At 40.1% G+C, this 112,933-nt stretch overlaps 17 protein-coding genes and 1 non-coding gene across 30 annotated transcripts in view; 9 read left to right on the plus strand and 9 right to left on the minus strand.

Annotated features, from left to right (window-relative positions):
• The window catches only part of LOC135580982 (zinc finger CCCH domain-containing protein 24-like), a 3,226-nt gene extending 3,056 nt beyond the window's left edge, over window positions 1-170 (minus strand). For all 3 annotated transcript variants that reach the window (XM_065118894.1, XM_065118893.1, XM_065118895.1), the window contains exon 1: window positions 1-170. This exon is cut by the window's left edge and continues 93 nt beyond it. The gene's annotated coding sequence lies outside the window, so the exon portion shown is untranslated.
• A 3,751-nt stretch (window positions 171-3,921) lies between these two features.
• Window positions 3,922-4,462, minus strand: LOC103993069 (calcium-binding protein PBP1). The gene has a single exon (XM_009413004.3). The coding sequence runs from the start codon at window positions 4,415-4,417 to the stop codon at window positions 4,067-4,069; it is 351 nt and encodes a 116-aa protein (XP_009411279.2). The 5' UTR covers window positions 4,418-4,462; the 3' UTR covers window positions 3,922-4,066.
• A 6,786-nt stretch (window positions 4,463-11,248) lies between these two features.
• On the plus strand, window positions 11,249-14,373 carry LOC135616283 (uncharacterized). The gene is made up of 5 exons (XM_065115485.1): window positions 11,249-11,729; window positions 11,822-12,169; window positions 12,303-12,518; window positions 13,679-13,897; window positions 13,965-14,373. The coding sequence occupies exons 1-5, from the start codon at window positions 11,349-11,351 to the stop codon at window positions 14,247-14,249; spliced, it is 1,449 nt and encodes a 482-aa protein (XP_064971557.1). The 5' UTR covers window positions 11,249-11,348; the 3' UTR covers window positions 14,250-14,373.
• A 681-nt stretch (window positions 14,374-15,054) lies between these two features.
• LOC103993068 (cycloartenol-C-24-methyltransferase 1) lies at window positions 15,055-22,766 on the plus strand. 5 transcript variants are annotated; one of them, XM_065118896.1, is made up of 13 exons: window positions 15,055-15,610; window positions 15,766-15,891; window positions 17,256-17,322; window positions 19,128-19,201; window positions 19,326-19,410; window positions 19,505-19,560; window positions 21,183-21,237; window positions 21,440-21,487; window positions 21,681-21,764; window positions 21,851-22,051; window positions 22,139-22,264; window positions 22,341-22,438; window positions 22,555-22,766. In XM_065118896.1, exons 2-13 carry the CDS (start codon window positions 15,809-15,811, stop codon window positions 22,613-22,615), a joined length of 1,038 nt encoding a protein of 345 aa, XP_064974968.1. In that variant the 5' UTR covers window positions 15,055-15,610; window positions 15,766-15,808; the 3' UTR covers window positions 22,616-22,766. The 5 variants fall into 5 exon arrangements, with proteins under 5 accessions (XP_064974968.1, XP_064974971.1, XP_064974970.1 ...); XM_065118899.1 differs by having other exon boundaries at window positions 15,781-15,891; XM_065118898.1 differs by lacking the exon at window positions 15,055-15,610 and adding an exon at window positions 15,624-15,686 and having other exon boundaries at window positions 15,781-15,891.
• Window positions 22,767-23,062: 296 nt separating this feature from the next.
• On the plus strand, window positions 23,063-28,797 carry LOC103993116 (chloride channel protein CLC-d-like). 3 transcript variants are annotated; one of them, XM_065118901.1, is made up of 9 exons: window positions 23,063-23,515; window positions 23,603-23,666; window positions 25,739-25,816; window positions 25,896-25,951; window positions 26,039-26,119; window positions 26,198-26,354; window positions 26,447-26,548; window positions 26,671-26,717; window positions 28,205-28,797. In XM_065118901.1, the coding sequence occupies exons 5-9, from the start codon at window positions 26,067-26,069 to the stop codon at window positions 28,266-28,268; spliced, it is 423 nt and encodes a 140-aa protein (XP_064974973.1). In that variant the 5' UTR covers window positions 23,063-23,515; window positions 23,603-23,666; window positions 25,739-25,816; window positions 25,896-25,951; window positions 26,039-26,066; the 3' UTR covers window positions 28,269-28,797. The 3 variants fall into 3 exon arrangements, with proteins under 3 accessions (XP_064974973.1, XP_064974972.1, XP_064974974.1); XM_065118900.1 differs by having other exon boundaries at window positions 23,066-23,515; window positions 25,739-25,951; window positions 28,205-28,796; XM_065118902.1 differs by lacking the exon at window positions 28,205-28,797 and having other exon boundaries at window positions 23,071-23,515; window positions 25,739-25,951; window positions 26,671-27,200.
• A 605-nt stretch (window positions 28,798-29,402) lies between these two features.
• LOC103993067 (sugar transport protein MST4) lies at window positions 29,403-32,047 on the plus strand. The gene is made up of 5 exons (XM_009412997.3): window positions 29,403-29,639; window positions 30,252-30,571; window positions 30,678-30,802; window positions 30,876-31,164; window positions 31,247-32,047. The coding sequence occupies exons 1-5, from the start codon at window positions 29,507-29,509 to the stop codon at window positions 31,919-31,921; spliced, it is 1,542 nt and encodes a 513-aa protein (XP_009411272.2). The 5' UTR covers window positions 29,403-29,506; the 3' UTR covers window positions 31,922-32,047.
• A 3,889-nt stretch (window positions 32,048-35,936) lies between these two features.
• LOC135618002 (F-box protein At1g55000-like) lies at window positions 35,937-39,381 on the plus strand. Its single transcript, XM_065118903.1, has 2 exons — window positions 35,937-36,455; window positions 38,809-39,381. The coding sequence occupies exons 1-2, from the start codon at window positions 36,033-36,035 to the stop codon at window positions 39,193-39,195; spliced, it is 810 nt and encodes a 269-aa protein (XP_064974975.1). The 5' UTR covers window positions 35,937-36,032; the 3' UTR covers window positions 39,196-39,381.
• A 6-nt stretch (window positions 39,382-39,387) lies between these two features.
• LOC103993065 (uncharacterized) lies at window positions 39,388-41,154 on the minus strand. The gene is made up of 8 exons (XM_009412995.3): window positions 40,997-41,154; window positions 40,848-40,913; window positions 40,679-40,776; window positions 40,547-40,584; window positions 40,380-40,467; window positions 40,049-40,291; window positions 39,883-39,948; window positions 39,388-39,778 (listed from the first exon to the last, which is right to left on the minus strand). The coding sequence occupies exons 1-8, from the start codon at window positions 41,040-41,042 to the stop codon at window positions 39,599-39,601; spliced, it is 825 nt and encodes a 274-aa protein (XP_009411270.2). The 5' UTR covers window positions 41,043-41,154; the 3' UTR covers window positions 39,388-39,598.
• A 3,537-nt stretch (window positions 41,155-44,691) lies between these two features.
• Window positions 44,692-47,473, minus strand: LOC103993063 (uncharacterized). Of its 2 annotated transcripts, none has more exons than XM_009412994.3 (7): window positions 47,278-47,473; window positions 47,069-47,186; window positions 46,644-46,732; window positions 46,497-46,543; window positions 46,330-46,418; window positions 45,703-45,836; window positions 44,692-45,615 (listed from the first exon to the last, which is right to left on the minus strand). In XM_009412994.3, the coding sequence occupies exons 1-7, from the start codon at window positions 47,368-47,370 to the stop codon at window positions 44,878-44,880; spliced, it is 1,308 nt and encodes a 435-aa protein (XP_009411269.2). In that variant the 5' UTR covers window positions 47,371-47,473; the 3' UTR covers window positions 44,692-44,877. The 2 variants fall into 2 exon arrangements, with proteins under 2 accessions (XP_009411269.2, XP_009411268.2); XM_009412993.3 differs by having other exon boundaries at window positions 46,644-46,735.
• A 4,209-nt stretch (window positions 47,474-51,682) lies between these two features.
• On the minus strand, window positions 51,683-52,951 carry LOC103993115 (dof zinc finger protein DOF5.7-like). Its single transcript, XM_009413068.3, has one exon. The coding sequence runs from the start codon at window positions 52,898-52,900 to the stop codon at window positions 51,887-51,889; it is 1,014 nt and encodes a 337-aa protein (XP_009411343.2). The 5' UTR covers window positions 52,901-52,951; the 3' UTR covers window positions 51,683-51,886.
• Window positions 52,952-54,506: 1,555 nt separating this feature from the next.
• Window positions 54,507-59,371, minus strand: LOC103993062 (FLUCTUATING-LIGHT-ACCLIMATION protein 1, chloroplastic). Its single transcript, XM_009412991.3, has 6 exons — window positions 58,588-59,371; window positions 56,939-57,041; window positions 55,954-56,009; window positions 55,362-55,526; window positions 54,787-54,900; window positions 54,507-54,671 (listed from the first exon to the last, which is right to left on the minus strand). Exons 1-6 carry the CDS (start codon window positions 59,224-59,226, stop codon window positions 54,579-54,581), a joined length of 1,170 nt encoding a protein of 389 aa, XP_009411266.1. The 5' UTR covers window positions 59,227-59,371; the 3' UTR covers window positions 54,507-54,578.
• Window positions 59,372-62,139: 2,768 nt separating this feature from the next.
• Window positions 62,140-69,129, plus strand: LOC103993061 (F-box/kelch-repeat protein At1g55270). Its single transcript, XM_009412989.3, has 2 exons — window positions 62,140-62,443; window positions 66,880-69,129. Exons 1-2 carry the CDS (start codon window positions 62,378-62,380, stop codon window positions 68,128-68,130), a joined length of 1,317 nt encoding a protein of 438 aa, XP_009411264.1. The 5' UTR covers window positions 62,140-62,377; the 3' UTR covers window positions 68,131-69,129.
• A 4,670-nt stretch (window positions 69,130-73,799) lies between these two features.
• LOC103993060 (uncharacterized) lies at window positions 73,800-75,274 on the plus strand. 2 transcript variants are annotated; one of them, XM_009412987.3, is made up of 2 exons: window positions 73,800-74,852; window positions 74,945-75,274. In XM_009412987.3, the coding sequence occupies exons 1-2, from the start codon at window positions 74,311-74,313 to the stop codon at window positions 75,066-75,068; spliced, it is 666 nt and encodes a 221-aa protein (XP_009411262.2). In that variant the 5' UTR covers window positions 73,800-74,310; the 3' UTR covers window positions 75,069-75,274. The 2 variants fall into 2 exon arrangements, with proteins under 2 accessions (XP_009411262.2, XP_009411263.2); XM_009412988.3 differs by having other exon boundaries at window positions 73,804-74,852; window positions 74,954-75,274.
• Window positions 75,275-75,739: 465 nt separating this feature from the next.
• On the minus strand, window positions 75,740-75,812 carry TRNAE-CUC (transfer RNA glutamic acid (anticodon CUC)). Its single transcript has one exon. It is a non-coding gene; the product is annotated as a tRNA-Glu (tRNA).
• A 76-nt stretch (window positions 75,813-75,888) lies between these two features.
• LOC103993059 (uncharacterized) lies at window positions 75,889-79,832 on the plus strand. The gene is made up of 4 exons (XM_009412985.3): window positions 75,889-76,077; window positions 77,884-78,069; window positions 78,190-78,229; window positions 79,482-79,832. Exons 2-4 carry the CDS (start codon window positions 77,887-77,889, stop codon window positions 79,541-79,543), a joined length of 285 nt encoding a protein of 94 aa, XP_009411260.1. The 5' UTR covers window positions 75,889-76,077; window positions 77,884-77,886; the 3' UTR covers window positions 79,544-79,832.
• A 433-nt stretch (window positions 79,833-80,265) lies between these two features.
• On the plus strand, window positions 80,266-86,876 carry LOC103993058 (pentatricopeptide repeat-containing protein At1g80880, mitochondrial). Its single transcript, XM_065118904.1, has 4 exons — window positions 80,266-80,679; window positions 80,842-81,577; window positions 84,110-85,416; window positions 86,402-86,876. Exons 2-3 carry the CDS (start codon window positions 80,964-80,966, stop codon window positions 85,140-85,142), a joined length of 1,647 nt encoding a protein of 548 aa, XP_064974976.1. The 5' UTR covers window positions 80,266-80,679; window positions 80,842-80,963; the 3' UTR covers window positions 85,143-85,416; window positions 86,402-86,876.
• A 1,558-nt stretch (window positions 86,877-88,434) lies between these two features.
• Window positions 88,435-106,911, minus strand: LOC135580964 (transcription initiation factor TFIID subunit 5-like). 3 transcript variants are annotated; one of them, XM_065118907.1, is made up of 20 exons: window positions 106,629-106,802; window positions 105,141-105,222; window positions 104,607-104,685; window positions 104,373-104,470; window positions 104,212-104,268; window positions 102,056-102,143; window positions 101,795-101,904; window positions 99,601-99,699; window positions 98,382-98,533; window positions 95,673-95,783; window positions 95,500-95,569; window positions 95,331-95,369; window positions 94,089-94,239; window positions 93,924-94,000; window positions 90,733-90,849; window positions 89,687-89,952; window positions 89,413-89,508; window positions 89,256-89,331; window positions 89,100-89,188; window positions 88,435-88,865 (listed from the first exon to the last, which is right to left on the minus strand). In XM_065118907.1, the coding sequence occupies exons 1-19, from the start codon at window positions 106,784-106,786 to the stop codon at window positions 89,138-89,140; spliced, it is 1,977 nt and encodes a 658-aa protein (XP_064974979.1). In that variant the 5' UTR covers window positions 106,787-106,802; the 3' UTR covers window positions 88,435-88,865; window positions 89,100-89,137. The 3 variants fall into 3 exon arrangements, 2 of the variants coding, with proteins under 2 accessions (XP_064974979.1, XP_064974978.1); XR_010488909.1 differs by having other exon boundaries at window positions 88,642-88,865; window positions 89,033-89,188; window positions 106,629-106,910; XM_065118906.1 differs by having other exon boundaries at window positions 88,642-88,865; window positions 98,382-98,530; window positions 106,629-106,911.
• Window positions 106,912-109,665: 2,754 nt separating this feature from the next.
• LOC103993055 (CBL-interacting protein kinase 6) lies at window positions 109,666-111,502 on the minus strand. Its single transcript, XM_009412982.3, has one exon. The coding sequence runs from the start codon at window positions 111,275-111,277 to the stop codon at window positions 109,979-109,981; it is 1,299 nt and encodes a 432-aa protein (XP_009411257.2). The 5' UTR covers window positions 111,278-111,502; the 3' UTR covers window positions 109,666-109,978.
• Window positions 111,503-112,933: the final 1,431 nt, after the last annotated feature.

Consider the following 112,933-nt stretch of genomic DNA (forward strand, 5'->3'; position numbering starts at 1 on the left):
GCGACCCCTGCAAGCTCGAGGAGATATCGGCGATCCATCAAAACAACTCGGCGCAGCTTGCGGCCCTCATCGCTAATTTATCCAAGAGAGAGAGCACGGAGGAGGTCAGGGAGACGAGAAGAGAGGTCCCTTGGGGGTCGGTGTGCCCCAAATGAAATCAAAATGAAACGCTCGGCAAATGAGAGCAAAATTCTTTTCATTTATCGTTTTTCTTTGGGTGAGAGACTTAACGCACTTAAAATTCGACCCAAGCTCTGGAAGAATTTTATCGCATGGCCGTCGCATGTACCTGTTATGTGATTGGAGCTCCGGCGGAGCCCACTACGTTAACGTACGGGTAACTTGGTAGTCCGAGTAGGCGAGGGATTTTTATCGTGCAATTCAAAGTTCAAACGCCGTGCGACCGGTCTGGGCCGGTGAAATCGTAGCGGGCGGGAGCGGGCAAGAACCGGGTCGTTGGGTGGGGCCGGTCACCGGATAAGGTCGTGGGCGGGTCATGAGGGGAACTCTGCTCGATTGAAATCCGGGGTGGAGTCCGCGGATCGGGTTGCCGTACCGGACCCGGCCCCCATACCCGAATCAAATCAAGTGCGGTCAAATCCGGTCCACATATTAAGTGTAATAACAGCATTACAAGCAACTTATGCCATCACATCCGACCCCATATACGGTATGTTTCTTCGAGATCCGTGCGATCTCACGATCCAACGGCTGTGAACATTTTACTGCCCACGCGTGTGGAGGAAAAGAAAATTTTCATGCACTACATCTTGATACTCTCACTCTCCATTTACCTTGAGGCCTTCCCGGTATGGTCTGTGGAAAGTGGGTTAAAAGGGTGCATCCACCAAATTGGTGGGTGAAGATATTCTCTTCGTTTCCCTTAAGCCCCCCCCCCCCTGCCACCAAATTACTATTTTGTTTTCTTCACCCAGGCAAATTCCAATCTGAGTGAGGGGTATCTTAGTCATTCCAAACTTAGCTTCCTCGGAGCGGTGCAGAATGCTATGGCCCACACCGGTGCTAACCCATAAACTGGTCCGCAGGAGTATCATTGACTACCGTCTCCGTCTTTATCACCGACCCGAGTGGAAGAAGTTCTACAATCAGGACCGTTGATTCCGCGACAGGGCTTTATCATTGACAAACCAGAGAGGCACCGTATGGACGGAGCTGGGTCCCATCCACCGCCAGGCGTATCAAAGAGAGGCGTGTCTCGTGGTGGGACCGACGGTGATGATACGCGGGATTGGACGGTTCGTCACTTCCCATAAGAAGACAAAATCTCGCGCTCAAATCTCTTGCCACGTCGGACGCGCAACAATTGACAGGCTGACCTCATCCCCCACGGGTTCGCCTTTGTTCCGATTGTAATTCATTTCCCACCCTTGTTGCGTTGCCCGTATCAGTTACCGCCACAGCGATTGGATGTTATGCCAGTGGCCCACTAGGCGGTACGATGCTTCAGTACGACGTGGTTACCCTTCTTGATTCTTCATCAAGATTGGTGACAATGGTTCATCTCGGTGATCTTGGTGACAATGATTGTGGATGCACCTTAACCCACATTATTTGTCTATGGACGCATGGTCGCTTTGGAGAAGACAACCGAGGTGCTACGGTGGCCTTCTCTCCCGCAGCAACTGCACCCACCCAAAGACACGTCTCCATCTCTCCATTTCCCTTTCTTTCGGACCTCCCAAAGCCATGGTTACCCAAAGGGACAACGAGTCTCGCAATGTTTCCAAAGCTGCCACGCCCTTCCCCACACCCAATCTCCAGTTTCCGAGTCACGGAGATGTGGACAGCCACTGATTCCATGACAGATTAATCCATGGAGGGTGGAAGTTCCACCACACTACCATGCTGTCGGTGTTGTGCCTCCACTATTTTGGAGACCGAGGGCAGTGCTGTGAAGTCCTTACGTCTCGAATCGTTCGAGGAAATGCCACTGAAAGCCACACGGACTTCAGTGGCTTTTGCATGTGCTCAAGTTGATACAAGCAAATCATATTTTACGTTAGGGGATAAATATTTTCTCACCGTCCGCCGGTTGGAAGAAGTTGTAATCTAATTAAGAAGAGTGTTACTCAGCTGATAGATACGTCGATGGGTATCGATGCGACGTCTCACAAACCTGAACCGTCGAGACTTGGACGCATGGGCTTTGCATGAGGAGCGATGTCACCTCTAATGGTTCAAGACTTTGTACGTAAGACATCCTATTATTTTGTGGTAAGAACAGCGAGGAGTGGACACGATGATCTTTCTTTTTATCACCGTCCATTTGTTGTCGTCCTCTTCCTCGTGAGTCGTCTTTTTCCTTATCTGCAATCCTAGGGATCGGGTTTCGATGATCGTTATGGTACAGCTGACGAATGTTATGCACAGCTGCAGTGAGTTCCACGCTCCATCCATTTCAATGCCATGAACAGATCCTTGAGTGATGGGGGATGGAATCGATCGGAAGCACTCGATCGTTAGCAGGTCAAGGTTCGAGAACTCCAATCCATGTCTTTCATGTATTGGGATAGCGATGATCTAAAGAAAAGTTGGCACTATCAGATGATGAGAGTCAATGGAAGGTTAGCTAAAACATAATGACTGTCGTCCTTTGCTGACGAGGATGGCATGCGCCACAGGGAAGAAAACTTGGTGCCTACCACATATATGACTCACCTGACCCATTGGAGGAGAAGAAAACAAAGGTATTTTAGGGTTGCAGGTGACTTCATCTCAGTGAGGGTGTGTAGTAGGCAAGCAAATGAGTCATGGCACATTTTTGGTGACTCGACTTTGCCTCGCTCTTTCGCAATGAGGAGATCACATTTCGTGTTGATCAAGGACTGCTGCCCATGCCATGCCTGCAACAAGTTCCATGTTTACCACCATATTTTGCTCATCCACAAAGCATGCTATTCATGGAGGAGAAATGAATTGGAAGCTTTTCTTTTTGTTGCCACCCCAACTAATTATTGGGGAGAATCACCTCATTTGGGAGAGGCCAACCCATAGTTCCTCTCTGTAGGTAGGAGACTTAAATGCAAGTTCCATGAAACCCATGTTTGTTTCTGATATTATTGCTGCAGATTTAATGAACTAATTTAAGTACATGTCATAATGAACCTTGTTGTCTTCAAAGACTCCACCTAGCCACAATTCTTTTATCCTCTTCTCTATGGCACTTGCTCTTTTCCTTCCCTTACCCTGCCATAATTATTTCTTTATCTTATTCTTTCTTGAAAACAGTTGCATAGGAAGAAAATGAATTGTCCTTTTTGTCTTCTTGAATCTGAATTCTCACCACTCGACCACTCGACCACTCGACAAGTCGATGGATCCATCATTTCTCTACCCGGTAAAAGGCCTTCAAGAACTGACCTTACCTAACAGTGGGTCAAACCTTCTAAATTTACATGCACGATCAAATTTTGCATTAACAACAACTTATTTGTTTTGTATTTTCTTCTTCATCATGCAGTAAGATAATTTTATTTGCAGCAACAATTCCTTCCATTCCATCACTCATCCCATTGTCAGTTCTATTTAGCAGAGAAATCTGATCCAATCGCAGCCCTTTTTGGCTTCTCCCCCCATTAGACGCAGCAAGAACTCAAATTAAAGCCTTTTATACCGCAATCAAAAGGTAGGATATTATTGCAGTCAAAATAGCAGAACAATTTGGCCTCAACAATCGTAGCATCTTCTTCTCGACACAGTTTCTGTAGCGTATAAATACAATCCTTTACCTATCGGTCTATTTGGTTTTTGGAGAAAGATGAACATTATCAGCATTGGGAACTCCGGCAATAATCTGACATCTTGGCCAAGTCTCCTGTTTGGAAGGAAGCGTTGACTGTGGGATGGATCAGTCATTTTAATTGATTCATTCCATCAATGATTCTTATCGAGATTAACATATTTCGATGCAATTAATTTCTCCTTCAAAGAAAAGTAGTGCTTACATTTATTACCACAATTTCTATCTAAAAAGTCCCAAAATAAAAGGAAAAAGAGAAGGAGAGGTTGAATCAGCAATGTAATAATGTCAACGACAAATAGAACGCTACGGTCCATTCCACCTCCCCATTCCCATAGCGTCTTCCACCAGCTTCTCCGACACTTCCATCAGCTCCGGGCTCAACCTCACCATCAGAACACAGAACTCTATCTGATCCAACGCTCCATCTCCGTCCAAGTCGCCCTCCCGCAACATCCCCCGGAGTTCATCGTCCTTCAACCCCTCGAGCCCCAGCGCGGCGGCGTTCCTCCTGAGGCTGTCGAGCGTGATCAGGCGGCTCTCGGGGTCCATCAGCAGCTGAAACCCCTTGCAGAGCTCCTCCATCAGCCCTTCGCCGCCCAGCTTCTCCGCCATCGACGGCAAGAAGTCCTGGAAACTGATTGAATCCTCCGCCATGGCAAGATCACCTGTGTGCTGCCCACGAGACGTGGAAGTGGCGGAGGGGGGCAGAGAGAGTTCTTATAGAAAGAGACGAAGAAGGTGATGCACAGGTAAGAGATGGCGACTTGGTTGCGGATTCCGTCGCAATTAACGCTGCCTGCGTTAGTTTCTGCGAAGCTGCATGGCGTCTTCCCTCGTAATTATCTGCATGCATGGTTGCGCCCAAGCTTTTATGCGCAGCCAACCCACCGTCATACGGGTCATCGGTTTCATATTCGCGGACGTAAGCGATGGGATCGGACTCGGTAATGTGGTAAAGAGCATGGAAACGAGTGGGAGGGAACTAAAAAGTAAGTAAAACGTTGCCGTCTTTGAAGCATTCTCTCCTTTATATGTATGACACACATTTGAAGGCTACTTCTAATAAGTTTCTTGTGGTGGTGCCCTTTGAACATTTCTGCATAATAATTTCAATATTATCTCTTTTTTATGTTCTTTCTAAATAGAAAAATGATGGAAAAGAAAAATGATATTTCACAAGTCACTCGTGCAATTTCTCATCGATATCAATACGTGTTAAATTACTTTGAATCGATCTTATACCAAACTTCTGGTCAAGGATAATATGATATTTATGACTTGTGGTGGCAGATTTGTTTCCTACCGTTGACGTTTGTTCTAATTGTTGCCCGCATTGACTTTTCTTTTTTCTGGTGCAGTCAATGGATGGTTCCCTGGTTTGGAGGTTCATCGACTGTCTTATAATGTATGCAATAGAAATGCAAATAAGTTTCTAATAAATAAAATTTAATAATAAATATACATCATACATCACTAGAGATCTAATAATAAAATAATTTATAGTATAGGTATACGACGAAGAAGAACCTAAGTAGAGAAGCTCATCCTAAGTCATATTTGGAATAAAAGGTAATTTGTAGTATATTTGATGAAAAATGTCCCTTCACCCTCCACTAGTCACTTTGACTATCGTTGTTACCTCTAATCGTTCATCCGTCGTAAGCAATAGATCGATACAAGGTTGTCACCTCTACTCCCACAATAATTATGGTCTCCATTGTCTCCTCTTCTTTATTCCTTACTATCGATTGAGTAAAAAATGATAACGACAGGAAGAGAAAATAGTGACGATAACAAAGTTGATAATGATCAAAGACGACGACAGAGATAACGATAATCGAGGAACCGATGAAAAATGTTGAATATTTTGATAAATTGAGTAAAAAACAAGAGGGAACACTTTAAGATAAAAATCAATTAGAGGGATATTATTTGAGAAATGTTCAATAATAAAGATTTTCTTAGATAAAAATACTGTATATATATTAGTCAACTGGCTGACGTTGCAATCTTATCTTGATTATGTCTTACATGACATTGGTTTGATTAAATTACAGAGAGAGATGATGATGTCCACCTTCCCCTTCCCCTTCCCTCGGCCACTCTGCTGCTGGTGGCTGCAAAGGAAAAAGAGGCGCTTTGCTTTCCCCTGCAAAAGCGTGCACAGGAAAAGGCACAAAGGACAGCCAAAACACCAACACCAATCAGAGCCACGGCCCCGCTCGGTGTCACAAGATGACATCGATTAGGGTGTCAGCGTCGACCAGTCAGATATTAAACGCAGTCGCCGCAGACGACAGCAAAGCCCCCCTACCCTGTGTACTCCCAGTCTTTCAACGTCGCAAAGATCGCAGGGCCACCATAAATCCGTAGGCTAAGGAAAAGGACAACACGACCCAACCGAGAGGATCCAAAGAGATGGAGCAGAACGAGAGAGAGAGAGAGAGAGAGAGATTAAAACCAGCAACGGTCGCCTGGGATGATACGTCCGACGACTCACCTGTGACCGCTTTTGCTTTGGGTTTGAGCTTTCCCCTCCCTCTTCTCCTCCTGTCCACCTCGAAGATCCTGAGCGGAATCTCGGCTGCTGTGTTCGAGATGTACATGCCGGTCATGTTAGCCCGGGCGGTGCTGGATAGGCTGGAGGACGCGGTCACCGTGGAGGCTCGGCCGCCGCCGCCGCCGCCGTGCGCGACGCGCTCCACTTGGCACTCCGTGGAGACTCTGGTGGTGGTCCTGGCGGCGATCACGATGGCCGCGGTGATCGCGGGGGTGTTCGCCCGGGCGTGCGGCGGGCGGCATCTGGTGGGCGGCGGTGACCGCGACGTCGAGGGGTGGGTGGAGCAGAAATGCAGTAGTTGCCTGGACGGCGGCGTGGCACCGCCACCTCCTCCGAGGTCGGGAGAAGCCAAGAATTGAGTCGGGTCAGCGGATTAGAGGAGAAGGAAGAGGAGCTCGTTTGTTTGGGTTTGTTAGTGAGTAGTGGTATTATTAGCTCTTATTCTTTTAGCTTGAGTTGTTCTCTATCATATAATGACTCTGTACATGTGTTTCTACTACTCCAAAGTGTTTGCTGAAATGAAGTATTGGTTTGTCACTTCCATCCTAAGTACTACTGTATCCCTGATAAGTTTGGGGTTTCCCCTGCATCAATGTTTGATCAGAGAGTTCATGGTCATGGCAGTAAACCATGGAAACAAGATTTTTTAGTTGAATGGAGGACTGATGATGAAAAGCTGCACAAGGCCAGTCTCCACCTACCTTTCTGCAAGCGATGGGTTTTTGGGTAATGCTTCTACTTTGTTCAGTGGAAAGCTTACAATGTTCACTTGCTATAAATATGTAACAAGCGAAGGACATTGTCATGTTACTGAATGAATTCAATCCACTTAGTTCCCCTAACATATAATTGATAACGGTTGATCTCCTCCTACGTTGAGAAAAATTCTCCCTTTGTAAATAGGGAGCATTGTATTGTTTCAATCTTCGTATTTCATTTATTAATCACTTTTTTATTATTTCGCCTTACGTCATCTCACCTTCGGGCTAACTAGGGTATCGGAGGGACCAAGTCAAAAAAGTTACTCCTGACCTTGGTCTTCAAGCAAGTTATTGGCAAAGCACCTGAGCGCACCTACACCAACTATTGTGAGACCTCCAACATCACATCATTATTCCTGTAGATATATAGTCGAATCACGTCGGACTAACCTAAATATCAATAATATATATTTTTAAATATATTTTATTCTAAAATGAGAGCTATATCATAGAAATGTTAGCTCGTTGACTACTCAACGAGTATTCAAGTGATGATGCTTCACTCCCAACCTATAGTAGTCGATATTTTTGATACTTCCACCTTAATGCGTACTCTGATAAGGTACTACATTGTGTAATTCCTAGTGTCATCAATAAGCATCTACACTATATCTATAGTGTCCTCATGTAAGTAGTTACGGGACCAACTACCTTCATCATATGAATAGGTATATAGTACACCGGTTTGTTCAGTTATCTCGATTTCTTTCTCGAGTAATCAATGACTATGAATATTTAAGATACGTTTAAAGATGAATTAGTCTTATTATCATGATCTCATCATAATCCACTTCCCATTGCATAGATTCAAGGATATCATAATATATACATCATATAATATAAAAGAAGAAAATATCATTATCAATATTAACTAAAAGAGATTATGCAATGTATTACACGTGCCATCACTCACGTGATTGGTTTGCAGAACTCTATAACTAACAGAGGTACTACGAGTCACCTTGACGACAAGCAAAGAAGGAGCCCACCTCGACGGGAAAAGGAGTAGGTTGACAATGGCTGACTTCCACCTCCCGTTATAAGCACCTTGGTGTTGCTATAGCACATTGTGTGGCGATGAATGATGTCCCTATAGTAAATTGAGCAAGATGATTATATCCTCTATCACCCAAAATAGGCATCTTGATAGTTTCTCCCCCTACCTCTGCATACTGCATAGCGCAAGTGTTGGATAAGCTAACATGCACTTTCAAACCTCTTTGGAAGATCCCAAAATGTACTTTCAAGAGTGAGGGGACAAATGATATAGAAACATTATCAACCAATTATTATCTGACATGTGACCTTCGCATGGCGACTAAGTTGGCATAGGGGAGACAAGGCCTGACCCTTGGTTTGCTTGCATGGACATAAATCTAAAATAGATAGTTACAAGCTATCTTCCTCCCTTTTTGTCATCTATATAGCTAAGAATATGAAAGGGGCTATTAGAGGCTATCCTTTTAGAGAATATTTTTAGAAATATTTTATCACATTTTTACCTGGTATAAAAGTCTTATTTTTTTCCATCTCATTTTACCTTATCTAAAGTTTAATTTGGGCATAAGTGGGATCAGCTTGGGAAACCTACACCTGACCTTAGTTTTTGTGCAGGTCATTGTGAGAGCACCTGAGTACACCCACGCCAACTTTCGCAAGATATCCAATAACACATTGGTAGCACATTATTATTTTTATATATGTACAGTTAAACCATATCGAGTTGACGTAAATATCAATTAACACGAAGATTAATATTTGAGAGTATAACAAATAAAACGTGAGACACATAAAAAAACATTACACCTGGCTTAAGTTTACAATTGATCTATGTTAATGTTATTTTGGACTCAAGTATTTTTGACAAATCATTCAGATTTAACAGAGTCAATATATCAATTATATTATTAATTTGAGTCCTGATAATTCAAGTTTAAGTTAGAAACATTAATGGTCACTTGGATTAACTTATATTAAATTATTTTAGACTAATAATTCGGACTCAAGTTAATATATCAATTGTCCTTATCACTGTGTCATGACAGTTTGCTCATGATGTCTCTACGGCTGCCAAGCCCAATGTTGATTGGGCTTTTCTTGGGCTCTTTGAATTGAACATTAGTTTCTTATTCTCATCCTACACTCGATGAGGATGATTCTTAGTCAACAGCTCTACTTCAGCTCAAAGTAAGTGGAGCCCGTCTTGTCTCCGTCGTCTCAGGACCCAGTGATGGCTGTAGCCTCCCTCGCCGGCAGCTCGCCCCAAAGTCCCACAAGAGACCAAATGAGACCGATCTCCATGGGCCTTGGAGAAGCGGGAAACCCAGTCACAGGCTCAGACGTTTCAAACGCCGTAAGATGACAAGGGAGCTGAGGACAGCAGACGCGGCTGTGCACTGCCGCAGCCACTGTGGGCAGGCAGAGGTTACTGTGAGGCGCAAACTGGAACTCATGATTCAGTATAAATACATTTATATACGTTCAGTAACTAAGCAGGGCGGGGACGCCATCAATGAAGACAATCTGCAGGGGCTTTAAAACTCACTGCCGAGCTTCAGATCGGCCATGTCGATCCGAAGGACATCTCTTGTTTTGTCCATCGTCTTGGACTTGCATGTCCACACTGGAACTACTGCCCCCTCTTCTCTTGTCTTGCTTGCTTGGTGGATGGTGGAAGGCACTAAATGGGAGGTATGTGGCTCCATGCATCTTATTGCCTCCCCCCCCCCCTCTTGATTCAACTTGTCTTCTAGTTGTCTTGCATTCCATCTTCACACACCTAGAGAGGTTTTAAACCTAGTACGACCTTAGAAAGAGCGAAGAGTCTTTGTCTGTAACGAAGCTCTAATGAAACCCTACAAGGTAATACGTACTGTAGCTATGACTCAAATGTTTGGTTGTTTCAGCAACTCCACTTGGGATTTAAAGGCTTATCTAATGAAACCCTAATTGTCGGAGGGATTTATCGGGAGACACATCGGTCGAGCATTGCATGAGGACGCACAATTTCACCTCAAGATTTGCAAGAACCATCACGGGAACAAGGTTGGGGTGACCTTCCGCCTTGGCGTAGGTCACCGATACCAAGAACTAACGCATCGAAATTGGACTTTGATACTATATTATTGCATGAAACTAGTTTTGTTGCATCGTACCATTTCCTGTGATACCCAAATAAACAGTGAGTCCTTGCAATGTTGCAAGTTTAAATTTTCTAACGTGACACATAGTTAATAAACCCCGCAGTAGTACACATAGTTTTGCTTGTTGCCACATCCAGACAGAGACGCACTCGCTCCATTTTTCGCGACGAGTTGCACTACTTAATTATTACCTCATCAGCTAGATTCTCTATGTCAACTTGTCTGTACAATTCTGCTTCGTTGGGTACACAAAACCTTTTTCTTTTTCTCCCTCTTGTTTTCGGTTCAAATCCTTTTTGTCTCCACACTATTTCTTTCTTTCTTTCTTTTCATGGTTAAACTCGGTCTCCATCTCCATGGCGTGAACTCATGGATTGACCACAGGGGACACTTGGAACTATAACATGGATAGGGAGGGGGATGACAGCTCCGCGGCGAGGTCGCCTCACGGGCAATAATGGCTGCAGCGATTTTGTGTCGCTCACCTTTCCCTGCGACCCTCGTCTTCCTCGCTCACCTCCCAAACTCCCACCTCTCCTGTGTCGTGACACAATTAGATTAGACTCGTTAATGTTCGCGTTGGGTTCGACGTGACCAACACAAGCGTCTCGTGAGTCACCTCCGGAGGAAGGAGGGATGGAGGAGAACCATTGTGATTGTTAGTTAATGAACGAACGCGCCCCTCCTCCTCGGCGCGAATATTGAAGCACCGCTGGTCTAGGGACCCATCGAGAGCACCAACCAAACCTTGGGGAGATGTGGGACCGCCCCGTGCAAGAAATTATCGCGACATCGATGGGTGTTTGACGATTCTGCCCTCGGAGATTCGCCTTGGCTTTCGATTTCGTGGCTTTCGGTGGAGATGATGTTCCCATCATTGGGTATCGAGTGTTCATGATTGGGACCGAGGAGGGTGGTTTGGTCATTTCGGGGACGCGAGAGATTGGTCCATTTCAAATCGAACCTCTCCCTTCGCGGAAAACGAGGCACGCTCTTTGCTTCTCTCCCCCCGGCGGTATCTACTGCGGTCGCACGCCCTCTGTGACTCCCTTCGACTCCTCGCTTATGTAAGGAAGGGAAACTAAGAGCGCAAACTACGAAAGGTGGCAACCAGGAACGGAATGGCGGCGAGGAACGGAAGGTGGGAGATAGCGCCCCCGCCGAGGATTCTCAACCTGCCGCAGCGGTCAGGGCGGTCTCGGGCAACCGCACCGCCGGAGCAGAGACTGGACTGGAAGCTCGGGGAACTCCTGGATCAGGAGCGGAGTGCGACGCCGACGCCGACGCCGACGCCGCCGCCGTCGCCTTTGACGTGGGGGATGTCCTCCGGCGAGACCGTAGGGGACTCCACTGGCGAGGAGAGGTGGCGGTTCCAGGCGGAGATACTTCGAGCGGAGTGTAACTTCTTGAGAATGGAGCGGGAGGTGGCGCTTCGGAAGCTGGAGAGGAACCGGACCCGATTGGAGGTCGCGTTGAAATCCGCCATGGAAACCTTAGTCTCGGTATGCTCTAATTGCAATTTCGATGCCGTCACACTCATTCTGGTTCCTTCCTTTTTGTATCTCGATCTTTGAGACTGATACCGACCGGTCAGGGGAGGAAGAAGATTGATGGGCGCGCGGCAGTGGGCGCAGCATTGGACGAGGGGATCGAAGAGTTGGAGGAGAAGCTGCAGGAGCTCAAGTTGGCAGGAAGTAGCAGCCGGAGGAGGAGAACGGGAGGCTCGAGAAAGCCGCCGCGAGGGAGTTGCAGAAGAAACTTCGACCGGCAAGCGTCAGTGCTTCGGCGGCAACTAGAGAAGCTGGAGGAGGAAAGCAGCGTGAAGGACATACGAGAGATTTCCGTGCAAGCCTTTGCAAAGAAAGACGCACAAGCAGAACCACATGAACAGGAGGAGGATGCTACTCCCGGTTCGAGTCACAGTCGGCGGTCTCCCGACGAAGTAATCATCTCTACATGCTTAGCTTCAGAAAAGAACTCGATATATGAGTTAGATTAATTTTCGGTTCTTTCTGCATAATTTCTGATGCATCGATCGCTTGTTTCTGTTGTGTTGGAACCCCTTCCGGGAATAGGTGGAGATACTGAGAAGGAAGATGGAGGGGATGTCCAGGGGGATGTTGGAGAGGATGGAGGAGTGCAGCCACTTGCTCTCTGCCAACGTTAGCAGCAGCAGCAGCAGAAGCAGCAGCAGGAAGAGCGAGTGGAATTGCTTCAGCCAAAACATAACTGGGTACACTGAAGCAGCAGACAAGACAGACAACCCCTTCCTTCAAGTCCAGCAGCAGCAAGTAAGATTCAAAACCATCTCATATCTCATCTCATCGTCTTTCAAAAATGGCACTGCTGCATCTCCCCACACGCACACATGGCACCCACGTGGGCACCACGAGAGTGCCACGCCATGGACATGTCAGCAGCCTGTCCACATCCTGCACGCACACCATATAGAGTTTTAGGCATGTCAGATGCCGTGGACTTGCGTATAGCGAGTCTTGAGGAGTAGCCCACCAAGATGGATGCTGTGAACTCCTTCGCCATGTCCATCCATTGACCGGGATCAAATTCAAGTTAGAAAGCCAGTCTCGAGTGGGTGATTAATAATATGGAGCTACTCCTGATGTCAAACGTTGGCTAGCTTGATAAGCTGGTGAGGACGTAAAGAAAGCAGCAGACTTAGAGGATCCGTCAAGTTGACGATATACAATTCGTCCGTAATGGATACTTTTATGCAAACCGAGGCAGACGCAGCAAAATGCATGATAGGACAAAGCTTTGCGGCATAGTCATGAATGCCTAATAACTTCACCCACAGCTATTTTATGGTTAAGTAGCTTTGCCTTGTGCAGAATATTATATGAAACCTTCTTCGTTTTAATGGCAGGATGACCTTTTTTTTTCTTTCTCTTTGTGTTTGTTTTTGGTTACAATTAGGTTGTATTTGTTCTTCTTTTCTAAGAATGTTAGGCGGACAGCATCAAAGTTAGTACGGTGGGCAGTGCCTTAAATGCTGGCCAACTGGTACAAGATAACTGGTTTTCTCATAGCTGTCTACCCTGATCTTTCATGCATTGATGGCCTCCAAGTACTACTGGTCGTGAGCAATACCATCAAGCTCGATTTAACTTGCATCCTCATTTTCTGTACCATAAGCTTTCGTTTTGTAGCATCTTCCCATCCTCCGTACCTAATTGCTTGAATGATTTGGTCCCAACTCTCTTTTGTTTTCGGTGCTGTTGATTGCTCTCTGAGCCTGCATGATTTAGACTTGTTGAGATCAAATCACTTGTGTAGTTTTGAGTCGCAGATATCAAGTTTTTGCTGAAGAGACTTTACATACGAGAATTAATATGTCTTTTTTTTTTTTTTTTTTTTTTTCTGGGTGTTCTGATTCCATACAGGATTCACATGGTTTGACATTGACTGCAAGTTTGGATAACTGTACTTGCAGGTGGAGGAGAAGATGGAGCGGTTGTCGAGCTGCTGCAGTTGCAAGGAGGTGGTCGGCAGAATCGTGCAGCAGGTGAGGGCAGAGTCTGAACAGTGGAGCGAGATGCAGGAGATGTTGGAGCAAGTTAGGGTAGAAATGGAAGAGCTCCGGTCCTCCAGAGACCACTGGCAGCGACGAGCCATTGCCTCCGAGATCAACTTCCACTCCCAGCACGCGCGAGTAAGCCGATGTTGTTTGATCCATCTCTCTTAGGCCACTGTTAGTAAGCTGTTCTTGTTTGATACAGAAGCTGGAGCGGAAGCAAAGGGCACGATCTTGCGAGCGCAAGGTAATCGAGCTGCAGAAGGTAGTGAAGGAGCTGCAGAGAGAGCTCCAGCCATCGAAGACCAGACTCCTCAATGCACCCCCTTCCACCCCTCTGCGGTCGCAGTTACATGATGCATACAAGGAGAAGGAGAAGCACGTTCTGGTGTGTCATCTGAAGTCACAGAACGATTCAAGCAGACGCTCGCCGTTGCAGGTCATCGATAACATGTCTCCCCTTCTCAGACCAACAAGTAGAGTAATGTAGGCACAGTGGGAAATGCTTTGCTTTGGTCACAGTCTTATCAGCTAGAGTTTGATTACCTGAGAATGGAAGGAGCCCTTGACAACAAGATCATGAATCCAGTGAAGTCTGCAGCATGATGCCAAATACATCAGAACCATATCAGGCACTCAACATGGATTGGTTACCCGTGAAGGAAGAAGATATAAGAGTTCTTTCCGAAGCATGTCACTTGGATTGCAGAAGATTTATATTGTTACATATGTCCATCTCTACCATCAGTGATGCTGCAGATATTTGCTTAAACTTTTGCTGCACTGATTCAATAAGACAGATAGCTAACTGAGTTCGTTTGATGTGTATCACAGAGTTATGTTTGTACCCATCAGATCCATGCAGAATAGAATAGGCACACACAATCTTCAGAGAGAGATGACATTTCACAGACGATTTTAGATATGATGTGTATATTAATTCATTTCACAGACGACTTTAAATATGAATATTATGGTTTTGATATATATAAAAAAAAGATATCCCATTTGTTTGTTATTTATAAGGATTAAAAAAAGAAAATTTATTATGTTCGTGTTTTTTGTTTTTGTTTTTCTCACTCTCTGTTTCACGTGTAATGTAAAAGTATATTTAATATAGAATCATTAAGTTTGTGATTGGATCAGTTGATCCATCAGTTCAACCGATAACCTAACGCCACATGATTTGCTCATTGTCTTAGGAAGATCGTCTGGCCATGCCGTGGCCCATTTTGATGGGAGGTCTGCGAGAGCTTTGATGGGCCTCGTTAGACCAGTGGGTGCACCCAGAGACCCCAAATCCGAAACCCTTTCTCTCCTCCTACTCCTCCTCGTCCTGTACGAATGCGATCGACTTTGATGTTTTCTGATATGGCAGCAATCGTTGCTTATTCTGAATGATATCCGCTTTAATCGATGAGATATTTGCTATGTTTCTCATTTTTCCCATAAAAATCTCGTTGTTTTAATCGTTTGGTGTACCAATTGCCGTGCTCTGTTTTGCAAACCCAATCCTTTCTTAAAGGATTGTTCCAGTAGAATGTGGTTGGAGTAGGTTGCTTTTCTAATCTTGAATCGTGCTCTCTTCTTTGGACGTTTTGACGCCACAACTTTTCTTGCGGATCCTTGTGGAGCAGAATATATAGCTGGATTTATCTGTACATTTCCGGCCATCGTTGTCTTCTGAGTTAAGGAGCTTTGTCTTTTGTCATGTTGGATTTGAACGAAGCCCCACGAAAAGTCGCGTCCTTTAGTTTTTGCGGCGTGGAAAGAGATAGCCGACCTGTCTTCTATTAGGTGAATGGTTTAGACGTGTCCTTTACAACTGGCCTTCAGATCTGCCTTATTCTGGTATCCTCGAAGCATTATGATTTCTATCCCCATCTTTTGATCTATTTAACTGTGACTCTTGCATTCCTTCTCTTCTGTATGTTCTGCATTTTTCTGAATCCCAAATCTTTTGTCTTTCTAAATCCTTTCTGGTTTGTTTTTCTTCGCAAAATTAGTTTTTGTATCTACAGATATTGTGTGTTCACGGTCGATAGTCAGATGTCGAAATCTGGAGCGCTGGATCTCGCTGCGGGCGTGGGAGGGAAGATCAAGAAGGAAGATGTGCAGTCTGCTGTCGATCAGTTTGTTCCTTTACTCATCGTAATGCTGTGTGACTGTTGGAATGCATGATCTGAGTTCCAGTTTTCTAGTTTGTTCACTTTGAACATGGCGATGAGAAATTTTGCTGACTAGCTAGCATTAGATTATGCTTTGGAACTTGGTTTGTAAAGGCTGAGCAATGGATAGAAGATGCTAGATTCGTTGGTTGTTTTTATTTCTGTATGAAAGCATGGCGTTTAATGGATACTGTTTTACTGGATCACGTCCTAAAATCAAATAGATGCAAGATCAGAAATGAAAACATAAAAAAAGGTACAAGAAGAAGAATAAACTTTCAGAAAGTGTGAGATATTCTCATCCGTAAGTAAATGATCTTCTCCAATTCATCATCTGCAAATTGCTTGTGCTATGTTTCTTTTGTTAGTTAACCGATGTATTCGTTCCTTCTAACAATAATGCTTATCTTCTCGGTGTTGTATAGTTGAATTGTTTGCCCAGTGTCTATGATAAATAATATTCTATGTACTGAATCTGGCTATTGGATGACAGACTTAGTGTAAAACACCATATGGAACTATTAATTGACGGCCTTTTGCCACTTAGTTGACCCAGATCAGCCAGCAGGAGCAAGGATTTGGGACATTACTCCACCATTGACCAAGTATTTACTGCTATTAAATCCTTCCTTCCGAGTTCTTCTGGACATCCACGTTGCAAATATATCTATTGACTTTGTCTTGGTTTAATAACTCTAAAAGGTTCAACTAACACAGGACACAAACCTTGGTCACAATAGGAATAGATAAGACCAAATGACCAAATATTTCTTTATCTTACATATTTTTTTTGTTTCTGAATTTTACTTCAGAAGTGTTGGCCCAAATTTTTAGGAAATAATAGCAGTTAGGATTGCCAAAGGTTTATGGACCTTCTAGGTGTTAGATGTCCATCTAAGTGGTAATCCGGCAGCCAATGTTTTCTAGCCACTGCAAACAATGCCAGTCGTAACTATAGCAATGGAAGCTGCAAGAAGCACCAACAAAGTCAGCATTTATTGACTCCCCCCATTGGCATCAATACAAGGAGCACCATGGTAACAGTTGTCACTTTCCCAACTATGATAGCGACAGAAATTACCGGCATAGCAGGAATACTAACTATATTGGCATCTTTGCATTTTCGAAGACATCTCAGATTTGCCACAATTTAAACCAGATATCTGATGCAAAATGAGTAATATTTCATTTTTAAAATTAGCCTCACATTTGCTATCAACTTGTGCAATTATATGAAAGTAATTTTTGTTGTGATGGTCCAATAGTCAGATTTCCATATGGCTTAAATTGCAAAATCATTGATATATTACAATGCATTATTGCATTAGGTATGAAAAGTATCATGTCAGTTATGGAGGGGATGAGGAAACAAGAAAAGCAAACTACAGTGATATGGTATGTTATACATATTGGTCAAATTGCCTTTTTGTTTACTTCAAATCTAATAAATTTTTTTGTTCAACAGCCTATTCAAATTATTGCTAGAATCAGTGCAGGAATCATGATGAATTTGTATAAACATATTGCAAACCTTGTTTTGCCTATTCTTTTAGGATGACAAATCCATTTGGGACATTGGAATTGTATTTCTGTAACACCCCTAAGTAGTCCCACATCGAAAGTGAGCAAAGATTAAGATTGGCTTATAAGGGTCTGATGAGTGTACTACTATCAACTTCAGCTTAAGAATTTTGGTCAGTGGTTTAGACCAAATGAAGTTGATAGGCTAGTTAGCCCATCAGGCTCGGGTCATGGCATTTGGTATCAAAGCCGACCTAGCATTTGAGTATGGTGAGGGGGCTCGAGTAGGAAAGGACTATCCGTAGACGAAGTCAGAAGACTCGTCACGGCGTGGAGCCACCACTGGGCTACGTCTCACATGCACTATGCTAGGGCCTAATATGGGTTATGTTGGGCCTTGACGAGGATGTCAAACCTTTGAGTGGGGGTGATTGTAACACCCCTGATTAGTCCCACATCGAAAGTGGGCAAAGATTACGATTGTCCTATAAGGGTCTGATGAGTGTACTACTATCAACTTCAGCTTAAGCATTTTGGTCAGTGGTTTAGACCAAACGAAGTTGATAGGCTAGTTAGCCCATCAGATTCGGGTCATGACAATTTCAGTATGATTATTCATGAACAGCTGCAGCAATGTATGACATTTTGTGGTGAAAACATTGGAAATATGCTATTGACAGCAGTACAGATTTTTGGAGTGTGAAATAGTTTCACTGCACTGGCCTTTGATAACTTCACGGTGATTGGTGACCTGTTGATATGTAAGAGTTTTGTGTGGGTATTGGAGTCTCAGTAATCTGTAAAATCATAGCTGTCATGGGCTTTATAGCAGGTAGTTATAGAGCAAATACAGCTTCTCATGAAGATGCAGATATGATTACAATACATATGCATATATATAAAGATAAGATTACAATTTGAAGGACAGGATTATAGGAAAAATGATTTGAATAAGAAAGATACATATATATGGTACAAGGGGCGCTTGTAAAGCATATTTTGGGCCTCAATGCTCAGGCTTAATTTACTACTTTATTGCAACAAGGTTACTGAAAGTCTGAAATGTCAGCAGACACTAAATGTCAGCAGACATTAAATGTCAATCGATGAGAATGGGCCATTATTTATTCGCACTCTACTTTTTGTTGTCTTAATCTAATACCAGATCACAATGTGCTATTATGTCATTACAACAGTTCAATATCAGCCTCCACATGTTCCCTATTGCATCCATGATGAAATATGGAAGGGTAGAGCATTAAATGATCATACTTGCAAATTTTGTTGGTCCATCTTGTAAACTTTGTTGTCTTCAATCCTTCGTAAGCTATATCTGTGACCTTGACATAATTGTGCTCTGTATTGCTTTGCTAATTCTTTGTGACTGATCCAACTCATGTGAAGTGTTGCTTTAGTGTTCACAAAAAATTTCTCTGACTCTTTCTTGGTGAGGGCCTTTCAAATCTTAGTTTTGATTAAAAAAAGTTGCTTAAGAATGATTTCTAGCTATTAGAGATAAATGGATTTTTAGATTGTGCTGAGCGATTTAGATGATTCTTGACTCAGAACCTAGTAAAAACCATTTTTCTGCAGTTCTTCACTGAAAGCCATGGTCAATAAATAGCCTCTCATCTCAGGAAATCTATGAGAGTCATGAGATTTTTTTTCTTGTACTTCAGGTAAATAAGTATTATGATCTTGCCACAAGCTTTTACGAATTTGGTTGGGGAGAATCATTTCACTTTGCCCCCAGGTACGCATTAGCAGTAACTTGCTGAAATTAATTCAGCAGTAGAATGAAAATTTTCTTTACTGTCTATATTACTCCATGTTTTCTAGGGTACTAAAAACACTGATTTTGTGGTATATTTCTAAAGATGGAAGGGAGAGTCACTTCGTGAAAGCATTAAGCGTCATGAACACTTCCTTGCTTTACAACTTGGGTTGAAACCTAGGATGAAGGTATTAGTCATTTTATGTTGCATTCGAATCTAATTGAATAGTTTGTGGTATGGACAAATTTACAATCATATATAAGGTTTTCCTTGTGATGTAGGTGTTGGATGTGGGATGTGGAATTGGTGGGCCTTTACGAGAGATTGCTAGATTCAGGTAAATTAATCTCTTTCAGAATTTTTCACGTGTTGAAATTTTGTACATATTTTATCAATATTACAATTAATCAAATAAATGTATTTAAGAATCTTTATATGATAATCATATTTTTATCTTTTTCTTTTGCTTCTTTACTGAGATCTGGACTTCTTGGGTCTGGTATGTTTTACAAATCTTGATCTAGCTTTAGTATGAGCCAAGATATGGCTGCTTCTTGTTACTGCTGCTGCTGTTCATACTGTTTAGGTGGTAGTACTTCTCTTCTCACATGCTCAAAATGTTACATCACGGTATATAGTTCATTCATGATATGGTACAGAAACTGCAGTTACCATGGTATTTTCATTTTAATCTTCCAAACTATTTTAATTTCCTCATATTTTAATTTGTTATGAAAAGTGTTATACAAAATTGATGCATTAGGGTGGTCAATGCTTCCCAAAGCCACTTTGACACGCACCTGGTCAAACATCTATATAGTTAAAATATATTAGATGATAATATTATCTAGTGTTTAACATAACTCGTAGGATGGTTTTGGGAAGGTAATTTGTTTACATCAAAAGACTTGGTTGATGTTTTAAAATGTGCGTCTGACAATTCAAGGGACTAGTTAGGATAAGCTGACCTTCATTATATGGAAAATGTCTCACTTCTCTCTGTGTACTTTGATATTGTTGAACTTGAAAGGTGAAGACATGAACACTGTACTTAAGTCTTTTGAGAAGCTGGTATCAAGATTATTGGCATTGACATCAACTAGTTGGTGGTAGGAACATTAAAGTGGCTTAGGCCACATGAAAGAACAAATTAAAAGCTTTCCAGATTTATTTTTCTATAATGTTTGTTACATCAATGTCAATGGCAACATCCCAGTTTCCTCTTTTAGTTTATCCCTTTGTTGTACACAGTTGTGCAAACAGCTTGCTTATCATTATTGCTGGTTCAAGGATCTTCAATGAAATCCTATATATGCCCTTCTGAAACAAATTTAGTTGAGACAGCCGGAGATATGGAGAAGGGGAAAAATGAAAGATTCCCAATATATTCCAATACTAAATTATTTCTACTTTCCCTTACTCATCCTATTGAATCTACAGATAAATAGCTAAAAGTCCAGCACAACCATATCCACTTGCAACACAATGCAATTTCTCAGTTGTGATACAACTCTTTGTGGCTTGCAACTAGTAAAATTTGCCTGCTTCGCAGCTCAACCTGAATTCCCAAATATGCAAATTGAAGCGAGTTTAGATATTTTTTGGGATGTCATGTTGCTTCAGTTGAGTTTCTGTTTGGATGGTATGATACTTCGGTCTCTTCAGTTGCCTACCTAGTTGGACAACCACAAGTCATAAAATATTGGAATTGTGAATCTCATAGACTCATCATACAGTTTCTTCATTTAATATATTAATATATGAATTCTTAATCTCTAATAGTTTAGATATATTGTTTTGCATATAAATTTTTTGTTTATGAGATTTTATTTTTCTTATGTCATCACTTTTAGGGTACCCTGTAGATAGGAATGTACCTCGGAGTTGCCACATTAGCTTCATGTCTACTGAAATGGAATAATGCACTTGTAATGACATAATACATGTGAATTTTTGCAGCTCAGCATCCATTACAGGATTAAACAACAATGAGTATCAGATCTCAAGGGGAACAGTAAGTGCATATCTTTTGGAATTTTGTGCATTTAAATGACATCATTGAAAATCCATAAGTCCAGATTTGTGTAAGTTGCTTATTTGGCAGGAAGTTGTTTTCATCAATCTCATCAATTTTTTGTCATAAAATAAGATAATTATAGCATAGCAATATGACCATTCTTAACCTTTTTCTTTCCCCTACAAATTTATTTCTGCAGGAGCTTAACCACATAGCTGGATTAAGTGAGTCATGCAACTTTGTTAAGGTCTGTTCTCCATGTTTTTATTTCCAAGACTCATTTCCATTCAAATTTTATCCTAGGACTACTATGAATATGTATGTGCTCTTTTAAATTACCATTATAAAATTGATAAGGTATGTTGCTTATGACAATCATACAAGATTTACACAAGTTAACAGTAGCATGAGTGCTGAGAAGTGCTGTCACACAACTGCAGGCTGACTTCATGAAAATGCCATTTTCTGATGACACATTTGACAGTATCTATGCAATAGAAGCAACTTGCCATGCGCCAGACGCAGTATGTTCTTTTATATGCTTGTCTGTGCTACTATACGTCTTAATTATATTTAATCATGAGCAATGTTGGATTTGTGAATTGAGCAGGTTGGCTGCTATAAGGAGATCTATAGGGTGTTGAAGCCTGGTCAGTGTTTTGCAGCATACGAGTGGTGCATGACCGACCATTTCGATCCAAATAATGAGAGTCACCAGAAAACCAAGTCTGAAATTGAACTTGGCAATGGTCTTCCTGATATAAGGACTACAAGAGAATGCCTTGATGCCCTGAAGCTTGCGGGGTTTGAGGTACAAAGAAACTGCATGCTCTTTCATCAATCCATGCGAGCCCCGTTTGCCATTTGTTAATATGCTCATTAATTGCCCTTCTTTAAGGTTGTATGGGAGAAGGATCTTGCGGTGGATTCTCCTGTTTCTTGGTATCTACCACTTGATACAACTCGGTTCTCCATAACTAGCTTCCGTTTGACGGCTTTTGGGCGACTCATCACTAGAACTATGGTACTTATCTTCCACTTTCCAAGATTTGGTTGCAGTTGGAGATGTTTGCTCACTTGCTTGCTGCTTAATTTTGCAGGTTAAGACACTGGAATTCATGGGTATTGCTCCGGAAGGAAGCAACAGGGTTTCGTCGTTCCTAGAAAAGGCAGCGGAGGGACTCGTGGAAGGTGGAAAGTACGAAAAATTGAATTAGATGAGATATTACTTTTTATCTTTCCTGCATTCCATCATTGAGAAATCAGTGAATATTCCAATGTATATTAACCTTTCAATTTGTACAATACTTGCAGGAAGGAGATATTCACACCTATGTACTTCTTTGTGGCTAGGAAGCCTCTTTCAGGTAGCTGAGAAACGCCAGAAGCATGTTTTTTGGTTGCTGCAGAAATCATACCTCTCCTTGTTTGGACTGTTGAAGAAATTGTTCTTGAACTACTTTGATTTATTGTTGAACATATGGCAATACCATCATTTATCACATCCTTTATGATTTCTAGTTCAAGATTCTTCAAAATGTGTTGTCTTTATACTATCCTGAGAAATGCCAGTCTCACGAATATGATGGTTCTCTAGATTTGGTTCGGAGACTCTTCCTTCATATGATTTGCTTATACTGTAACATGTTTACTGAGCAAGTAACCCAAAAAAAAGTATTAATTAAGGGTTACAATTAATTTTCAACGAGTTAATAGTCATTAACTAAATTGTTAATCACTTCAACGAGTTAACTAAATTTTCAACGGGTCACACCGACGTTCACACTCGTAACTTGTGTCGTATAAATAAGCTGCTATAAAACATAGCGCGTGAGGTGGCGAATCGTCCCTCGCGGCGGACGGTGAACGACTCAATCCACAGACATCGGAGCCCGTTTCTCCCGTTCGTCCACCGACGTATACCCCACGCTACTAGTCTGCTTCCATCTCCCCCTCGAAGACCTTCGACTACCGAAGCCTTCACCCGTACCGGACATATCGCCGTAGGGCGAGCAGAGGGATAGAATCTATTGCGAATCAATTGATTCGTTCGGTTCTGATCCCTCTCCGCCGATCTCCTTGCTGTCGAATCACCACCACAACGGGGTCCAGACAGCCAAGATCGTCTGGCCCCGCGTGCCCAGCTCCGAGGAGGGCGAGGCTGCCGAGGTCGAGTTCGCCAGCGGGAGCCACGGCGGCACCGGCGCCGAGAGCCTCGACTACGAGGTGATCGAGAATTACGCCTACCGCAAAGAGCGGGTAGAGTTTGCCCTAGGTATCTAGTTTTACGCAGAAGGAACAAGATCCGGGACGAACTTATTTGTGGATGCCTGATCTTAATTTAGCTCTTTTGTTCTTGCAGGCGCAGAGAGGAAAACTGTGTTATGTGGTCCTCAAATGGTTGTTCTCTTTAGTTATTGGCATCGGTAAGTGACTTCTTGTGGAAATCAAGTGAATGGATTCTCATTTTCCGTTTCTGGATTATCTTGGCGATGCAATTTTCTTTTATCCTTAACAGTTAGTTAGACTCATGCTGGTTATAATGCGGACAAGAGCGTTCATGTGATTCATCATTGTGTGATTATTGAAACGGATGGGTATTCTAGATCTTTTTCTGCAAAGGACAGACATCCCCCCTAGAAGAGAATAGTTGGAGTTGAACATTGTAACAAGCATACGGGATTTCACCTATTGCTCAAGATGTCCTTAAATTGCAATTACACTTCACGAACGGCATAAGTAGAGCTCCGGTCAGATTGTTCTTTCTAGTTCATGCTTGTGAAGCTTACTTGATATAGCATGAAATCTATGGATTTCTGCTAATACTTCACTATCCATTATTTTTTAATTAGATCTTTTGAACAAATTATGATCTTCAAGCTCAATGCTTGGGCCAAGTCATTGTTGCAAATTGTGCTCATTAGGTCCAGATCATGTACAAGTAGGCTAGGTTTTGCATCTTATAGGGTTTTAGAATTTGATATATTTTCTTGTTTTTTTTTTCATTATTTCAACATTGTTTGTATGGGCTACGTTAGACAACAACTAAATGTAATAAGTGCGTATTACTCTCTGCATTAATGCTGGGATTAGGATTCCTGAAATGGAAAGCAAATCTACCCTAATGTTTCCTACCTGCTTGTAATAAATTAGGGTTCTATATTTTGGGAGGGTGGATGGTTTAGGTAATCATAGGGGTCATGATTGCTGTATTCCTGAAGTGCATGTGAATCAATTTGGGAAACACAAGTAATTATTTGGATTCAGGCCCTTTGTTGTCTCATTTGTGGTTTCATCACTCTTTTTCTTGCTGTTTCTTTTTTATTTGTAAATCTGCAGCATAGATGTGGAATTATATTGTTATTATTATTTAGTTGCCTTAGTGAATCTTTTGTTTATTTATCAAAACTACTTATTTATATCTAACTTGACATAGGCATGATTCTAGAAAGCGTCAATGCATATAATGGGAACTAGTGAGGCATGATTCTTGAAATGATTTAAAACATGAAAATAATGAAGAAAAAAATTTTCAAACAGAAGATTTGATGCAAACTAGTGATCAATGGTCTATTAATAAACACAATTAAGGCAGACGTTGAAACCCAAGGAAAATGAATAATAATGGAAAAAGTGAACGAGATAGGAAAAAGAACAAGGGGCATTCTTTTCATTAATCATCTAAAATTGAAAACATAAAGTGTTTTCCTTTGTTATTACTCTTATGGATTTATATACTTTCCTGGCTCTCTGTCTTCGTTTACTTTATTCATTTTTTCTCTCTTTTCACATCTTTGCTATTTATAGCCAGGCAATACAGCAAAACCTGTGTGTGACACAAGGTTAAAGGTGTACTCCTGCCATTTTACTTCACTTTGAACTTCATTAACTTCCTAGATTCTATCTACTTATTGGTGGTGATGTGGATAAGCTATACATAAAACCCTCTTCGAATATTGATCCAAAAATATGCTAAGATCAAGCCTGTAAAACTCTAAAAAATGTGATTAAGTGATACAAAAATAAAACTTATAACAAGGCATATCAAGCGGACTGATTGGTCTTCACAATCTAATGAATGTTAAAAGGTTAAACACATCAATGCTAAGCCATGAGTGAAATTAGACCTATACCAATGACTTCCACTGTCATCATTTTCTTGATGATAGCAATGACAAGGCACATTTATCTGATTGCTTCTGAATTTGTTGGTCCAATATGATACCTTTGGGTATACTTAAAGAGAACCAACTTGTTAACACTCGAAGTAGAACTCAGTAAGTAGTACTTGATCTTACGTAAATATCAGGGCTTGTATGATTGGTTTAGTTATATTGCAACATGAGACAAAAGAGGGCATGCACTTTCTGGTTAGTATCCTGCTGATGCCTGATCATAGTGAAGGAAAAAATTAGTATTTTTTGTGTAATTTTTGGCTTTGCTCCCTGAAATTTGTCTTCAGGTATGCTCTAACATATGGTTGCCTTGGTGTTGAAAGGTTGTATCCTTCCCTTGTGTTGTTAAAGTTAGAGATATCATCTCTGTGTTATGGAGCAACATGCACAATGGCTTCCCAGTGAGTCAGAACTGCAGCAAATTGTCTATATACTAAGCTTGCTGATTGCTGAAGCTATTTCACATGGTTTTACATTAAGGTGATAGATCACAAACAGAATGGAGAGGCGCTTGGTATTGGTCTCATCCTTCGCAGGTAAAATATATGCATCATCTCAGACAAGTTTTAAAATTAACTAGTTAAATTGTGGCTCAAAATGTTATATATCTCTTGATTTTCCAGTCACTTGTTGGTACTTCTATAGTCTAAAATGGATTTTCAGAACAGTCCTTTTCCTTGTGATATGAGGGGAATATCCAACAGGTATGTAATCTTTTATTTTTAGTTCTTTAGATGTATTAGCTACTATGCAAAGTAACTGATTATTTCTTTCTTTTATAGGCAGAACTTCAGTGATTTTGTCAAAACTGACTCAAGTAATGGATTGTCCACAGAGGATATTCATCTGACTGAGGATGAACTGGAACTCTACTTAGATCTTGCCTCGTACTTAAACCCTGCCCCATATATTGTGCCAGAAGATTTGTCTTTGGCAAAGGTTCATGAAGTTACAGATTTATCCATTTTGGAAATTGATTTAGCTTGTTGTGCATACTTCACCAATAGATCTGTCTACTCTACTTATGCCAGGTGTACAATCTTTTCCGACAGTCGGGCCTGAGGCATATATTTGTTGTCCCTTGCCCTTCTCATCGTATAGGTTTGGTTACTAGGAAGGATTTGTTAATTGAGGTATTTGGCTGACAGATTTGATCTTTTTTTATAACAATTAAATTGAACATTATGTACTGTGTTTTCATTTGGAATTCTGTGATGTTTTTGACACTTAAATGTTTTTTTGTTGAATTTTGCAGGAAAGTGATCATTCAGCAACCATGGAACTTTCATCAACTAGTGGAAGGTCTTGAGCTGCTTCACCTTAGTTATCCATGCTTTAAAAATTTTGATTTTTCCTTTTCTTTCATGTCAAGTTTTTGTGATATATTTTACTATCAATGACCTAGCTATAGATGTCCTTTGAATCACAGTTGCACAAATAGAGATATGGGATAAGAATATAAGACCACATGTAGTTTGATACTTGTATATGTATATACATATACATATATATATGTATGTACATATACATATATATATGTATGCACATACATACATATATATATATATATATATATATATATAGAGAGAGAGAGAGAGAGAGAGAGAGAGAGAGAGAGTTTTGTGGTAGGTTCCTCTTTGTGGGAATTGAGGCTCTGATTCTATCATGACAATCCACCTGATAGGATGTTCGCTCAGTATATGTATGTATGTGGATGTATGCATCAATTGCATAATGTATGAAAGGTTTGGTTTTCTTAATGAGAAATCTATATGTGCAACCTAACGGATAAATTTTTGATTAATTGATGATGACACAATCTTGTCATCTCCTTCTACCTAGATTAAATTGATCTGGATATATTTATGCATTATTAGGCATATTCTACTTTTTGTTTGTTTGTTAATATAAAGTAACTTAAGTTGCTGCATCATCTTAGGCACATCAATCTCACATCATTTACATCAAGCACATGGTGTAGTTTCATGGTAAAAGCTGTATAAAGCATCTGCTAAACTGCCATCCGAATTGTAAAATGCTCTCATCCATTTGTTGTTTAGGAAGAAATTAGACTAAAATGATTATTTCACAATAATTTATGCTTCATTGATTCTCAAATTAGACTAAAGCATTAGCCATTATCTGATCTTACAAGGGTCTAACTCAGGTTTTAGTGTCTGTGCATTCTATCTGAAGGTGTAATGTCTTAGTGCCACCCAAAATATGATGCATTCGATTACTTCTATGCCCAAAAAATGTGATTTCGCACCTACATTGTGTAATTAATTTTAGAATGCACCAACAAATTAATCAGTGCAGTGGTGGTCTTATTCACACACGGTAAAAGCCTCACTACCCGGTATACGTTTTTGACAAAAGTGTTTATGACTGAATTCTTCAATGCCATGACCTATATATAAGCATGAGAGTTGTACTAAACTTGAGGGTTGTGATTCTTCAGAATTATGACATCTGTTGTAAGTGCAGGGGCCATAGGCAATGAACCTACTCGTAAAATGTCAATCCCAGTATTTAGAAGAGTCCAGTCAATCAGTGGCGCAATGTCTCATGGGTGCATTTGATGCCTAGATGTTTTATTGATCTCAGTTCATATTATCAACTTTAATCGTAGGTGTTTCTGGCATGCAAATTAGTGTTACATAATTGATGAGGAATATTGAAGTGTTATTGTGGAAATCGTATGCAAAGTATTATACATCAAAAAAACAACTTTCTTCTTACTCTTGTATGCTATATTTTATTTTTTTTGTTTCCTTGTTGCTTTCTAGAGCTCAGCATCTAGATAGAAGAACAATTGGTGGGACATACACATCCAGAGCACCCTCTTCTTGATAGTCTTCTCATCCACGAATAACAATTCAGTGATTGTGGACTCGGTGCTCTCGCTTGTAAGATTTGTATTGAGCATTTATAGCGAGTCATCATATTGATAACATCTATTTTTAATCTTAAATCTGATGGTTCACGTGATGGTATTATAAAAAAGAGGTGGTTTCCGTTGTTCAGCCACGTACTGTAATCTAAGAGCAGAATTCGGTATGCCCTATCGTAATTCGACGGCACGATGTCACCCTACGTTCTCCTCCTTTGAACATGACCCATCACATCATTTTTCTAACTAGGGTAAGACATTACGCATATATCGCACTTTTGTGTGACAGCTTTTGTGAAAGGTTGGGCGAGCAAACCACGGAATCTGTGGACAAAGTGTGAAGTGATATCATGGAAAGCTCGCCTTTTATTTGGTATATTGACGGCTCATGTTGACTAATGTTGTTCACTGACCCCAAAGTCAATCGTTGGTCAACATTTGACGTCCGAGTTCCTTGTCGGCTTCTCCTACAGCGTTCGAGATCGGGAACTAAGAAGCCTTGCGAGTCAAAGCCTCCTCCAAACCAGATGTAAAAGAAATATTTCTTTTTATTATAACGTTCCTTATTTAATAATCTTTTAAAAAAGTATTTCTTGCTTTAGTTGTAACAGCGTCCATTTTATATTTAATTATAACGTGTTTTCATTCATTAGAAATATAAAATAATAATATTTCCTCCAAGACTTGGGTTAAGAGTAGTGTGAGTTGTTCTATCAGGATACCGTTCACAGAGCATGCAGAAAAATCCATGTGAATGCATCAACCGAAACACCTACCAAAAATCCACGCCACGTGATGCTGCATGACCATCATCTACTCTCTCGGTCAACCTTTACTTACGTCTCCGTGATCAAGATTCCCACAAACACAGGTGCACATCACCCCCTTGTATTATTAGCTAATTACTTCAACGTGTTCTAAACCACGCATTTTTTGGCGAGCCGAGGAAGAGCCGTCGATTGACCGTCCATCTGCAGGAGGAAAGCCGCCGTCGGATTCCTCCACGAGGCGAAATCCCAGCCGTTGCGTGGTGGAAATTTCATACCCTTCCCCCGCATGGCGTCTGTCTATAAATCGTAAGGCACAGCGGAGTCTTTCGAACTCAGCTTGGCTTTCTTACTCAGTGAGAAGCGTTAACCTTCACCACAAATCCATCGAGCCCTCCTCGTCGCAATCTCCTCTCTCTCTCTCGTCCACCATGGCCGGAGGCTTCTCCGTGTCGGCGTCGGCCGGCAGCCAGTTCGAGGCGAAGATAACGCCGGTGGTCATCATCTCCTGCTTGATGGCCGCCACCGGGGGTTTGATGTTTGGCTACGACGTCGGTATCTCAGGCAAGAACTTGTCTCGCTCTTCCTTGTTAGTTTCGTGGTGTTGACTTTATGTCACTCTCTTTTGCTGAATGAAGAAGATATATAGAAACACAGACAGACAGACCTTTTTCTTTCTTTTCTTTTCGTTACACTAGTCTTTGAAGGATAAACAAAAAGGATTACATGCATCAACTTTCGTCACCTCAAAGTTAATTAAGAAACAGTTAGTTTTTCTGCTTTTTGTTGAAGAAAATGACATAGATAAAGAAAGATGAAAACCATTTGCCATCTAAGAACCAAGTAAAGCAAGTAAATTAGCACCAGTGGTGCTTGCCCCAGTACTAATTATCACGGTTGTCTAAATCATCAGTCTAAAACTAGCATTCTTATAAATCAATCTTAACTTTAATCATGCTTGATTAAATCAGGGTATTACGTACATAAACTCCATCTAATGATCGTATAGATAGATCAACAATATGTTCCAAGGAACATTGGAATTTGATGATGACCCCGAATTCATTCTGGATCACATACATACATACATTGCCTTTCTTCATCTCTTCTTGTGCCTCGATCAACCTCAACCTTCTTTCCATCCATCCAACAACAATTGCGCACTTGTGCTAACAGGCGGCGTGACCTCCATGGATGACTTCTTGATCAAGTTCTTCCCCAAAGTCTACCGTCGGAAGACCGAGTCCAAAGACAGCAACTACTGCAAGTACGACAACCAGGGCCTTCAGCTGTTTACCTCCTCGCTCTACCTCGCCGGCCTCACTGCCACCTTCTTCGCTTCCTACACCACCCGCAACCTCGGCCGTAAGCACACCATGTTGATCGCCGGCGTCTTCTTCCTTGTGGGAGTCATCCTCAACGGCGCGGCCCAGGATCTCGCCATGCTAATCATCGGCAGAATCCTCCTCGGTTGCGGTGTTGGGTTTGCCAACCAGGTTAGTCCTCCGTCGGTTTGACTGATAATTCCTTGCGCAAGTTCTTGCTTCGGGAATCATATGTACCTCAGTCCATGCTCATCCAACATCGGACACACGGATGCAGGCCGTTCCCCTGTTTCTGTCGGAGATTGCACCCACCAGAATCCGTGGAGGCCTCAACATCTTGTTTCAGCTCAATGTCACCATCGGCATCCTCTTCGCCAACCTCGTCAACTACGGAACTTCCAAGTACCACCTCCACACCTTTCTCGTCACCCTGTCGCTTGAATCTACGATATGACCCTGGAACAACACCCTGCAGGATTCACCCTTGGGGATGGAGACTGTCCCTCTCGCTGGCCGGCGTCCCGGCGCTGCTTCTCACCGTGGGGGCGCTGTTCGTGGTGGACACGCCCAACAGCCTCATCGAGCGTGGGCGGCTCGAGGAAGGCAAGGCGGTGCTCAAGAAGATTCGCGGGACCGACAACGTGGAGCCGGAGTTCAACGAGATCCTGGAGGCGAGTCGCGTTGCGCACCAGGTGAAGCACCCCTTCCGCAACCTTCTCAAACGTCGCAACCGTCCTCAGCTCGTCATCGCTATCCTCTTCCAGGTAGAAGACTACCACTGATGACTTTTCCTGGCAGCTACAGGTAATCGTCAGACTAATTCATTGCTTCTTTCTACGTCGACAGATCTTTCAGCAGTTCACTGGAATCAATGCCATCATGTTCTACGCCCCGGTGCTCTTCAACACACTGGGGTTCAAGAGCGACGCCTCCCTCTACTCCGCGGTGATCACCGGCGCCGTCAACGTGCTCTCGACGGTGGTGTCGATCTACTCGGTGGACCGGGTAGGGCGGCGGATCCTCCTCCTGGAGGCCGGGGTGCAGATGTTCATCTCCCAGGTGGTGATCGCGATCGTGCTCGGCATCAAGGTGACCGACCACTCCGAGAACCTGAGCCACGGCTACGCCATCTTCGTGGTGGTGATGGTGTGCACCTTCGTGTCCTCGTTCGCCTGGTCGTGGGGGCCACTGGGGTGGCTCATTCCCAGCGAAACCTTCCCGATGGAGACGCGGTCGGCCGGGCAGAGCGTGACGGTGTGCGTCAACCTGCTCTTCACATTCGTCATCGCGCAGGCCTTCCTCTCGATGCTCTGCCACCTCAAGTACGGCATCTTCGCCTTCTTCTCGGGGTGGGTGGTGGTGATGTCCGTCTTCGTGCTCTTCTTCCTCCCCGAGACGAAGAATGTTCCCATCGAGGAGATGACGGAGAAGGTGTGGAAGCAGCACTGGTTCTGGAAGAGGTTCATGGACGACGACGATCGCGTCGTTGATGTTGACTACAAAAAAAACACACAACCATAGGATATATATAAGCTCTGTCTCTTTAGGTTCCTTAAGGTCTCCTCATCTTCGTCGGTTCTCACCTCACACGAATGACACGATCATATTGTAGTAAGGGATGAATATAAAGATTAGCAATTGGTGTTACGTTTTGCAGTGTTGTCCAGCATTTACAACGTTCCTTCTCTCACGAGCCATTTGCTTAATCCGTGATCAAAGGATGAGATGCTATCGATGTCAAGCCGGGAAACATGTAAATCACCCAATTAAAAAAAAGAAATAAAAAACCCAAGTTTTATTGTTTTTCTAGTACCGGAAGCATTGTCATCACTCTATTGTGATCGCCGCCTATCCCTCATCACGTGACCCCATCATCTCTACCCTCATCCTCGTTCGTCTCCTATACCCTCCACCTCATCCACTTTCATCACCGTCACCTCTACTCTTATCCTCGTTTGTCTCTCATCTCATCATCTTCGAGAAGGGTATTCTCAGCCTCAAAGATTTCGAGACTCCCACGCTAAAGAAGCATGTTCTCGCCCACTTTAGTCTAAAGCTTGCATCCATCACCATCACTCAATTAAGAGAGTATAGCAACAGGCAATGCTTAACACGGTGGGCCATGCGAGGGAGGAGGAATGCAAATCATCGTTTGACTATCTCCTTCTCCTTTGCTAAGGCCGATGATAAGGCTGAGGTGGGGCCTTAACGATACCTCAACAACGATTAATAAGGATGAGGGCAAGGGCGATCATACGGAAGCGATGGATAGTAGAGACGATCATGATGGAACGACGGGGCCAGTAGAGTGGAGATAGCGAGTGGTGACGAGAGGGTGGAGAGGATCATAATGGGGGGCGATGAGAAAATTTGATATGATGAAGGTCAAGGATAATTTTATTTTTTAAAAAATAAGATAAATTATATAGAAATAAATCAAGAAGCTAAATATAAATAAACCAAAAAAGAGGCACATGGTGGAAAACTTAAAACTTACGAATTTTGTTTTTAGGATTTGGTGAGGTATGAAAAACCATGTATAGTCTTGGGATTTGAAATGCTACTCAAACTTGTTTTAAGAAAAAAAAACTTAGGCGATTTATCGAAAAAAAATCCCTATAGCTTTTATGAGATAACATCTCATATTTGATTTTTTATTGATGGATATTTTTTGATGAAAATATCATCAATGAAATCATAAAAGTTAATTATTATACTTGATTAAGTCTGACTTAATTTTTTAAGATTGATTCAACTAAACCCTAACTATTTAATTGATTTAATTAAATTCTAAAGAATCCATTGATTTTTTCAAGTTACTTTTATCTCCACCTCCGCTATACCTCCTCATCCTCGGTCTTTCTCCTACACTATTGCCTCCTTCCTATCCCTATTGGCTTTCTCCTCCTTTCTTTTTTTTTCCTTTAGCCTTCTCAACCTCTGCCTCCTCCTCTCCCTCCCTTGGCTTCTTCTAACCTCTCCCTCATCCTCCACCCACTCCACCTTCGCCTCATCATCCTCCCACGTCGAACTCTAACACCATCTCCTCCTCCCATTCCATCACCTTCTCCCCTCTTCTCGACTTCCTCTTCTTCCCCCTCTCCCTCCTCTTTCTCTTCCTCATCCTCACAATTTACTTTTTAAAAAAATTACCCTCCAGTTACACTTAACCACATATTTAACATAAAAATATACTATTTTAAAAATTGATCATCCTAAATTTATATAAAAATAAAAAAAAATGATATAAATATATTATATCTCATCCTAACAATTCCATAAAAGTTCAGATGTTATGGGAAAATATCGTTGACGCCTTGGTTAGTTCAATGTGATTTAGACCCGTGTATATAAAAACATCCAAGAGATATCTAAGATAAAAATATTGTGCTCCTGAGATGAAAGTATTGCACTGTCGGGATATCACCTGGACGAAGACCAAGGTCGAGGGAGATTTCTCGACCTACTCCCTTCGACACTCGAGTTAATAATATAAGATCCCTAAATGTGGGCTCAAGTAGTTCAAGAAAAGAGAGAGTTCCTTGTCATTTTCTTGTTAAGAATATATTTTTATACATCCAAGAAAGGAAGAAGGTTTATGATGATTTTTTTTTTCATAAAAGAAGATAAGAGGGTTTAGGATTATCTTTCTTGTCAGAAAGGGAGATAAGGAAGTTTGTGATTTCTTTTCTTGCCATAATGAATGAGAAAAAAACTTACATTTCTTTGATTTAAATATTTATATGAAGGATGATATTGATCTTGTATGGCAATGGGGTGTCAACTAATGGTAGATTCCCAACCATTTGTCCCCCCACCGAAGGTGTACTTTGAGGCGCTTACAAGATGGGTTTGAAGCACGTCATTCAATTTTTTCAACATAGGAGTATTTGTGATCTAATTCTCTATGTTGAGTTTTTTTTCGATTTAGGTGTTGTAGGCACGTTGGGCGTGTATTTCTATTATAGCATATCTCTCTTCACATGGGTCAGGTTTTCTCGACTAGTGTCTTGGGCATATTTGCTCTTGCACATCCGCTGTGGTGGATTTCTCTTCACGCGGGTCGAGTTTTATTGACTCATGCATCTCGGACGTATTTGGTCTTACGCCTTCATCGTAACGGATTTATCTTGGCACGGGTCGAGTTTTCTCGACTCATGTGTCTAGGGCATATTTAGCCTTGCGCCTTTGCCATAGTGAATTTCTTTTTACGTGAGTTGGGCGTATTTGGCCTTGTGTATTTGCCGTAGTAGATTTATCTTGACACGAATCAAGTTTTTCTGACTCATGTATCTCAAGCGCATTTGGCCTTGTGCCTCCACCGTAGGGTTTCTCTCTTCATACGGGTCGAGTTTTTTTGACTCACATGTCCTGGGCGCATTTGGTCTTGTGTCTCTACCATGCAGATTTACCTTGGCATAGGTGGAGTTTCCTGACTTACACGACTCGGGCACATTTTGCCCTACACCTCCACTGTGAAGGATTTGCCTTAGCATGGGTCGGGCACATTTAGCATGGAAGGCAACAGTGTATTCTATCAAGTTGGTACTACCATCAAAGGCCTTCAGTGACGGGAGGTGAAAGTTCATTGGGATTGGCTCCTCTTGGATGTTTTGAGTGAATGGAGACCGACACGATGTGGGTTATCAACCTTTCCCCTTAATATTGCTTAAACTCTTGTCGTATCTTTTTAAACGGTTCATTTGTTGTAGCTAAATCCTCAAGGAATCATTTATTGAACCTACTAATTGGGCCTTGGATTTGGGTAGAGCAAAGCAATGGTGTAGCGGTGTACTAAATTCCATGGTTAAGATGTGAGGCACTCCCTCGATTAGCAGTTCCGTAGGCTTTGGGTGATCCTGAAATATTAGCACTGCATCATGCGGGGGAATCTCGATGAGCACCAAAGTCAATGGCGGTTGAGGTACTAATCATGACTGAGATGGTGGCATTACCATTGGACTAACTGAGGTAGGAGCAAGGTGATAGCTTGGATCATGTCGGTTTGCATCTGCACCTATTGGATGAGGTTTTGAAATGCCTCAGCAAGGACAAATAGATGGCTTAAGGTCATCCTCGAGTATGAAAGGCTTGGGTCATTGAATAGATGCCAGTACTATGCCGATGTTTGTGTCAAAGTGGACACGTCTATGTGAGGGAAGGACGAAAACTGCCCCCTTTGAGTAAAAGTGTAGTGGGTCAGAAAAAGACTTCCTCGTTCAAGCATTCTATCTCGGACAAAACTATAAATGAGATATTTGATATAATGCTCATTTATTTATATGTTTTTCGATTTTATTAATACTTTGGATAAAAGGTCGATAGTAAGAATATTATTGATTTCATGGATCTATAACTTAACACAATCTAACTTAAGAATATTATTAAAATTTTAAAATAAAAATATTCCTAGGTAAAAATCAATTACTAGCACACCATCTAATAAAAGCCAACACTAAGTGCTTTTTATGGTAAATTGCCCGCCAAACAAACTTCAAAGCGAAAGATAAAAAAAAAATGAATTGATTTCTTGTTTTCACAGACACCCATCCGTCTTGCCCGAGTAAGTGACAAGTTGTTCACCCTCCTCAGTCTCCTCCGTTCATCGACCTCGGACCGAGAGCGTAGTGCCATGGGATGCTGCGGAGGAGACGAGGACGACGACCTCGTCAAGCAACTCCTCCCCCCGGACTCCGACCCCGGCGCTAACCCTAGTCCTGATCCCCTACTCGCCTCCTCTTCGGAGGTGCTTTCCCCCATGAACTCCAACTTCTCGGCCCTCGCCTCCAGGGACCTCCTCCGGGCTATCCTCGAGCTCCTGCCGCCCGCCGACCTCGCTCGGTCGGCGTGCGTCTGCCGGCTGTGGCGCGCCGTCGCCTCGGAGCGGGAGATGCTGGAGAGGGCCTTCAGGGCGCCCTGGAAGGTGCGGCGGGTCCTCGGTGAGCCGTCGTCCTCCGCCTTCTGGCACCACCTTAGTCTCGACCGTTTCGCCATCTCCCACCGGCTGCGTCGCGGCGACACTGTTGCCAGCCTCGCCCTCAGGTATTCCGTCCAGGTACACGCTCTTTGGCTCTTCTTCCGTAGATTCTTTTTGGTTCTGTGGATGAATTGATTAGTTATAACCTTCACCACATAGAATCGGGCAACAGAAAGAGGATGCTTTTTCCTCCATTGATGGTGGGTTAATCTCTGCCCTAATCGCGTAGTGATGCATAACCCTTTTTGGGGTTCTGGGGTTTCGTTCAAAAATCGTGCCTTTAGTTCGGTTAATTGATATGCGACCCAAGCTAAAACTATCTTCCAACTCCTCGACTGTTTTCCGAAATTTTCTCTTCCGCGTTTCACTGTCTTTGCTTTCATCCACCTCAAACGCTCCCCCATTGTACTTGTTGGATTGGCATGAGTTATACTATTTGATTAAATGGAAGGTGGCATAATTGTATTGGATGCATATCTTTTACTTAACAAAGTTCTGAGATTTGAAAAGGCGTTTGAAGTGGATGATCAATAACCAAAATTGCAGGAGCAATTTTAGTCAACTATTATGATTAAACTTTCGAAGGATGCTTCTTCAGTAACTCAGTGATCTTATAGGAAAGGACTACATAGTAAATGGGCCTCTTATAAGAGGCATCAAAGATTTAATTTTCGTGGAATCAGTATATGCTCGTAATGTATCAGCATGGTGGGTACCAATCAGTAATGTTTGTCGACACGAGTTCTATATGAGGCTGAAGTACTAATCTTGGTCTTCGTGGAACCTTCTTGATATTTTGTTGGCATGTTTATCAGAATTTACGTCACGAGGACACATAAATTTAAGGCTACAAGATGATTATAAGCCTTTATCACGTGCCATCTGGTGAAGATGAAACTGGTGGCTAAATGGTGGAAGGGTTGTTACTGTTCAAGGCTGGTTATGATGTAATTACTTAAGGTCATATATTGGATGGGAAATATGTATAAGGATTTTGCAAGTCAGATGTAGCATATGACATTCAAAACTGCATGAGCTTTGGCCAAAATTATGTGTATGTGAGGATCACCATTTTATAACTACCAAGTGATGTTGGCTTCAAGTCTTGAAAAAAAAACTCCTAAGGCAGAATTTTCTTATTATTTTTTTTCATTAAGCAATTCACTTAGTTATAAAGCAAAGTAGCAAACAACATGATTGGGTTTGTAAAATTGCTTCCCGGTTATTACTCCTAGTAGCAGAACCTCGTTTTGCAGGTTTGTCCTTTTAAGCCTGCCGAAGTCCTTTATCTTGAAACTCAGCCTCTGCGAGTAGAATAAATATGGTAGCAGTTACAGGATTGAGTTGAATATCAAGCAAATGTAAACTAGTAGTAGGACCTCAGACCAAATTCTTTTACTTAACAGAATATTTATGAGAAGGCTATTTATAGTGATCAAAAGCAGTAGCATTTCAGCATGCTGAAAAGTACTACACTCTGTTTCCTTCTGAAATAGTTTTCCAAACATTCCCCAGGATGAATCTGGTTGATAACCTGTGCCTTGCCATGGACCTGAATATCATTATGTTGACCATTGACAGGGAGTTACTACACTGCCACAGAGTTGTTTTATTTTTGGCATAGCCACTATAATGTATAATTGTGTGGCTCTTATTTGCAATTTCTTAGAGTACAGACAGTAAAGAGGAATTATCCGATACTTACTGTAGATGTAGTAAAAGCATGACAAGAGGTTTCTGGCTGTAGCACTGACTCTACTCTTATTATATTCACGGAATTGTCTGTTTGACTGTGGTTTCATTTCAAACATGTTGTTTCATTATCTTATGTGTTTTTGGTTTCGATCATTTCCAACAATGTAAACATGGCACGATAACATGACTTGAACCCAATATGATACTGGACAAAATTATTTGATCTAAAATCAACATGATACGAACACATGTAACAGAAAACGACACAATAAGGCCAATTTAAAAATTAATCTAGTTACTACAATTTTTTGCTTAATTGAATAATTTTGGAAGTAAACCCACTTGACATGGACTTAGACACGATCACGACTTCACATGACCCACTGAATCCCCATAAACCAAAAGGTTCCAGCAATTAATCAAATAATGCTTCTTCATAATCTCTGCATAGGGTGGCGGTCATATCAGTGATATATATGTATATGTTCTCATGAATATTTAGATAAATAGATATACTCAGAGAGTTGATCTAGACAAGATGCTATTTTTTATATCCGTTATTTGGTACAGTTAATGTAATTTTCTCATAGTTATCTGTTTATTTTCTGTCTAAAAGGCATTCCTCTCTCTCAAGGTCCAACATTTTGCCTTTCTTTAGTCATTGATCGATCCCCTCCTCCCTTATGGCCCATCTTGGTTTCATGATGACATTCAATGAATTTGCTTGTGTTTGTAGGTTATGGGCATCAAACGATTAAATAATATGATGAGCGACCATGGGATTTACTCAAGAGAGAGACTACTGATCCCTATTGGCAAACCAGAGCTTCTTCTTAACAGCACCTGCTATGTCGAGATGGATGAACATGCACAAAGAGAAGTTGCAGTGCTGTATTTGGACGGCGGTCCTGATGGAAAAACCTGCAATCCAACAAACAGGGCAATTACAGAGAGAGGCAAAAGGAAGATACTCAATTCCGTGAAACGCAGTCTGCAAGTGGATTATGGAACTGCAGAATTCTACCTGTCTGTCTGGAATGGTGATCCAAGGGCCGCTATGTCGCAGTTCACCGAGGACCTTAGGTGGGAGCAACAGACCATGAGGCCTCGTTTGTTCGGTTGAAAAGGGAACAGAGTGGGGTGAAGTTGATGTGCTCCATTTCCTGCTTGTTCTCGTCTTTATCGAGTTCCGAGTCTATTGTCTGAAATGTTTCAATGCAGAATCCACATTTCTTTGATTGTGAAAGAGACTAAAATCTTCCACAGATGTGAACTTAATATTATGTCATAATAGCATCAAGTTATTGGATGGAAGTGGTTTAAATGTCATGAGCCCCACTGACCATTTATTCCTTTACAATACGCAGCCGACGCATACATGGACAGGCAAAGAGGATGTGCGTCGCGTCAGCGACACAAAGGAAACGATATAATACAGCAGTATGTGCAATAAGAACGCCCACTGACGACCGTAGCTTGCAGCAGAAAAGCTATGGTGATGGGGCGAGGTGGCGTGGTGACGGCGACTAAGCCCCGACTGGGGAGGTCGGTCTGATGGAATCCAAGTCACTCCTCGTTGCTGTCGCCCCATGATCTCCACCTCTTTCCATTTCCAGCCCTCGCCAGATTTCTGGTACGACCTGCTTCAACCTGGAGATGCTATCCAACAAGTAATCTGCTTCCTTCGTCTTCACACGCTTCCCGACCTTGCAATGCAAGTGAATATAAGCAGACAATGGAGGAAGACAGTTATCCTCGTCTCCTACACATGGTCTGAACATAATGGTCTTTAAGGTATGCAGAGGCTTACCAAAGCAGTGCGAAGACCCGCTGCTTTTCCTGCGGCGATGTTCCTCTCGCTGTCGTCTACGAAGAGCTGATGCAAAAGTGACGTGAAGACATACGTCGAACTTGCTTGTCGGTAGACGTAATTGGATAGAAACAGAGCCTTAAAAAAGAGTAACACGCAGTCCTACCGTGCGATGGGGGCCAAAGCCAGCAAGCCGTACGGCCATCTCCATTGCCGGAGCAGAGGGCTTGAGGATCACCTCTGGAGTCGCCACGGCCGGCAATGGCGGAGAGCTGTTGGCTCCTATCTCGTCCCCGAAGAGGTGGGGATTCATCGTCTCGAAGCAAATGATACGCCGGAAGCACCCTTCCTCGATGCCCAACCTCTGCAGCGCCCTCCTCGCGTGCTGCCTGTCCGAGTTCGTAAACAGCTGCAGCAGTATCCAAAGCAAATCGATCGATCGATCGATCGTCAACAACTTCACATTTGGAATTCAAACTCCGATATCGAACACGTACGATCTTGGTCTGGGGAATGCCGAGGAGAAGCTCCCGCAGCTCCGCGTCAGGCTTGATCAGCTCGTAGGGCAACCTTCCATGAACGTAGCTGAAGCCAACAAGGAAAGAAGTCAAGAACAAGATCATATCTACTGGTGTAACTTTGCTGATGTTGAATCGGAACAGACCTGTGGTACTCATCGGGGTGCACGTCATAACCGAGGGCCTGAAAGAAGACGAACAAACAGAAACAATTAACAGGCTCCTGCCATGATCAAGAAGTAGGCTTTACTGATGTACGAAGGTAGTCAGGGCAATACAATGAGGCCTGCGAGGGAGCTGCCGTAGGATCGAAAGAGCTCGACGCGGAGGGAGAAGGCTCTCTCTGCCGATATCCCGCATTTGACGGCAAGAAACTCTGTCGATTCACACATGGTCAGACATCTCGATCGGATCATGCGAAGCAAAATGTGTAGCCGAGATCGATACCTTCGATGTTCTTCCTGCAAGCTTGCGCGATGCCAATGGTAGAAGAGTACAAGGTGTCATCAAGATCTGTGTCAAAGAAGGCGATCCTTTCTATTAGAAGCGTGGCAGGCAGATGCACACGGAGCAAGAGTTCAAATGGCGAGATTTACCCAATAACAGGCAATCGAAAGGGGAGTTGAGGCCACGAAGCGCCATCACCACGAAAGAAAGTCGACAGGAAGGCAAGCTGCGGATGTTGGACTGGCGAGAAGGAAGAAGAGAGGAAGCAGAGGTGCACAGAGGCGAGGCGAGGGTTTAAAGGCGCCATGGCGTCGAAGTTGGTGGCTTCGGACGCGATAAGCTCGGATTAGGATATTTTCTTGCTTTGATTTGGACAGATTTGTTGACGGCGGATGCGGTCATAATATAATCAACCGACATCGTGATCTTATCGTAGCTGACTCATAGCACGCCTGAAACACGTGTGACAATCGCCTTACCACCGCGTTTGTATTTTTTTTCTCCATCAATCATCTTTTGTCCAAATGAAAAAAATAATAATATTATTTATTATTTATTATTGTTTGACGACAGCAAGTTATGTGCACCTGACGTAGGAGATTCATAAGAGACTTCATAAAGTATCATCTGTTTGTGATATAGGTTGTGACACGGTGGATGCTTTGTCGATACTGGTATCAATCACATCATCGATCATTATATTACTGGTATCAAATCAAAATACCTTCTTCACTTACTCGACATCTCAAACCCATTTGATTAATATGATATATCACCAATGTTACCCCGGATGATCTTACGGAATTGGCTACATTATACGAACTGAAAGTTACCTTAGTCGACCATTATTCTATGTTTTTTGAATTCGTCACTGATTTATGGTACTTATGATCAGATAAAATATCTAATTGTAATAATCTTGAATCTGATAATCTCATCCCTCACTATAATAATGTTTCTCATGTGTACTTCCTTCGATACAATTGTACTTGTATAAATTTGACTTAAAAGATAGAATCTTCCGAGTAAGAATTAACTTAAGAATCAGAAGAGTTTTACATTAGACTACTAATCATCTACGTAGCAAAAGAGGATCCGAAATAATATTCAAGTTAGATGGAAGAAAAATAATTATGATTTATGTAGCTTCAGAAAATTTAAATAAAAGTCGTAATCACAAAGACTCGAAGTATTAATGTATCAAAAGTCGCTAATGAACAGAAAATAAAATCCTTAAATTTCTTAAATATATTTTCGTTATCATGCAAAATTGATATACAAAATTTATAAAACTAAAAATTATATATATGAAAAATTATGTTATCTAAGAAGATCGTATATCCTCGAATCCTTATATATTTGTAGGAGAGGGTGAAGGAGATCAAGCATCCTCCTATCTAGCGGTAATCCACATAGTAAGACTATGACAATGTTCCTAAAATCTTCAATCCTACTATTTGAGGAGGAGGAGAACAGAAAAGAATAAGAGACGATAACCAAAAACCTCTAGCCTATGGGTATTTGGTTTCTTCCTATTTATAAAGGTCTCATGTTAACTTAAACCTAATGGATCTTACCCTATTGGGTATTGGATCTCCATCCAACTACCTAAGCATCTTAGATTAGTGGATCTCTATTTAATAATCTCTCATTGGCTCTTATAAGATCCAATAATTCATGGACTTATTAAATATCCAATGAGATAGGGGCTCTAGTGGATATCTCATATCCGAACCTCTACTCGTCGTAACGTCTACCATATGTGTGTGATCCTCTGGGCCCAATATATGAGCTGGTTGTTAGTCGTACATGTCAGAATTCCTTCTATTAGTCATACATGTCAGAACTCGACTTATCGATTGTGGACATACTATGCCACTACATCGTAATCCTCAAACGATACAGGAGAATCCAATCCATTGGATTTATTTGTCCTTAGTTATCATGTATCTATAGTCCCTCATCCATCTAATACGCCAAAAATCGTATACCGGATATTGTACTTTTAGGCTCATATTGTTTCTTCTCGAGTCTTAATCTAATCGGATTCTCTCGGAAAACTCTTTCTCTCTTAATCCGAACGACCCTACCCAAGGATTTGTTTGAGTAAGAACACATGAAATATTCCTCTCATGACACCGAGCGCAAATGATCCTCTATCGACACTCAATAACCCTCGTAAGGTTGGTTACCACTCCCGATAACTAGATGTGCTAGATCTGGAACCTCTAAACCTATAAGTCCGGTATCAATAAGTGAAGTGCTCATGTAGGACATCCTTGGTGTTTCAAGTTTAAGAACTAGATACACACCACCGGGACAACGAAATCGTTGTCTGACAATAAGGAATCATCAACCATCCAGCATTCTGTGAGCGGATCAATCAGTAAAGTCATTCTCCAATAAGCACATGCATTATATCCCTATTGTCCTCGTACGAGCAGCTATGATATCAACTGCATCCATCATATGGACGGATATATAATATATCAATTTATCCGATTATTATGATGTCTCTCTTGAGTAAACCTATTATCAAAATTATGACGAGTCTATCTCATTATTATGAATGCGTATTAAGTCATAAATTTCATCACTCACGATTAACTTAAACAGCACATCCACCTACTACTAATTACAAATTAGCGTGATGTCTCTCGGTCGCCATCCATTATCAATGACCGCATAGGACAGAAATACCACTACTTTTTTTAATATGCCACTTCACACGAAGGATTGTGATAGCATATGTCACGCAAAGATGTGACGGGAATGAGCATAAGATGATGATGAAGCATGATATGTAATCATCTCTTCCACCAATAACGAAAGCAGCAGAGAAGTGTATACATGTTTGTTTCTATGACCATCAACCGTGCTCGCACAAGAAGCGGCATATAAGATTGTTACCGGTACTGTAATTTCATGCACAAATTATTTTGATCACTATATTGAAAATATTAACATGTGTGAGATGAAAGAAGATAAAAAGTAATAAGATTTGAGGGATGCAACATCATCAGCTAATAATAGCGATATGGCTAAAAGACCGTAGAAGCCTCAAACATGGTGGAGTGATAAGTCCATTAAGATGTGTTTATTGGGCACATCTTGGTAAGTTGGATCCTTTGTATGTCCCTTAATTGAGTACTAACACCGACTCTGCCATAATGAGATATCTCCTTTAGAGAAAGAACAGATGTGCAACAAAAATAAATAATAATAAATAAATAAATAAATCATAGGTAAGGTTGCTAATTATCTTAGCACTTAATGGGGGTAATTTAGAGCTAACTTTTGTTTATCTTATACTCTTTCCTCAACTTTTTGGATCAGTAGACCTGACACAAATAAACCACATATATTAACATCGAGTTATATGTTTCAGTACTGATACTTGATTGAACCTATAAATATCCATATGTCTACACTGGTCATAAAAACCTTGCTCCTTGAGAATGACAAAGAAACTAATATGTTAGGTTTAGGTGGCTGATACATCTACTTGCAGGCGTGTTCACCAAAGAGATACAGGAAGCCTTTCATCATGGATTTCCATTTTGACATCTGCACCTCGCTGCAGAGTTCTTGGCAGCCTAAATAAGGTTGACATCAAGCATGTGAGGTGTTCTGGTTGTGCCATTTGATAATGAGGCCAATGTCCGCACATCACATGGATCTGTTTCATCTTTATCGAGAGAACCTTTCTCTTTATCTCAGTTCCACAAGGATTACCATCACTCCATGCTTCCCGTTGAAGCTCATGAGCTAGGGAAGGAGATCCACTGTGTTGTTCGTCATTGCACAAGGAAGTGCTTATAGAAAGGAAGAACATGACCTCCAGTTAGCATAATAGCTTCTTCACACTCTATTAGACTCACCATAAATTGTGTAATCTGATAACAATTATTCACCACAAGATAGCAACATTATCTTTACATGAAATCTACGAACATTTAAACTATTAGTAGACCGACGTTGTGATTGACAATAGTGTTACTGATATTGTAGCGTGTAAGAGAAAATTAGTTCAGTAGTTGAGATGTTGCATCCTCTGATGACGGATGTTGATGGCATTGCATCGCTGCTGCTGCCGCTGCTGGTTGTTGAGGTGAGGGGAGATGATGGAGATGAGGCCGCCGAGTGGGGGGCGCATCTTGGCGCGGTACACCATCTCGTCGTAGGGACGCCGGTAGAACCTGAGGTATGGGAGGAAGGACTCACGCTCCCGCTCCCCTCGGCTCGGCACCACCTGGCCCTCCTTCCTGAACGAGAACAGCGTCGCGGGTGACTGCAAGAACGACGGCCTCGGCGTCCTCGGCGGCTGCTGATGCTGGCGAGGCTGTTTAGGCAGAGGGAAGGAACAAGGAGTCGAGGGTATGCTGCGGCAGGCGGCCGCGTAGGCGATGCCGGCCCGCGGCATGGACCGGGCGGCCGGGGAGGCGAAGGAGAAGGACCGGGCGTTGAGCGGGGAGGCGCCGATGAGGGAGGGGCTGGCGGTGGGCGCCACCGCGCGCGGGGCGGTGGTGGTGGTGGTGGACAGGTACCACGGTTTGAGGGAGTCGAAGTGGGAGACGGTGAATGAGAAGCGGGAAGACGTGGAGCCGCCAACCTTGGTGGTTGTGGTGGCAGCCACGGCCGGGTCGAACCGGAGCGACGCCGTCCTCGTCGGGTAAGCCGCAAAGGCAGCGTCGTCGAGCGAGTCGTCGAAGTCCAGGGACGCCACCGCCGCCGCGACCGCAGATAAATCCACGAAGGGACGAACGCCCTGCCCACCCATCACCAGAAAACCGCAACAGAGACTTAACACCATGCTCTATGGCTTCATCAATCAGCAAGCGTATCCATCACATACCTTCCAAAGATAAGAGAAAAGGGAAGGGGGATCGATGACGAATGCCTTGTGGAGGCGACCAGGGTAGTACTCGGAAATGATCTTGAGAGTGCCCACGAACAAGTTGAGGAATGCCGACGCTGACTTGAAAAACCCTGTACAAACTCTAGCTTAGATTGACAGTGTCGTAGTCTCAAAGATTCGTACACGACAGGTCGAAATTACGGAGTTGCTGGCGTCGTTTAGAATACTGTTCGACTAAGGAAGCCGTGTAGAGAGGCCCAACCGTGCCAGAGAACAAGAACCCTCCACTCATCTCTGTACAGGTCCACTAGACATGGCGGGAAGTGGGGTTCTAATGGACTAGGTCAGTGCCTGCAGCTGGCTGCTAGCTAAAATATGTTGATCGGTAGACACAGCTCGGTGCTGCTGCAGCAGTCCTGCAACGGTGGGGCTCTTTTGACCTTGGAGGCCACTGACAGAGCCACTGGCATCCACTCGCGGACGGACGACAAACTCAGCAGAGGAACAAACCTATTCTATGTGCACTAAGTGCCGACACATTAAAGCGAAGCATACGGTATTCTCCGTCAACACCTGCGCTTGTTTCTGAAAATAAGTATATACTCATGTAGATAAAGAACATACTGGCATCGAAGAGAACGACGAACTGGTCTACGAATCTGGACATGGATGAGATCGCCACTTCCAGCGTGAAGACCAGCAAGCGCACAAACCTGCAGCCATGGGAAAACCAGGCTTAAGAAACGAATCAAAGACGATCAAGGAGAACTACAGCAGAGATGAGATCTCACGATTTCTGAGTGTGTGTTTTGGGGTAATCTTGCCTGATGCGGAAGACCTGTAACAATGGATCCAGTGAGTCTGTGAAGTGCTGCAGTTGCAGATTAAAGAAGAAGAAGAAGAAGAAGAAGAAGATGGTGTCAAAAGTAACACAGTACCATAACCGGCCTGGCTTCGTCGTCGTGACCAGCCACATATGCTAAACCGCTGCCCAGCTCTTCGGAGAACTCATCGGCAATTAAATGATCTGCTTTTTGAGTCCAAAGAAAACGAAGTATCGGTTAGTCCAAAAGCAAAAAGAGACAACTGCTACATAGAAAGTTGTGTTGCTTCAAATGAGGAGCACTAAAGAAGTAGATGCCCGGAAAAATGTCATTTCAAGAGACGAACGAGCCGGTTATAGGATGAACACACGAAACAGACAAAAAGGGTTCGAAATTAATGTGTTTGAATCAAGTAAAGAGAAGCTTTCAGCCCCACAAGAAACAGAAGAAAAAGGAAAAGGAAGACTAGAAGATGAACACACAGAAATTTAGCATCGGTTCTGGGAAATGAACGAGAGAGAGAGAGAGAGAGAAGCTACCAGTTCCGATGCTCTCTCTCCAAGAAAGAGCGGTTCTGAGCTGCTTGGCCGCCTTCTTCACGTTATTTCCTTTGGCTATCAGAAACCGTTCGACACAGGCATCGTTGCAGAACTTCTCCTGCCACAACAAAAACAGCAGCGAGATATAACTGTGCTTTCAGTAAGGAGTAGAAGAAAGAGGAAAGAAGAAGATCATTAGGACATGAAACCTGCTTCACCGTGACAGGAGCTTGCTTCTTCAACATCTTGAGGACTGACTCGATCCGTTCTCTGTCCTTGGGCCCTTTCATCTCCGTCCCCATCGTGGCACCGGCAAAAGCAGGCAGAGAAACCCAGCCAAACAACAGCAAGCCGACAGCTTCCCACTAATCTTCCATCAGGCAACTCCTAGAGCTGAAGTGGCGTGGGTGAGTGAGAGAGAGAGAAGAGGACGACGGTCTTTATAGTAGACGAGGAACTAACGGAAGCCGTTACGACAGTCGTTTCCGCCCGATCCGATCAAAGCAGCTCGCTGACGGCACCGAGAAACACGTTATGGCTAACGCCCCGGCCCACTATTACTTGACTTGGCCCGCTTTATTTCTCGTTAGTCTTGATGATGATGATCTTAACGATCCAATCACTTCATCGGACGGCTGGGATCGTTCCGCGGCTGCCGACGCACGCAACCATCGCGGTGGATTGGGTGGGCCATGGCATCTAAGGGCTTATGATTAACGTTAGCGGAGACATCTCTCGCTCGTGATGATGGGCCCACAGCGGGTTGTAATCTTCTTCGCCGTCCTTTTCGGTTCCACATACATCACGCCCCACGCATGATCCAATAGAAACGTGACACGGTAGATCACGGATCGACTTCTGTTCCTCGACGAATAAATATATATATTGGTGCAGCGTGACCGTACGATCATGATTGGACGGACGTGATGGCAACAGGGGAACCGGCTCCCGCGCGTCGCGGTGAGGAAGACAAGATAACAAGTCCACGAGACATTCCCAAGATGTTCGAGCCTGAGGCCATTTCTTTATCCTCCTCTTCTCCGTTCTCGCACCGTCGCCTCAGGGCGAAGAAACAAGCGCCGTGGAAACCCATGTCAAGGAGCGGTTGTCCGCAAGCGAGAAAACTGCGTCATCCAAACCCCATTCTTATTCACATTTCACCAGCCCCCAAAAGGCCGAAGTCAAAACTGCAGGCCAACCCGGTTCAGAATCCTCAGGTACGTTGGCACTCTGTCATGGGGGAAAAGTGAGGGGTCGTCCCCAACCAGAAGGAAGAATGGTTCTTGTACAGTTCCAGTGTGAGGGAGGACGTATACAAAGTATACTTGGTTCGACGTTCCCGAGGATTGGGATTGAGCTCGCAAAAAAAGAGAAGAAAGGAACGCGGTGTCAGCTGGATCGTAGCGGGCGTTTGGTTCTTTTGTAGGGATTGGGATGGCGAGGGATTCTCTCCTCTGTGTCCGTGTAGAGGTGTGCAGTGTACTAAACAAGTGTATGTTACGGATGCATACACCGTTTTGAATGCAGAGGAGGGCTCGCGGACTCCTCTGTGTCAAAAGAGTGAGTGTGACCTTTTCCTTCTTTTTCTATATCGATATGGTCACCTAATCCATGGTGTTCAAAATTTGAAATCTTGCAGTGGGGAAGAACACAGGAGAGAGAGAGAGAGAGAGAGAGAGAGAGGTGTGCACGGCCCACGTTATTAGGGGAATCATTAGATTCCATGGAGGTGCTTCCTTTTCCCCCATTTCGAATGACAAGACGAGGGAGAAAATAAATGGTTATGAGTAATCCCAGCATCATCATCACCATTACAACGAGCCTGCGCGATTAGCTCCATCATCCCACCAGCCTTTACCGGGATTTACGAGCCTTTTCAGAGAGAGAAAGAGAGAGTCCGCCCCCATCACATCATGACTCTGTTGCTGCTAATGGTCAGAGCATGCAGCCCAGCTGCTGTGTCTCTCACGATTCCACTGCTGTTGCATGCTGGTCAGCACTAAGCAGACAGAGCGGAGCTTCGCGTGCACGAGTCTTGGTTGACCTAAGGATTGACGAAAGCTGCTCCCAGAGTCGCTCACCCTCCCCCTGAGCGCAGCTTTCTCTGTGTTGCTCCATTGTCTTTGACCGTATGAAACCTTTGGGGAAAGAATTGTCTTCGACACCAAATGCAGTGGCTTTCAAACAAACACTAGTTTGTGCTTCCCGAGGAAGTCTTTATCTTATATATATATATATATATATATATATATATATATATATATATATATATATATATATATGTGTCAACTACGAATCTGCGATTAGTCTACTTGGTTTGAATCTGAGCATCTGATTAAGATTTGATTACTGAAACATACTGCACACAGTTGTTTTTTGTGATCTGCAGTAAACAAAGCTTCTGAGCATTGAAACCAAGTGAACAAATCTGATACAAAGAGAAAAGACAGCAGCATGCGGTCCTCACCATGACAAGAAAAAGACTGCAACAAGTTCATATAAAAACTGCATGTCCCAGCTGGAGTTTGGGTGTTCCATTCGAGTACGGTGCTTCACAGACAGAAGAGTTCACAGGCCGTGGGGATTACATACCGGCATGATCCAACTCATTGTGGTGGTTTCAGCTCTCACTCGGGCTGCGGATTGTATCTCCCTGTTGTCTCATCTCTTGTCTTTTACCACTTAGGACTCATCGTTTTGTCCTCCTTTTCCCACCCTTCAGTGCACAGTGGATGAGTCCCAGTGTCCCCTCCTGCAGCATGGAAGAACTCTCTGGTGTTTCTTTTCATTTGTTGGGTTAATTAAACTCTATTAAAATGAATGCATTAAAATATGTCAGAATTGGAAATGCATTTTGACTGATGAACACCACTAAAAGGCACCAGTCCAATCATCTCACAGTTGCTGCTGCAGCTTGCCAAATAATTGCTGCAGTTACTGTAAGCTATCATTCAGTCATCGATGCAAATTGCCGTATAATTATTAGTCAGTGCATCTGATGCATATCACAACAGTGTTCCTCTATCTTATATTATGCACTCGATTAGTTTATAATGCAGTAGTAGATGAGTATCTCCACCAGCAATATAATGATGTCTATCAAATGAAATATTTTAGGGCGAACAAGACATCATGCCATGCCAAAATCGTATTTTAGTTTGCCCCACCACAGCTCAGCCTAGAAAAATGGTGCTTGAGAAGCTGCCAAAGTGATCTTTCAGGAACAAGAGCATGTCTAACCATAAGCTAAAAGAATGACAGATACATCACATAAACAGGACAATAAAGCATGTTGTGGCATCATCAAATCTAGCAAGAAGGCACTAGTTTTGCTATGATTGCCTGTGGCAAAACTTGGCATCAGTGGGAATTATTGCTCTTGACTGCTGTGTCTTGTCTCAGAGCACTGAGCTAAAGCTTTTTATATGGGAGTGTATCTCAAACAAAGAAAGAGCCATGTTTCACTTGTCCACCTCTATCTAATAGCTTTCAGCAAGTTCCCAAGCTTTCGCCAACATGGTAGTTGGCACATCAGTGACACAGAAACTAAAACAGGAGTCAGACAAACTACTAGCTGAAGAAAAAAAGATGAAAAGCTATCATCAAGCAGAGTGTTTTGGATGAACCCAAACAAAATTTCAAGTGACAGAGTTGAGAACAAAATAACCCCTAGTGGAAGGTAGATGAGGTGACTGGTGAGATGTAACATCAGTGCTAGGCTTGGAATGTGATGATAGACTATTCTTAGTGCTTGTTTCAGACCATTCTGATGCAAAAAGTTTTCAATGATGTGCATGGTCTACCGACAAATCTCACTGCCTCTTCTTTGCTTGTCCCCTTTATCCATCAAGACTTGTGCCTGTTGTTGGCTTCCCTGAGGGTATGGGATGGCATCTGACTCTTAATAGAGTACTAGTGGCATAAGCAGTCAATTTTACAAATCATATTAAGAAAATATTCATGTGGTATGTGATGATTGAAAAGAAGACTTAAAGAATATTATTAAGTGTTGAAAGTGTAGAATGACATATATTATGTTTTGCTCACAACTTAATAAGTTTAAGCTTCTCTCTCTCTCTGTATATATAAACCATCTTTGATCTATTTACTATTATGGAGTAGACAATAGAGGTTTGCTAGATCTAGGTCGAACTACCAAATAGAAGGCCCTCTCAAGATCATTATGAACTTATAAAGGATTGCACCTTTAGCTTTAAGCAATTTGGGCCTCTTAGCAAGGTCAATTACTTGTGAACACTATTATAAGATATGAATTTAGATGTGGGAGATTGTGACACTCTAATAATATCACATCAAAATATTTCAAAAGATATGCCTGTATATATAGAGTTGATGATTTGATTCTAATGCTTTTCACTCATATTTTTGGGCCTTGTTATCAGACACTTACTAATAAATGAGAGACCATTGAAGCACACACATATATATATGGTTTAACCCACATTGGTGTCTAATCTCATGTATATTAATCCTCTTGTCAGTTGAGACTTTATTATGAATCTCATGTATATGAATCCATAAAGGAGCAGAAGAAAAGAAATTTGCTGCAGTGTGCAAAATCAAGATGGGATCAAAAAGACAGTTTGGTAACAGTGAAAAGATCCAACAGTTTCGATGTCATTTCCATTACACTCATTACAAGTGAAGTCAGACCTATGGAGGAGAATTCGAAGAATGAACAAATAGATACAGGTTGTATTTGTTAGAATTTAGAAGATTGACATCCACTTCAGTCATCATCTTCCTCATGATTCCACTGAAGCGGTTCCTGTCCGTGTATACTTGGCCTTTTCTGTGTCAAGGTAGTGTGCCGAACTGTGGCATGTCATTCCATACCGGCCATGGAGTTCCATTCCATATGCCGGTGTTGCTGTTGCCATTGTTAGTTGTCATCGTACTCATTGTGGTGTCGGTCGTGATGGTGGTGATGGGCATGGTAGGGGAAGACTCGACGAACCATGGTGGTGAAGTGTGGTGGCCGCTACCGGCACAACACTTTGTGGAGGCGTGGCCCTCCAAACCTTCGTCTTTGGATCTCTCCACCGCCTCGAAAGAGATGGGATCCTGTTGGTTCTCCAGAAAGGGAGGTGGGAAAGCGGACGTGCTGCTGCTGTCTTTGTGGGCTTGCCCTCCGTAGAACATAGCCAACCTCTGTTGCTGAAGTTTCCAATGGAGATCTTGGTTTATGGAGCTCAAGGACTCGATGGAAGAGGCAATGCTACTGTTCGTGTGGCCGCTCCCTGCAGACGAAGAGCAGCCGCCTGCGTCGCTGTAAACCCCCACAGCAGAAACTGGATAGTTGTAGCCCAGCATGGGGGTAGCAGCTGTGCCAGATGAAGAAGACATCGTTAATGCATTGGGTGAGGAGATGACGTCTCCCAAGGACATGCACTGGTTGCTGCTGAGCACCCCAGAAGTGCTCAGAGAATGGAGGCCGGAGAATGGTCGAACACCGATTTGGAAGTCGGCGGCAAGAGAAGGCAGCGAGTTGAGGAACTTGAGCCCATCGCCGGACTCGGGGATTCGGGGCATGGGATCGAGCGACAGGCGCGAGGTGGACGATTTGGATCGCTTGTTCTTGCGGCAGCCGCCCCCCACGGGCACGTTGCGGAGGGCGCCGCCTTTGGTCCAGTAGCGGCGGCACGTCTTGCAGTAGTGCCGGGGCTGCGCCAGGCTGTAGTTGTTGTAGTAGCAGAACTTGGTGTTGGAGGAGTCGCAGCGCGGGCACTTCAAACTTTGCTCGGGGTGGCGCAACTCCGAAGCGGTGGCGGTGCTCTTGCAGCCTCCGGATGCGTGAGACTCGTCGCCCATTGTCGCCCGCCTCCCTTTCTTTCCCAGTGGGAAGGGGAGGTGACTTGGTCTTAAATAACGGGTGGGAAGCGTTGAATACAGCGGGGGAATGGAAGTGGGAAGAAGGTGTTGGATGAGTTGTGTCAGCTTTCCTGCGGCGGAGGCAAGGGAGGGAGCCCTACTCATAGGTTTCATGCATGGGATGGACAGGTAAAAGCGACGTCCTTTGATCCAAGCTTGTGATTGTCATCAAGTTGTTGTAGCAGAGTGCAATGGACATATGGCTTGGATTCCATGTATATGAGACACAGAAAACTGCAAGCATATACTAAGGGAGCAAAAGGAGAGAGAGAGAGAGAGAGAGACACACAACTGTGAGAAAGATCGAAGACAAAATTAGCAGAGGAAAAGGAGAGAGAGAGAGAGAGAGAGAGAGAGAGAGACACACACACACACAACTGAGAGAAAGATTGAAGACAAAATTAGCAGATTCTTCACTCTGCATGCACGCATGCAGGGGTACGTAGTTGATAAAGAAATAGTGTCCTTTATTCAATAATGGTGATAACAAAGTGTAACGTACGAAGATGAAGGGTGTCCTTTTTTTCTCATCATAGTGTGTGATATATGTAGCGTGGTTTTGTCCCTCGGGAATCATTAATATGGCCGTGTCACGTATATGATGGTAGGTTTGGCGGCCATTAATAAGGATGGGGGTAAATGTAGAAGAGGCGATAGAGTACAGAGAACAACTAAGAACAGATGGGCACGCATGAGCCGCGGTGGGGAGGGTCGGAGCGTGGTGGTTTGGTTGGGACAAGACAAGGAAATGTGGCTCGTGACCGGGAGGACCGGATTCCCGTGACCGATGAACTAAATCGGAGCCAACTCCCAACCCGTCCTTGTCAACCTCACCCACCTTGCGCGTCACGTGCTGTCTCTTCCCTCCCTGCGGCGTCACGTGAGTCGAGATCCATCGATGCCAGGTAACACGCACGCAAGGAGAACCTTGCGCATCCCGTTTCAAGCCTTACTGCTGATACGTAGTGGGCTTAAGCTTTCAGCCTATCATCACAACCACCGAGTATATCGATGAAATCAGATCTCATTTTATCATATGATTAGAACATGTATGATGGTTCGATCTTGCATATTTTGATTCCTTATCAGATCATTGGAATGAAAGGATCTTGAGAAGGGCCATGGAACTTGGCATGCCATCTCCTGCATCACCCTGTTAGCTAGCTGACTTCCAAATAATCGAAGCAAACTTCTGGAGGAACATTTTTTATTCTTTGAATGCCCAAATCATCATCAATTTTGTGAAAGGAACATTCTTTGGTTTTTTTGCTACCTACCATCTCACACATTAGATTTTTTGCAAAGAGAATTAATATGATAGATTTCAAACACATGTAGAGAACTCAATTTCAAACAGTCCTTTTATCTGACATTTAATTATATATATATATATATATATATATATATATATATATTCTTTTTAATTAAAAAAAAAAGTATAACTCCTAGTTTATTACATATTCATCAGAATATATATATATATATATATATATATATATATATATTAGTGGGATATTTAGTGTTTATTTTAGCCTAAGAAAGCAACTAGCAAACACATCCTTTATCTACAAGTCGTCCATCAACTTCATATTCCAGTACAATAACAAAAGACTTCCACTCACAGGGGTCTCAAAAGTGGGTAGTCCTCGAGAAGCTCCCTTTCTGAAAGCGTGTCATTCTCATTTTGGGGTGTCCATAGCACCTCCACAGCCTACATAAAACATTCAACAATAGTAAAACATGAAGAATCTTTTCTCGACATTATTATTATTATTATTATTATTATTATTATTAGGAAATATTATGAATGTAGATCTGGATGATACCAGTGTTTTGCTAGAAGGTATAGAACCGAGCTTCTGCAGTGCCTCTTTCAAATCCCCACTTCCATTTATGACAGGAAGTTTGTATACACCCTCGGCAGCCACCAGAATTGTGACCTGTATCGGCAATGTGGAGGAGTAACACTAATCACCAAGTGGATGAGATATATGAAATGTAATCAGATGAAGACTAACAAAATTGTTAGACTAAATAAGCAGCACAAACCAAGCATTCAGAAGAAAATTTGATTCTAGTGATATGAAGGCACATTCTTCGGCATGTCTGGACGACATTGATAATACTTGCACTAATACCTCACTTTTTAAATATAAAGACAGCTACAGTTCCATATTAGTCTTTCATAAATAGTGTTATTCTTTGCTATATCATCAGGGGATACTCTCTGTTCATTTCATACTATGATGGTAAAAAGACAAAAAGGTTCATAGATATATGACTGGATGAGATCAGTGTGTGGAGATGGATAATGTAGACAATAAATTAACTTCATGAGGCCAGAAAGGAATTCAGCACTTATCTCAAAGGCCAAAAACTGAAATCAAGGAACTGCACATACCACAATGTACTCATTGCTGAAACTTCTGAATGTTTGGTTGCCTGTCTTTTGTCTTCTAATGTTGTTCACGTTCACAAGTGTCTCTTCATCAAATTTACCTCGCTCTTCAATTGAAAGTTGATTGAAACGTTTCTCACCATCTTCTATACTACGTTTCACATCCACCTTCCAGGTTTCAAAATGTAATCATATGCTTAGGGGTTATACCAAATAAACTAATGTAAGCAAACAAGAAATTTCAAAGAATCTTGACAGAAACCTATATTTCTCGAGCTTCGAGAATCAGAATCATTGCGGTCAATTTATTTTCAAGAGAACAACATCTAACCATGGTGTAATATCTGTCCATAATTACTTATATAAAGTTTTGATAAGGACTTTTTACTTTTTAGTCCTTAGTAAACAGAAATATTCATCTTTATGTCAAAAACACAACAAAACAGCTACAATCTGATAAACGTATATGCAAAGGCATGATAAAAAATTCTGAAGTCAATTAAAGATAGATAAGCAGAACAACATGATGATTTTTTGCAGTTAGCAACCACTGATTTGTTCAATTAATGATCCAGTTAGTTAGACTACGACTTACAGAAGAGTAAGCAGATATGCAGCAATCCGGACGACGGAGCAAAGCCAGTGTTGTCTCTATAACACATGAAAGGAATAGTGTCAAAGAAGTAGTAAAATTCAGTGATAAAATCTAAGTATAAAAATTCATTCATGAAGCTATATTTCTCCTCTAAGGCCAACCAACCACAAGTAATAAATTGATCTAGGTTGACCTAGATCCTAATAGCTCTCACTTAAGCACATTTGTATAACAGATATTGAAATTTTAGTTAAATATTGAGATTCAGGCACAGGTGGTTGAGATCGTTCTCCAAAGAAAGATGTAGGATTCTAGATTTTGCAGAATTACCTGCAGATTACCATACAATACTGTGCAACAATTTCACAAGCTTGACTTAGGATTTTGAGTTCGACAAAAGTCATGGTCCACTAGCGGTCATGGTACCATTTACAATGAGATTTTAAGAATAAGTTTGAAACTTGAGTTCAGATCAACTAGAATCAGGATACCATTTGCAATGTGATGTCCAGAGACTTCCTTAAACCTTGGTTTGTCTAGCATGACCATAGTATACGTGGGTATAATGCTTAACAAAATCAATCACGTGTTATAGGAAAAGATGAAATTATTTGTACTAAGAAGACTAAAATATGAATATTGTTCATTCTTCCAACTTGTTAATGGATTATATGTTCAGTCTAATAAATGACATAACATTGTAAATATGCATTTAGTATAATATTGATCACCATTCCATCAAAGTAACTCGGATTTTTATAACTAATTCAAAAGGAAACCATAAAATGGTGGGTTCAGTAGAAGTGTAGAACTGTCTAAAGTTCCTAGAGAAACAAGCCTTTTTTGAAAGGAAGCATAAATTATGCAGTCTCAAACAGAAAATTACAAACTAAAAGAAGTAACGATGCAAGCATGTGAAAACAACAAGATCCATCAAATCATAGGTTATAGTAACTAGGCGAAAGGAAAATTTTTGTAATGTTACCTGTCAAAATGTAATTCAATCCCTCTGGAGTAGATGTGTCTGCAGCTTCAGCAATTTGATCAAGATCTTTCTGAAATGATCGAGCAATGCCCAATAGGCCAACCTGAAAAGTAAACGAACATGTAACTCATGCAAAGTGCAATTAGGTTTTTTGTGAAAGAATGGAACATCCGATGAAGAAAACCACAACGACAGTATAGTCTTTTTCATGTATCATGTCAAAAATCATAATAAGATTTACATTTCCATCCAGTGGCAAATAGCAAAAATACTCGGCGCCATCAAAATTTGCAATTCAACAGTTAAAGAAAAGGAAAAGTGTCAGATAATTACTTTTATTGTGTATTTAAGCAACATATTACGTCACCAATTTGTGGAGAAATTCCATAACTCTCCCTTTGAGGTAAACAAATTAAAAAGTTAAAAACCAGCATGTACTAGTAGCTAAATCTTCCTAGCAAAAATAACTGATAATCGGTCTGTAGCATCCATATGCTCGAATCCAATACATTTTTTGGGGCTCAATATTATCACTAGTATACAAATAATGCCAGAAAGAAACAGAAACGAGTAATTGGAAATATGAGATTATTAAAACTTACATGTCTAGAGAACCACTAACTTCAAACCATAAAACGATTACAGAACAATGATCAATGAGGCTGAAAACTTTCAACGGAATGACAAATAAAAAAAAGAAATAACTCATGTTTTCAAGCAAAAACCTTCACCTTCCTAGTACACACTAGTCACAAAAATAAAAACCAAAGACAAAAGGATTGCCTAATCAAAGAAAAAATTGTAGAACAAAACCAATGTGCCTAGCACTTGACATACAGATGGTATTCAATTTTTGCAACCAAAGGATTATCATGCAATATGAATGAGAAATATACTGACGTGAAATATCTCAACTGAGACGATACAGATGAGAGAACTAGTATCAAGAATGGGCAATGCACATTAGTGCAGGTATGCAATCATTATACACTCATAACATCCTCAATCATTTCAAATTTTCTTAGCCTAGTCTTGATTTACCCCTTAAACCTCCTTCCTCTTGCAACTCTCCATACTTCTTACATCATCATGATCGTTCTCTACTTATTACTATCAATAATTACAATGTGATTTATAGAAGCAAAATTGTTGCTATTATTTAGGAGAAGAAATGGCCCATACATCAAAACACCCTCTTTAGTCTTTACTCACTCTCCCCCACTAAATTTGAAAATCGATTGAACAAAAGTAGGATATCAATACCTGTCTGATTGATATTCCACACCCAGATTGAGCAAGAAGTACGAACACAACGATCATTTTCAACATTTGAGTATGTATATGTTCTGTGAATAGGCCAATTAATCAGCTCAAGAAAGATGGAGCCCAACAATAAAATTCCAATAAGAACATAAGAGGAAGGAAGGAAAACAAATGTGTAGACCACCAGAAGCACAATTGCTGATGCGTTCTTGCTTAAAGCTGTCAGAAGCAAAAGTAAAGAAATCCAACTCATGATTGCCTTAAACTACCATAACACTAATTATTCTAAGCCTATGAGAGAGCTATATATCTAAGGGGAAATTTGTAATAGAGATGAAGAGGAGCTTATTTACGTAGGAATACCAAAGAAAACGATTTGCCCGTACCTGCAGCTTGATGACACTGGTCTTCTGCGTGGCCGTGAGGACGCTCCCATCGTCCGCCCGGTCCGAGAGGAACCCCGAGAGCAAAATGACCGCTGCAAACCCCATCATGAGAAGGAAGAACCCCGACCCCGCCCCGAAACCCACCCCAAATGCCGGTCCCGCGTAGAACCCCCCTCCGAACGGCGAGGGCGCGTAGTAGGGCGCAGAGTACGAGAATCTCGAGCTGGGAGGAGCCGAGTAACTCCAGGAAGAGGAAGAGTGCGACCGGGAGGGCGATGAGGAGAAGGCCTTCCCGCCCATGCGCCCCCCGGACGCCGCGAGGGCGCCGTGGGAATCGGCGGTGAGGAGGAACCCGATCAAGATGATAGCGGCCGCGGGCTTCTTGAGTCTATCCAAGGTCTCGAGAACGGCTCGCAGCGCCGCGTCCAGGGGGCGTCTCTTCTGCTCGTCGCCGGCGGCGGCGGATGGCGGCCTGGGAGAGCATCCGAGGGCGAACCTGATGGGCTTCCGAGATCTAATGAGAGGGAATTGCGGTAGAGGAGGTTGAAGGATAGGATTCCATCGGAGGAGGCGCTGAGGCCTGCACTTGGGCGGCTCTCTAAAGACGGAGATGGTTTCTAAGAGCGAAGCGGAAACCATTAGGCCACCGATTCCCTATTGCGCTTCTGGAGTTTTCGGTGACGGAGATAAGATTTGAAGCTCAAAGACAGTATGTCGTTGGAGGAGGAAGAGGAGGAAAAATCCCCAGGCCTGCGGCTGGAATTGGAGGAAGAGACCGGGAGGCTTACGCGAGGAACATGACACGTCTAAGGGACGACGCTTGAGAACCGGACCGGAATTGGAGACGCATTCTCGAATCGTGACCGGTTCGAGTTCCGCTTCTTCACTTGCCAATGTAATAAGACGGTTGTTTTTAGCCGGGTCCGAAAAGAGCCGACCGGACATTGGTCGAACTTCGAAGCGGTGCCGGTCCAAGGTGCGGGGCCCGCGCGGGTCCCATCGTGGAGAAGATAGCTCTTTGCACGAGATGATTGGAGCAGGGATGCCGTGGAGATTGCGTCGGACCCCATGGAGCCGTCGGATTTCCTATTTTAATTATGATAGGGATGTTGTCCACGTAACAATAGAAATCAATTTAAAAAAATTATCGATAAACTACAATAGAAATCTAATATATATATATATATATATATATATATATATATATATATATATATGTTTTTATAAAATGTTCCTATTTCTTAAAATGTGATCTCATACTCAAAATAATATCATGTGGAAAGAGAGAACACAATCATCACGAACACAGGCAGTATGATAAAACTATGATATTGATATTAATCATCAATAAGGATTGACACCGTCGGAACACATGACACGTAAACAAACGACGACAATGGCAACTTTATTGGCGAGAATGCTCCTCGTCGAGCGACGGCCATCATTTCCCCCCGGGCACCAACTTGGAGAGGTCGGTGCCGTCGGGGAGGGTGGTGGGCACGACGCAGGCCTGGACGCACATGTTGGCGCAGGCCGCGTTTCTCTCCTGGCCGTTGGCGCAGCGATTGTAGCAGTCGGGGAAGCATAAGGCGTCCGCTGCGGGCGCCGTCGACGCCACGAGCATGGCGACGAGGAGAAGGGCAACCACGGCCATCTTGGTCTCCGCCATTGTCCCTACGGCAAAGTGGAACTCGAGGTTGGATGTTGTCGAGTAGGGCCGACGGGCGAAGACTGCTGATGGACGTATGCTTTTGGTGCGAGGAAGGAGGAGGCAAGGGGTGGTCTTCTTATAGGGTGGCTGACGGAGGTGGCGATGAAGCAGCGGGTTTTGGGGTAACCAAATTGACCGGGTCGAGTGGCTTCTGATGCGTTCACAGCATTTATATCTCTCTCGGAAGGAGCAGTTAGGCATCCGCCGCGAAAGGCGAAGCCATTAATAAAACAGATGTGAAGCTTCTTCGATGATGAGCTAATAAATAACATGCTGCAAGGATTAGGATTTAATAGCACCACCGAGCATAGAATGATATGATCGAAATGGAGCTATCATGGTTGTCTTTGAAAAGCATCATCATTCATTCTCTGATGATGTGATGCAAACAAGGAATTGCTTTTGTTTTCAAACTCTATATATGTACAAAATGTGACTTTGAATTAAGTATGACTTCTTTAAAGACTATATATATTGAGTCAGAAGATCGTGATAACACCACGTCAAGAAAACACTCGAAACTAAAATCCATGAGACTTCAAAATATTTGCGTGCATGTTCATTAAAATACATAAAATGGACTGTGTAGAAGAAAATTCAATCGAATTAAAGAACCTTTAAGTCATTGGATCGATGGTGTGATCAAACAGATATGTTTTAGTTAAAAGAAAATTTTAAAATATATAAAATACCTCAAAATCATATATAGTATTTTTATATTTATATAATAATATAAGTCATTTTTTTTAAAAAAAAATATATGATTTCCTTAGAAAAGCTTCTTCTTTATTTTATTTTTTTCAGATATATATATCTATTTTTTTATAGTCTTGTAAATTATCTTATCTTTCCTTTCGTATTTGTTACGATCAACATCATATGTCATTCCTTCCTTTTAGTCATCTCCCTCCCTCTTTTTTTTTTTTCCCTCTTCTCTCTCGTTGCTAGCATCATCTATCATCTCCTTATTTATTCTTTTCTTCCCTTCTTCTTTTCATGTTGTCTCTTTTCTCCCCCTCCGTTACGGTAAAGGAGGCTAAAGGAAGTATTATATAGAAAAAAAATAAAAAATAAGAGTATTTTTTAAGAAATAAAAATATGGGACTTTTTTTTAAAAAAAATAAATCATCTAAAAAATATTAATAAAAAGAAAAAATTTAAATCATACACAAAATACTATAAAATGGATAGAAAATAAGAAGCATGAGAGTTAAAAGAGTGTAATGGGTATAGGAGAGAAGGAAATAAGAAAGTGCATGGGATAGATTTTATTAAAAAAATAATATTATGATAGAATTTTTTTTTTATGTTGAAGATTAAAGGTTGGAAGCTTCATCCAACACATTATTGAAAGTACCAACTAATTGAAAGTACCAACCACCACCTTAGTTGGTAAAGATTTTAAAAAGATCACACCAATATTTAAAAAATCAAATCTTATTTAACTTTAGTAAAAAAAATAAAAATAATTTTTTTCTCAAGTTCATAATGAGACCCATGAAAAATATACAATAATATTTATTATGTTACAAAATTATATTTGACCCAATTAATTCATATGAATTATTCAGATTAGCCGATTTATTATATTTTTTAAAACAAAATTGATTCAATAAATAAATAAACAAATTAAATTTCTGATTTTTATTTTTTTGTTTGGATCTAATCAATTTAACGTTTAAGATTTAAGACCTAAGTTGAGGATTGTAATTACGAATAAAACTGAAATTAAAAATAAATAAATAAATAATATTGCGAAGACCCATCGTTGCTAAATTAATGAGATAAATGAGTACGGTGTGAGGAGCGAGAAGACCGAGACTTCTTCCCCCTGCTTCCTTCCCCATTTCATCCAGACGAAGAAAAAGAAAAAGAAAAAGAATAAAAGAAGTGGGCCGGAGAACGTGTCCGTGCTTCTTGTTTAGAGAACGAGAGCGAAAGAGGGGTGTCCCCGTCTCCCCTTACGGCGTGAAAGCGGTGCGATCTCTTGACCCATCCCCGCCATATCTCCCTATCTGTTCGTCTCTCTGGCATCTGGATCGATCGATCGGCGTCGTTGGTGGCGGTCCTCGTGGGAGCATGGATAGGGCCGCGCCGGAAAGATTGGCTGGTTCGCACCGAGTCGTCCGCGTGCAAGCCCCACTGGTAACACTGCTCATCTTATTCTTGTTCTCCTCCTCTCATTCTCCCTCGATCTGTGGTTGCTGTTGGTGTATAATGGATGGGGTGCTCTGGAAACGTTCATTTGGGAAAATATGGGTGAGATTCGTAAGCGAGGGTTAGAATGCCATCGTTTTTGGATAGTCGTGGCCGTCGACTCTGTCCTCTCGGAAGATCGAACGGCCGATCTTCGATAACATATTGATGATAGTTGCCTTTTTGTTTCTTTAATGCTTAACTTCCTTTTCCTTTTCTTTCGTGTTTGCTCTGTTGTGCTGAGCTGAATCACTCATGTTGTTGCGGATTTTCCACAGATAAAATGTTTTGTCTCACTAACTTGCTAGGTTTTGATATAAGCTTCTGTTGTTAGCTAACATATGCTCTTGGAGGAACTTGTGATTTTTTTTTTTTCTGAATCGACCTAAAAAGGCATAGAGAGTAGTATTGCGGTGAACTTAATTTGCCTGATTCTTAGCCATTACTGATTTTAGTGTGCAATATGCAGTTTGAAAAATTGAGTATGTAAGACGTTGAATAACTATATTTATGTTCTTTCCTCCTGTTTTATCCAGGTAATTCTTGGTTGCTGTTTGAATAGTTGTTATCATTCTTTCTCCTCTGCTTTGCCTATCTAGGAATTTAAGACTCCAAATAATTGGCTGTCCCTATTGTTTATATGGTAGTAGACCATGTAGCTTCTTGCCCTAAACAAATGTTATTTGGAAAATGTGGCTTGAAGAAGTTCTTGGTGAGTAGAACATTGCTATTTGAACTAAATAGCAATTTGTTACTGAAAGTAAGCAAGAAAAAAGTTGTTATCTTGATGTTCACATGCATTATCCCTTTGAATGAATCATCAGACGCTTCTCTTTATACTCTTTCTTGGATGAATGTGTATCGAAAGCATTCTTGTTCTCATCTTGTGTGAGGCTGCAAGCAGGGAGCAACCTCAGGATGAAGTGTTTTCAGTATCCTGATTATGTAGATGTTTCTTAAGTGGAAGGACCATAGTTTGTAATTTTCTTTTGATAAAGCTGGATGTTGAGAGATCATTGCTTGTGTGAAAGTGCATAGGTATGTGTTGGAACTTGTGATTGCATAACTTTGAAGAAATAAAATGGTTCTATAATCAATGGCTACTAATTGCAAACCAGATTTTAGGCCAGGAACATGGATCCAGATTGTGAAGTTAGGTTAGACTTAAAAATCATATTAACGATAAACAAAATTTAAGTTGTGTGTGTAACTTTTTCTCTTTCAGTTTAGGTGGGGTTTGCTTCTGTTAAACCGGCAACAATGACATGAATGGTTGAGTCGAACCTAGGGATTATGACATATATTGTCAAACCAGTAGATACTACAGGTGCTACATTTCATTATTTAAGTTAATTAATAGTATTAGTCTGTAGGAATTCTGATGGTGGTTGGTAGGTTATTTTCTATTAATGCTCCAGTAGGATCTTGTAGACATGTAAACTTATGGAATATGAATTTCAATGGAGATCGTTGCTTCAATTTGTCAATACTGCTAATAGATCATAAACAAATAATAGTTGTGAATTCTTGTTCTTTAAAGGAGATATTTGACTGGAGATAACCTGTAGGGACGATCTAAGCCTACAAACACCATGTAAGATTAAAATATTCTTGTCTCATTGATTTCTTACCTGTTAGTAATGCATGGACACGGAGATTGACAATTGGAGGCTGACTACAAATTCATCGTATTATTTGCCTTGTCTTTCTCTGCATATTTCTCTCTTTTAATGGAATGTTTTAGTATGGTATACATTCTGTGTATGTGTCAGTTGAAGGATGACAACAATAGGGGATATCTTTATAATGTTTTTAAAGAATCGGATTGTATATGAATTTACCAATTCAACCAAGGATTGATACTAGATCATATAGCTTAATTTGATTGATATTATATTTTATTGTTTTCAGTTACATTTGGCGGTGTTGAAAATTGGGCCATTAAATATTTCTGTATTGGTACTGTAATGGTCCAACAAGGTGTTGAAAATTGTACCAGACCAAGATTTTAAACCTTAATTGGGACCATAGTCTTTTTTTTACCTCGAATAGCAAATGAATAGGCTTTCTATACTATTTGACAAGTATTACAATGGCATATTGCTCCCATAATTGTTGAGCATTGGTGCTGGAATTACAGTGGTTTGTATTTGCATGCATAACACATTGCAATTTACTTGCATGGCACATTATGGATACTTTTGGTTTAAACTGATACGTGTAACAACAGAGTGGAGCACAAGCTTAATCCGTAGCTTTTTCTGACAATCTATGCATCTATATGGATGAATGGACTTGAAAAGTTGGCACAATGCAGATGATTCTTATGGGTTATTTGATCCCAATATAGTGGTAGAAAACTAGAGATGCCTGAGGAAGAGAGGTGCCAGCTTCATTTTGTGGCCTGATAGTACGAAGAATTGGGGAGGTACCCAAGTTAGTTCTCAATAAATAAGATTTGAGATATTTGTTTTTGATGCTAAAGGGGAATTAGCTTGTCTTTAGTTGAAGTTCATTTGTAAATTGCTGAAATGAAGAAAGTTGGACCTTTGGTTAATGATTATGAGTGAGGATTAAGGTGTATATGCTGTGTTCATATAGTATGACATGGTTGTTACCTCTTTACTTTATTGCATGATTCATGTTGTCCACATTGACGCATACCCTGATTTTGTAGTGTGGCAAAGCATTACACCTGCTTTTGCTAAGGCATCATATGTGATGGCAAGTATTAAAAAAAAAAAGAGAGAAACCTAAATCCTTGGTTCTGACTTTTGGTTTCTTACAAACATTTTGTTTTTTAAATGTCCTGTCTTCAAATATAATTCTGACGTTTCAGCTAGACTTTTTCTCCTAAATCAGCTTTTTTTCGTCTGTAGAACATCCCTGTTGGTTGCTGAAATGTGAAAACTTTTAAGAATACTAGGTTATATACATTAACAACAAGCCATAATGGATAGCAGGTAATGTGATGAAAGTAAATTGTTTTCTCTAAAGCACATATTTTCTTGAAAATTAAATAAAATAAGCAAAAATAGAAAAGCCACAGAAGTAGCATTTTTTTTTAGTTCTTTTAGGAGTTGTTACAAGCAACTGACAAGTAATAAGAACTCATTCTCATGAGACAGTTAATGAACTATAATTACTCTATATTTTAAATTCTATTGCTTCCTCGAAATTTCATTTTATTATTCTCTTGTAATCCAGAACACTGTTTTGTAGTTAAATTTGCAAAAAAATAAAAGCTGAAAACTGCTGTTGTATGCTTTATCTTGGATTTATCTGTAGTAGTTTAGCTTGTACATTGATTTTTTTGGTGTTTCATTGTTATGGATGTGGGACTCAGGTTTGTACTTACTAGAAGAGTTTGATTTGGAAAGGACAAGATGCAGAGACACATATGAAACTATGTTAAAACTTATTCTATTTGGATCAGAAACATGTCTGTTGGAATGATCATCTGCTGAGGGCATATATATAAGATGGTCATGAGAAGAATGTCACTAATTTATTTCATTTCATTTTGTATCCTCCAAGACTCCATTTATTGTCAATTTATGAGGTCAAATAGCCCTTTTCCATTAGTTATCTAATTAAACTTTGGTTCTCATAAATGAATGATGAAATAAATTGGCAACAGAACTTGTTTATTAGGTTGGTCATATCAGTTGGAATGGTGTAGTGCTGAACCTAGCTGAAGCTGTTTTTAACCTTCTTCCTAAACTGTTGGTGTGTATTTAGTGCATTGGAACACTAGTGGAAGCAGCAGCAATAATAAGTGGGCACATATTATGAAGGCTTTCATATCTACCTGGTGCCTCTCTCTCCTTGTAGTTCTTTAACCCTTTCTCCCAGTTTTCCTTTTGCCTCTCCTTTTTCTGTACCTTCCTCTAGACCTAATGCTTTCTCATCAAAGATGTGACCTAATCAGCTTTAAAACATGCATCATGCTCCATAGCAAAATTTGTTTAATACCATTCTGATCCTCAAAGTAAAATAATAGTTGTCTTCAAATGCAATAAGTCACAAAGTTTGAGTTTCATTTATTGATTAATATCTCAAACGTTATATCATCCTTACAACATGTGCTCTAAAATCTAGCAAGTGCTAGCATGTCCCATTTACGCACTAAGAAGTTGATTGATATTATTGTTATCCATGTAAAGTGTATGGAGTCATTTACCACGCAATCACTGGCTTACTCATTTAAATTTAGCACCTTTGGCCGCCTTTAAGAATGAAGTTATTGCTGTATTCTTTATTAGATCTTACATGTTTATTTATTTTTTTCAGTGCAACTTTTGCTTGGGATCTTAGTTTTTTTAGTGTTTATGCACAACCAAGATATAGTCGATTAATAATAAGAATGGCATGCAAATCTGCAGGTTGATTCTGTGTCATGCTATTGTAGAGTAGATGCTGGCTTGAAAACAGTAGTAGGAGCTAGAAAGTTTGTTCCTGGAGCTAAGCTATGTCTCCAACCTGAAATTATACCCAATGGACCACGATTGAGGAATTCACGCAGGGAGAGAAGCAGAAACCAGGCACCTCTACTGCCTGGCCTTCCTGATGATCTTGCTATAGCTTGTTTGATTCGAGTTCCTCGAATTGAGCACCAAAACCTTCGATTAGTTTGCAAAAGATGGAACAGACTTTTGTCTGGAAATTACTATTACTCCCTAAGGAAAAAGCTTGGGATGGCAGAGGAATGGGTGTATGTAATCAAGAGAGACCGTGGAAAGATTTCCTGGCATGCTTTTGATCCTAACCATCGGCTCTGGAGGCCACTTCCACCTGTTCCTGCAGATTATTCTGAAGCTTTTGGCTTTGGTTGTGCTGTTCTCAGCGGTTGCTACCTCTACTTATTTGGAGGTAAAGATCCATCAAAGGGTCCAATGAGGCGTGTTGTCTTCTACAATGCCAGGACAAACAAGTGGCACAGAGCTCCAGATATGCTTCGGAAACGCCATTTATTTGGTTCCTGTGTTATAAATAACTGCCTCTATGTTGCCGGTGGGGAATGTGAAGGGAACCAAAGAACGCTTCGGTCAGCTGAACTTTATGATCCTAACAGGAATAGATGGATATCTATTGCTGAAATGAGCATTGGGATGGTGCCCTTCATCGGGGTTGTTTATGAGGGTAAATGGTTTCTAAAGGGGATTGATTCACGCCATCAGGTTGTGAGTGAAGTCTATGCACCTACTACCAACACATGGTCCACGGTTGGTGGTGGAATAGTTACAGGCTGGCGTAATCCCAGTATTTCAATGAATGGAAGGCTATATGCATCAGATTGCCGGGATGGCTGTAAGCTTAGAGTTTATGAAAGAGCTACAGATTCATGGAACAAGTTTATGGACAGTAAACATCATCTAGGAAATTCTAAGGCCTTTGAGGCTGCATCATTTGTTCCTCTGAATGGGAAGCTTGGTATCATCCGAAACAACATGAGCATCAGCCTTGTTGATGTAACAAATCCAGTAAATAGCATAGAGACCAACAGTTCTCATGTGTGGGAGGCCATTTCTGGGAAAAACCAACTTAAGAGCTTCGTAGCAAACTTGTGGTCATCTATAGCTGGTCGCAGTGGGTTAAAGGGTCATATAGTTCACTGTCAGGTGCTTCAAGCTTGAGACCTCTTGTGGAATAGAAGACAGGTGGCAGGTAGTTACTTGTTCAGTCCTTTTAGTATTAGATGATGAGTACGTGATATCGACAACTTAAGCGGGCAAATTCGCAGCAAAGCTCTTCGTTCTCCCACCGCTATTTGTTTATTTCAACATCTGATATCTTTATTTTGGAGGTTAGGAGTAATGCCAATTCCAGTCGTCAGTGGGAGAAGGAACATGCTTTGTTGCAGAGATTTGAGTCAGTAATACTTTTGCAGTCGTGGTCTGCACTAAATGGAAAATGAGGCCATGAAATATCCTCATAAATTATGAGTTGGGAAGCGGGGTAGATGCCATTCCTCATTGCATACCAGGAGTCATCAGAAATGTTACGGTCATGGAACTTGACCATCCATCGGAAGCTTATAAAGGGAAGTGTGAGACGTGCAACAATTAATGTTACACATGTATTGCTTGTTCTCATGGACGTTATAGTGGAAATGGATCATCGTGGTGCTTAAACCGTAGATACTCTCATGACAGGAAAGCCATTGCCTCGACAGTAGAATCCACTCCCAGATGTGTATTTCATGTCCTCAGATTCCAGAATTCATCGTCGGAAAGCTCGGAGCCTTTATATTTACTAGGGTAAATGATGGAATCCCTTGACACTGATCATATATAAATATCTGATGGGTTATGGCTTGTGAGACCTGTCATCTATGTTTATTGAATGAGGAAATTGTTTCGAAGATTTTGAATTTGATTGAATTGAGAAAAGACATGGGGTCGAGCCTTCAGATCAAACTGATGGGAAGAACTTCTGCCTAAGCTTGAAGGATTGTGTCGGATGGATTTCTCTCACCTACCAACTTATGATCATCTTCGTTTGATGCGGGTATTGGGCCCTCCTGGTCATGGCTTGTATGCACGGTCTATCTTCCGTATGCAGTCACGTGTAGGCCTACCTGTTTGAGCACGCAGGTCAGACGTTTGCCTATCTTAGTGTGTGTTCGTATTCAATTTGTGCGTTTGCGGATGCGTTGTTGCTGAGTTCTGCTCCTTGGTGCACTTCAAACAACACGAGGACCACCAATGGATTGATTCTCCGAGAAAATTGAAGAAAATATTAGACCTAAATCAAAGACTTCTTTTGAGTAAGAAGATTTAACTGCTGGTTATTCTTTTGAGTAAGACTTGTTATTTTTTTGAGTAAATAAGAAAAATGAAGTTTTTAATGCAACAATAATGATAATAAAAGAATTATTTATCATTACCAATATTAAGATCACTATCATTATCAATATAATCATCGAGTCAGTTTGGAGGGTTTGGCTTATATATTTTTGAGTGAAAAAATTTGAATATCATTACTACTACACAAGGTGGTTAATCTTTTCTGGATTTAATTGTGGTTGTGATAATGTCCAGCTCATTCAGCCATGCATACAAGTGTCACCCACGTGGTGGTCCACATCGATTTGTTGACACTAAAGGTAATTGAAAGGTCATAAATCGACGTAGGCCACTTATTGACTCAACTTCACTATGCTCATGGAGCCATGAAATGGGTTTTGGGTACTAATACCTTAGCACTATACTCAACCTCTTGACTCAACTAATATTGGATTAGATAGGAGAGACTAATACCTTAGCATATGATTGACGTTGAACAAATTACAGATTATCTCATATAGTTAGTTAGACACAATTAGCAGCCCAGTTTTTAGATTAAAAAAAATTAATATTAATTTTTTTTTATATTTATAAAAAATAATAATACAATATTTAGTTTTTATTTATCATAAATATTATTGATTTTACTAACCGAAGAAAAAATAATAAATAAAAATAAATAATTTTAATATCCTGATTATGTTTTGGACGGTGACGGAGAAAGCTGATCGGTGTTCGAATCACGGAGTCATGCTTGCGTTGTCGGTTAGACTTCTCCGCAGGAAGACACTGGGAAAAAATAGGCAAACAGTGAAGCCATTCTGCCCCTTCGTCTGATTTCATCCCGCAAAACCCAACGAAAGCACTGTTTTCTCTATTCTTCTCCTGCTATTCCTCACTTCTCTTTGGCTTCTTGTCCAAGATGTTCCTCTTTGCAGCTAATCCTGTTGTGGCTAGAGATCAATCGGCAACTTTGGGAAGGCGGTATTACTGATTGTGATGAATAGTTCGAATAATGCGAATCCCGATCTGGGTTCACGTCTCCTGGTGGAAAACAGAGGATAAAAAGGGGATCTTTTTCGAACCCCTGGGGGTTCTCTCTATATACTTTTGGCTCAGAACTAACTTCTCGGATCTTTGTTTGTGGATTGTGTTGGATGGTTGCGACTTTTGGTCATCTGTTTTCGTGGTAATCGAGTTATTCGATTCCTGTTTTTCAGATCTCTAATTTGTGGCTTTTAATTCTCAGTTCTTGGTTTCTGGCGCAGTAATGACTCCTCTGGGTTCTAAAGCGAGGAGATTTTGTAGCAAAACCCGCATTCTTTAGCGGAAAAAAAAAAACAGCATATTTGTGCAGCAAAGAGCTGACTTGATCAAATCACATTGCTTCTGTTTTCTCTGAAAAGATTTGGATTGAACATGGTCGGTGCTTTCAATACCCATTAGCCACTGCTTGATCTCTTCATTCGTCATGAGTACTTGGGGTTGGGCGACACCAAGCAATGCTTTAGCTGGATTGGCTTCCTATCTTACCACATTAGAGGACAAGCATGCCGCAAGATCATGTTAGTGACAAATTTATCAAGTCTTGACTCGAGAGATGAACTTGATTGTGTCAAACTAAGCAGTAGGAGGGTGAGGTGTAACTAAGATCACTTTGTCCACATTCTGGTTCTCTGCATTTCGAGGATTATGCTGGATGACCAGGTAGGTTTGTAGCTCTGTGAACAGAGTAGAGGTATTTTGGGACATGACAAAGTAATGCCTTCATGACACTGCCTCTCTTGCAGCACTGTCAAGTGAGTGATGTCCTGTTGTCAATTCACATGCGCCTGAGAATTCTACATCTTGTCTTGAGAAAAGAACTCGACCTGATCTCATCCGCAGGTCTATATGGACAGGGGCACATCCTGATGTTTCAAAGGCCACTTCACCATACAGTGGAAAATGGTAGCGTGAAGATGAAAAGAGTAAGGAGCTCAGTGTTTGCTAGGATTCCTTTATCACTTGCACTCATAATGCTCATGTTTTATTTGGCATATGCTATTATTTAGCAGTGTATTTGATATCCACACATCTCCTCCCTAATTACATGCTAGAGTAGCTTTCCAGGGTTCTAATCTTGCAATGAACTAAATCATTTGAAGAGACAAAAGCATGTCTCATTTTCTGCTTTTGTATCTTAGTCATGAACCTATGTCATAATAAATAGCTATAATTACTAGATTACATAAGTATCATCACTTTAGCATGATCATATGCTTAGACAAGACCTTGGAAACATGGACATTCTATTGATGAAAATTAGAGATATAGGGAAAGAGAAATGATTAAATTATTGACATTTCATTAAGAAGCATGTCTTGTTTGTGAAATTATCATAAAACATCAACTCCGTTCTGTTAGATCTGATGCATCTGAACTAGTTTCTGATGAAATTTGGTAAATGCAGGATTCTTTTGGAAAGAAATACAAAGACTTTTGGGCTGAGTGATAACAAGCTGTTAAGAAAGATTAGTTTGCTCTACTCTTCACTCATGGTAAGAGTTCTGGAGATCAACTTTCTTACCATTGGCATGTACTAATTCCCTGCAAACAACACTACAAGTCAGGGTTCTGTTCTTTGTAGTGCATGGGGTGTTTGAGCATGGAATCAGCTGACAAGCATTTAAGGGAGTGATCAAATAGATTGGCAAAAACTATGGCTTTAATGTCATCACACAAAGCAAGATCGAAGCATTAACAGGATTCCAAATTAACTATCTCCCAAACAGTCCTTGATCCTAATTAGCTTGGCAAATCTGCCAAAAAGTGCCCTACTATAGGACACAAGGCCTCCAATGATTCAAACCTGGGGCCTTTGATGGGACAGGGGGAGCCCATCCATGTGAGAGAACAATGTGGTTTAAGGCACCCCCTAAGCACACATTTCAGTACTAGTAATATGTACCTTATCATGTGGTCCTTAGTTAAGGGAGCATAGATAAAATAATCCTTGTAATGGTATAGGGCAAGGTGCAAGGACCCACATGCTGTAAAGGGCCATTGAAGGTGATTCTCATTTGTCCTTCCAACTTTGGGAAGTGTGGAAGCTCTGCAGATGCATTAGATTCCTGGGAAGTTAACAGTCGATCAGCTTTCCTGCCTGGGTCATGAAAAAAAACCATCAAATCAGAAATAAAAATCTGTAGAATTATTTCAAGAGAAAAAAAAGTGGAATCAAGGCTTCATTCTAGTCATATCGATGATCTATTAATTCATGAGTTGTGTCATAAGCTCTGCTTAATTGTTGCCTGTACATAGGAGCAGCTGTAAATTCCTTCAAGGAATTACCAAGCCTTGGTAATAAGAAATCCAAAATCTATGGTTGTTGGCTTGTTTCCATGCTCTTTGTCCACAACAAAGGACAGATTCAGTTCTTCATTGTCTCAAGACAAAGTAATACTTTGAACAAGTATGCTTCTGTTCTAACAAAGCAATGGTCCCTGATGTCAATAATCAAGAGAGCCATTCCTACAAGTAAAGAAACATAAGGATATGTAATATGATGCGAATGCTCAAAGGCATGTACACTTGAGACCATGATCATTGCTTCTTTCTTTCTTTCTTTCTTTCTTTCAGGAGATGAAGTTGGGAAGAGCAGGGAGTCATGTGGAGCTACAGAGATGATACACTCCCATGTGGATACCACGTGGGACTTGATTTCCTTTCCCCAAAGTCCACTGGGGTTAGAAAGAAAAGGTTGAGCACCCACATCCACCATCATCTTTCCCTCGTCTTGCTGACCTACTTTTTCTGGATGACATGATCTCTTGCAGAGCTGATGTATCCGTCTGTCTGTCTGAGGTCAGTGAAAGACGAAATCACCTCAGAAAATGGTGTTAAGGTGATTCAATCAACCTAAATAACAATTTTTTTTTTTTTTCTCATTGGAAATCTTCTTTCAAAAATGGATCTTCTGTTATGCATCATGCAATCTTCAAACATGATATTGAAACGTCAATATACTGTCACAAAGCCATTTATTAGTTGGCTGCCGATTGGTTTTTTGTTGAAGAACATATAATTTGCATGGATATTCCTGTTCAACAGTAACCTGCATTTTGTGATGGAGACTTTTTATGTCCTCATGCTGCGGCATACCATCGTATACTTGTATACTGTACAGTGCCAATGTTCATCCTTGTTGAATTCTCACAAGTTAAATCATTCTTACCTGTAGCAGGGGCTGCTTGTCCTTTGAATGTGTTTGTGTTGTGTTGCTAGGGAGATCCTATATTATATTCTTGTGCATGGTTGTTTCAATTCAGATGGAAATATGTGCCATGGGGTTTTGCATGTTGGAGTACAATAGAGGAGATGTTTGAGGCAGCGGGCCTTGGGCACACCATGTGCATGCATGTGGTGTGTCGCTTCCAAGTAGACCCCTATCCCAATCTCACTTTTCCACCACCCTACTGGTTGGGTTCTGCTCGTGCCTCCCCATGACTCGTTCATCCCATTACTGCCTTCGCCATGGAAGTAGCGCTCATGTTCTTCTTCCTGCTTTATTTCTCTGTCATCTGAACACTTTGTTACAGCTGTTTCCTAATTCTAAAACCTTAAGACTGCCGAGTCTTAATGGCATCACGGTATACTCAAAAGACATGTCCATCTTTCACATGACTTTTCCCCATGCGCAAACCACGTAAAAGACGCCACTTGTTTTTCTCATCAGTGCAGACCTCAGCATACGACCCACCCCTCTTGTCTCAAATGGTAGCCGTTTCTCTTTGGTTTTTTCTCCTTGCCAGTGACCTTGTTTAATCTCAATGTGTGTGTGTGTGTGTGTATATATGAGAGAGAGAGAGAGAGAGAGAGAGAGAGAGAATACCACAATCACCTAGTGCTACACCCAATGCTTTCAGATATCTTCTTGTGTGGTTTCTCCTCTGCTTCCCATCCTCTATCTTTGTCATCTCGATCCATATGAGTAAAGCAAGCCTTTGACACACACACACCTTGCTGTTCTTCCCTCCAACCGCAACCATGCAAGCCACCAAATCATTCGAGCAAGCTTTCCTGAAGCAAATGCTTCTTGGCATCCAACTTTCTGCTGTTTCACACGGAAGCGGGAGTCTTCAGGAGAGGAAGAGCGCCATCAAGCTCTCGGCCGATGTCGCCATGGCCGTCGCCAGAGGTAGCAAAAAATGGACTCGTGGCCTCATCGCTAGCCTCTCCAAGGAAGAGCACAACAGGTCCTTCCTTCAGTTCGTCCTTGGAAAGGAGTCTGAGAGACCAGCCAAGATTTGCCACAGCTCATGGAAGATCCCAAGAAGCAAGAATATCGTGAGGAGGAGCCTTAGGTTTCTGTCCAAGAGGAAGAGCAACATACGTGCACCGAATAGCAGCGTTCTTGCCGGGACACTAGTGGAGAAGAGAACACAAGTGCTCAAGAGGCTTGTCCCCGGGGGTCAGTCCATGGATGCGTTCTCCTTGTTGGACGAAACCCTAGACTATGCCGCCTGTCTTCAAGCTCAGGTGGATGTAATGCAGAAGCTTATGACAACTCTCGAAGCATCAAAACATAGGTAACTTCATTCCATTGATCACTGTCACTTCTCTTCAGTTTCATGTTTCGTTCCATACTTTTGCACCATTTCTTCGTTGTTCTTATCCGCAGAGCTGACAGTGACGCACAGCGCCCCAAAGAAAAGTTTCATCTGTTGGCAATGGTGGGAAGCTGGTATTCCACGAGGAAAGGCCTCCGGAAAAGGCTCAGCAAGAGGCCAAAGCTCACACTGTAGCATGGGAGGAACGTGTACTCTGCGGAAAGTAACGTGAGAAGAATGTAATGCGTGCGTCGGTGCTTTGTATTGATCGCTCTTCTGAAACTGCTAAAGATTGGAGAATGTCGAAACGTGGAGGAGATCATATGTATATTGGAGAGAGGGATAAAGCAGTGAAGCTTTTGCTTCCCCATTAATATTACTGGCTCTTGTTTTGTGTGAAAGACTCATCGAGGACTCGAAATATATGCATACGAAGACGCATGCATATAAATATTTACCCATTTGAATGCAAACAATTCAGAAGATACTCTTAAACTATAATAAATATCTATTTCAACCATAATATCATATATTAAATGTTTTCCATTTTAATTTTATTTAACTTATTTACAGTATTTTCAAGTAGATGTTAAAAAAAGACACAAATATTAAAATAAAAATAACAAAGATGAAAAAAATAAAGGAAAATCAAAAATAAAAAATAGTTAAAATTAGATAGAAGTGGGTTCGAGAAGAGTATCCTAACCAACTAGACTACAACGAATAAAAAAAATACAAATACAAATACAAATACAAATACAAATACAAATACAAAGAAAAGAAATATATAAAAATATAAAACTAAAATAAAAAAAATATAAAATTATAGAATATACAATAAATATAAATGAAAAATAAAATAAAAATTCCGTTGCCGGGACTTGAACCCGGGTCTCTCGGGTGAGAGCCGAGTATCCTAACCAACTAGACTACAACGGATGTTGTGTAACGTTTAGGAAAATTATAAATCACAACTACATCTCTCACTATATAAATCTTTCGCCTTAATTCAACGACGGCTCACGGAGGCCCCAACCGAGACATAGTTCCCTATTCCCATTCGCATCGGCTGCCTCTCGCGACCTTCTCACTCCACTCTCCGGCCACAAACCTAGGGCTCGGCCAGCGACGTCCTCTTCCTCACACCACCACCGCCTCATCCAATTTCCTACAAACAGACGGGGTTTCTTTACCACCCATCAAGGTTCTGCTTCGCCTTGCTTCTTCTTCTTCGTTTTGCTTTCACGTACTGTGATTATTTAGGGTTTTAATCTGTAGGTAAGTTCATTCTTATTTTACTAGGTGGTCTGTGTCAGAACTTTTTAGATCCGTTCAATTCCGTTCAATTATCTTTACTGTAATCGAATCGGTTTTCATCCGTGAGCCTTATCGTTTCTTCCGTAGAGATCTACTTGGGCGCAACTGATGTCCTTCTGATGCGCATTCCGTTTCGACTCCCGATGTTCCCTAAGAGTTCTGATGAATCTTGATAGTTTGTCCGCAGCCAGTCGACAACCCAATTGATACCCCGGTCGGATTTCCTAATTGCAGCTCTTGAAAATAATTTGAATAGGATCGCATCTTAACTTAGCTGATCCAAAGGACGTCTATATTGATTTTCTAAGCATTAGATGGAATGTGGATCCACCATTGATTTGTCTGAGTGCTTACTGTTTGCAGGCCGTATAAGGGTAATCAAAGACGATTAGGTGATGTTTACTAAGTGTTGATGATTTGTATGCTCCTGCAAACTATATGTGTCTCATACACTTAGCAGAACATGTACCAAAATATTTGTGATGCCAAGATGAGATTGTTGAAGTAGATATGTGGAGTTACTAAGACAAAATATGGTTTTATTCATTAGCAATTAGATGTAGCTCCAATAGAGGATAAAATATGATAGAATCATTGAACAGTGTATGAAAATCTTTACAGAGAACTTATAGATGCTGTCGCTAGACTAGATGAAATAATTAGTATTAATAGTGTTAGAATAGGTAGAGGGAGATCTTAGAAGACTTTATTAGAAACCTTAAATCAAGAATTAAATGCTCCTGATTTTACTAAGGATGTTGCTTTGTGCAGAGCTCAATGTCAGAATAAGATCTATACAATGGATCTCAAACAGTTGGGACATATGACTTACACTTTGCAAAAAAAAAAAAAAAAAGAAGAGGAAGAGCTAATACTTGAAAATTATAACTTTTAAAAAGTTTTATGAGAGCATCATGAAAGTAAATTAGTAATGTTTAAACAATATTCAAAGACGAGCTTGCCTCAACTTCTACAAGAACGTTGTAGTAATATGATCTTTTAAACTTTGCAGGCATCTTTCAAGAACATTGTAGTAATAGAAAAGGAGAAATTGCATGTTTAGCTAATGTTATGTAATATTGTCCACCTTATACAGCAATAATTCTTTTTCTAATGTGACATAGGTAACCTTGTAGTTAGGTCTTGTGCAAATACAATATGTTCTCGAAGCTGGATTGCATCTACATAACCTGATAATCGAGACTTAAACAAGGCTTTAATTTAAGGCTTTTAAATCAAGGAATCAGAATAAAGCAACAATTAATTATTTGTTCTATCGGTCCACAGTGATTGGACTCATGTGCAAGTCAAAATTTGTCCTTATATGAGTAGCCATCCAATGTGATAGGGTAACATGTCCACCTAACAACCAACCTTAATAACTTATAGGCCCTTCTTGCACACTTATGATATACTCCAGAGATTTTATTGATCATGGCGATGTGGTTAAGAATTCCTGGATCCTGTTGCAGTAGCTTTTGGATTGGGTTGTTTTGTTTTGACAAGAAAACTGCTCATGAATAAACAATTTGTAAAATGAGAAGCAAAATCATGCCTTTCTAAAGTTTCCAACTATAAAGAGGAGGACTTGTATGATTGTCAAAAGAGCACTCCTGATACTTGTTCAATAATTTTGTGGCTATATGTTCCTTGTGATTTTTATGGATTTCAATTTGTCTTTTATTGGAAACAGGAAATGTACATTCGAGTGAAGCGCAACAAGACAACCTACTTTGTGCAGTGTGATCCAACAGACACAACTTTGGATATAAAGCAGAAATTACAAGCCTTGATCGATCTACCTAGCAATAATCAACGTTTAACCTTGGTGGCAACTGATGTTGTATTAGTAGATTCAATGACATTAGCAGAACAGAGGGTAACAATGCCATTCAATTACCATCCAGAACTGACAATTCTAAGTGCTATTTCATAATTTTAGGATGATGATTATACGGACCACCTAAACCTGTTTTAATTCTTAATTGTTCATGCGCAGGTTGAAAATGATGCTGTGGTGGCTTTGACTCTTAGAAAAGGTATTGCACTTCTCTGGCTTCTTTAATAAATCTTGAACTCATGTATGTGCTCATATACACCAATGCAATTTTGATGGCTACTTATAACATGTTCATGAGTCATGGAAGGTTCTAACCAAGAATACATTTGCCTAGTATAACAAAAAAGTTATTTTCTCAAGTACTGAATTATTGATTTTGTGCATTTTCTCCATACCGTTAAATCAACTTTATGGTGGACTACCTGTTCATATGCACAAGTTAGATCTTGTTGAGGCATCCACTATTTCTAGTTGGTCCATGAGTAGTCACTGTATCATGCTAGTGTGTGTTGTGCCTTTTTCTGCTCTGATTGATGCGAAGGACACAAAATAGCCAGATGTAGTATGATTTTTATAAAGATTTAACAGTGATGTCTTAATTTTTTTTACTCTGAGTAAGGGCCACAAAAATATGATAGAAATGTGCAATGTAGTTCAATTGGTGCACAAATAGTTTGCCATTTCAGTGGCTGTTTGAAGAAGCAGCTACACTCTAATGGGTTTTCAAGGTATTGCTTACAACAGATGCGAAATGTAGGTTTATATGTGAGTGCATGTACAATCCATATGGAGATATTCTAACAAAGTACATAACTGAGTAAAAATTGAGAAATTGAATTAGCTTTAATTGGTAATGGCTAATATATGTTAGATTCCAATCAATGGTTTATGAGATCACATTTTTGTACACGTCAAATAACTAATTTTAGTGATAAGTTAGAATATTTGTGTCCATTTTACATTGTGATGGATCCTGTATTTATCAGTACCAAACTAGTAGTAACAAGGCAAGTGAAATTAATTGGAGGAAACATGAATTTTTTGTGCTTATGTGGACTAAGTGTGGTGGCATATATTTTTACATATAAAACGTAGCCACCCATAATCATATAACCTTATGCCATATGAGCATCGGACACATCCGTATATACTGCCTCGAAGACTGCATTTGGGAAATTGATTTTAATAATAAGGTTACTTTTTTTATTTTAAGAATTGTTTTCCTGGTAATTTATGGTTTTGATATGGATTGTTAGTTTGAGATCTAGGGTTTTAGCCTGTGATTTATACTGGTGAAACAAATGGTTCTTTTTCTGTACTATGTTATTCTTATCTTGGCTGTAGGATTAGGTGTGATTGAACACAATTTCCTGGTGAGGAAATCGTAGTCTCATTTTTGTTTTTACTTGGGACAATAAATAAGTTCTCAAGAAATGGATTCTTCTTTTCAGATGATAATGAGTTTGAGGAGATTTACATTGCACGCCCTGAAGACTTCATGTCATTCTCCTGATCAGAATAACAGCCTTAGACAGATGATTTGCTTGTAAAAACTTGCGTCAGTCATATCCATGTAGAAGAAACATATTTCCCTCGTCAGTGAATGTAGAATGATTCGGTCAAGGATGACATTAGAGCTGGTGGTGGATCTAATGAACTCATGGGTGAACTTGTTTGTGCACGTGCTGAACTGCCGCAACTAAACTATAGACTTGGGGTATTTGTCATGCAAACACCATTAATTGGCAAGAAATAACAGTGTTTTAGCTGTTGAACAAGGTAGTACAAGGGATGTTCATGCTTGATGCAGGCTCAAATGTTGATCCATATGATTCCTTAGCTTTTTCTTTATCTGGAGCATTTCCCAAAATTAGGAGATTATTTATTATGGAAGCAAAAGTTGAGAAAAGAAAAAGGTTTTAACAAATAGACTATCCTCCCATGAAATACCTTTAATGTTACTTGTTGTTTAAGTCGTGCTGTATATTTGTGATCATAAAGGGTTATTCTATCCGCAATAGTCGATGTAAAGTTAAGTCTGACAAACTTGTTCTATTTGTAATTAATAATTATTGGACACTTTTATCTAGAAAAGATATTTAAGTTTTTATCAAATAACACCCCTTAACTGGTTTTTACGTGGGGAGCTTTCGTCGGCTAGCTGGATGAAAATTTCCTTAGTCGTCGTTCTGCTCGCTCTTCCTCGTCACGGTTGTAATTGCGGGTAGAGTGAAGGTGGGCGACGAGGGCGTTAGCCCACAACAAAGTGGGCGAGGGGCGACAAAGATTTGGGACCCAATTCATGGCGTTTGTTTACTCGTACCTTCGCCATCGCTAAGGAGGCGATCGTCGCGTACCGTGCTGTTGCAGTCCCGGCTCAAGGAGGAGAAGCGCGCTCGTGCCTACCCACGCCACGGAGGGCTTCGCTTCCTCTTGGATCTTCGCATCGTCTTCTTCCTCTCTCGTCCTAGTGGGAGCAGCGTCGAGATCCTCGTTGATGTTGACACCCTCGTCGCTCACCCCCACTCTACCCTCTGTTATCGTCGTGACGAGAAAAGGGCGGTGACGTGGAAGGGAGGGAGGAGGAGGGGGCGACAGTGATGGTAGAGGTGATGACAGTCAAGCGCGCGGCGGTGGAGGCGACAACGGGTAAGACGAGGGGTATTTTCATTACATTGATAAAAGAAAAAGGTACTCCCATATAAAAAAAAATCAATTGCATGGGTGCTCTTTGATAAAAACTCAATATTAAAAGTTTTTAAAGATAAAATATCTGATAATAATTTTTTAATCATTTTGGCTTGTCTGCAGTTTAATGTGAAAAATAACGCAATCCGGGCGACAATTGGGCCTAAATCTTTCTACCCAAATTAGGCCCAAAACAGGTCTTCACATAACAACTCGTGATCCCTCGGTCAATTACCGAGTCTTCTATGGCGCTAGCGGTGAGCATAAGCCGCCCAACACCCCTCCTCTCTGCCTTCCTTCTCCGCCCTCTCCTCTCTACCTTCCTCCTCAATCCCCGACGTCCTCTCCCTCTTCCCTCTCCTTCTCTTCCGATCCTATTTTCTTCTCCCACTATCTTCTCAATCTCCACTTATCCTATTCTTCACCCACAAATCTCATCGCTCTCCTCCCCTTCCGCAGCCACCGACCCTGGCACCAGCGACTTCGACACTGATTCTGTCGAGCCCTCTGCTCCCTTCGATGAGTCCGACCTCCATGGCTTTCTCCAGCTCCTCACCCAGGCCAAATCCTTGTCCTCATCTCGTAAAGAGGCCCTGGCCTTCCTGCGGGCCTCCTCGGGTGTCGCGCTCAACCTGGGTTTGGTCTGCAAGGCCCTCTGGGAGCTGAGGGGGGACTGCGAGTTGGCCTTCCTCGCTTTCCGATGGGCGGAGGAGTGCGTCGCGGATTGTCGGTGGGCGTGGCATCTCATGATTTGGGCGATGGGCAAGCAACGGCGATTTGATTTGTCCTGGTACCTGGTGCGTAAGATGTACAAGACGTCGGTTCTCACGCAGCGGGCGATGGTGATCATGATGGAAAGGTGCTAACTTTGATATTCTTTTGGCATCCTACTATTCGAGATCAACAATTGAATGACACTTTTAATGTTTATTTTCAGCCTGAATGTTGGATTTGTATCCATGATAATTTTGATTTCCTGTCCTAATTATATGTGCTTTATCTTTTCCCTTTTAGTCATGCCTACTTTTTAGCTTAGGCTGCTGCTTCGTTTCGAATCAGTGGATCATCCCCACTATCAAGTATATGACCATTTTTTCCTACCTATTATCTTCAAAATAGGGAAATAACCTCCGGACCTTTTGCAAAGTATGATCATGATGAAACATGATGTATATCTGGTTAATTACTTAATGAGAAAGATTATGATAGATGAAACATGCAAGTAAAGTTATGGCTGGCTAAATAGTGGTTGTTATCTTGCAGGTTAGTCGTCACTTCTTCTTCCTAGAGGTCTAGAGAGTGAACGTTTTCTTAACATATAAGAAATAGGAGAATATGTTTTAAAGTGCCCCATGATTTGGGATAAAAGCAGTAACACTTTATTGCTCTATCATGCAGCCCCACAAACTGTCCCTTTCTTGTCTTCCTTTTTTTCAAGATTGGTCTCTCCAATTTCTTGTTAATGATTTAGGTAATGTTATATGCATTAAAGACGAAGATCAAAGAATACTTGTTAATGATGACAAGATTAAGGAAAGATGAAGAAATTATTTTTATAAATTATTTAATGAATGTTTCACACATGACTTAGATTTAATGGTAAATAATAGTGGTAGATCTAATAATCATAGGTTTATTCATAAAATTAGAGCTAATGAAGTAAAAAATGCATTAAAGAAGATAAAAATAACTAAGAGTGTGGAGCCTAATGGTATCCCTATTGAGGTTTGAGAAAGTTTAGGGGATAAGAAAGTAACTTTGTTAACTAGCTTTCTTTAACAAAATCATGAGATTTAGAAAAATGCTTGATGAATAGAGAAAGGGTTTTTTTTAGTATCAATTTATAAAAATAAGGTTAACATATAAAATTATTCAAATTATAGAGAAATTAAAATCATGAGTCATACTATAAAACTTTGGGAAAAAGTTATCGAAAGTAGGATAAGACTTGAAATTAATATATCTGAAAATAAATTTGGTTTTATGATTATAATATCAACCATAGAAGCTACCTATTTATTAAGACAATTAATGAAAAAGTATAGGGAGAAAAAGAAAGATTTGCATATGATTTTTATTGATTTACAGATAGCTTATGATAGGATTCCTAGAGATTTTGTATGGTGGGTTTTAGAAAAGAAATGTGAATCCACTAATTATATTGATGTTATTAAAGATATGTATCATAATGTAGTTACTAGTGTTAGAACTACATGGTGTATGTCTAGTGAGTTTCCTATTAGTATATGATTATACCAAGGATTTACATTAAGTCCCTACCTTTTCATATTGATAATGGACGAACTTACTAGTCACTTACATAAAAGACATCCCTGATGTATGTTATTTGCTAATGATATTGTCTTCGTTGATGAGAGCCTAGTTGAAGTTACTTATAAACTTGAGTTGTAGAGGCAAGCCTTAGAAACTAAAGGTTTTAGATTTAGTAGGACTAAAACTGAATATATAAAACGTGATTTTAGTGATTCTAGAAATGATTAAGAAAATATAGTTAAATTGTATAAACAAGAAGTTCATTTAAGTAAAAGTTTTAGGTATCTTGGATCAATTATTCAATAAGATGGAGAGATTGATGAATATATTATTCATAGAATAAAAACAAGATGGTTAAAATGAAAAATTTTATAAGACAATTGTGAGATCAACAATGTTTTATGGATCAGAGTATTGGGCAATTAAGAAAAAATGCATAAAAAAAATTGTGTTGCTGAGATGAGAATGTTGAGACAGATGTGTGGAATATTAGAAAAGATAGGAAAAGAAATATTTTTATTCGTGAATAACTAGGTATCACTTTGATATATGATAAGATGAGAGACAATTGTTTAACATAGTATGAGCATGTACTAAGGAGACTTCCAGATGTGATAATCAGAAAAGGTAAAATAATTAATATTAGTGGTATGAGGAGAGATATAAGAAGATCTAAAAAGATTTTAATATAACCTATAAATAAAGATTTAGATATTTTGAACTTAACTAAGCATATGACTTTTTACAAATTTCAATGGCTGCAAAGGATCCATGTAGTCGATTCTAAATAGTTGGAACTTAAGGTTTGGTTGTTGTTGTCGTCGTCTCTCCAATTTCTGGATGTGCATATTACTTTAAGACCAAATTCATTTTTTTCCTATCAGTTAGCCTCTTGATATGTTTGTAGGACAATTTAAAAAAAATTTGTTTATATTTATATTTAATTTGTTCATTAGACATGCTGACTGATGTTTTTTTTCCTTAATATTCTGTTGTAGGACGGAATTGAGTTCTTTGACATATGGACACTTTCTTTTGTGTTTTTTTCATTCTTGCTTCTTTGATATTTTTGTGAATTGATGATCTTGAGTTACATGAGATCTTTAAAATTCTTCAGGTATGTAGCTGCAGATGAAGCTAGGAAAGCAATGAAAACTTTTCAGGTCATGGAAAGGTTCAAAGTAAATGCAGATTTAACAGCATTTTATGCCCTTCTTTGTGCGCTTTGCAAGAACAAGTATGTTGAAGAGGCTGAGGAGTTCCTCCTTCTAAATCGGAAGTTTTTCCCCCTTACAGCTGAAAGCTTCAACATAGTGCTAGATGGATGGTGTAATGTCATCTGTGATGTGGTTGAAGCAAAGAGACTGTGGAGAGAAATGTCAAATTTCTGCATCACCCCAGATGGCATTTCTTATTCTCATATGATCTGTTGTTTCTCAAAAGCTGGCAACCTATTTGATTCTCTAAGACTTTATGATGAAATGAAGAAGAGGGGTTGGATTCCTAACCTTGTGGTCTACAATTCTCTTATTTATGTACTAACCAGAGAAAGTTGCTTGAGGGATGCAAACAATATTTTTGATAAAATAATAGAAGCAGGCTTGCAACCAAATGTACAAACATACAATTCTATGATATACCCATTATGCGAAGCACAGAAGCTGGAGGAAGCACGAATGGCAATGGATGACATGATGGTGAAGGGAATTCATCCAACTATTGAGACATACCATGCTTTTGTTAAGGTGGAAGACATTGAAGGAACCGTGAAGCTTCTTAAAAGAATGAAGGATGCTAGTTGTGGTCCTAACAGCTACACTTTTTTCCTGATAATAAATAAGTTCTTCAGATTTGGTGATTCTGAAAGCTCACTAAAAATGTGGAGTGAGATGAAGAGGTATGATGTCATTCCTGATGCTTCACATTATATGGCTGTTGTAGAAGGTTTGGTAAAGCATGGATGGATCCCAAAAGCTCTGGAATTCTATAAAGAAATGAAATCCAAGGGATTTTCTGCTGATCCTAAGCTCGAGAAGTTTTTCATGTCCTTCATATCAAACAGCAAAAACCACTGGGGAACGAGTGGCAAGGAATTCATCTTTCCACAAAATGGCAGACATGGCACTTGCATAAGAATGAAATTTGGATAACCAAGATCAGTTCCTCCAAACCTTATTGTTGCAGTGATCGAATTCGGTACAGTATTGTCAAATGTCTTAGAGAAAAGTGTTTGATCTATCAGCTCATAATGGCACCAGGAATGTCTTCTGGCTTAGATATAGTGTACTCTAGCAGACGTGTCTAGCATGGACACCTATGATTGGAATTCTTTGTTGATTTATTACTTACAGATCTAATAATCTTCAGCATCAACCATGCAATGTACTCCAATACCCAACCCAGATGTCCTGAGATAGCCCTGAGGTAATCATTTGTCCTTGTTTCTTAAACACATTTACATGTTAGTTGCAGGCTTGCAGCATGATATATGCAATGGGTTTCTAGCTCTGTTTCTCAAGCTTTATGCTCTGCATAGATACTGAAATAAGAGTAAGAATTCTAGACTCAGTTGCTTTTGTGTTCCTCTTAGCCTCCGGTCATCAACAAATAAAAGCTAATTAATAAACTAATGTTACAGTATCCATGTATATTATATGCGATGATAAGCATGATTACTGCTTTATCAGCTCCCAAGGGTCATTAGCATCATATACATATGAGGGAATTCTTTTGCATGACTAAGATATTTTGATCTAAATTAAGGTTGTATATCTGCAGCATGAAAGAAATAAATACAAAATACCTCTGAATTGGAATTTTTTTTTCATTTGTTTTGTTCAATATTTAGAATGTATGATTGCAGTTTCATGTTCCTTATGAAACATATCCATTTTGAAACATTGACACTGTATATGATGATAGGGCTGTGTAGATTGTAATAGGAGTGTTGTTTTTAGAATTGTAGCATTGATTAGCTTCCTGCGAATTCGAAAGGTGAAAGATGTTCTAAGAAAGTCAATCTTCAATTGTGGTGGCTTTGACGAAGACTCTTGCTAGTGCCTTTTCTTTTTTCCAGCATTATACTGGTATAATAGAACCATATGTGGTCCACAAATTATCATTCAAGCATATGCAAATGGTTGCCATTCTTAATAATCTAGAGATCAAGTTCTGGTTTCTAGATTTGTCTTGAACTTTTACTTTCTGTGGTCTTTGCAAGAACAAAAGAATCACTGAATAATTTCCTGGTTGATTTGTAGGAGTAATATGGCCTTTGTATTGAAAAATTATCACTCAACAGATCATTTCGTTTCATTTTGTCTGGTGTAATAATGTCTTGTGGCTTTATCAGACGATTTGAAAGACTCAAAGGGTCCCATGTTAACATTCCTTTATCTCATAATACCAGGCATTGGTGTCCAAGAAAACTATGCAAAGATTCTACTGGCAATCAGATGAAGATGTTACAAATCTCCATATTCCCGTGCCATGAATGCAGTAAAGCTGGGCTAAATTGCGTGTCATTGTTTCATTAGTTAATACATGATCCACACACTTGTTGATGCTTACTTTTCAATCTTCTACTTTGCTACGAGATGAATCTATGCATGGCCAAACTAAAAATGAAGAAGATAGAAGCTATTGATCTGCCGTTTGAGGAACAGAGAATTGTTGGGGTTGGAAACAATTAATTGTTTCTAAGATCTCTCTGATCTTTGGCATGGAGAGATGTTCCATCCATCTTTTATTATATTTTGTTAGGAATAACTTTGGAAAATGCACTGGGGAGAATTCAGATGGATGAAGCAAGTTGACACCACTTCCAATGTTGGCTCTTGCACATATAGCTTCTTTTCTGATAATGAAGAATTCATTCTGGTTAATTGCTCTAAATGTCACATACCATAGCTGTTGTTGTTTGCCCTTTTTTTGCTGTATTTTATTATTTAAATCTTCAAAATGCAATTTTCAGCATTTCAAATGGATCGTAGTACAAATCTTTACCTGTGCTACTGACTTGGATATCTATCTGGTTTGTGCGGTAATAGCCGTTGGGATATGCAGGGGCAAGACGGAGAATAAGGCGTATGCACCCGTGGGCCCACTTTGGGTCCGGAGGCTTGAGGCAGGGAGACGAGTCGGGTGTGACGAGGTGTACTACTGCGTACCGTCGGCCGGCTCTACTGCTACTGAGTATCGTTAGTGATGCCACCTCGATGAGGTGATGAGTGGGCTCGCGTGGCAGGGACTCGAGGCCCCCGAGATTCCGATCAACCCTGACAACTTCCCCGGTTGAGTCATTGCAGACCCAAAGAGCTCCGCTGGGCGGGGTGACGTGGCTTCCTCCTTCTGACATCAGCCTGACTATTGTCATAGGTGACTGATTCGGCGGTCCGGATCTCGTAGGCACGTACAAAACGTGGAAAGCACGGGAAACTACGGTGCGTTTGTGGCAAACTCCTCCTCCTCCTGTGTAAGTACGGACGCCTCAACCATGTCCTCTGCATCAAAGTTGTCACTCTCCCTCCTCCCCCGCAAGCTGAGTGGGAGAGATAGAGAGAATGAAGCCCGCGTCCCTCTTTTGTGCTTGCTCTCTTCTACCTTCGAATCTGCTTTGCTCTCGCTCCTCAATGCAAGGCGTGAGTCGTCCAATCCATCCCCACCGACATGCCTCTCTTCCCCGCGTCCCCGTCGGAGTCCTCTCCACCGGTGAAAACCCTAGACGATTAAAGAGATCTGCGCCCTTCTTTGGTTGGTTTCTAGATCTAGGGTTTGGATGCATGTGTGATGATCTCTCTAGGATCGTGACAGGGAAGGCGTTTCGGTGGCTGGTGGGGAACGCCACGATTATATAAAAGCTAAATGTAACTTTTAAAGAAAATTTGGTCACTAAGTGTAATTATACATGCTCTATTAAAAAAATATAATTATCCAATATTAATTTAGATTCTTAAATGAATCATAAATAATTTAAAGTCAGGCAAGAAAGACAATTCTAACCACGCATATGATCAGAGATAATAATTTGAGGATTTAGCGAAAGATCGAATTTGAGGATGTGTTGTTACCTACAAAGATAATAATAAATAAATTAAAAATATTAATAACCATTCGAATCAGTTGATAAAAAAAAATTATTTTTATAGATGATTTAAAATATAATTTATTAAACATTAACCAAATTTTATAATAAAAAATATAATGTTAAATTTGAATCTCTTACTTGCATCATATAAATACTAAATAAAAATAAATCTATGATAGTTTTAAAAAATGATAATATTTATACTATTGAACTTGATGATTTTTATCATACAATTTATTTTTTTACTTTGTGATAGGAGACTTATGAAATTACACTTTCACAAATTGAAATGGAAAAACTTGTAAGAATGCCTACAATTAAATTTGTTAAAAACAATTCGACACATACCAAGGAAATGCATAAAATGAATAATTTTAAATTTAAAAATCTCAAGTAAATACCTTCAGACCCCTAGAACTAATTCACATACATTCATATCACGAGTCTAGGAGATTGAAAAGGTCTAAATTAGCATTCATATATGTGAAGGCTCAGCTTCATGAACAATTGAAGGGGACACAAATCAAATTTTAAGAACCCTGATCTGTTAACAATTTCAAGGCTTCAACAGAAATTCCTGTCCATATTAGATTCAGCTGTCTGAATGTTGCAAACAAACAATGGCAGCGCTCCCATCACCTCACCTACATATGCTGTTTGCATCGATCAGTACCACATTTTTCAAGAACAGCCAACAACTTGAAGCTCGACATCCACTGCTGGATAGCGGGCTGCTCCAGTTTCTTTCTCCCATCAGAAATAGTCACCACTTCTAGCGATGCAGATTCTGACCCATACCACCAAGAACGAAATTTTTGTAGAAAGTGAGAGTTAACTAATATTGAAGACTTAAAAAGCCATATAACGATAGTACCCTATCATTGTTTTGATGACTAAAACACACGGCAGGAAAAGGAAAAAAAATAAACAAAGACTGCAGAAAGGAAAGCTCACCTAACTCACGAAGAAAAGACAATGCATATGTAAAATTTAATTAACTGCATTAAGCTTAAGATCTTACCTATATCCATGTCATATGCAACTCAAACAGCATTTCCATTAGCACTTTGAAAGTGCTCCAGCAGCAAACAAAAGATTCCTCCTTGAAAACTACCGAAGAGGAACAGGACCATCAGTATACAGAATAAAGCAAGACAACATACACAAAAGATATTACCTGCAATGTATATACAGGTGTGGATTTGGTAGGGAGAGCTTTCAATAGTCTCAGCCGATTAATGCTGCTAGGTTTGCTGGACAGAATTTTTTATAAGGTTTCGGTCAATGTTTTGAAAGCAAATTACCCAGATAGAACAAGATGGAACTGAACATACCTCTCCTCTATCTTTTGTCCCTTCATGCTGGTAGTGACATCCCATAATTTCACTGTACAATCAGCTGCACCAGAAGCAAGCAGTGATCCTTCACGACTGCATCATAGAAAACTAATTACTATAAATGCCTCCAAGGCAATCATCAGATGAAAGAATATGTTTGTAGCATTTCAAAAACACCAGGCCTATCAGTGTACATTCCTGACTCTCAAGAATTCTAATCAGGTTAATTTGTTTTTCCACTCTGAAAAAAACAAAAGAATGCATAGATCACCTGAAAGCAAGTGTCCAGACACATGAGCTGTGCCCCATCAATGGTGAAATACAACGACCACTTGAGAGGTCCCACATCATGATGGTACCGTCTTCATCACCAGAAGCCATAAATCGCCCATCAGGAGACATTGCCAATGACAAAACTGTGCTCCTATGACCAATAAAAATGCGTACACATTCCCCACTTTGTACATCCCATAATCTGACAGTTTTGTCACTAGAACCAGTTGCAACATAATTGCAATTGGCATGCCATTGCACACACTGAAGCACACATGAATAACTATTAAACAACCTATTAAGAAAAATGCACACAACACAGACAAAAATAAGGAAGACATGAAACATAAGACAAGGACAGCAAGTGTCCCATGAAAAAAAGATCTATGATGGAAAAGCAAGCAATAATCTAGCAAATGCCAAAGCTTTGTATTAAGCAGCTTAATGAGAACTCGGTTATCATTACAGATAGGAAGCCATGATTTAAACCGCACATAACCAGGTAAACAAAAAAAATCATGAGCATATATCTCGCATGTTCTAGGCAAAACTGGAGAGCTAACAATTTGCATTGATTACCATATAAGAAAAGTATCGGCATAAATGTAATTACAAGATCATTATTCATGAAAGTCACATCAAAGGCACTGAAACAAATTATTTGCAATTTGATTTACTGTAACATATCTCATTGACATCAGACATGGCCTAAACAGATAGCCCTGCAATTATTTCAGTTGATGAAATTTGACCAGTCAATACCAGGCAACTTTCAAAAAAACGTAGGATCCTACAAGCAATTAAACAAAAAGGGAACATATCAACATGAAAGTGATGTTCAAAGACTACTCAATTTAGTCAATCAAACAAAAACAGTGATGTTTTTTAAACCTTTGCAATTTAGCCAATCATTTAGTTGCATCAGTTCAACTACTCAATTAACTACTGAACTAGTCATACATTTATGAACACACTCACAAACTACAATCACATTGATGATTTCTACATATAAGTAAACATTATTACATTTGCTTATATACTTACATCAACATCAGAAAGATGTCCAGCCATTATTCTTAGAGGTTGGATTCTGTCCATGGACCAAATCCTAGCAGTCCGATCATGTGAAGAACTAGCAAAATAGTGGCCGACAGGGCTAAACTGCACCATAAAAATATTGTAACATGATACGGTCTCGTACAAGGCAACTATATAGTATATAAGACACAAAGGGATAAAAAGACAATTTATCTAAGTGGAGCTGGATGCTCTCCCTTAAGGACTTCAAGAGAGCAGCCAGGACACAGAGAGAACCATCAAGCAACAATTAGTTAGAGCACTATAAAGAACAAAGGAGGTATAAATGAGTTTATATTAACAGAAAAAATTTCTCCCAACAAACATGAACTACTTAAACATAGATAAAGATTAGGTAAAATCAATAAGAAACTCCAAGCAAAAATCAGCCCTTACATAAACAAAGAAGATAGGCTAGCACTAGACTCTTTATAAATATCAATCTATAGCAACCTGTTAAGCTAGTCTTTCCAAAATGATAGGGCAGCAACCTGTTACATATTAATTTATAGCCTAAAGAGCTAGTTGGAATATACAGCTTCATTATATCTTATAAAGGCTATTCTAGTCAAACAAGAGATCAGATATAATCTATTAGATATTTTCTACCATAAAAAGGATCACAAAATGCTAGTAATCCTCTTACACAGCAGTCTCATTGTTATATCTCTGAGAACAATTGTTCTAATATTGTTCCAAAAAGAACATTGGTAGATCCCCTTAACAACTCCCTTGGAAGAGAGATAAGGAATAAGCTTGAAACAAATTAAACTAATAGCAACAAACCCCCATTACACTATTCTCTACCATTTTCCCACATTTTCACACTTCCTTTTACAATACACCTGTATCTTCCATACTATTTCTATTTGATTCAGATGCTACAGCAGAAGCTGATGCTTGCAAGTAGTAATAGATCCACTCATCTCATGAAACAAAAACATCTGACTGGAGATGACGAACCCAGATGGAACCAAAAAGAGAAAATATTATGAATGAATAAACTCAAAGCCTATGTGATGAAAAGGCCACCTCAATGATCTGATTGAAGAAAAGGATGTGATTAGTATTCAATTTGCAAACAGATCAAAGACACTAACCCCAATTTTATGTTGAACCCAAAGCTTATGTGATGGAAAGGCCAACTCAATGATCTGATCGAAGAAATGTATGTGACTCATGATCCAATTTGCAAAAAAATCAAAAGACACTAACCCTAAATTCATGTTTTACAATTAGACCTGTGCAAGTTGCAACTAATTACAAAGGCCTGTTGTGTATTAAGCTACTAAACAGGTTTGACTCAGTCCTATTGGCAACCCACCACTTGCAAAGTCAATCTTGATGCAATGATAAGTTGGTTAGTCAAGTCACTAAAGAGGAGGTACAAACATTTTTAAAATGGGAATGGTGTCTAAGCACCTAAAATAAAGACATCATAAGCACATAGAGTAAAAGTTAATACAGCAAGGGATTTGTTGACTTGATTTAAATGAGTCCATGGTGTCTAGATACAAGTTACATTAAGTCTACATCATATCTCTAATTTCCTAAAATCCGATAAGATAATTTAAGAAATTTTTGTTTGTTGTAAAGAGAGCCAAGTATATTACAATTTTGAAAGCTTGAGCCTAATTCAGATACTTATTATTTGAGTCAATTTTCCAATTAGAGACATTTCTTGTAATAAAGTAGTTTACTAAAAGAAGGCAGACTGCCTACCAGGTTTTCATCTCATATCTTAAAGAGTTCTAATCAAGTTTAGGGGGCTGGTTTTGTCTATTTAGGAATAGCTCCTACGAGACAATTGTATCTGCGATCATATTTATTGCAATACCCAAAAGAGAAAATTCCTTGGGCTCCAAAACCCACTTTTTAATGTCTCTATTCCCATTTGTTTCTTTCTGTTTCCTCCTTGTACTCCTCATTTTCTTACCTTCCCTATTTCTCACTTCTACTATACAACCAACCTGTGGCAGTTTGCAGCTAGAAGTGTCTGTTCAATCATGCTAACTGATAGGAATCTCTATCTAATTGCACAGCACTCGTCATACTAGGCATTATTATGTCACAAAAAAAGGCTTAACTACCTGCTGGGTTCAACTAGTTAAAATTTTATTCCACCATTAAGCTCTACCTAAATCTAGATACTTATGAGAACAATCATGTTATGTCTTATTGCTTCCCTCAGATTTACCTTTAGTAATTATTGGAAAGCTCAAAACCACATTAAAAGTTTTTCATCATCAATTTCCTGAAATTATGATGAAAACTTGACTGATCTAGGTGAAACTTTTGCTAATTAATGTGTAATGTTACAAGTTACAGTCGATAATAGGTAGAAGGGGATGGCAAAGATAAGACATGGCTATACAGATTCCACAGACAAGTGATAGCCTCCAAATATCTCAGTATTGGACAAAAAAATTGGCATCGGCCAATGATCTGCTTCATCTTGAAAGCATGGATTTCACTGAAAAAGATATGATGCTGATGCACACTGTTTCACATTTGATTTTCAACTTCAAGACAAACCAAAGAAGATTCAAAGCCATATTGATCGGCCTAAAATAACCCAAGCACACAAGAAATCAATGTTGACATACTACCAGGGGCACAAATAATGGCTATGAATATGGAGAATTTGATATCCCTCATCCATCTAATAATCTCTTTTTTCATGCAGACCATGTTGTTCACAAGCAACATTCTAACACAATATGCAGGATGTGTTATTGTGATAACATTACCATATATCAGCAATCTGTTGTATTACATTTTACCAACAAATTGACAAGAGAAAATAAATGTTAGTGTGACGTGAAGACAAATTTCCAAAAACAATTATTTATTGGGGATTCTATTCATGTGTTAGACATTGCAAAATATTTGTCACCCTATCAATTTGCATCTGTTTCTTATAATTCATACAACCAGAAAAGGTCTACTTAGTATGCTCCATTATGTTGTTTGCCAAAATAAATGCAATTGAAAATGGCATAATAATAATAATTTAAATAATAAATGTAAAATTGAACAAATATCTTGAGAATAACAAAATCTACCTTTTTCATAACAAGTATGTGCACACACACTAACAATAATAGTGAGTATAAGAATAGTAATCAGAACAACAACAACAGATTTATTGTTCTTACTTGCACGTCCCATACAGGGTAATTATGCCCTTTGTAGCAGACAAGATTTGCATTAAGATTGGTGCTCCATAATCGAACTGCAGCAAGACAATAAGAGCACCAGACGTCACAAACAAGAAACTCCAGAATGATTAAAAGATAATTAACATTTCAAAGATAACTTACTGGTGGAATCTGATGAGGAAGACAACAGAAAATCTCCAAGAGGACTAAAGGTAGCTGAATATATAGGACCAGAGTGACCATGAAATAACGTATAGGACCCTTCACCCTCTGTTCCCAAAAAATGCTCACTTGGAATGGAATCATTTTCTCCCTGCAAATTAAATAGAATTGCTTTACAATAAATGAAAATTTTCCATTTTAAGAAAGCAGCTAAAGTATAATCAACATGGCCTTCTTGTTTAATCAAGGCAAGAAAAGATCGATTGAAACTAATTTGAACATGATGCATCTGTTAGAGTTATGCACATATGAAATGGAAAATAAATTATGTTCAATTATTCAAAATTCACCATTCAACACAGTGGAAAGATAAACAACAAAGAAAATTTCCACATGCATAGCATGTCAGATATGTTCCGTAAAAATCCTGTGTACCAGCATGTAGAAAGATTTCTTCCATGTTGCTTCGTTTTGGTTGGCAGCAGATCAAGTCAGGTTGGGCTAGGTGTGGTAGTACAACTATCAAAAGACTGTAAAAATCCTAATCAGTTCCAGTAGTGGATTAAGGTTCCCCAAAATGGAACCATTCTGTACAACAAATGAAACAGGTCACGTCAAGTTGGTAGGTCAAAACCAAATTTATTGGGAAGAAAAAGATATCTGATTTGTTAGGCTTGCAAATGTTGAGCTTTACAAGAGAAAATATATACTTGCCATAAGCATGGCACAACAAGCCAGCTGGCCCAGTTTGTCTGACTGAAAACAATCAAGATCTGGTTTGCAAGGCATGCATAGTTTGAGATGGCATCCCTGGGCTCAACATATTTCAGAAAGCCTTCACTGACCTCAGGAAGTTCTATGCAATAATCTATACAATGATGACAACAGACGAATCATCTTATATTGGGTGCTAAAAGACACCCAATGGTTGGGATCGATGTTTAAATAACCTTTTAAGAATTAAGTAGTTGTTACAATTAGTTTAGGCTTAGCCCATATCACCAAAAGCATCGACTATATGATAGACAACAATAGAACAAGTCCTGTCTTCATTGCTTATGCGATAAACGTCATTCTGCATAGTAATTGCATGGAATTAAAAAGAACTCTAGCTCATATATTTCCAGAATTTTTTCAACAAAGAAAAAGAAAGCATTTCTTATTACCTGAAACAAATTTTAATTAATATCATTATCATTCATATAAATTTCTATGGGAATAACAACACAGAGTGATACTAACAGGTTTAGCTGATTGGCCAATCTTTGACATGTCCCACACCTACAGAAATTAAAGACAATAAGTATGAGAAAACTATTTCAAAGTTTATATTCTATGCAAAATGTATATTGATTTTTTAATAAGAAATAATAATATTGAAAAAATGTGACATTTAATAGACAAATACAACCTTCAGAGATGAATCAGAAAATCCACCAGCAACCAATGACCCATCTTGGGATATAGCTGAACAATTTAATCTGGCAAACATTCAACAGAAAAAAATCAAGTCGCAATTGCAAGCAAGAATTGCTCTAGAAAGCCTAACGTTACACGGCATATGGAAACTTTTTACACTCTTACCCATTATGTGCGTTGATGAAAGTATAGAAGCATATGGATGGCAGCGTTGAGCTACTCAATTGCACACGATTACGTAGATCCTCCAGAATTGCTTTTTCTACTTCCATGGGCCTGGCATAGTGAATAAGATAAACCTTTATTAGCAACTACCTATAAAAGTTAATAACCAGTTGTGGCAAGTTACTATCCATACAGTGGATAAAAAGAGAACTGAACTGGAGATAGAACTTGAAAACAACTTATTAGAACCTATGAAGTGCAAAAATAGCTTAGGATTATTGATGTTTTTGGTGATTTGGACAATAAGACAGTGTACAGTCTTTATTGGGTTTATTGTTTTTTTTGCTTTTAGAAACATGTTTAGTGGTCACAACTTTAACTACATGGGAGATCAGAAAGGGGAGGGAAATTGCCAGATAGTCATGGTTTTGGAGGAGACACCTAAATGATCATGGCCTCACAGGGACCATCAGCCAGCTAAGACTAGAAAGAGCAGAGAAAATTATAAAACTACTAAGTAATTGAACAAACAAAATAGTAGAAACAAAGATAACAAGCATTTCAGCATCATTTTTCAAATATATTTACTTATTTAACAATATAAGTAATGTCAATAGGTCCTTGTAAAGATAATTTGGGCAAAGAAGACACTAAAGAACATGAAAGCTTTAAACCCTTCACAGTACTGACCAATATAAAAATATAATAATTGACCATAATTGTACATTCAGTACATCATCTATGACTTGGGCAACTTAAACAAAACTGCTCCTATAACTGAACAGGGTATAAATGCTTATACCCACAATTCATATCAAGTCGTGACACTCTAATTAACTGTTGTCCATGACCAATCATGTGTAGCTTTAGCGTAAACATCTTGGTTTAATAGGCACCATGTCAAAATTTTAGAAGAAATGATTTGGTGGAGTTGTAATTTAAAATGCCATATTATTATCTGATCAAAGATCTCATATAAATGTTGAAATGGCCAAGTCTTTTGAGATTGAATCCTATAAGAGGATACATAACCAGAACTGAGAAATATGATGAAATATTGGGCCATCCAATGAGTAGACAGTTAATCACAGTCTGAATAATATAAAAATCTAAAATATACAACCTATAAGGAGAATTTTATCTAGGGTTGCAATTTGCTAATTATGTTCAGCCAGCTATTTGGCTTATTTGTGCCCTGAGAGGAATAGTACTTCCCGTAGCATTGTGCTTCCCCATTATAGACTCAAGAATCTCCTGTATGAGGTTGCAACCAACACAACAGATTCTTCTACCTACCAAGTAGTGTTTAAGGTTTAAAAAGATGCTCTTACCAAAACATATGTAGATGGATAATTGGCATCAGCTTAGATGGCCAAAGCCAATTTTATGTCTGGTTGTAAAATTATATAAACATCCATTGGAAATGTCTTGATATTCAGTTATGCTCTAAAGAAGACCACATTTTAACCAGGAAAAGATTTAACCATGATGACAAAAATGGAATAGTAAACTTTCAATATGAAAAGAGTCATCTGATGATTATAATTAGAGTCACAGGCATGAAGTGGTCACTTCAAAGCATAAGTGAGCTAGGTTAAGGCACATGGTATGTCATGAAAAATATGGCCAAAATTTACATTTCAATATCTCTTCATGATACATTATGGAGAACAACTTAAAGGCCAAAGCTTTTAAATCACAGATTACAAACACTACTTTAATCTGCTTTAAGACCATTCATTGTGCCTGACCACTCAATCATAGGATTTAACCTTCAATTTATTTGTTCTTTTAAGCATTGTCATCTTGAGCTCAATGGCGGCAAAGATCCATGTGGCTGACCTCATATAGGTGGAACATTGTTCAATCTGAATGCATCATAAGTTGCATACCAGAGGAAGGAGCTCATTAGATATGTTTTTTCTAGTTGATTGTCCTCTGATAGATGTGTTACATCTTTTATATGCAAACAAGAAAACACATCCAATAATATATCATGTTCAGAATATTTGGGATCTCTTTCCTATATACTTGACTAATGTTCAGAACATATATGCACTGATATATGTTCAGAATATATCAGTGCATAAAACTGACAAATGGAGCAAACCTGACCAGATTGCACTGCATTAATTTTAGAGATCACCAACTAGAATGCCCTACCATGCATGTACAGTCAACCAAAAAATCATAAGACAATGTCATACACATTAGTCAAGAAATTGAATCTCTAAAGACACTAAACAACTCTCAGTCTTGCTCAACATATTTACATTTAGAATATGAGAAAAATAAAAATAAAAATATAGAAGATAGAACTGTTCCACTGTGGCCGAATCATCATGTACATGGTTAAGCATGTCATAATTGTAGAAGGAATTTGAAAGTCCTAATTTCAAATCAGGATCTCCATAAAGTTTTGCATTATGATAAAGAGCATGAACAACAGTAAAGTTAACATTTATTACCAAATGATTTCAACTAGAACAAACCATCATGCATGATTATTTTACTATAGCACATTCTCTAATATTATAACATGTTCTGTTCTGTACTAGATAATGGAAATTTTTGAACTTTTCATAAAACAATCTCAGAAATGAATAAACAAAAAAATATTAGTCTATCAGCAACACATCACAATATGCAATTAATAGGAAGCACATAAAAAGAGAGCAGAAATTAGATTAGAAAGCAATATGTTATTACATTATGGGCAAAGTTAGATCTGGTTTTACTCGAGGGGCCACAGGGGCAGTGCTTGTCTCCGAGCGAACATTTTTCCCCGTCGCACCTACAAGCTTGTCCTTTTTCGGTTTCTTCACTGGAGCAGCTTGCTTTCCTCCATCCACAGACCTCTTCTGATGGAAAAAATTTTAGAATGATAATGATTTCTACAGGAACAACAACACAGTATATGCATGATCAAATTCACACTCACTGATTTTAAATTGATTAACAAGATTAGTATGATCATGTTGTTTGCTGATAGATGGAGGAGCTTATATAAGAGTTTCACAAACCAATGGCAAACTCAATACCCCGGTATTTAGGATAGGATCCCTGAGAAAAAACAATGTAGCCAACCCCAAATAGATATGACATCATGGTTTCTTAAGAAAAAGATAACTGAGGTTAAAAGACACGCGAAAAAATATTATCATGTTGATTTTAATGTTAAATAACTTAAATCTTAAAATCAACATTAGGTTTCAATGACAACTGAAAAGAAGTGCAACGAGTAAATAATTGTGAAATGCATCATGAGGTGTATACAAAAACGTCAAGATTATTATGACCTAATTAACTGAAAAAGAACTGCAACGACTAATAATTGTAAAATGTATCATGAGGTGTAAACAACAACATTGAGATGATTATGACCTAATTAATTCCATCAGCATAATTAGTGAAGATTGCTAAACATTTCTTTGAGCCTTATTTCAAAAATTCAAGGCAGGAAATTTCTACACACGTATCATGCTCACTTCAATTTTTCATTGTAAATCATTCTACACGTGTCAACAACTCTCTTTACTTGTTAGCTATTACTTGCAAATTATCAAGGAATCATATACATTACACATGGGTACTTCAGAGCTGTTCTAAAAATTATTTGTTACAGATGCTCCTCAAACACAACTCAGAAAATCAATGATGCTTGGTGAAACTTTTGAAAGACAATTAAAAGGGAAAAAAGTATAAGGATCAGGAAAATCTCCAACTTAGGAGATTTGACTTATGAAACCACCACTCATAAAGAACACTTAGGACAACTATTATAAGATTCAACCATGACAATTAAATTTATAGGGTACAGCCAATGGACCTTTATTTGCAAAGAAATGCATATACAATACACATCATCAATTTTAGTTCCATATCTGAATAATATCATGGTAATGGATTGTTATAGCTAACTACTTGCCTTGTTATCTTCTGGGTCAAGCTCCTTATTTTCAGCCTCAGCCTTTTCAGAATCTGAATTTGCCTTCTCCAGGCGATCTTCAACTGAATCTTCAAGCAACTGTAGCAAGCACCTATTAGATAGAAATGTTTGCAAAATACAACTGAGAACAAAAAAACAAAGAACAGAATGCATTGTCTTGGACACATAATAGTGAATGTAGCTAAAAATTTCTAAAGAAACCACAAAAACTTCACCAAATCCAGCACCAGGAAAAAAATACTCAGTGACTTAACTAGTGACTATGGTATTAAAAGAAAATTAGTATCAGTTCCCAGTTTGTTGCTAATTTAAGGCGCCCAGGCACCAGTAGTTTAATAACTTCTCATATAGCATTCTGGAAGCACGATCTACAAAGAGTCAAGAGCCTAGAATCAGCAAAACAGACAAGTAAATTTCTAGGTCTGCAATTCACAGGCATAGCGTCAGCATGGTGATCAACATAATACATCAACCAAGGGGAAAAGGAAATAGAAAAACTAAGTCAAGATGTCATGGGATTAGATTTGGAAAAGAAACAAATGATAGTTACTTTTTTTGTATGCATAGAAAATCGCTGGTACTTTTAACATAGACAGTGGTAGCTGAAAGCTAGTATTTATATGACTGCAGCCATTTGGAAGTCTTCGAAAATTGAAACTATCCAACATCCATTTCCCAGGCATCCACAGTTCCCTTACAGTGCTTCTTAGTCCATTTGCATCTGAACTTATCATCACCATATCTAATTATGCTAGCTAAATTAATCATTCATCATATCTTAAAAAGGACAACTCATTGCATGAGGTCTCACCCAGTGATTTAAAAAGCGTTAGGCGCCAAGGTCCCAAAACACCTGAAGCGCTAGGCACTCGCCCGAGCGAAGCAAGACGTTCTGAAATATTAAAATATTAAAAATATATAATATAATTAAAAATATATATGATTATTTAAATAAAAATATGACATTAAATTAAAAATATATTGTTAACAGTATATTACTTACTGTTAATAGTAGCTAGAGGGGGAGAAAAGAACTGGTAACAGTAACATAGGAGGATAAAAGGGTCACTAACAATAAAAACCGATGGAAAGTGGCAGCAACAATGGTGAGAAGGCAGTAGTGAGAAGCTGGTAGCAACGGCGATAGAGGATTAGTTTAAGACAATCGTGGCAACGACAGAAGCTACGAACAGTAGCAGTGGCAGCAACAAAATCTCCAGAGGGCGTCCATCGATGGCGAAGGAACTTGCAGTCCTTTCCCAAGGCTGTGGAAGGAACTGCACACGGAGTGGCGGCGGAAGGAAGCTACGGGCTCATGCTAGACCGTTGGACCCGTCCGTTGGCAATAGAGGAAGGCTCGGTCCACTGCGTCTGCGGCGAAGGCAATGGTAGAAAGCGTTGGCGGCGGAAGCAAAAGCAACGGTAGGGTTGGCTCGGGGTCGCGCAGACATGAAGGGTGGCTTTTGACGGTAAGAAACTACGTTATTGAACCGAACTAGACTTAAAAGTCTGATTTGGTTGACTTATTTGAACCGAGCACTCACCCGAAGCGCTCGGCACCTGGGTTCAGGCAAGTACCCAGGCGACGCCTCATTGAAGCGCGCCACTTGGTCCACACAGGAGGCGCTCGGGCCTCGCCTCGCCTCGCCCGTGCACCTATTTAAATCACTGGTCCCACCAATCCAAGATCTACTTGCAGCTTTACCTCTATATTTAAGGAGAGGTTGTTTCTGAAACTTGAACCAAGTCTCCTATGCTATATTGAAGAAATATTCAAAAAAATGGCAAATCAAATTAATGATAGACTACCTCAAATTATTCAGCCCTAAAGCATCTTCCTTTTCATTATTTGCAGGGTAACAGAAATCAGAGGCAATTTGTTACTAATAGCATCACAATCAAATAAGACAATTGTAAAGCTACTCCATCTTTCTTATCATGTCCAAGTTTCTCAAATCTATTCACAATCTCAATTATGCCAAATAATATCTAAAGAATACTAAAATATCATTTATGCCACCTAGAATCCAGGCTCCAAGAAGTCACAAACTGAGCACGGAATACATAATTGCAGGTTCCAGTTAACAAGATACTGTTGGAGAAGGGAAAAAACATCCAATTTAAGTATCATATGCAAATAGGAGAAAACATAAAAAACAAATATAAAACTCACCCCCCAACGAACTTCCTTCTGATTTATCTGTTTAGCTAGATCATGATTACTTCCGACTAGAGCTACAACCTCCATGTCATCAGAAATTGAGATGGGCTGTCCAGGGGAGACTGACAAATTGCAATTGAAGAGACCCAATTAGAAAATCACAACATAAAGAAACAGATTGAAAAGTAACATCCATGAAACATGTTGCAGATTCTTTCTTTGTGCATATACACATTTAAAGATGTATGTGTTGATAATCAACAGAATCAGTACCTTCAAAATTGATACGCTCATTGATTATCCCAAGAATGGTAAGAGACTGTGTCTTCTGAAGGTACTGAAGGAGGAGGTCGTACGCATACTACATTAAAAAAAAGCAAAGAGAACAGCTCCCGTCATGCCAATTAACACCTATGCTGTTGCATACTCAAAATAAGATATATTATTTCATAGCTGCAAATTAGAATGACCCGGAAAACAAGGGTATTTCAAAAACATAGTTACAAGTAAACACAGGTTTACCCAAGCTGACTGGTCAAATGACAATTGAACTAAGCGGCCTGTAATCAAAAACCATAAAAAGAAAAAGCCATTCCAGAACATTAACAATGTTGGTGCTATATTTATAATGTACATAACATCTTGTCATTTAATCACATAACATGATGATTGAAGTATGAACAATGAATAGTGAAACTGCAGTTTTGTATATAATGAATAGACTCCCTAATATGTTTATCTATTTTACAAGTAGGCATAATGTGGCACAGGCAGATTTTCTTGGAACCTGTCATTCACATTTGTGTCCCCTCTAAATTTTAAAGCTTTACTTCCCTGATTCATTGACCCTTTTCTGGTATTGAACCTTACACTATGAATCAAAATAATCAAGCATATATCACTATAAATCATGAATCTCTAATAGATCAAGGGATCATCTAACAAAGGTTATTTTTCTTTTATTTTAAACTGGAGTAGCCAAAAAAACTATGGCCTAAATTTATTTGTTTATGGCATGCAATCCATCCATATAATGCAATTAATTGGTCTAAACTGAAATTTTAGCTAAACCAACATACTATTAAACCACTATGAATTGGCAAGACAATGAGTTATTAATATCCCACTGTTGCGAGTTAAAATTAGTAGAGTATGCAAAAACATGAATGACATAGGCATAACAGAAAGTACCTTTGATCAAGCAATAAAAGTACAAAAGAAAATGTTTAGTGGTCAGATATCCTACAACACTGGCATAAAATCACTGTAAGTTAATGATAACAAGTTCATTCACTACACTTAAAAGGACAGAAACAATCAAGAATCTAAAAGAAAATAATATGGATGGCCACTTCTTTCCCAGATACTTGGGTTAAGAACTATAAAAAACATCAGTAAAACTGCAGAAATAACATATTTTAACATTACACTTCTGTTATTGTCTACAGCCAATCATGCCAGCCAACATACATAACAATCTTATGTAGCAGCAACTAGGGTTTCAAATCTTGGTCTGGTACTAAATACTGGTCCTTGGCCGGACCAGTATGCTACAAGTACAATTGGGCATACCATATACCATGTGTTGGTATACACTCTTGTGCCAAACAATAACACCTCCAGCCAAAGAAGAGTAGAGGAGTAAGAGGAAGAAAGAAGGCGGAGGAGGAGGAGGTGCTGATGCAACAGCGACATGGTGTGAAGGAGGCAACAAGAAAGAGACAAAGATAAAGAAATAGACAGAGAATTGTGAGGAGGCAGAGAAGAAAGACAAAGGGAAAGAAATAAGAAAGAGAAAGAACAAAAAATTGTTTTTTAAAAGGTACCGAGCCATAGGCTTACCACCTAATACCCGTTTTCTTACCTTCCGGTAAATCCGGTAGGGTGAGCTTCCCGGGCGATATAATTATCGAAACAAGCAAAATCGCATGGTATGCGTCCCAATTGGATGTCAAATTGGTAAATATTGCCTGTACCAACTGGTATAGACAGCATTTTAAACATTGGTAGCAACAAAGGTTGAGAAACAATACAAAAATGAGTTATTGTAAAATTCCATACAGCATCAACTACAACCAACACAAATGACAGTGTAGTAGGCATATACATGAAACAAAGGTTACTATCTATTCTAGGACATATATAATATGCATCACAAACATAGGTATGCGAGAGATTTAAAATGACAAGAGGAAAGGAGGTGAACAATATGGATGGGAACTCCTTTAAGTGTTCCAATAGGCAGAACTAACATGAAACAAAACTGGGTGTATTTTTTTCTATGCCATATACATGTCTCTATATGTCATCATATGTGCATATGCAACTAATTTAATAGAACTTAGTTGATCAAAATTATCTAATCCTCACCAAAATACAGAACAGCAAAACTTGATGACACAAATTTTGAAAATGAAGAAGAATGGCACCTGACATATTTTTATTTTAACTTTGTTCTGCCGCAAAGAACAAGCTAGTTCCATTTCCTGAAAAGAAATCAGACAGCAATGAAAAGATAATCAGTATTTTAAATTTTTTGGTTTTCCGGCAAAACAGAAACGTGGAAGACACAGATAAGAAATTAGACAACCTCCAAATGTGAGGGAGAAAGAATGCCTTCCAATTTCTGCAAGTCCCTCAAATGCATAAGTTCATGATCTTCACGGAAAGTTTGGAAAAAAGTCCGAGCTGCAGGTTCCACACAACAACATACTATAACAATTAAGAATCGTAATTGTAAAGCTGTAAGCAAAGTCTATAAAAAAATAAACATTATATTGAAGAGAAATCGGGAAATACATAAAGAATAAAGCTGTAATTATACCATCTCGCATATGACCTTCTGCCACAAGATCCATGAAGCAGTGGATGTACACTGAATAGAGCACACGGAGTAGTTCATGCTGCACAAAAGTTCATAATGGAGAATTGCAATTCAGATAAATTCATGTTCCATAAAATTATAAAGATAATATAACACTAACAAGGTCCTACAAGTACAGGCATAGGTTGCAATGTACAAATAAACAAGGTCCTACAGGTACAAGTAACAAAAATCACTCTACCATAAGCCATTATGATCATTGTAATCTTAACCAGGAAAAAGAGAAGAGTATTTTGCAAATAAATGAAAATTACAAAGAACAGGAACATCATCATGTCTACACCAATAGCAATGTGACCTTATCAATGAGAACAAAAGTATACTTATATTCACCAAAAAAAAAAAAAAATGAAGATGCAAACTTTGTAGTAAATTCAACCAAAGTTCATGAACATTTATGTATCGTATAAATCCTCCATTACATTGACCAAGCCATAAGCCAATACAAATGTAATCAAATTTGGAATTGATTACCTTGTACAGATCCAGTGAACTGTAAGCCCATGATCTTAGCTTGCTATAACCACCGCTATATCGTGCCGGATCATTCTCTAATCTGTCAAACAATGACTCATATAAATAAACAAGAATGTAAAACTAGCATGCAATTTGCTGGTAAAGAAAATAAAAATATCTTAACACCATACAACACAGACAGATAGATATTGTATTATGTGTCCTTTGAGAATTAAGATGTACAGTAAAACTTCAGTTATGCATGAAAGATTTGAACCCTTATTTAAAACACTATTATGAATAACTTCATTACACAGTTATCTTCATTGGATCATCAACTTATCTATGTCCCTGAGATGAGCAATATATTAAATAGCAAAGCTTCTCGAATGCTCCTCCAAGATGATCTCCCTAAGTGCATGAGATTTATCAGCAAGCAGTGGGATAAATCTTCCTACCAGCTAATAGACAATGAAGTCTTAAGAAAAATCCCAATCTTGACTAAACTTTGTCTTATCCAAGAATTAGGCAGAATGACAACCTAAACATCAGGACAACTTAAACAAACACAAACAAACCAAACTGAATCTATGTGAGATGAATCATCAAATGCTGCAAAAGAACTCTTTAGGTTGCTTCTTGAACAAAGATTCATATCCCCTGAGCGGACAAAGACTCCATTTTTTTGAAGTAACAAATAAACAAATGCATATACTAACAACACATGAATTTTTTTATAAAAAGTTAGAAAGCATTTACATTACATCAAATGGCGTACATGGTGCTCACACATGGACTTGAACAAACCTGAGACCTATTACTTGTGCAACAATAGACTAACAAAACATGAAATTAATACTGTATGAGATTTTTCCTAAAATTACTACTACTACATAAAGCTCCATACAGATAAGGCTTGATCACATATCAACAAGCAGCATTAGAAACCTCCGGTCCACGATCAGATCCACCTAAAAAACTTCATTCCTCGGAATTTTCAAGTGGTGTTATGACCTTCATTAATGAAACTGCCAAGAATATTCGAACATCACAGATCTCTACAAATTTAGGTGACTAATTTTGTGATCACCAATTGCAATTATAAAGACTTCCCCTCCAAAAACATAGGCCCATCTACGTGAAGATTAAATTGAAGATAAGTGGCCCTGATTTGTAGATTGTCAATGCTTGAGTTGTAAAAATTCAAGGTATGACCAGACAGGGTGATGCAAACTTTACAAAGCACAATAAAATAAGATCACCCAATGAAGTTTTGGTGTTTGTTAAATTGACGGAATATGTACAGAACAGTAAATAAAATCCTTGGCGACCAGCTACAAGTGTTCTAGCAACTTCCACCGATGCCCTTTTTTCTTTTTCTTTTTTTTTTCTTTGGCGTCTCCCATGCTCCTTCACTTGATTTGCCGTGTGGTCTCGATAGAAAATATGAAGGGCAAAAAAAGAGTCGGGTAACAAAAAAGGGATCGGGCGGAGGGATCTTCGTACCTGGATAAGGGGAGATCCGTGTGGGAGGAAGAGGAGAGGCGGTTCTGCTGCTCTTCCTGCAGGGCGATCTCGGTTTTGGTGAAGCCCTTCTTCCTCAGGTACGCGACCACCGCCTTCTGGAGCTCTTCCTCCTCCATCGGAACGCCCGAAGCTACCATGGTTACCGGTCGACTAGGGCTCTTCGTCCGTTGGAAGGAAATAGACGGAGGGAAGCCTTGGTCGGTAGAGCCCGCAATCGGTGAGCCGAAGCTGCGGTCACCGCCCAGATCCCTGTAATGGGCGCGTTTCCCTGGTCGAGTTCAATTGTTATTGCCGACTTGGTTGGGCCATAGCACATGGACGGTAGCCACGTTTAAATCAGATTTTAATACTCCTTAATCAACATAAAGTACAGATTAAATAATTAATAATTAAATAATGAATTAAAACGATTTTGTACGATGATGTAACAAATTCACTTATTCAGCTGGATTATCATCTTAATCTCAAACTAAATGCAGTCATGGCTGGCAATTTTCAAGTACATTTAGTGTTTCTCTTAACCACAAAATCCTGGAAAGCGGTTCTGGCTTCTTCATCATATTAGCCTACATTAGAAGAAAGTGTAGCATCTGTTTGAATAGTCAGTCGTATGATAGGTCTCATGTATGACGAGTGTTGCATCATTCATTTAATGTAATGAAAGAAAAAAAAATATTCATATTAGCAGAAAACGATAGGTATAGATAGCTGAATAGTTGTTGCACACAGATAATAGGTGAGTATCGATCTATTCCTCGTTCAATCTTTCCCCTATCAGAACTGCCCGTTGGTGTTATAAAGTTTCCTGGTTGTGACTTCCACCCGTCTTCTCAGAACCTTTGGTTGATAGGAAACAGCAACAGCGTGCGGCGGAGCAGATGAACAACACCTTGACCAATAAGAACAGTGATAGGGAAAGTACCTATTATCAACTCAGTCTATCAGTCGGATTGAGGAGGCCACCCGAGTATAAGTAAAAGTATGGGAGCTCCCCCACGATCCCAGCTTATTCCTATTTCACTTTATACGCTAACTATGAATTTTTAAGTTATTTCTTTCTACGAACTTCCGACGATCTTCTAGTAAACTTCCGACAATCTCTCGGTAATATTCTAACGGACTCCTGATAAGCTCCTGGACTTTACGATGATCTTTTTGACGAGTTCTGATGAGCTTCTTTGGTAAGCTCCTAGACTTCTCAGTCAATTCCGGTAGAACTTCCGATGAACGTCCAGACTTCCGACGAACTCTCGAACTCCCAATAAAATTTCGTTCTCGACTCCGGGACTTCATTTTGCTTTATACCTTAATCGCTATCATAGTTAATCCTATACACTTAAAACATACTTTGATCTAGATAATTATTACAAAACTAATCAAATATTATCCGGCATGTCATTGGTTTATCGACGTTTCGTCTGATTCTTTAATGTATCGTTATCACTTGCGGCCTATTGCTCAATCAACCAGTTGACCTTCGCAACTCCAATTTCCTTGGTGCAATTTTCGCTCTTCTTAACCCGATGCCCGAACCCATGGCCCGAAGCTTTCTGTCGATACGTCGACCGAAGCCTTCCGACATGTTTCACTCCGACCCAATAAGATTCTTCTTGCTTTAATTGTCTCTCCCTGATCGAAACTTCTTGCGTCATTCAAAACGCAGATAAGATAAACACTATCAATTGATTTCATCATCAAAATCCGAGATTTGACATTATTAGCCCTCCAAAATCATTACTTTTCATAATTAGTAAAACATCAAACTATTATAATTATTCTACGATCATCGATATTAATTGTGATTATTCTACGAATTCATGATATTAATATTATGTAAAAATTCACTAATGTTATTTTATTATTCATCTTTATCAAATCATTTAGTGATTTGAGATATAATAATCTTTTGAATATAAAATAATAAGAAATATATCAACCTATATTTTCTTAATATCAAAATTAAAATTTAAGATTTTTCACTGATTTACTTTTTCCTTAATCATGTATCATTAGATTCAATTATTATTTATTAGAACAATAAAATCTATATCCCTTTAAAATTTTTTGAATAACCAATAAAATATCTAGAATAGCTTATGAACATAATTTATTTTCATATGATTTGAAGATTTTTATAGATAACTCAAAAAAGTTGATGTAATTAATTTTATTGAACTTTTGTTTATCATATTCTTTCAGTAATATTTAACAAAATAACTAATATAATAACTAGGTGCTTATGCCATGATGGGCAAAAGAATATATTTAAGAATTAAAATCAATCTATGCTTTTGACGAGGCTCTCAGTGCAAACACAAGCTATTGTTTTAGACTAATTATATTTTATATTTAGTAATTAGCTATTATTAACCTTTCGATCATTATACTTTTAAAAGTTACATTAAGATTTTTATACTTACGAAAATGAAATATTTAATCTCGTTTCTCCGAGAAACGTCGTCAATTCTATTGACAGAAATACCACATGTGAAACGGATTCAACACATGTTTAGTAATAAACCATATGATATTTTCGTTAATAAAATCGATGATATGAGAAAAAATAAATTTAAATTTAACTAGAAATTCTAATATAATTTTTAAAAATATAAAGATTGAGATAGTGAAGATAATTAATTATATGAATAATCTATAATTAACTCTATTATTTTATTAAATTTAATGATGAATCCAACCCAAAAGAAAAACATGTTGATCTATAATTAACATGCACTCACGTGAATGTTCGATCCCATAGCCCCCGACACGGCAACATTTTTTCCTCCACCAATTTTCATAATGTCTGTTCATTGAGCAAGAGATGTTTTACTGCAAAACTTCAGTTCCAATCCACAACCTTTGCTTTCATTGAAAAACTACAACTTATTGAACAAAGAAATAAGGGAAGTGATTGTGTTGCTTTCATACTTAAAAATTATGTATATATATATATATATATATAAAACTAAATTGCCCCTGTCAATATCTTTTGTTAGCATCCAAAACTAATATGGACTAGAAAAGCAGAACCAAATTTGACTTCAAATTGCCAACTGAAACATTTGGAGAAATACAGACAACTCAAACACCTAAAAATACTCTTACCAAGACAGATGAAAAGGTAGCAGGAACACGGAGGATAGCACTTAAGTTGCTATGATCTCTTCGACAGAAAATGCACCAACTAAGTTGCTATGATCTCTTCGACAGACAAAGCACCAACTAAGTTTGAAACTTTTGATTGGAACTATCAAGAATCAAGTTAACATAATGACGTAATTCGGAAAAAGAAAAATGATCTGAGTAACAACAGCCCCCCTATTTTCCCTCTAACAAGCAGTAACAGTCTGGCAATTGGAAGATGACCAGATGATGTCCTTGAGAGCAGGGCGGAGCTCATCTGCGCAGAACTTCTGATACTCAAGGGTGTCACCGTCGTCCCTCCTGACCTCCACCACGAGCACAGATGGTGCTAGTGCAAATATCTGTGTGGCAATCGCTAGTTTCCCCTTCCTCCCCCTACTCTCTCCCTCCAACCTCACTCCTGCTGCGCTGCTCTTCGTCACCCGATACTTTCCTGCTGTCTTTGCTGCCACGCCTTCCAGCTTCGACACGATGCTGCTTGCTGGCTCCCTCGTCGTGAACCTCATTCCATCCTCCCTTATTCCTTCTCCTCCAAACAGAGGAGAGAGGTCAAAACCCTCGGAGAACGATATCAAATGGAAAGCATTCAACTTCTCTGGCTCCTCCACCTGCCCCTGCTTTCCCTTCTCCTCCGTCGTCGATTGTGCTGGTACCGGTTTCTGCACCGTGCACTTGTTGAACCATGATGTCTCGATGAGCTTGGCCACAGTGATTCTCGTGTTAGGATTGGGGTCGAGCAACTTGGTGATTACACGCCGGGCACCGGAAGAAATCCATGGCGGGCACTGGAAATCACCACGGCAAATCTTCTTGTACATAGCCATCATGTTACCATCCCGGAAGGGCAAGAATCCTGCGAGAAGAACGAAGAGAATGACACCGCAGGACCACACATCGGCCTTTGCCCCATCGTAGCCCTTTCTGCCGAGCACCTCCGGGGCGACATAAGCGGGCGTGCCGCACGTGGTGCGGAGGAGCCCATCCCCGGGGACATGGTCGACCAGGGCGCTCAGCCCAAAGTCGGCGACCTTCAGGTCGCCGTGCTCGTCCAGGAGGAGGTTCTCCAGCTTGAGGTCGCGGTGGTAGACGCCGCGGCGATGACAGAAATCGACAGCAGCAACCAGCTGCCGGAAGTACTGGCGGGCGGAGGCCTCGGAGAGGCGCCCGGATCGGGCGACCCGTGCGAAGAGCTCGCCCCCGCGGACAAGCTCCATGGCGAGGTAAATCCTGGAACGGGTGGCCATGACCTCGTGAAGCTCGACCACGTTGGGGTGGCGCACCATCTTCATGGCAGAGATCTCACGCTTAACCTGCTCCATCATCCCGGCGCGGACGACCGCCTCCTTATCCACCACCTTCACGGCGACGCTCCGCCCGTTGCGGATGTCGCGGGCGAGGTGGACCTTGCCGAAGGTGCCGCGGCCGAGGACGCGACCGAGCTCATAGCGGCCATCGAGGACGCCTCCACGCCCGCAATCCTCCATCACGGCACCAACGGTTGGTACAATCAATCCACCTAACTGCGCTGCAAGAACTTGCGGTGGCAGCTCCTGCCGGCGCGCTTCTTCCGGCTGCCGCCTCGGCAGAGCTTAGAGTCCAACCCCTTCCTCTTCATCTTGCCGCATCCCCGAGGATAGAGTGAAAGAGGCGGCGGAGAAGCGAAGGCGACAACAACAGAGGAAAGGGGCGGCGGCAGATGCCCTTCCTCCTTGGGGTTTTCATATATATACGGGAGGAAGATTTGGTCTCGTCACGACATACCGCGTTGAGACAAAGGAGAGAAGGGGTGAGAAGAATATTGAACCGTCGGATGGAGATCGAACGGGAGGCGGAGGAGATTAGGAAGAGTCGCGGATGGTGGAATTTTCTTCCGGTATAAAAATGGAAGCCAACCCAGGCGTCTCATTGACTCCCGTGTCGTCATCGTATGTCATCCCCGACGTTGATTTGGGGCAACGGTGGATCCTGGCCGTCGGATCGGATGGTCGAACTGGCCGCCTTCCGCACAGGTAGGAACGAGAAAAAAAAAAGGGCCCCCGAAGAGTTCTGAACCGTCTGATGGAGATTAAACGGGAGGATGGAAGAGCGTAGGAAGAGCCGTGGATGGTGGGAATTCTGACCGTCGGAAGCGGCGGGCGACACAACTGTTCCACTCGCTTCCGTGTCGCCATCGTATTAAATCCCAGACGTTGATTTGGGGCATGGGTGGATCTGCCGTCCGATCGGCTGGTTGGGCTGGCCGCCACTTGCACAGGTAGAGGTGAGCTGGATGTGAAGCATATCGTTGATGGCTAAGGATTGAATAGTATGTGAAAAAATTGATTTGAAATCATCGAAAATGAGATCAAAACAGGCTATATATATATATATATATGTCATTTGATTATAATAATTTATTTTATTATAATCAAAGCGAAATTCTTCTCGAACGTGATCAGATTAAATTAGGTCAATTCAATCCCATGTAATTAATTACCAAAACTAACACTAACAATCACCATAAATCACAAGATGATATTTTTTAAGAGTTAATAACAGTCGATGGTGCGTGTGTTCTAGTCACTGACATGTGTTCGATCCAATGCAACGTACTGCCAATGTCAACCTCCTACTGAACCGTGGGGAAATTTCCATTGGAAAAAGACCCAACGGAAGACGAATGGGAAATTAGCTCAACCGGGCTTCCTTGCGGGCACCAGCCTTGTCAAATTTTAGGTGCTGCGGGCTTGACTCGGTCGCCCACGTCTCGACTTCCTTTTCCGGCGGTCACAGTACAATGTTCCTCATTACCAGCATGGCGACGTTTCCTGGATGCTCTCTCTCTCTCTCTCTCTCTCTCTCATAACAACTCCATGTCTTGCCCAAGTTATGTACTCATCCTTGCTGCAGCGTCAAAGCAGAAAGAAGAGTCAACGATTCGCTCGAGCGTGAAGTTGGCAATATGGCTCGATCACCCCTCTGTCGACCTCGATCTCAACATTGATGGACAGTACCCATCAATCTAATCATCACCATTAGACATTAATATCAATTTTAAATATTCTTTCGATATATTTAATTTGTATTTACATTTCTAACCTTAAGTTAAAAAAAGTAAAAAATAATTATCAATATTTTATATATTTAAATTTTATTTTTTA

Source organism: Musa acuminata, chromosome BXJ2-7 (genome assembly GCF_036884655.1).
Source record: "Musa acuminata AAA Group cultivar baxijiao chromosome BXJ2-7, Cavendish_Baxijiao_AAA, whole genome shotgun sequence".
NCBI classification, from domain to species: domain Eukaryota; kingdom Viridiplantae; phylum Streptophyta; class Magnoliopsida; order Zingiberales; family Musaceae; genus Musa; species Musa acuminata.

What these genes read in the sequence shown, in the direction of transcription:
- LOC103993069 (XM_009413004.3), bottom strand. Translation starts at nt 4,417, where the DNA reads ATGGCGGAGGATTCAATCAGTTTCCAGGACTTCTTGCCGTCGATGGCG.
- LOC135616283 (XM_065115485.1), top strand. Translation starts at nt 11,349, where the DNA reads ATGGCGGCGAGGAACGGAAGGTGGGAGATAGCGCCCCCGCCGAGGATT. An exon ending in CCATGGAAACCTTAGTCTCG is followed by an intron (nt 11,730 to 11,821) that starts GTATGCTCTAAT and finishes CCGACCGGTCAG; the next exon opens with GGGAGGAAGAAGATTGATGG. An exon ending in GTCGGCGGTCTCCCGACGAA is followed by an intron (nt 12,170 to 12,302) that starts GTAATCATCTCT and finishes TTCCGGGAATAG; the next exon opens with GTGGAGATACTGAGAAGGAA.
- LOC103993068 (XM_065118896.1), top strand. Translation starts at nt 15,809, where the DNA reads ATGTCGAAATCTGGAGCGCTGGATCTCGCTGCGGGCGTGGGAGGGAAG. An exon ending in AAGCAAACTACAGTGATATG is followed by an intron (nt 17,323 to 19,127) that starts GTATGTTATACA and finishes CTTGTACTTCAG; the next exon opens with GTAAATAAGTATTATGATCT. An exon ending in TGAAGCTTGCGGGGTTTGAG is followed by an intron (nt 22,052 to 22,138) that starts GTACAAAGAAAC and finishes CCCTTCTTTAAG; the next exon opens with GTTGTATGGGAGAAGGATCT.
- LOC103993116 (XM_065118901.1), top strand. Translation starts at nt 26,067, where the DNA reads ATGGATTTTCAGAACAGTCCTTTTCCTTGTGATATGAGGGGAATATCC. An exon ending in ATGAGGGGAATATCCAACAG is followed by an intron (nt 26,120 to 26,197) that starts GTATGTAATCTT and finishes TTTCTTTTATAG; the next exon opens with GCAGAACTTCAGTGATTTTG. An exon ending in AAGATTTGTCTTTGGCAAAG is followed by an intron (nt 26,355 to 26,446) that starts GTTCATGAAGTT and finishes TACTTATGCCAG; the next exon opens with GTGTACAATCTTTTCCGACA.
- LOC103993067 (XM_009412997.3), top strand. Translation starts at nt 29,507, where the DNA reads ATGGCCGGAGGCTTCTCCGTGTCGGCGTCGGCCGGCAGCCAGTTCGAG. An exon ending in GTCAACTACGGAACTTCCAA is followed by an intron (nt 30,803 to 30,875) that starts GTACCACCTCCA and finishes AACACCCTGCAG; the next exon opens with GATTCACCCTTGGGGATGGA. An exon ending in TCATCGCTATCCTCTTCCAG is followed by an intron (nt 31,165 to 31,246) that starts GTAGAAGACTAC and finishes CTACGTCGACAG; the next exon opens with ATCTTTCAGCAGTTCACTGG.
- LOC135618002 (XM_065118903.1), top strand. Translation starts at nt 36,033, where the DNA reads ATGGGATGCTGCGGAGGAGACGAGGACGACGACCTCGTCAAGCAACTC. An exon ending in CCCTCAGGTATTCCGTCCAG is followed by an intron (nt 36,456 to 38,808) that starts GTACACGCTCTT and finishes TTGTGTTTGTAG; the next exon opens with GTTATGGGCATCAAACGATT.
- LOC103993065 (XM_009412995.3), bottom strand. Translation starts at nt 41,042, where the DNA reads ATGGCGCTTCGTGGCCTCAACTCCCCTTTCGATTGCCTGTTATTGG. An exon ending in CACCCCGATGAGTACCACAG is followed by an intron (nt 40,468 to 40,546) that starts GTCTGTTCCGAT and finishes TGTTGGCTTCAG; the next exon opens with CTACGTTCATGGAAGGTTGC. An exon ending in GCATTCCCCAGACCAAGATC is followed by an intron (nt 40,292 to 40,379) that starts GTACGTGTTCGA and finishes ATACTGCTGCAG; the next exon opens with CTGTTTACGAACTCGGACAG.
- LOC103993063 (XM_009412993.3), bottom strand. Translation starts at nt 47,370, where the DNA reads ATGGGGACGGAGATGAAAGGGCCCAAGGACAGAGAACGGATCGAGTCA. An exon ending in AAAACACACACTCAGAAATC is followed by an intron (nt 46,419 to 46,496) that starts GTGAGATCTCAT and finishes CCATGGCTGCAG; the next exon opens with GTTTGTGCGCTTGCTGGTCT. An exon ending in TTTTCTCTTATCTTTGGAAG is followed by an intron (nt 45,616 to 45,702) that starts GTATGTGATGGA and finishes ATGGGTGGGCAG; the next exon opens with GGCGTTCGTCCCTTCGTGGA.
- LOC103993115 (XM_009413068.3), bottom strand. Translation starts at nt 52,900, where the DNA reads ATGGGCGACGAGTCTCACGCATCCGGAGGCTGCAAGAGCACCGCCACC.
- LOC103993062 (XM_009412991.3), bottom strand. Translation starts at nt 59,226, where the DNA reads ATGGTTTCCGCTTCGCTCTTAGAAACCATCTCCGTCTTTAGAGAGCCG. An exon ending in CCAGTGTCATCAAGCTGCAG is followed by an intron (nt 57,042 to 58,587) that starts GTACGGGCAAAT and finishes TTTACTTTTCAG; the next exon opens with GTTGGCCTATTGGGCATTGC. An exon ending in TCAGCAATGAGTACATTGTG is followed by an intron (nt 54,901 to 55,361) that starts GTATGTGCAGTT and finishes TTGCCGATACAG; the next exon opens with GTCACAATTCTGGTGGCTGC.
- LOC103993061 (XM_009412989.3), top strand. Translation starts at nt 62,378, where the DNA reads ATGGATAGGGCCGCGCCGGAAAGATTGGCTGGTTCGCACCGAGTCGTC. An exon ending in TCCGCGTGCAAGCCCCACTG is followed by an intron (nt 62,444 to 66,879) that starts GTAACACTGCTC and finishes GCAAATCTGCAG; the next exon opens with GTTGATTCTGTGTCATGCTA.
- LOC103993060 (XM_009412987.3), top strand. Translation starts at nt 74,311, where the DNA reads ATGCAAGCCACCAAATCATTCGAGCAAGCTTTCCTGAAGCAAATGCTT. An exon ending in CTCGAAGCATCAAAACATAG is followed by an intron (nt 74,853 to 74,944) that starts GTAACTTCATTC and finishes TCTTATCCGCAG; the next exon opens with AGCTGACAGTGACGCACAGC.
- LOC103993059 (XM_009412985.3), top strand. Translation starts at nt 77,887, where the DNA reads ATGTACATTCGAGTGAAGCGCAACAAGACAACCTACTTTGTGCAGTGT. An exon ending in TGACATTAGCAGAACAGAGG is followed by an intron (nt 78,070 to 78,189) that starts GTAACAATGCCA and finishes GTTCATGCGCAG; the next exon opens with GTTGAAAATGATGCTGTGGT. An exon ending in GGCTTTGACTCTTAGAAAAG is followed by an intron (nt 78,230 to 79,481) that starts GTATTGCACTTC and finishes TCTTCTTTTCAG; the next exon opens with ATGATAATGAGTTTGAGGAG.
- LOC103993058 (XM_065118904.1), top strand. Translation starts at nt 80,964, where the DNA reads ATGGCGCTAGCGGTGAGCATAAGCCGCCCAACACCCCTCCTCTCTGCC. An exon ending in ATGGTGATCATGATGGAAAG is followed by an intron (nt 81,578 to 84,109) that starts GTGCTAACTTTG and finishes AAAATTCTTCAG; the next exon opens with GTATGTAGCTGCAGATGAAG.
- LOC135580964 (XM_065118907.1), bottom strand. Translation starts at nt 106,786, where the DNA reads ATGGTAGCTTCGGGCGTTCCGATGGAGGAGGAAGAGCTCCAGAAGGCG. An exon ending in TTCATCAACGCACATAATGG is followed by an intron (nt 95,570 to 95,672) that starts GTAAGAGTGTAA and finishes AATGTTTGCCAG; the next exon opens with ATTAAATTGTTCAGCTATAT. An exon ending in ACCCTGTATGGGACGTGCAA is followed by an intron (nt 90,850 to 93,923) that starts GTAAGAACAATA and finishes TTTATGGTGCAG; the next exon opens with TTTAGCCCTGTCGGCCACTA.
- LOC103993055 (XM_009412982.3), bottom strand. Translation starts at nt 111,277, where the DNA reads ATGGAGGATTGCGGGCGTGGAGGCGTCCTCGATGGCCGCTATGAGCTC.